General features: G+C 36.0%; 1 pseudogene; it reads left to right on the plus strand.

The window, feature by feature from the left end:
- Positions 1–72,969: 72,969 nt before the first annotated feature.
- Positions 72,970–73,083, plus strand: LOC129502985 (U6 spliceosomal RNA; annotated as a pseudogene).
- Positions 73,084–144,179: the final 71,096 nt, after the last annotated feature.

The raw sequence follows: 144,179 nt of genomic DNA on the forward strand, positions 1-144,179 counted from the left end.
GCAGGCTCCACGCAGGGAGCCCAACGTGGGACTTGATCCCAGGTTTCCAGGATTACACCCCAGGCTGCAGGCAGCGCTGAACCGCTGCACCACCGGGGCTGCCCTATTCAATATGTTTGAATAAGTTTTTTTAAAATATCTGCTGAGTAGTTATCTAGAATATTCTTGAATATCTCCAGTGACATTCTAATATGTATTAGAACTGAGATCTTAGTACCTTCTCTTGTTGCAAGAGTCATTTCAAAGACTATTGTCATTGTCACTTTATATGGAGAGATTGTTTCACAGCTCGCCCACAAATGGTATCATTTTTGTTTGTTTTACATCATAATATATATGTTTGACTCTTCCATTTTATTTATTTTTACCAGGGACACTTATAAGGAGCTGTACTTTCTGAGGGTGGTGTTGCATGCTTATATTTCAGATATTAGCATGAATTCATGATTTTGAGTACCAAAGTTCTATAAGCTCTATGTGGTGAGCTGAATAAAAAAAACAAAAACAAAAAACAAAAAACAATTCTTATCCATCTGTCATAAGATAATTCTATTTCATTTTCAATGACTGAATGCAGTATGACTAAGTGTGGTAAATTTACTTGATGGTTGGCTCCCCAAACATATGGACCCTTTTGTATTCAAGGCTGAAATGAAGTTACCTAGAGACAAAATTTAAGTGTGTGTTTTTTTTTAAAAGTAAAACCCATCTAAATATCACACAGTAGACAGAGCTTTTTTTTTTTTAAGATTTTATTTATTTATTCATGAAAGAGAGAGAGAGAGAGAGAGGCAGAGACACAGGCAGAGGGAGAAGCAGGCTAAAGGCAGGGAGCCCGATGTGAAGGTCCCACGTCTCCAGGATCAAGCACTGGGCTGAAGCCAGCGCTAAACTGCTGAGCTACCCGGGCTGCCCAGACAGAGCTTTTAAAAATTACTTCCTCTTTCTGTTTTTTTTTTTTTCTTCTTTGTTATAGAGAGTTTCTCTAAAGTTGGAAATTAATATCCCAGAAAACACGTTACAATCTTAAGTGTTTTGCTATAGAAGTGAGTAATATAAATCAGATAAAATTATCATTTTTAAATAGACTTGTAATATATACTTGTAAATGACTTGTAAATAACAAGTATTTGAAAAAATAGATATGAATTAGATGGTTTCTTAAACAGAATAGCTAAATGCAAGCAAGTACTAGACAATTCTATTATACTTATAGAAGTGTATAGCCAAAAGTGTAAGTGTGAATGCATTATGTGCTTTCAGATTCTGTTGAATCAGACTCTCCAATCCTGACACTATCAGTGAAGTCCATGCATTAAGGCATTCAATGCCTCTATGTATTTTACTAAAAAGTGCCAAAGTGACACATTTTTGACTTTTCTTTGAGCTCTCAGTCAAGAGGCCAGTGGATTCTTTTCTAAGGTTCTCATGATTTGTACATTCCTTACTGCAATAACTTTTCTCTGTGAGAAATAAGACTTTATGTTATCTCTAGATTCAGGCTTTTGACTGTGATGTCCCTTTGTGTAATAGGGCAATTTATCCTGTATCATGGGTAGAAAGCTTATGATGTTTATCTTTCAGTTACATCAAACATAAACCTGTATACAATTAATGATTGTTATTATAGCCACAAATGAGGACTACTCTTTTTGGAGAGGCTGTTTGATAGTTTCCCACACAGAGATAGATTTTAATTTGACTATAGGCTGGAGTCCTCTGTTCTAGGGGGTGATGTCAGCACATCTGTGAAAACACAACTGTCACATTTTCCTTGCCCAAGAAAGTCCTCAAATCTTGGCCTTCTACATATTTTGTTAACTTATATGCCTTTATCTTATTTCCTCAGTATGTAGGTCAATGAATAGAAAAGTACTCTATGTTTCAAGCAGGAAATCCTCAGGACACAGTATACCATGTAGAAATTTGTTACTATCTGATTTATTTGAGGAGCCTATTACATAAATCACAGTGCTGATAAAACACAAATGTTACTGGCTTTGTGTTGCAAAAAAATAGCCAATTTAATATGTTGGAAATATTCCTTATTTTATATTAATTATATTTATATTGATATGTTGGAAATATTCTTAATTACCACTTAATTGTTTTGTTTGCTAAATTTGTGGTATATCTATAGCTTCCTAACAAAGAGAAATCACCTATCTAACTGCAGCTTTTAGTAAATAAATAGGATAAATCAGTAAATTATATAGGTGATAGATGCCATGGGAAAAGGCAAATAGACAAGAGACATAGCACTCAAGAGGCATCATGGAACAGTCTGAAGGTGCTTCTAAAGAAAGGAAGACATCATTGTAAAAGGAGTGAATATCTAAGTACTCCAAATAAAATCCTAATTGTGTGTTTCCATGCAATTTCTTTCACTTATAGACTCTAGTCAGAAGCATATAAAGGCTACTGAGAGAGCCTTGACTCTTGACTGAGAGAGCACTCAATATTTCCTTAAAAGAGAACTTTGACATAATTTTCAATTATCTATGGAAGTTAAAAATTTAAATTCATAGCCATCAATCACTTTCATTCTAGCCATTATGGGAATTAAATCAGAAATATTACATTTTGGCATAATGGTCTAATTTCATTTTATCATTTTTGTGACAACTACTTTTCTTCTTTTGTAGAGGTCAATAGTAAGGTAAAATATATAGAAATCAATTAACAGAAGAAGGTTAAGGAAGTAAATAATCATCACTAGGTACTGAAAGTTTTACAACTAGCTGCATTATTTAACGTTAATAGTTTCTTTAAAATTCAGCCTTTTAAAATCCAAATTCAATTTCTTACTTGTGTATTTGAGCAAATATTTCATTGTGCTGTTTTATTTTCTAGAAGACATTTTTATAAACCTCATTCTTTTCACATCTGCTATCAACTAAAAAAAAAAGCTAGAAGATTACCAAACTGAGTTTAAACCAATAAAATATTTCAACACATCACTTTTCATGTCCATAAGAGCACTAATTTTTTAAAATTTATCTTGGCCACTTGAACTCTTCAAGAGCCAACAAAAATGGACAGTTTATGTAAGTAAAAAGGCAACTCATCTTTGTAACGTGAACATATTACACACATTTTGAAATTTAAGTGGACATTCTTGGAATAGATTTAGTTCACAAATGGATTTATTTAGGTCATTGCCACTTAAACTCTTTCCAAAAGCATCCAGAGAACAGGATGTAGATATAAAAACTCACCTTGTTCACTTTTAGTTGCCGAATGATGTTCCTTAATCAGCATACACATGAAGTGATCCTGTTCACTTTATTTGAATGTAGGTCTATTTTCCCTTTCTCTTTGTTTATCTTTAAGGACAGTATTATTTGAAATTGTTTTAAAACCTTTAGTCTAAGAAAACTCACATCGGTAGTGCATGGAAGCACAGATCTGACCATGTGACACACATAGTTATTTGCTCACCTGCTGTCTACCCTTTCAAAATTTCTTCTTTGCCAGTGGAATACCACATTGATTCAAGTACTAACCCCTTAAGAACATGATCCTTTTCTCCATTTTAGGGAGAAATTCTGGTTCTCTAATATTTAAAGAAATATTTGAAACAATTGCTTTTTCCTTAACACTCATTAAAGTCATCAAGTTTGCTCTGTGAGCGATGAGGATATCTGCTGACAGCCTTCTGTGAATATTTTCCTGCTTTTAAAAGGGGCCACTTATTATCTCCTCTAAACCACGGAGGAGCATTATGGGAGTTCATGAAAGTATTGTTATAATTTTTGATAATAGAAAACCAGGGGAAAGACATTTTTACTTTGGGAGTAAGCCAATATTGAGGATGGCACACCAGAGAGATGGAAGAAACCTGTGTTTTGATAATATTCTTTAGCTACTGACTTAAACAAGACTGTATCTGACACCCTTCTGGACTTGTTCCTTCATTCATCAGATATTCATGAGGGCCTCCTAGGCACTAGGAATTGTTCTAAGTGCTGGGGATATAGCTTTGAAAAAAACATTTAAAATCTCAATGCAATGAAGCTAACATTCAAGTAGGGGAAGCTAGACATTAAACACAATGATTTAGTAACTTAAATGTGTAAGAAAGTTGTCTTAGCACAAGCTGCTATAAAAAAGTACCATACACTGAGTTTATTATAAACAATAGAAATTTGTTTCTTACAGTTTTGGAAGCTGGAAGTTCAAGTACAAGGTATCAGCATGATTGCATTCCAGTGAGAGCCCTCTTTCAGGTGACAGACTGCCAACTTCTTGTATCTTTATATGTCCTAGGGCAGAGAGGAAGCAAGCTCTCTCCTGACTCTTATAAGGGCACCAACACTATGTATAAGGGATCTACCCTCATGACCTCATCTAATCTTAATTATTTCTCAGAGGCCTTATCTCATAATACCATTATATCAGGGGGTAGGGTTTCAAGATGGACAATTTGAGGGGGCATTTGGCCTATAGCAAAGGTGATGAGTAACCGTGAAGAAACTAAATCAATAAGGGGATAAGGCATGCTAAGTGGGTTGTACACAGAGTCATTAGAGAGGGCCAGAGTGAGAAGGTAGCATTATAGCAAAAATAGTAAGGAAATAGGAGAGAATAAATTCCCTGGTGATTTTTTCCCTGCGTTATTTGTAGAAGCCTGCCTATTAATATTCAGATCATGGTTATTTTTTTCACTCAGGTTTTATAAGAACTCATAACGTCCTGCCTCTCAAAATGTATGTATTTGCATTTTCTCAAATCTGGTATCATGATCAATTTAAATGACTTCTGTGAATATGTTCTCTGCCTGATTATTTGCTGAGACAAACTCTCTGCTTTCTCTATTTCTGAATCAATTTCTTGCTATTTCTGGCTATTCAGGTTCTAGTAAGGTGGAGAAAAAAGAATTTGGAGGTAGACATTGAAATGTGTGATTTTATGTGATCTCTACCACTTTCACCTAATATTGGCTAATTGGCTAATAACCTAGCCAATATATATTAGGAACTTGCCATACTCTGGGTAATACTCTAAATTCTTTGCATTTATTATCTCCTTTAATCCACTCACTAGTCCAATGGACATTTCTATTTGTATTATTATAATTTCTCACTTTAAAAACCAAGAGCAAAAAAGCTTGACTTTGCAAAAAGTAACAGAGTAAATGGGAGATTGACTCACCATAAGGGATTGAAGTCCAGAGCCCAAGCAATCAGATATAAGGTAAAAATTGTTATTTTTCAGGTGAATACTGATAAGTATTAAAGAGCTTATGAGAGAATGAGTGATTTTGTTCTCTAATGGGCTGAAGAGTCAATGTAAATAATGAGAATCCATGGTAAAAGCATATAATGATAAAATTGCTTACTAGTTTCTTTTCTTACAAATTTAGGTAAAATGATAGTTAAGAAGAACTACCAATATTGATTTAATTTGCAGCTAAATTATATTAAAATGCACTATGTATCTTGTTATAACCTATTATAAAGAGGAAAACAGTGAAGCAGAATACATTTCATTAACATTGTACCTTCAGTTACTTACATTCTTGAACTTGTGAATAAGATAGTCATCCACAGTGAATGTATCCAGGAGAGAGTCAATGGTTAGGTCATATCTGATATTGATTCTAGGGAAAGGAAGGAAAGGATAAGAAAAACTTCAGGTAGGAGAGAGGGTAAGGAGAATGGAGCTTCCATTCTGGTTCATGGGGTTCTAGGAATGGATGTGTGGATGAACTCTAGAGTGTGGTGGAGGATTTTCCAAAGTATTGCAAAATGTTAGTCCACAGGATGATAATAGGGCTTTGGTTAATAACCAGATAAAATATTAGGTAAGAAAACAATTTTGTGAATACCCAAAGGAACAGATCTTTAATTTGTCAATTTGTCTTACCAAGTTTGAAATATGAGGGAATGTTATATGCTATATTTCCGAAAATTATTTATCCAAGGAGAAATTACTCCTTTCTTGCCTTCTTTTTTTTTAAGATTTTTAAAAATTTATTTTCATAGAGACAGAGAGAGAGAGGCAGAGACATAGGCAGAAGGAGAAGCAGGCTCCATGCAGGGAGCCTGACATGGGACTTGATCCCAGGCCTCTGGGATCATGCCATGGACTGAAGGTGGTGCTAAACCACTGAGCCACCGGGCTGCCCTCTTGCCTTCTTTAGCAGGGAATCTTATAGGACTTAAATTCCATGATAGACATTCTGGGAAATATTGAAGAGTGATAGATATGTTTGAGTATATCTGGGAATTTTACTGAGTGTCCCAAAGAGTTCTCTAGGAACCAGGGGAAAAATGACTGCTAAGGGAAGGGAAGGGTAGGGGCTGAGACATTTCCGTGCATGAGCCTACCATTGGTACTGGAACTTTTTTCACAAGACTGAGTCCCATTAGAAAGTCTGCCATTGGACAAGGTGGTTGGAATCATATACAGTTGTCAAGTGTTGTTGAATACCTGGCAGCCTGATGATTGAAATTTTTGTACAGAAACATAGTTGAGATTATTCCAAATATACATATGCCCAATAATTTCTAATTAAATATCATATTATTATATCATGACTTGTCTGTCCATGAGTGCCCTCATGCCCTGTCTGCTCTAAGTAGTACTTTGCCAGTTAACATTTTGGCTATGAAACTTGAGCCTCTCTGGCACATGGGTGGAGTTCTCCCCACGTGTCAGATGTTGGGTTAATGCTAGCCCATCAGGCAGGTGACCTAAAACTGAGTATGTATGGCTGTACACTTGTGTCAGTATTTTCCTTTATGTAGATTTTATCTTTTTTATGCATTGCAGTTCTTTTTTAAGATAAGAACTATTTGGCCACATTCTTTAAAAAAAAAAGTCTTGACTACATAAATGATATTTCATAGTACTGTTACTGCAATTTTTTAAAAGATTTTATTTATTTATTCATGAGACACACGCAGAAAGAGAGAGGCAGAGACACAGGCAGAGGGATAAGCAGGCTCCCCACAGGGAGCCCACTGTGGGACTCCATCCCAGGATCTCAGGATCATGCCCTGAGCCAAAGTCAGATGGTCAACCAATGAGCCACCCAGGCATCCCATTACTGCAAATTCTTAAAAATGGTCAATATTTTGCTTCAGTTCTTGAGCTCTATGTTATTATGGAAGTACATTTTATTGTCATTGTAAATAATAGTATATCAGTGGATCAATAGTTTTTCAGATAAAGTGTTGGCTCATTAAGAAATAAACTTGATATTTTAAATATATATATATTTTCATTTGGAAAGGAAAAATATATATATTTAGAAGGCATATGAGATTCTGAACTACAGAAAATGTGTAAAGCACCTCACATAATTAGAGATAAAACATGTATTTTCTCTCAATACATTTTACTTGGTGTGTGTACATATGCAGATTTTATGCAAATATTTTTATCAAGCCAGCAAGTAGAGTCACTGATGTCACCATAGTAAAATAAGATAGTTGGTTCCCATGTCAATACATTGGAGATTATTAGTCCAGATGATGATTCTTCCTAAAGCCACTTAGGGCAAAGGACTTCTTCAGATATTTGTTCAGGGGTTCTTAAACTAGTCCAGACCAAGGGAATTGTACTGAAAATTTGTGGGTGTGTGTTTATGCAGTTTTAAGTTGGGATGTCCAGAGCTCTGGTGAGATTTTCATTGCCAGTCAGTTACCAAGGAGAAGCTAAGAATGCCTGCTTTAGCACTCAGCCCACAAGGCAGGGCTGAACTGTGGCGCCTTCAGTATGTCCTTAGCATACTCAGTGCACTGGACTGGTGATTTGGAAAAAACTTGGATGATTTATCCCTAGCGTTATTTCAAGCTTTACATATTCTTTTTTTTAAAAAAAGATTTTATTTATTTATTCATGAGATACACAGAGAGGGAGGCAGAGACATAGGCAGAGGAAGAAGCAGGCCCCCCACAGGGACCCCAATGCAGGACTTGATCCCCTGACTGGGATCACAGCCTGAGCTGAAGGCAGACTCTCAACTTCTGAGCCACTCAGGCTTCCCGCTTTATATAATCTTTTAAATGAAAGTGATGCAAACATTTATTATAATTCATTACATTCAACTCTGTACTTCATCCATTATTCTTGGATTATTTCCTACCTGGATGGTGTGGGTGTGGTGTGGTGTGTATGTATGTGCCGCAATAACACTCTCAACAGACCTTTTGGCGGAGTGTCACAAACCAGAATTAGAAGAGAAGTCCTAAAACTCTCAGTTTTGGAGAAAAATACTCCTGTTCATGCAAGCTTAAGCATTTACAAACTAGAGTTTGTTTTCCTTTAAGAAATCAATTGAAAGTTTAAGTTCATAGTTTTAATATTATTTGAAGGAGGTATGTCAAAAGGTGTCAGGCTACTTTTAGGTTGTCAGTCCTCCACTATCACTGGTTCTCAAATTAAAGATGATTTTCTTGCAATAGCATTTTGACAAACATGTATACACACAATTGTAAATAAAATAGTTTGCTGCATTTGCTCTTCTTAAACATCTACTAACTATTGAACAAATTTATTACAGGAATAGAGACCATGACTCATGCTTGAATCATAATAGACTTCTTTGATTGCTAAAATGAGGAACTATAAAATCTCCTTTATTCAGACTCAAGGAGAAAATGATTGTATTGTCCTGTGAAGTCTTCATTAGGCATTTTGTAGTGTGGAGAGAATCAAAGCGATGTATATAGCTAATTCAGTTTTCTAACAATAAATATTCTCAAACAGGGAGTTGTTTTCTCCAGTGATTGTCTTTCCATGGTTAGCCTAGGGGAGAGGAACATTAAATGGAAAACTCCTAATATCAATACAGTGTGTTGGGCTTTTACATCCTCTTGGCTGCTGATCTGGCTTTTTTCATTGAACAAACATTGCCTAAACTTTTTACTGGCTCATCACAGAGGGAGAGGTAGAAAACAAAGCAGCACTCATGAGGCTGAAATGGACTAGTTTCCTTTGGTTTGGCTAAAACGGCACATATTCTCATATTCTACCCTCATTGTATTAGTCTTCTCAAAATGTAGCATGTTGAGAATTTCTGAGGACTTTTTAATATAGTTTAGTTTGCTTGAAATTAAGCACTAAGGGTTTGCACTTAAAAGTATATGGGAAAAATGATACAGCTTTGATCACATAAAGTCTCACAAATTTTCATGGGACAGAGTCAGGAATTGCATAATCACAGTTTGTTGAATTTATACTTTACTTTTAAAATAGTTCAATTCCCTGAGACAGGATGACCTAATATATAACCCCCTGTCACCTATGGTAAACTCTGCTAGCATGCTAAAGACCAAAGAGAATCATCAAGACATATCATCCTCTAGTAGCACTTAATCTGAGTCTGGAATTCATAATATTAGAGTTACGGAGTATTGAGAATTTGTCTGTCAAAGAGAAATTGTTATGATAAAAATATTTATTAATAAGGCACTATGGAAAGTGAACTATTCACTCTATGCATCATTTATCGAGCACATACCTGACATACCTGTGTGCTGTAGGAGCTCACCTACTCTTTAGCAGCCTCTGATCACTGCACCTGTACAGAAGGCAGAAGAGAATTGTGCTGGCACATACATAAGTGCTCAAGCATCTAACACAGATCTGTGTCCAGTATGGCATGGGCAGCTATTTTCATTATGTAGGGATATGATCATTGGTCATGGAAAATACAGTTAGGGGGGAGGGAAGTCATGGAGGAGTTTCCTTATTTACATTTGGGTAAAATCTCTAATCTCTGCAGACACCCACACAGGTCCCACAGTTTATAAAAGGGATAGTTGAGGTTGGGCAAAGGGAAGCAACCATGTAATACTGCATTTATTCCTTTATCACATATTTATTCTGCATCCACTATATTCCAGGTATTGTTCTGTGTATTGGGGATATAAGCATGACCACTAAATTCTCATGGGGCTTATATTCTAGTGGCTACTTCGGTAAACACTTCACATAACCACTTAATTTCCATAAAAGTCCATATGAAAAGTCCATATGCTACAACCCCCATTTTGTAGATGAGGAAACAGGTCTTGAGAATTGGCATAACTTACAGAAACAGCATATGTACCCATGCAATGCTTTCTTAATCATTTTGCTATCCTGCCTGTGGATGCTTGGAATGGAAATGTATGTTTGCAAGAAAAGAGAGGCAGGGAATTGAGAAGGTGGAAAAGAATTCACATTGCCTGCCAAATGTGCCAGCCACTGGGCTAGGCACCACACTCAGCTTATATCATTTTGTCTTGCAACATTTTATTTTATGAGGGTAAACAGTGTGCTAAGGGTTGCAACCAGTTACGTGGAAGGAAGGATCAGGAATTATCAGATTCCAAGGGTTCATGATTTTCCTTTATACCACACCATGTCAGAAAAGAATAGAACGAGGAAACAAACATAGAAGAACTTATTTTTCAAATTTGCTTCAGAAGTCTTGGTACAATTTATTTTAGCTTGTTCATTTGTTTGTAATTAAAATCATAATCATGTAGCATCTTGGACCTCGTATCAGATTTAGTTAATGAAACAAATAGGTATTTCTGCTTTTAAAAAGAAGTTTGTATGATTCCCCAAACATGTGTTAGGGGAAGGTTTCTCACATCCTTTTTTATTTTTGAGAAAAAGAAGAAAAACTGTGTGGCAATATTGTTTGAAAATTTTCACATCCTATTTCCACAGAAGTTTTTGGTCTTTAGGAGTCCATAGCATGAATTTTTTTTTAAAAAATTAAAAATTGGCTGATCATATGACAGGCAATATGGTTTTATATTCTGAGTTTCTCTCCATGCCACATTGGCACATCACATACATGGAATTTACTTGTCCTTTTTCCTGCTCGCTGATAGAAGACCTCAGCCCTCTGCTTACAGTTCCTCTGGTTTTCCAGGGAACTTCCCCTTTTCCAGATTGCCCAACACACGGTGATAAGCAGGTCTGCTTCCCAACCCTGGCCCAGCACTTTCAGGGTGCCTCAATGTCTATCACACCCCTTCAGTCCCCCAGGGCAGTTGAATACTAAAGCCCTTGAGGTACTAAAGCTGCTCAGGTTTCTGCTTAAAATGGGAAAACACTTCTTGGTGGCCATCAAGGAAGTGCTATTTCTCTTTCTCTGTCTTGACTAGGATGTTAGTAAAAATACTCCTTTGACTTTTTTTTTTCTTCTTCTACATGTCCCAAATGAGAGAGCAGCAAAGCTGGTGCAATAGATAAATCCAAGGAAGAGGCATTATATTACTCAGAATCTCCTCTCATCACAGGTCACCAAGACTTTCTGTTAAGCTCTTCACTCTGGGGTACCTTTTCCATCAGAACGATGACTCTGCTGGGAGTTTCCCAGTCCTATTGCAAAAAGGCTTCTGGAGGGTCCACCCTGCCATGCCCAGATCAGTTGAAGGTACTTTAAGATGTAGGTTGGGATGCCCCACAGCATGTCACAATACTAGAAATGAAACACCACAAACATTGCTGTTTTATCTTTACAACAACTCCATGAGGAATGAATATTATTTCCATGAGTCAGTTAAGGCTTAATGTGATGGAGTAACTTGTCTGAGGATATGGAGAGTAAATGTCAGAGATGAAACATTCATGACTTCTGAATCCAAGTTCAAGACTTTCCACTATACCACAGTGTCTTCCGGTGAAGAAGAAAGCCAACAAACAAACTTTAGTTTTTTCAAAAACATGAGAACCAGAAATTCTCAACCTTATGTGTCGTAGAATGATACCTATAACAAATACGTATTTCCACAACCGATCTGGAATTCAGGCAGAGTAGTACTTGACCATGTTGTTAAGACCAATTGTTCTCATTTTCAATTTTGGATGATCAGTAGTCACATGTGGTAAACAAGACATCAGATTTGGAAGAAAGCATTGATTTGATTGATTCCAACTGTAAATCTGGAATGCATTTTTCAATTTACAAAGTCATAGTTATTCTTCTAGGCCTCTGGATTAGATAGTACAATTCCTATGCAAAACAGATTATTTACTGACAGATTTTTAAACGACAGATCTTAAAGAGTAGAAAGAATTTGAATATATTTCCACTTCCTTCTCAGTGACCAATTGAAAACAAATTTGTATGGTAGGGTTATTGAAGTCTATGAGCATTTATATCTGAGTGAATTAAAAATCCATAGCACATTACTGTTAAAAAGACAAAGCTAAGGAAACACAGTACCTGTCTCCAATTACATGTTTTACATGATGCTGAATGTATGTCTTTGAGGGCTCACATACATATGCACACCACGTGGGTTGTCAGACAAATGTTTCTTGTGGGTGGTCTCAGACAACATAACATAAACCACTTATTCAAATAAACGCGTTGGTTCCTTTTCTCCATCCGTGCTGCGTGGAAAAGCTAATAGCTAGCTGTCTTAGGAGTTTTTTCTTTCCTGATGCTTATCCCCCAAACAATAAGCTATTTAAATACTTGAAATGATTTGAGTGTGGGAGACACTGTTGTAAAAATGTAAAAGCTTTTGCTAAAATGAGGTCAAGATCATAAACCTGATTTCAAAAATGAGAAAAAGCATGTTATGGATTAAAAGTCTGCAAAATATACTTAAACACATATAAACACACATATAGTAAATATATGTTCTAGATTTAATAGCAAAACTGCAAACCTACTTCCTTTTGCCTTTTACTTCTATGCTACTTAGCGATAGGCAGAAAATAGCTGGAGCTTCTCTGCTTAGCATTTCCATTATTTCCTGCTCTCCTCAGTTTCCAGAAATTTATCCTTGACAATTCCACTCCATAGAGCGTGTCTGCAATAAAAGCAATCTAATAAGTGTCTTCTGTCAGAAGCTAGAGATTTTTGTATAAATTTTGTCTTGTTTTATATGAAGATAATCTACTCAAGTTCCTGGTGTTAACATTTGTGTAAACTACCTTAGAGACTGAGGTTCTAATTATGTAATAAAATATGTAACATGAATTCTAGGATCCTCTATCATAACAGTTATAAAAGGTGAAAATAAAAACTTCATAAGGAGTTTTAAAGTTTAAAAGAGGTTCACATATATTTTCATATTAATAAAATTAATACATATTAATCTATGACATTTAATGTACATCATGTTAGTTGTTATGAACTTCTTGTCATATGCTTTATTAGTCCTATTTAATGAAAGAGCACCCTCCTACTATTATTTCAAGATCACAGATGGGAAGAGTGTATGCATACGTATGTATATATGTATGTTCGTATATGAACATATAAATATATGTGTCATATATATAAGATATAAAATAATTTGATATGAACAAACATTCACAATTGTATTGTAATATAGTTTACCTTTTTTTGTTTCATAAAATTATTTCAGCCCAGGTCAGGGGTGGTTTAATAAATGTTCAACTCGATAATTTCATTTTACAGAAATGAAATTAATTCTGAGGGAGTGCAAGTAATTTTCTCATTTTTGCACACAGCGTAAAACAGTGCAATTCAGGTTGCATTCATATACCAGGTAAATGTGTTTACCTAATGTCTTGACTACAGACATACAACATAAAATGATATAAAAATGATTAATTATGTGTAATAGAACAAAGGCAAGCAGATTATATGTCCTTTCATAGTTACCTAGAGATGGCAGCTAGCCAGGGTATTGAGTAGGAGTTGGGAAGTAGCTGCTGAGCTAGGCATTACAGCCTTATAGCTCCCTTTATATTTGCATTGAATGTGCAAATAGGTCTCGCCAGTGGAATGCGAGCGGAAACAATGTCAAAGTGTTTTCTCTGAGCTTTCTTCCCCTATGCCAACTCTGACAGAGGAAAATGAGGCCCAAGAGATAGAAGAGTCATAAAAAAGAAGTTGCCTGAGTCTTTTCTTTCTTTCTTTTTTTTTTTGAAAGTCATCTGAGTCTCTGAATCATCATGTAAAGGAACGCAACCTGCTGGGAACAACCAGGTCAGACAGGTGTTCCACTGAGAGAGAAATTTCTGCTGCAGTCCCTAAAATTTTGGAGTTTATGATAACAGCTAGTGTTATCTACCTAATATAGAATTGAACATACATTTTAATAAGGAATTGATATCATTATGTGATAGCTAAAAGTAAGCTCTAAATATATTTTAAATTAAGAAATTTAAGAAGTAAATTATCTAAAAAGCTATGAATTCTGTGTAAACTAAATGTGTATTTCCCTTTCCCTTTTTGTTTTAAAGACAAGGTATAAAAGGTTACTTTTTACTGACATAATTTATAACGAACTCTGTAATTAGTTACACAGATATCTCACTTTTTAAGGAAATAATAGATAACAAGGATAAATTTTTTTTTTTTTTGAGAGAGAGAGAGAGAGAGAGAGAGAGAGAGAGAGAGAGAAAGGTGGGGCACAGAGGGAAAGAGAGAGAAAATCTGAATCAGACTGTGCTGAGCATGGAGCCTGGTGAGTGGCTCAGCTCACAACTGTGAGTTCATGACCTGAGCCAAAATCAAGAGTCATTTGCTTAACCAACTGGGACACCCGGGACACTTTTCTGATAGCTGATATAATTTACACATGTAACTTTCTAATTACATATACATGTACCGTATCACTTTGCAGAAAACAAACCGTACAAGCAGCATATGGCCAGCACAACTAGAACAAACTGGAATTTGGAGAAATCTCTATCACATTTAAGCAGTGATCTCAGCCTATCTCTGTGTGCAGATTTGTGTCACATGCATCTACGTGCACATTCTTGATCATGGTGGCCTGAAGCCAGGATCCAGAGGTGGAGGTCTGTTGAACCACTTCCTGTCTGTGAGACTTAAGCAATTAACTTTACCTCCCGAAGTCTTACTTTCCCCCTTTGTAATATGAGAACAATAATATCTAGGCTATAGGATTTTTATGAAAGTAAAACAGGATAATACGAGTGGAAGTATCCATTTATTTGAAAATTTAAAAAGTTCCTATGTTATTGATTGTTATTATTTATTGGACCTTATAACAAAAAAAAAAAGATAAAAACTCATAGGAAAGCTTGACTTAAATTCAGCAGACATTCACTTTTTGGAATAGAGTCTTAATATGTGTATATTTAAAAATGTTTCTGTTTTTCTCTGCCCTTTTTGTTCCCTTGTAATGGGTTAAAAAAAAAAAGACAAATTAGTCATCTGAGACAACCCATACAATCCACTCTTGTAGGTCAAAATGGAGACATGTTAATGGAGAAAAGATATCATTTATTTACAAACACTTTAGTTAACTGAAGTGACTCTGTGTATTCAACTGAACTTAGAGCTTCTGGGGGTCACTGTGTATAGGAAAAAAATCAAGTAGTCATCAGAATTAATCATGCTGACGCCTGTTTGTCTGATATTTTTTAGAATATTGTGGGAAGCTAACAGCAGTGAAATTTGGCAAACAATTTGGAATGTGTGTGTGTTTTATAAAATGTGGCTTTTAGATTTGTAGTTAAGCTGTGGCCCAAACCCCATTCTCTGGAGTTCTGGGCAAACCAAATTTTCAAATACAAGTGATGCTGAACATCAAATTGCAAAAGGTATAATAAATTTAATGTTCACAGATGTGAAATTTCAGAAAATTGTCAATTAAAGGATTACTGTGCTAGATATTTCATAAAAGGTGGGATTCAATACCAGAATTTAGATGGAAGAGAGGTATTTTTACATGCTCTCAGTAAATCTATAATGTGATTTGACTTAATAATTGAACATTCCTTTAAGTCTCATCTATAAGAATGTTTCTGGTGGGACAGTACACGTGTCTTCAGAAAGTGGCACATAAAATGAAGATTATAAACCATAGACAGCAATATAAAATTCCTGTATTTAGTAAGATAAAAAGTATAGTCTCTTGGGAATAAGAACAAAAGATATTAGACCTATATAGCCAGCAATGGAAATCACAAAGATTGTGGTACAGTGAGTTTTCATTTGAACAGATATTTAAGATTAAATGTGAATCTGTTGTATGTCAATTAAATAAGAAAGCAAATAAGTCTCAAAAATTCCATGAATTAGGACAGTTGCATGGCATCAGTCTGTGTAAGTGCTCTACAGGGAAGGATTGAAGTCCAATATTGCACAGAGACAACCTCTTAGAAGAAAAATTTTGAAAAAAAAATTTTGGATATTAAGTGTTAAGAATCTCACAATAACATTTGTGTATTTCATAGCACTTACCAGATCCTTATTTAAAAGGTCTGTCATTTTTAAGTGATTTTTGTTGCCTTCTTTTATGAAAATGCAGAGAACAAGATTTACTGCTCTTGTTCCTAACCACTGCAGGGTAACCCAAGACTTGGGTAGAAGGCAATTAGGGAACAACTGCTCAGCCATCTTGGGTAATTTGAAGTTCATTAAACCCTAACTTGTCTCCTTTTTTCTAAATGTTTCTTTTATCCTTATTATTAGATCCCATTTTTCAGTCTTTTAATCATTATTTTGGCTGTGGTCTAAATCTGCTTTATATTCTCTAATTTTCTTATAAATTGTGCAGCCTAGAACTGAACAGAAATTTCTATCAGTCCCCTTGATTAAAGTTTGTTTTTATTTTGCTTTGTTAATAGTTATGTAGGTGCCCAAATAACTTGAATATAATTTTTTAAAGTTTTCATTGAAAGCAGGAAGTTATGGCATTCTAAGAACAACCCAAGGTCATTATGTGGGACTTCAGTATAATTTTCTCTTCTGGACACAGTAATGAAATATCATCTTCTTCCAATTGTATTAAACAAGTGACAGCTTAATTTGGATAGTAACTTATTCAGATGTACTCAAAGACTATTTACTGGCCTTTTTTTTTTTTTTGCTGTTGTTGCTAAGAAATTTCCTTTTCTAAAAAGGTTTTAATATATTTCGATTGAACAATTTGTTAAGAAGTAAAAACAGAATTTACTGGTAGAAACAATAGCGTAGTTGTCATCTCTCATTCAGTTTTTTTTTTAAAAGATTTTATTATTTATTCATGACAGACACAGAGAGAGGCAGAGACACAGGCAGAGGGAGAAGCAGGCTCCATGCAGGGAGCCCTACGTGGGGGTCAATCCTGGGTCCCCAGGATCACGCCCTGGGCTGAAGGCGGCGCTAAACCGCTGAGCCACCCAGGCTGCCTCTCTCATTTAGTTTGAATCACTGACTTCTATTGATGATGTTCTTGTCAACAGTGATGCATCCTGCTGGTTCATAGAAATAAGCAACTCAGTTCTTTGGGGCTTATTTTTCAGAGCTCAAAAGTATTCAGTTTCTAAATTACATTACATTTCTATCATATAGACAAAAATTTATCCTTGACTCTAAAGCATGACATCTTAAGTCCTGTATGAAATGCTACTGCCTTGAGGAAAAAAGAGAAAGGAAAGGAGAGAGGAAGGGTTAAATTTTAGACTTATTTTTATAATTATTTGCCACACCTTATTACTATAAAGCATTATTCATTTCCAAGAAAAACAGGTATTTCTAAAAGAAGATGCTTCTACATCTTGCAATGATGAATACTTAAAATACACTCTTTTTAACTCTTTTAAAGAAAAACACAACGGTATATTCTTTTTTTTTTTTTTTTAAGATTTCATTCATTTCTTCATGGGAGACAAAGGGAGAAGCAGGCTCTCTGCAAGAAGCCTGATGTGGGACTTGATCCCAGGACTCCAGGATCACAACCTGAGCCAAAGTCAGTTGCTCAACCCCTGCGCCACCAGGTGCCCCATAACTGTATATTCTAATTAAAGGACTTTAGATTCCAAAGATTTCCCTATGTGTATTATACATAAATAATTCTAGAGAATAGGAAATTAATTTTCATAACTATTCACTGGTTAGGCAGCAATTATAAGCACAAGAATTAAGTTTGATTTTTTCTTTTTATAAACTTCAGATGACTATGCGGCATTCTTTGTATCAGATGTGTTTGAAAGGTCTGAACATTGTGAATTATCCCTTATATTTCAAAGTTTTTTAAGATGTGGTTTAAAAGAGAACACCTGTGGTTGGGATGCCTGAGGAATAATATTTGGTGAGATCTGTTAAGGCTATCAGAGTTCCTGAGGACCAATTTAGATTTCCACTTGGGCTCACTTTTTAAAAAATAGTTTTGTCACCTTAAAATGTGTATTTCAAATCACATTTATGTTTAACAGCTCTTATGTGAATCTGTTTCAAGCATGTATCTGTTAGGTCCAGTTCTTACTAGAACATTGTCTAACAATTGCTTAGAAACTATATGGAAAGAACTTTAAAAAAGAAAAAAAGGAATTTGTTCACATAGTCATTCATTAACCAAGGATATTGTTTAGTGCTGAGAAGGCCATATACATATTCATGATTAAGCATTCCATCGGTGCCAAGAGAAGAAAGATGACATTAATTTTTATCATAATTGTAGAAAATTTGAGTTGATGATGACACTGATTCAATGTGTTTCTTATGAAGATAAATTTTTTAATCTGTCCAACAGTTGTCAGGTTGGCAAAGTCAGGATTAAAAATCCAGTGCTTCGGGGATCCCTGGGTGGCGCAGCGGTTTGGCGCCTGCCTTTGGCCCAGGGCGTGATCCTGGAGCCCCGGGATCGAATCCCACATCGGGCTCTCGGTGCATGGAGCCTGCTTCTCCCTCTGCCTATGTCTCTGCCTCTCTCTCTCTCTCTCTGTGTGACTATCATAAATAAATAAAATTTAAAAAAAAATAAAAATAAAAATCCAGTGCTTCACTGTTAGGCTATATTGAATGCTTTTATGAGGGTTTCAAAAAAAATAGGATTTAAAAAATGGTGACAGTTACCAATTTTTGGACAAAATAACTTTTCCTTCTTTTTTAAATTAGATAAGGCTAAGAGATATAAAGGCAAAAAAAAATATCAACTAGAAATTTTGTTATTAAAAAGGAAAGGAGTGCCTGAGTGGTTCAGTGAGTTAAGTGACTGCTTTTTGCTCAAGTTATGATCCTGGGGTCCTAGGATTGGGCTCCCTGCTCAGCGGGGAGTCTGCTTTTCCTTCTGTTTCTTTCCCTCCCCCAGCTTGTGCGCTTCCCCCCTTTCTCTATCTTGCTCTCTCAAATAAATAAATAAATAAATAAATAAATAAATAAAATCTTTTAAAAAATAAAAAGGAAAAACAGATTTCTGTATCTACTTGTCTTCCTGTTTTCTCTCTTTCTTTGAAACATCACTTGAATGGGTATAGAATGTTCTCCTAGTTTTGCTCCTAGATTCAGACTTAATTTCTTGTCCAATCTTTCAGGGAGATGTTCTGACTATTCTCTCTCCTTTAATCTCTAGCCAATCATCTGGCCAATCACTTTATTCAAGATTTCTTTCTTTCTCCCTTTCTTTTCCTTCTCCTCCTCCTCCTCCTCCTTCTTCTCTCTTTCCCATTTGAAATCACTCTTCTTTATTTCACCCATCTATTCTTTGTTTCTGTAATTTTGTCATTTCAGTAATGTTATAAAAATGGAATCATAGAGCATGTAACTTTTTGGATTTTTTCATTCATAATTCTCTGGAGATTTATCCAAGTTGTTGCATATATTCATAATTTATTCCTATTACTGATGAGTAGCATTTCATACAGTTTGTTTAATCATTCACCCATTGAAGGATATCTGGGTTGTCTCCAGCTTGGAACTATTACAAAGAATGCTACTCTGGACATTTGTGTACAGGTTTCTATGTGAACAGGTCTTTGCTTCTCTGGGATAAGTGCCCAGAAGTGCTATGTCATATGGTAGCTGCATATTTATTTATTTATTTTTTTAAGAAACTGTGAAACTGTTTTCCAGAATGTCTGAACTATTTTACATTCCTACCAGAAACATGTAAGTGTTCCGGTTTCTCTGTATCCTCATCAGTATTTAATGTTGTCAGTACATTTTTAAATTTTATTCATTCTGCTGGTATATAGTGATATCTCACTGTGGTTCTAATTTATACTTGCCTGGCTAATGATGTTGATCACTTTTTAATGTGATTTCTTGCCATCTCTACATTCCCTTTGGTGAAATATCCATTTCTTTTGTCAATTTTTTAATTGGATTTTTGGGGGGCTTTTATTGTTTTGAGAGTTCTTTACATATGCAGGATACTAGTCCTCTTGTTGACATAAAGTTTGCAAATATTATCCCTCAGCCTCTACTTGATCTTTTCATTTTCCTAACAAGATCTTATGCAAAATGGAAGTTTTTAATGTCAATGAAGTTCAATTTTTTTTCTTTTTTTCTTTTCTGGATCATGCTTTGGTTTCAAGCCTAAAAGCTCCCTAGGACTAGATCCCAAAGATTGCCTGTGTGTTTTCTAAAATTTTCATAACTTTTCAGTTTTACATTTAAGTCTATGACCCCTTTTAAATTAATTTCTACATAAAGTATAAGGTTTTAGTTCAAAGTTCATTTATTTGCCAGTCTCATGTATGCCAGCTAGCTCCAATACTATTTTTTGGAAAAGTTATCCTGTCATTCAATTGCTTTTGCACCTTTGTCATAAGGTTTAGTGCATTAGAGTAAGTTCTTAGGTACTATTGAGTTGGGTAAGTCATTGGGTCTATCTGAGTAAGTTTCTTTGATTTCTTTCATTAGCAGTTGGTAGTAATTTACAACATGGAAGTTGTGTACATATTTTGATAAAATAACCCTGAACTATTTTATTTTCTCAACTGATTATAAATGATGTTATATTGTATATTTCTGTTTCTCTGTGTTCATTGCAAGTGTCTAGAAATGCAATTGGTTTTTTTCTATGTTTACTTTATATTCGGTGATCTTGTGACATTGCTGAACTTACTTTTTAGTTCTAGGAGCTTCTTGTTTGTCTGCTTATTTTTGTTTTTTTGCATATTACTTGGGGTTGTCTGTATAAATAATTATATCATTTGCATGTGGTACAGTTTTAATCCTTTCTTTCCAGTCTCTATGATTTTACTTCCTTTTCTTGCTTTATCGTACTGCTCGAACTTTTAGCACTATGTTAAATAAGAGTGGTGAGAGCAGATGTTCTTGTTGTGTTCCCAATCTTATTCAGTCTTTCACCCTTAAGTATAATTTTAGCTGCCATTTTTTTTATGTGCTACTTATCAAGTTGAGGAAGTTTTCCGTAATTCTTATTTTTTTGAGAAGTTTTTATATTATCATAAGTAGATGTTGAATTTATTCAAATTCTTTTTCTTCATAGATTCATATGATCATGTAATTTTTCTTTTTTAGGTTGTTAGTATAGTAGATCATAACCATTGGTTTTCAAATATTAAACCAAGCTTAAAATTCACTTAGTCATGGTATATAATTTGTTTTATACATTGTTGAATTCTCTTTGCTAATATTTGTTAAAGGTTTTGCATCTATATTCATGGTCTGAGGGTTTTGTTTTGTTGTTTGGTACTGTCTTTGTCCTTAGTATTAGAATAATACTAGCTTCATAAAATGAATTCTGAAGTGTTTTTTCCTTTCCTATTTTCTATAAGGATTGTATAAAATTAGTGTTAATTTTTCTTTGAAAGTTTGGTAGAATTCTACAGAGAAACTGATCCAAAGGTTACTTTTTTTGGAGAGCTTTTAATTATGAATTCAGTTTACTTAACTACTATAGGTCTGTTCACATTATTTATTTAATATTGGATGAATTATGATAGTTTTATGTTTTTGAAGAAACATGAATTGTCAAATTTAGCTATGTTGTCAAATTTATGCAATCTTGCTTATGCAAGATTTATGCAATCTTGCTTGTCATATTAATTTGTCCTTTTGATGTCCACAAGGTCGATCTCATTCCTGATACTGGACATTTGAATTACCTGTTTCTTTCTTTACAGTCTTTCTGAAGGTTAATCAATTTTATTGATCTGTTAAAGAAGTGATTCTTTGTTTCACTGATTTTTTTCCATTGTTTTCCATTTTCAATTGCAATGTTTTCTGCTCTTATCTTTATAAGTTTCTTCCTTATACTTGTTTTGGGTTATCTTTGTTTTTCTTTTTCTAGGTTCTTGAAATGGGAGCTTGAATTATTAATTTGAAACATTTCCTCTTTTCTTATCTAAGTACTATAAATTTAGTGATATAATTTTCCTCTGACCCTTGCTTTACCTATGTCCCCCAAATTTTGATATGATATGTATTTTCATTTTCATTCAGGTAAGTACATTATTCTTTTTTCCCTTTGGCCAATGATTTATTTAAAATATATTGTTCAGTTACTAAGTATTAGGGATTTTTTTTTTGTTTTCTTTCTATTATTGATTTATGATTTGATGCTATTGTGGTCATTTGCGCTGAACCTTACTTTATCTGATATATATATATATATATATATATATATATATATATACTTTATCTGATATTAATATAACTACTGCAGTTTCTTATTTTTTAAGATAGATTTATTTATTTATTTATTTATTTATTTATTTATTGATGCAAATGGAGAGAGGGGCAGAAGGAGAGGATCCCTAGCAGACTCCCACTGAGCACAGAGACCAACATGAAGTTCAATCTCATGACCCTAATATCATGACAAAAACTGAAATCAAGTCGACTGCTTAGCTGACTGAGCCACCCAGGTACCCACGCAACTTTCTTTTGATTAATATATCTTATCCAACGTTTTCATTCAATCTGCCTATATAATTGTATTTGAAAAGTTTCTTGTAGAAAGCATATTGGGTCATGATTGTAAATCTATTTTGCTAGGGTTTCTCTTCTGATGCTTGTATTTAGACTAGTTTAATGTAGTTTCAAAATGCTAGGGCTTGAGTCAGTTATGTTATTTTGGTTTTCTCTTTGTTTTATTTGTTCTCATTTTTTTGTTTCCGTTTTCCTGTGGGTTATTGAAACATTTTCTATATCTACATTTTGATTTATCATCACAATTTTAAGGTAACCTCATTGTAACTTTTTAAAAAAATGATTGCTTTAGGGCAGCCCCTGTGGCTCAGCAGTTTAGTGCTGCCTTCAGTCTGGGGCCTGATCCTGGAGACTGGGATCAAGTCCTACGTGGGGCTCCCTGCATGGAGTCTGCTTCTCCCTCTGCCTGTGTCTCTGCCTCTGTGTGTGTGTGTGTGTGTGTGTGTGTGTCTCATGAATAAATAAATAAAATCTTAAAAAAAATGATTGCTCTAATATTACATTATATATAGAACACGTATTACCTGCTAATGGTGTTGTTATTTTACTAGTTTGAAGTTTGAAACCTTACTTTCTTTACATTTCTTTACTATTCTCCGTTTATAATATAATTGTCTTAAACATTTCCTCTACATATCTGTAGAGCCACATGAAGGCGATATTTTTTGCTTCATTTATCAAATATAATTTAGTATTTTGTCTATCTTTTTGTACACCATGTTCTATTTTCCTCCCTGATGTTCCAGGATTCTTTCTTATGTTTTCTCTCTCTCTCTCTTTAGAAGATTTCTGATAGCCATTCTTTTAGGTTAGGATTGTCAGGAACAAAGTGTTTCAGCATTCCTTTGTCTCAGAATATCTTGATTTCCTTTCTATTTCTGAAACATTATTTTTTTTATTGGATATTGGAATCTAGCTTTATGTTTTCTTTCAGTACTTGAAAACTATAGTCCTACTTTCTTCTGGCCTCCATGGTTTCTGATGAGAAATTTGCTATTATCATATATTTTGCCTCTGTGTGTGATGTGTTACTTTTCTCTTGCCCCCTTAAAGTTTTTGTTTGTTTGTTTGTTTGTTCTTTAGTCTTCCAAATTTTGACTATGGTATGTTTCATCATGAATTTTTATGGATTTGCCCTGTTTTCAGTTCACTCAGCTTCATTCTGTATGTTTATGCCTTTTACCAAGTTAGGGAAGTTTTCAGCTTTATTTGATTTGGTATTCCTCAATTATTTTTCAGTTCTCTCTTTTTTTCCTCCTAATTTCAAGGATTCCACTGGAATGAATGTTAAATATTTTGTTATAGGCCAACAGGTCTCTGGGCCTCTATTAATTTTTTTATAAGTCTATGTTTTCTCTGCTGTTTCCAGCTGGGTAATTTTTATTGTTCCATTTTCTTGTTCATCAATTCTTTCTCCTATCCCTTTCATTCTGCTGTTGAATCCATTCATTGAGTTTTAAAATATTTAATTATTGTATTATTTTACTCCTAAATTTCCATTTGGCTCTTCTTTTACTTTCTATTTCTTGACTGAGATTTTCTATTTTCTTTTGACACTTTCTATTTTTTTTTATTTATTTCAAATGTGTTTGTAATTGCCTGTTGAATAATTTTTATGATAGCCTCTTTATAATTTTTGTCAGATACTTATATTGCTGTCATTTCAGTGCTCCTATCTATTGATGATCTCTTTTCAATCAGTTTGAGATCTTCCTGGTTCTTGGTATGATGAATGACTTTCTACTGAGACCTGAAAATTTGGGGCATTTCTCTGGAACAAACCAAGATCTCCTTTCATCTTTGTTATCACAAAAACTTCCAAATTTGTCTCCTTCCATTTCTTTCTATACTCTGTGCTCAGATTTATATTTAAACTACGCATATGCACACAAATGCTCTCAGGCTAAAGATCACAGTAGGTCCTTTTGTAAACGTATGCTGTAAAGGCTCTATTAAGTCTGCTGCCTATTTCGCCAACATCATCTTACATCTATTGCTCTTTCACTTATCACTTGCCCCACTGGCCTTCCAGCCCTTTCTTCTGGGTTAGTCCACTCCACTCGGACTGATTACCTCTAATATATCTTGTAAGATAAGTCACATATCAGGGAAATCTGTAGTTTACCAGATTAGAATTCCCCTCTTCTGTTATTCAAATGAACGTTTATCTCTCCTGGTATTTATCCCAGCTGCAATTTTATATTTATATGTGATCATTTGATTGTTTGGTTATCCTTCCAGGACAGAAAAGACCTTTCTGCTTTTGGTCACCACTGTTTTCCCAGAGCCTGGCATTGTGTTTACTCTGTGGTTGACATTCAGGAAATTTTGAATGACTTAATCAATGGCTGATTGCAAATTAATGGATCTCCAATGTAGGAGTGGCTCACACTGCAACTGTGCACCTATGTCAGATGGTACTCTGCTCATATGCCTAGCAACTGCATTTATTACCCTTCCCATGCATTGCAGGAACAGATACTGTAGTGTCTGCCACTGCCCAAGGAGCAGCTACCTTTAAAAAGCAGACCAATTTCTGCTCTTTTATCTGCTGCCAGAATAGATTGAAGTTTAGTCCACGATGCTGAGTGAATTCCCAAGTGTTAAAGCACAGTATAAATTTTCCCATACCAAAAAAAAAAAAAAAAATTTTTTTCCCATACCAAAAATTGAACAAATTGATGGTCAGCTTTCACAATGGTATTATTTCTATGGTCTATCAGGCTAAATTATGAATTTACAATAATTTATAGCAACTTTTTTGGGAAAAATGATATCTGGTTTCTAAAACAACTTGATAAAAAAACGCTTATAAACACACGTATTTGTTTTTTAGGGATTCAATATACAAGCAGAAATTGGTTTGTTTGTTTTCCCCCCAAACTCTCCAGAGTTCAAGTACTTTTCATTATCCTATAACCTGCCTTCCTGTCTCTAAAATTTGAAAGAGAATCTAAACTCGAATTAAAACATCAGAAGCACACATTAAAAATTACATGGGATGATTTTTTAATCTATGACATTTCTTCCTTTGGGATGATTTTTTAATCTATGACATTTCTTCCTTTGGTAATTCTTAAAACATAAGGACTACTGAAAATGTTGCTTAATTTTTGATGTTAGAAGAAATTCTGCATGGCAAATAAGGTAAAAATAACTTTCTAAACAGTTTTTTTAAAGATTCATTATTTATTGATTCATGAGACACAGAAAGAGAGACAGAGACATAGGCAGAGGGAGAATCAGGCTCCCTTCAGGAAGCCTGATGAGGGACTTGATCCCAGGATCCCGCGATCACGACCTGAGCTGAAGGTGGATGCTCAACCACTGAGCCACCCAGGTGTCCCTTAAACAGTTTTAAACTCTAAAACAAACAGAACTCTTTTCTTTTCACCTCAGAGATCTGTTTCTACTTTTGCTCTGAGGTAAATAGCCTGTCTCAGCCAACTGAATGTTTTCCTCCATAGATTGTAAGATTCAAATGATAAATTTTATATATAGGAGTTAACTAAGGGATAACTCCCCTCCCCCCAACCCAGGCCAAATCAGGTGCAGCAAAGAACACTAAGCAAACTCCTCAAAGTCTCAAATCAGGGGATATTTTTATTTTCAAATTTTGTAAAAAGATTTAATTTATTTATTTGACAGAGAAAGCAATAGAGCACAAGCAGAGGGGGCAGCAGAGGGAGAGGGGGAAACTCTGATGTGGAGCTCCATCCCAGGACCTCAGGGTTAATGACTGGAGCCAAAGGCAGAGGCTTAACCAACTGAACCACCCAGACACCCCTCAAGGGATATTTTTAAAATGTGGTTAGCATAGTGGACATTATGCATGCTTTGCAAAAATCCTTACAAAATAATCATCATCTGTACCGTCAGTATAGTATATAAAGGTATAATCTTTGAGCAACTGGGTGGCTTAGTCAGTTAAGTAGACCACTCTTGATCTCAGCTCAGGTCTTGATTTAAGTGTCGTGAGTTCAAGCCCTGCACTGGGCTCTGTGTTGGGCTCCACACTGGATTCCATGCTGGATGGGGAGCCTATTTAAAAAAAAAATTATAATTTTTTAGTGTAAAATTTAATTAAACTTACAATTTCATTTTATAAGTTGCAATGAATAGTATATTTGTGAATAAACAGAGTATAGGTATGTGTGTATATGAATGTATATCTTTCTATATGTCTATATTTATACATACACATGTGTACATGTGTGAATATGTGTGTATATGTAAATGTATACACACATGTATATTTATAAATATTGTATATAAATGTGTGTGTATACACACACATATCCACCCACAAACCTATCAAGAGAAATATAATTTTATTCATTTCATAATAACTTTGTTGAGTAAATTTTACCCTTTATTTTCCTAATAACCAGACAATTTTCAAAGACCTATTAAGGACAGAAATCTGACTGTGTCTTTGCATGAAGTGTTCTGCATATGGCATGTCATTATGTCTTTAAGAAGAAGTTACTAATAATACTGGAACACCTTTCTTGGGATCTCCCAATATTTGTATGATTATTTGTGTCATAGTTTTTCTTTGAATTGAATTTCTTGTATCTAATGGTAACACAATATATTTCAGAGCAATGTGTTATTTTAAGATTTAAAGCCTTTATAAGGAGAAATATTTCATCTATCTCAATTAAGGAATCATACTTGAATTCTTTTTTTTTAATTTTTTTTATTTATTTATGATAGGCACACAGTGAGAGAGAGAGAGAGGCAGAGACATAGGCAGAGGGAGAAGCAGGCTCCATGCACCAGGAGCCCGACGTGGGATTCGATCCCGGATCTCCAGGATCGCGCCCTGGGCCAAAGGCAGGCGCTAAACTGCTGCGCCACCCAGGGAACCCATACTTGAATTCTTTATTGCATTTTAACTCTATTCTTTACCGAATAACCAAGAAATAAGTGTAAAATTAATTAAACAAGAAGACCATTAGACTGAGGTGGTTTTCATGCCTTAGAGCCTACATAAGCAAATGGAAACCTAAGCCTGTATGTCTTATCCTCAAGGATAATAAATTAAATGCTGAGGACAACTAATTAAAAACCACCTATTATGCTTTCCCAAATAATACAGCTGCTTAAGCTGTACCAATCAAGTGGTTTCCTGACTTTGTTTCCACCTCTTCTGTATAAAAGTCTTTCCCCGAGGTCCTATCTTTGGAGTGCTTTGGGTTTGGAGTGCTTCTGATTCAAATAGGTTTTGCTCACATAAACTCTTAAAATGTTTCATATGCCTCAGTTTATGATTTAACATAAGAAATTCCAAACATTTCCAGATAATACATCTAATGAACATCTTAAGTCTTATATTTAAGTTATTATAATTATAAAGCCAGATGTTTTGTAAATAGCAAATTTCAAGCTGAGCCCTAGCATGTTTATTAAAGAAACATAAATTAAAGAATAACTGAAAGAAATGAGGCTATGGAATGATAAATCATTCCAATCTGAAACAATGATGTCTGGAGACTGCTGGTAACCTAGCCAAAGGTCATCATCCCTGATTTTTCTAGATAACTGAACATTTCAGGTATTAGGTGATCTTGTGTTTTAAGGAAGGCAAGGCTTCTTGGAAGCATCAAGGCATGACCCATGAGTCTTGATTCTTCTAAGTAAAACATGATAATTCTGTCATCTTCTTAGTGATTTTTTTTAGGAATGAATGTGTGAGACAGGTAGTCTGCTGGAATGCTTGGGAGATTTTCTTGAGGAAAAAAAAAAGGAAAGAGCTTTCTCCTTTCAGACTATTTTTTTTTAATTTTTTTTAATTTATTTATGATAGTCACAGAGAGAGAGAGAGGCAGAGACATAGGCAGAGGGAGAAACAGGCTCCATGCACCGGGAGCCTGATGTGGGATTCGATCCTGGGTCTCCAGGACCGCGCCCTGGGCCAAAGGCAGGCGCCAAACTGCTGCGCCACCCAGGGATCCCCCTTTCAGACTATTTTATGTAGCTGCTATTCTGACAACAAAGGCCAACAACAGCTGACCATGGCAGACTAACATGATCTAAAGCACATTTGTCCATAATGAAGGGACTGGTTTGCTCAGTAGACTGACTGTGGAGGTACTCACTTCTGGACTTCCCATCTTGTGACATACTAAATTACTTTATTGTTGGTGCTATCACAAATTGAATTTTCTCTTCCTTGCAGCCTAAATGGCTTAACTGATATAAGTAGTTTCTGCCAAATTGGTTGTGTAAAAAAAATACACCTTAAGGATGAAGATGGTAAATGATGAATATTTTTCTACGAAAACTCCAGTTTCCTTTTTCCACTGAAAGCAAATTTAATCATTTAAATGCAATTCTACCTTCTATTTTAAACATTAACCATCTTTGAGAATGTGATGCAAACATGTAAAAATACTAAATCTGAACAATGAGTGAATAGTATGTGGGAATGAGACTAGAATAACTTGAGGTTTAGCTAACATTCTTTGGTAGTTCTTTCAAAACATAAAAACAAATCTTCTATTTTTTCCCTTTTATTTTTAAAGATTTTATTTATTCATTTGAGAGAGAGGGAGAGAGCGAGCGAGAGAGAGAGAGAGAGCACAAGCAGGGAGGAAAGGGAGTGCGGAGCAGGCTCCCTGTGAGCACACAAGGCTCCATCCCAGGACTCTGGGATTGTGACCTGAGCTGAAGCAGACACTTAACCAACTGAGCCATGAGGTACCCCAACCTTATATCTTAAAAGCCACTGGGTAAATATTACTTGAATGTCTAGGTTATCAAAGTATATATTATAGGCAAAAGAAGTTAGGTTTTTAGTTATGTGCTATTATATGATTCCCCAAAAAGCCAAATGAAATAATATCAAAATCACACAAAGAGGAATTAGCACATTGATGTAGGACAGAATCCAATATGCCAGAAATATTCAGTGTGTCATTTTAATAAAAAATAATATAGATCTTAGGCACAGGGACTATAGATTAGAAGAGGCCAGATCTTACAACAGTTAGGAATTTAATTTTCCCAGAGTATATCCAAGTTTATCTAAACTCAGTCAGTATGCTTCAGTCTGGAAATAACCTGAAAGACCTGTATCCACAAAATCATTTTAAATTTATAGTCTCACTACTGATCAGACTAGGTGGACTCTAAAGAATGCTCTTTTTCTTAAGTAGGTTAATGTTCCTAAAATGGGATGAAATTTTAATATACAAAAGAAGGCTTTCTTATTTCTGAACATGAAAGTTGTCTTTGATGAAAAGTATTGGTATTGGTGTAATATTGACTATCATATCTGTCTACTATTTATCTTACCTCCAGAAAACGATAATGACCCTCTCAAAGTTTATGGTCATAAAATGAAGTTACTGGCCAAGATGTTAAAAAATCTCTATGAGTTAGAAAAGAAGAATTTCTTTTCTGTGAGAGATATAAAGCTTTAGGGATGTATCTTCAAAAACTAGCTCTAGCCAAGGTTTTAGAAAATCTCCCCTTCATATATGATCTATGCAATAGTGAACATGTTAACGCCATACCATAAGGAAAGGTTCTTTTCATTTAATAGCTGTAGCTTTCCATGGCAAATTTCTTTTTATATAAAAATTCTCTAATAAACATGTAATATTAATATGTATTAATGAAACTTAATTTAGTAGGTGATTCACATTGATAAATTTTATATAATCTGATAACCCTATTGGGTCAATTGTGAGGCAATCTATTTGATAGCTTTTCAATAAATCTTCACATACCGGGGCAGCCCGGGTGGCTCAGCGGTTTAGCGCCACCTTCAGTCCAGGGTGTGATCCTGGAGACCCCAGGTCGAGTCCCATGTGGGGCTCCCTGCATGGAGCCTGCTTCTCCCTCTGCCTGTGTCTTTGCCTTTCTCCCTCTCTCTGTGTCTCTCAAGAATAAATAAATAAAATCTTAAAAATAAATCTTCACATGCCTCTATTGCTGGTGATAGAGTATCACAATTTGATTGTAGAACCAAGTAGTGGCAGAGTCTGGTTAGAACCCTGATCTTGTCTAAATATATTTTTCCATATCTACCATTTGAGTTATTGGACTCATATTGTTGTATCAAATACTTTAATCTACTACCTATCACTAAATAAAAAAAAATAATAGTTCTTTGTACTATCTATTTTGTGTATATTTTCACTGTGGAGGATTTTTCAGATTTTATAAAAATATTTTAAAAATTTGATAGTAATAGCTACTTTGATGTCATCCCCCTTACACAATTTAAAGCTTTATATACTTCATTCTCAAAGAGGAAATCTATAACCAGATCAGGAATCTCATTTAAAAATATGTAGAGGGATCCCTGGGTGGCGCAGCGGTTTAGCGCCTGCCTTTGGCCCAGGGCGCGATCCTGGAGACCCGGGATCGAATCCCACGTCAGGCTCCCGGTGCATGGAGCCTGCTTCTCCCTCTGCCTGTGTCTCTGCCTCTCTCTCTCTCTGTGACTATCATAAATAAAAAAAAATAAAAAAAAAATTTAAAAAAAATATGTAGATATTCTTGAAACTTTGACATAAACTTCAGCAATTGGCAGCATACTCAAGCCCTTGGCTAAAATTCAGATGACTTGTGCTCTAATTTACCAGCTGGAAACCTTGGATGAGTGACTTAAGCTTTGTAGTCTTATTTTCTCATCTTATACCTACTTCAAGTAATTTAAGAAGTATATTTTAAGGATTAAAATGACAAATGAGGAAAGCATGTTAAAAGCTTTGTAAAAAAGTTTATAGTTTTTGGAAAGAGCAATGTTAACATGGCAGTTTGGACTCAACTGAGAATTTTGATTATTTAGCTGTAGTCCTTTTAATGGTGTATTGATAAGGGTAGATTTAGCTGACTCAGATTGGAAAAAATAACTCTAAATAATAATGGCATAAATTATTTCTTTTTCTCTCTCAAAAACATTTCAGAAGTAGCAATGTAGGGCTGGTCTGATGGCCCCATAAGGCCATCGGTAGGCCAGACTCCTGTATCTCATCTTTGTTATCTTTACATGGCTTTTGTCCTTAACATTATCTATGAGAGTTAGAGCCATTGCATCTGTCTTTTCTTGAAAAAGAGAGGGGGAAGGTAAACAGCTTAGTGCTCCTCTCCCAGCTGAATCAACCTACTGCAAAGGCATTCCTGAGAAATACACAAAGACTTCTGCTTCTCCCAAGGGAAATCCATTATTTTAGCTGAAGTCATTAGTTTTCTGTGGTCTACAAAACAAAACATCAAACTTCTGCTTTTTTGTTACCAAAAAGAAAAAAAATAATAATTGTGTAAGACAACTCTGTATCCCTTTCTTGACACTTACCCCATCTCTAAACCTTTCATGTTCCCATCTCCCACATCATCAATAGCTTGGGATCGAATAAAGCTAAGAAATGGGGCAGTGTTTGTTCATGGATGGAATCAGAAATGGGCTGATGTTCAAGGATATTTCAGGCATACGTGCTGGAAATTTATAAAAACCACACATACACAAACATATTTTTAAATTGTAATGTGTTAGCCTTGACAATTTGACAATTAAATGAACACTGAATGTTCATTTGTTCATTAATTTTTTAGCAAATATTTATTGAGCACCTTCTATGTGGTGAATATAACAGAAAATGTCCTTGCTGACTTGGAATGACAGACAACAAGCAAGTAGACAAAAAAAAAATACAGAAAGTTACTTCAAAATCTAAGTGATATGGAGATAATAAAATAGGGTAAACCAAGAGCAAAACTGGATTGAGCAGAGGAGGAGGAGTTAGAACAGATTGTGGAGCCAGGCTCCCTATAAAGAGGAAGAATTTGGGCTGAGATCAAGAATTAGTTTTGTAAGAGATTAAAAAATAGTATTTGTATTATTCATTAATGCTGATTTGCAATCTTTAAAACTCAGTGGATGCAATTGCATGTGAGGTGTGGCCCTCTCTTCCTATTATTTTTCTATCCATGAGACACCTTATGGAATGAAAAAAGAATTTCTACTGGTGGGTCATGCAGGCAAAAAAGAATGATGAGAACCAGGCCCACACAGACATTTCCTCCTTTAGTCTATTAATTTCTAACCCTCTGAACTGATTATCACTTCATGTGATAATCTGATGTGATTAACTCATACTAAAGCATCGTTGCTAACATCCCATGAGAAACTTAATAACACAATAAATTTATGCAGTAAAGGAGAATGTCAAGTATAATCATCTTGTTCTAAATTATGCATGAGTTCAGTTATAATTTATTCACCAGCAACCATTTGCCTTTTCTAAAGCTGATAATTCTTTTTTGTTTTTTTCCTAGTAGGAGGATTTGGACTCTCTTTAAGTCTTGTTAACTGTAATGATATAATTGTTCATCCAACAACAGTTATTGGGCATCTGAGAATATGCCACATATGTATAACAATATACCTTGATGTAATGGCTCCTTTTACACGAGAAGATTCTGGTGCATTCACTTTAGATAATTACCTGTTGTTGTGGAATCAACATGCACCCATCTTGGTCTACAGTCTATGCCAAGAAGAGGTAGTTTGTTACTTGCCTTCGGGGTTCTTGATTCATCCCCTCATGTGAGCAGCCTGCCAGCCTGCTCCATATTGAGAGGAAGCTCCTTGGACTGGAGTCCATGTGGTTTGGCAGGGCCTGGTGTGAACATGTAAGTGCCAGTAACCAGTGCTGGGTTCCAGGGCTACATACTTACTGTAATGACAGCCTGATCATTATCACAGCTATGGCAGGGTCTGCTTCAAAGGAGCCTTGCTTGTGATTTGAGGGAAAGAAGCCAATAGAAAACACATCTAGAAAAATTAGTTGGCATTGCTTTGTGTGATTCAGCCTTGCATTATTCCTATAAAGGAAGAGAAGGGAGAGGAAAATGGTCTTGGACATTGCAACATCATTACTGTTGAAGGATATTGGGAAATTTCTGCCTCAGATAACATTTTATATGAATGGTATACATTTATGGCATTATTACTGTGTACAAAACACCATGGGCGATCATAAAGATGTAAAAGACAAACAACCTTTGATAAGCTGCAGTTTCATTGAGGAGGCAAGATAAATATACATGAAAAAGGAAAAGAAGCCATGAGATAGTTTATGATGAAGAGCTAAATAACTAATGTGGCTTGTACTATAATCACTGTGACAGCTCAGGCAAGGTTTTTGTTTTCTGTCTTCTACAAGTTCACCGTGTCATTGTTTCACCTTCTTGGTCATAGAGGAAGCACCCCTGAATGTTTACACATGTAAGTAAAAGTCAGTGTGGCATGTTCACTCAACACATACTTGTTGATGAATGAATTACTTGATATCCACTCAGAGAGAGATTCCACTGAGGTAGAACCTGTGATGTCATCTAGTGTGATGGATATTACATTAGATCTGTCAAGGTTTCATTTTGCAAATTAAAATTCTTGTGAGGCCAGATGGATTGAAGCACTGAAAGGAGAGGTCGTGCTGGATGGTGAGGATGGGTGAACAAGCCCTCACTAAAGAGGCAGCCTCTGAGCAGCCCTAGTCCATTGTCTTCAAGGATGGGTGTAGGCTTAGTGGTGTGGGGTCTTCAGAGTTTTTTCAAGAGAAGCCAGAAATAGGAATTTTGAGGTGAATTTCACTAATAGATAAAGCACTCTTCTGAGACTGGATCTAAGTTGTGGCTGTACTTTGCAACCCCATGCTGGGGGCCACGTACCTGCTCTTACCCTGAGCCGTAGATATGTGGTATTCTTGGCAGCAGTGCTTTCTGCCCAGCTTCTGAGTATCAATGATGAAGTCATGTAGTCTAAGAAAGCACTACACTATAAAAATGCTACTTGATAGTTAAAGTACTCAGTCGTGGGTGCCTGAGTGGCTCAGTTGGTTAAGCGTCTGCTTTTGGCTCAGGTCATGATCCCAGGCTCCTGGGATCAAGTCCACATCAGGCTCCCTGATCAGCGGGGAGTCTGCTTCTCCCTCCTCCCTTCCCCCCTCCCTGCTCATGATTTCTCTCTCCAAAATAAAGATATAAAATCTTGAAAAAAATATAAAGTACCCAGTTGCCTCATACTAGATATATAATAAGAGAGAGCATTTGGAGTAATTATTGGTGCAAATGTATTTAAATGCAAAACAGAAATAATTATCCTTCTAAACATCATCCCTAATATTTTCTTCAATTTGAGCAAGAAGCAAGAGCTGCATTTTTAAAATGTATATTACTTTGTTTATTAAGATACAATGTATATTAATTGCCACTTATGTTCATAAAACATAATGAGACATTTTCATTTACACCAAAAAATTAAACAAATATAGAAAAATGTTTGAAACCCAAAAATCTAGTGTCAGAGGCTAAGTGCACCAATGTGGTCAATAGTTATTCCCTTTCTATCCTCTTATTTTCTCATATAATCTTAAAAATGATTTTGATCTTTAAGCTGCAGATCTACACTAACCTCTGGGAAACACAGCATAGCAGACAGCCTTCCCCCACCTCTCCCTCTCTCTCTCTGTACTTGACTTTATAACTACATGCACAAATGCATTCTCAGACACAATAAAATTAAACATAACAAGAAAGCTGATCTCTTAAAAAAACTAAATTCTAAAATTAAGAATTCGATATGCTTCCAAATTATGTTCATACAAAAACGTTTGTTTGTTTTGTAATTTTGTTTTGCTTCTAGGTAAGAAAAGTTTGAGATATTTATTAAATATTAGATGAAACTCTTATTCATTTGTGAATCCAGGAATGCTAGATTGAGGCATTTGGTGAGACTCATTAACCTGATTTGCCAAATCTTCACTAGTTTGTCCTAGGTGATATTTAAGTGAAGAAACCCTGCAGCTATGATGGGATGATCTTTTAAGTTTGGTAAAAATAAAATGAGATGATTTTTTTCCCTTGTAGGCTGGCTGAGTTCCCTTGATACCTAGCTGCAATGCCTTGCTTCTGGGCTATGGTTTCCAGGTAATAACTCTTTTTAAAAAATTTTTAAATTCAGTTAATTAACATATATTATTAGTTTCAGTGATTTATCAGTCTTATTATGTGCCTCCTTAATGCCCATCACCCAGTTACCCCATCCCCACCTCCTCTCCCCTCCAGCGACCCTCAGTTTGTTTCCTATAGTTAGGAGTCTCTTGTGCTTTGTCTCCCTCTCTGATTTCCTCTTGTTTTATTTTTTTCTCTCTTCCCATATGCTTCTCTGTTTTCTTACTTAAATTCCACATATGAGTGAGATCATACAATGATTGTTTTCTCTGATTGACTTATTTTGTTAAGCATAATACCCTCTAGTTCCATCCATGTCATTACAAATGGCAGGATTTCATTTTTTTTTTGATGGCTGAGTAGTAGTCCAGTATATATATATGTATATATGGCCATTGTGAACACTGCTGCTATAAACATTGGGGTGCAAGTGCCCCTTTGAATCACTACATTTGTATCTTTGGGGTAAACGCCCAGCAGTGCAATTGCTGAATCATAGGGTAGCTCTATTTTCAACTTTTTGAGGAACCTCCTTACTGTTTTCCAGAGTGGCTGCACCAGCTTGCATTCTCACTAACAGTGTAAGAGGCTTCCTCTTTCTCCATGTCCTTGCCAATATCTGTCATTTTCTGACTTGTTCATTTTAGCCATTCTGACCGGTGTGGGGTGGTATCTCATTGTGGTTTGGATTTGTATTTCCCTGATGCCAAGTGATGTTGAGCATTTTTTTCGTGTATCTGTTGGCCACGTCTATATCTTCCTTGGAGAAATGTCTGCTCATGTCTTCTGCTCATTTCTTGATTGACTTATTTGTTCTGTGGGTGTTGAGTTTGATGAGTTCTTTATAGATTTTGGATACTAGCCCTTTATCTGATAAGTTTTTGCAAATAGCTTCTGTCGATTGTCCTTTGGTTTTGTCAACTATTTCCTTTGCTGTGTAAAAGCTTTTTATCTTGAAGAAGTCCCAGTAGTTCATTTTTTTGCCTTTGTTTCCCTCGTCTTTGAAGATATGTCTAGCAAGAAGTTGCTGAGGTTGAGGTCACAGACTTGGCTGCCTGTGTTCTCTAGGATTTTGATGGATTCCTGTCTCACATGTAGGTCTTTCATCCATTTTGAGTTTATTTTTGTGTATGGTATAAGGAAATTGTCCAGTTTCATCCTCTGCATGTGGCTGCCCAGTTTTCCCAACACCATTTGTTGAAGAGACTTTTTACCATTGGATATTCTTTCCTGCTTTGTTGAAGAGTAGTTGATCACAGAATTGAGGGTCCATTTCTGGGTTCTCTATTCTGTTCCATTGATCTATGTGTCTGTTTTTGTGCTAGTACCACACTGCCTTGATGATTACAAGTAGCTGTGTTTTTCTTGTTAGAAGTGTTACCAGAGTGTCCCTTTGGTCTTCACTGACTATAAGACTAAGCTTTGTAATTTGCATGAAGCTTCTGGATGTCAGGAATGCAAGCAGGCTTTCAGTTCTCTGAACTGTTGAACAGTTGTAACTGTTGAGTAACAAAACTGTATCACATCTTTCCTCTGCCTCTGCCTTGAATGGGAGAACCCAGGAGGCTTAAGATACAGACTTCCTTACTCTTCTCCTTTGATTTTTCATGCACCAAAGGAGAGTGAAAGGGGATGCTTGGGAGTGCATGCCATGAAAACTCTGGCCACTCTTCTTTGCTTCTCCCTATTCCAGGAAGGACAGTTGAGTAAAATCAGAATCTGTGTCCACATAGTGGCATATTAAATACTGATTTCTCCCAAAACTCTGACGTATTACTTGCTGACCAAGTGCCAGGTTAGCTGACTACTCTCATTACTCTTCTCTATTTATCTCTCATAAGTAAATTACATGCAAACTTTTAAAAATGCACATTTTGGGTAAATTAATAGTACATTCTCCATAGATCTTTCAGCTCATTTTTCGTTTCTGATGATCTTTATCATTTTACCCATGTATGTGTGTGTTGTGAAATGGTATGTGACCTTTCACTGAAAGAAAAAGCTTTTATAGTTATTTTTTAATGTGTCTAAACTGCTTATCAAAAATTATTTTAAAATCACTGTTTCTCCTTTTCCAGACTCCTGAAATATTCCAGCTTGTTGTTTCATCTCTTTCTTGTTTTAACTTTCACTTGTTCAAAACGTACTTTTTTTTCCCCCCGTCATGCCTAAAATGTGATTCACTTAGACCTTATGCCATATTGAATTTTCCTGACCACAACAGTGGGTCTTCTGTTAGACTTGGGAAGGCCTCAGGCCTCGGTAGAAGCCTATTATTAACCAGTCTTAACTGCTGTTGATCATTGAAAGCCAGCTTTAACTCACCATTGAAAAGGATTATAGATGATTTATCAAATAAGTCACTGTACCTGGTGACCCTTTTTAAGGCTAAATTGTGTTTAGTTCAGGATTCAGATATGGGATATGACCGTGGGACAAGCGTAACTAAGATATATTTACCTAAGAGATTAAGGAGATACCAGGAGAAAAAGTAATCACATAAGGGATTTGAAGCACAGATGTTTGGCCCAAATACAATGTCTCAGCATTAGCTAGGGGGTGATTCTGGATACAGTTCAATACTTGTCTACAGTATATAACACTACGTTGTTGTTGGTTTTTTTTTTTCCTTTTACATTTTGTCCTGAACATGTGTGTTTGTTATCTCTATCAAAGGCCTCCTAGTCTACTGTTTATCAAGTGAATTTTGAAAGCACTTTATAAGTTTCATCTGCTATTTGCAAGTGAGAAATAACATACCAAAGACCAAGGTCTGAATTGTTTTTCCCAAATTGATATCATTAATTTAAAAAAGAAAACTTGCTGCGAATCTAATTAAAATAACATTAAATTGATACATTAGTTTGGAAAAACTGGAATCTTGAATGACATTAAACTTTCCATCACAAATGTAGTGTGATTTTCAATTTATTCTCATCTTGTTTTATGTATTTCAGTAAAATTCTAAAAATACAATATGTTGTTCTTATGGATTATGTTTTATTTTAAATTATCCTTGACATATACACTTTATTTCATATACATGCATCATATTAACTTCTTCATATAATTCTTCATAAGAGGATATTTCTAGTAGGTAAAAAGTCAGGAAGGAAGGTCATCGTGAAATTTACTAGTACAATCCATAAGCTTGACAGGGCCTATGTACTTCATATAAAGTACACATTTGTTTTTGAAGATTTTATTTATTTATTCCTGAGAGACACAGAGAGAAGCAGATACATAGAGGGAGTAGCAGGCCTCTCACAGGGAGCCAGTTATGGGACTCAATCCCCGGGGGGATCACACCCTAAGCCAAAGGCAGGTGTTCAACCGCTGAGCCACCCAGGCGTCCCTACACATTTTTTTTAATGTACATTAAACATGTATGTATAAACCTGATCTTATATTTGTCACATATAGAACATAAATAAAAATGAACAAATAGGGCAGCCCCGGTGGCACAGCGGTTTAGCGCCGTCTGCAGCCTGGGGTGTGATCCTGGAGGCCCGGGATCGAGTCCCACCTCAGGCTTCCTATATGGAGCCTGCTTCTCCCTCTGCCTCTATGAATAAATAAAATCTTAAAAAAAAACAAATGCTAATGACTAATATTATTTTATATGATGATTCAGTAAAGCTACTTAAATAAAACAGAAACTAGACAGGGATTGCCCATATCACTTATGTGTCATACAAAAACATGGCTAATACAGTAGGTGAAGAAAATACAAAACCTGGCATAAATACTGGCAAAGAATATATAAAAGAATTTTAAAATAGAGTCTTGTCTCACATTTAAATCTTTCATCCATTTTGAGTTTATCTTTGTGTATGGTGCAAGAGAGTGGTCTAGTTTCATTCTTCTGCATGTGGATGTCCAGTTTTCCCAGCACCATTTATTGAAGAGACTGTCTTTCTTCCAGTGGATCGTCTTTCCTCCTTTGTCGAATATTAGTTGACCATAAAGTTCAGGGTCCATTTCTGGATTCTCTATTCTGTTCCATTGGTCTATGTGTCTGTTTTTGTGCCGGTACCACACTGTCTTGATGACCACAGCTTTGTAGTACAACCTGAAATCTGGCATTGTGATGCCCCCAGCTATGGTTTTCTTTTTTAAAATTCCCCTGGCTATTCGGGGTCTTTTCTGATTCCACACAAATCTTACAATAATTTGTTCTAAGTCTCTGAAAAAAGTCCATGGTATTTTGATAGGGATTGCATTGAACGTGTAAATTGCCCTGGGTAGCATTGACATTTTCACAATATTAATTCTGCCAATCCATGAGCATGGAATATTTTTCCATCTCTTTGTGTCTTCCTCAATTTCTTTCAGAAGTGTTCTATAGTTTTTAGGGTATAGATCCTTTACCTCTTTGGTTAGGTTTATTCCTAGGTATCTTATGCTTTTGGGTGCAATTGTAAATGGGATTGACTCCTTAATTTCTCTTTCTTCAGTCTCATTGTTAGTGTATAGGAATGCCATTGATTTCTGGGCATTGATTTTGTATCCTGCCACGCTACCAAATTGCTGTATGAGTTCTAGCAATCTTGGGGTGGAGGCTTTTGGGTTTTCTATGTAGAGTATCATGTGATCGGCGAAGAGGGAGAGTTTGACTTCTTCTTTGCCAATTTGAATGCCTTTAATGTCTTTTTGTTGTCTGATTGCTGAGGCTAGGACTTCCAATACTATGTTGAATAGCAGTGGTGAGAGTGGACATCCCTGTCTGGTTCCTGATCTTAGGGGAAAGGCTCCCAGTGCTTCCCCATTGAGAATGATATTTGCTGTGGGCTTTTCGTAGATGGCTTTTAAGATATCGAGGAAAGTTCCCTCTATCCCTACACTCTGAAGAGTTTTGATCAGGAATGGATGCTGTATTTTGTCAAATGCTTTCTCTGCATCTAATGAGAGGATCATATGGTTCTTGGTTTTTCTCTTGCTGATATGATGAATCACATTGATTGTTTTACGAGTGTTGAACCAGCCTTGCATCCCGGGGATAAATCCTACTTGGTCATGGTGAATAATTTTCTTAATGTGTTGTTGGATCCTATTGGCTAGTATCTTGTTGAGAATTTTTGCATCCATGTGAGACAAGACTCCATCAAAATCCTAGAGGAGAACACAGGCAACACCCTTTTTGAACTTGGCCACAGTAACTTCTTGCAAGATACATCCACGAAAACAAAAGAAACAAAAGCAAAAATGAACTATTGGGACTTCATCAAGATAAGAAGCTTTTGCACAGCAAAGGATACAGTCAACAAAACTCAAAGACAACCTACAGAATGGGAGAAGATATTTGCAAATAACATATCAGATAAAGGGCTAGTTTCCAAAATCTATAAAGAACTTATTAAACTCAACACCAAAGAAACAAACAATCCAATCATGAAATGGGCAAAAGACATGAAGAGAAATCTCACAGAGGAAGACATAGACATGGCCAACATGCACATGAGAAAATGCTCTGCATCACTTGCCATCAGGGAAATACAAATCAAAACCACAATGAGATACCACCTCACACCAGTGAGAATGGGGAAAATTAATAAGGCAGGAAACAACAAATGTTGGAGAGGATGTGGAGAAAAGGGAACCCTCTTACACTGTTGGTGGGAATGTGAACTGGTGCAGCCACTCTGGAAAACTGTGTGGAGGTTCCTCAAAGAATTAAAAATAGACCTGCCCTACGACCCAGCAATTGCACTGTTAGGGATTTACCCCGAAGATTCAGATGCAATGAAACGCCGGGGCACCTGCACCCCGATGTTTCTAGCAGCCATGTCCACAATAGCCAAACTGTGGAAGGAGCCTCGGTGTCCATCGAAAGATGAATGGATAAAGAAGATGTGGTTTATGTATACAATGGAATATTACTCAGCCATTAGAAACAACAAATACCCACCATTTGCTTCAACGTGGATGGAACTGGAGGGTATTATGCTGAATGAAGTAAGTCAATCGGAGAAGGACAAACAGTGTATGTTCTCACTCATTTGGGGAATATGAATAATAGTGAAGGGGAATATAAGGGAAGGGAGAAGAAATGTGTGGGAGATATCAGAAAGGGACACAGAACATAAAGACTCCTAACTCTGGGAAACGAACTAGGGGTGGTGGAAGGGGAGGAGGGCGGGGGGTGGGGGTGAATGGGTGACGGGCACGGAGGGGGACACTTGACGGGATGAGCACTGGGTGTTATTCTGTATGTTGGTAAATTGAACACCAATAAAAATTAATTTATAAAAAAAAATAAAAAAAAATAAAAAAAAAGAATTTTAAAATAAAACTCTTTTTAAAATGATGATATTATTGTGTAGATAGGTCATTCAGGAAATTCTAGATTGTATTTTTTTAAAGTAATCAAAATCAATGATATAAGGTCTATATATCACCTTTTTTTGACATTGTCTTTCTTCCCATGCATAACTCCAGAGAATGCTTGATTATTCCAAGGAGCAGCCTTAGTTACTATTACAATGAGGAAAATACAGGAAAGTGATTTTTCTGACCAAAACCCCCAACCCCCACTTTTTTAACTGAGGTTATGCTAGTGCTAAAGAGGGCACCACTGTTAGGCACTCACTGTCTAATGTTCTCCGTTTCAGCTCTTGTCATATCGGTCATCTTGCCACCTGGGACCATCCAGGTTCACCAGTAAGAGCTCACATTGCCACTGCAGTCCAAAGCCCCATAATGAGATGTGAACTTAGTCCACAGAAGGGGCTAATTTGGTGACAATCACTGCCATCCCGGACATTGGGTGGTTCTCTAAGATGAGACAATTAGGCAGAGAGGACTCTTCCCCCTGATGTTACCATAGGTGACAGCCACTCCATTGTCAACAACACTAGACTCTCTCTCTTTTTTTTTTTTTAACAATACTCTTCTCCATTCAAATCCCCCACTTTATTAAAAGAAAATTTAAATAAGAAGTTCGATTTAGGGGAGGGACTAAAATTATAAATTAATTTTATATTTATTCAATGATTTATATATAACCTTTGGCTTACAGGAATGCCTATAAAAATGTATATATATCCTCAGTATTTTTCTAGTAGCACAGGTTTTGCATTTAGCCATTTTATGAGGAAGTTTTACATATAGTTCTTCATTTGGAATGGCTTCTGGAAAGAATAATGCTTAAAATATGGTTGATTAAACAATTATGCAGTGAGTTCATTTTTTTCAGTTCAGATTTCTGATGAGGATATAGTTCTTCCCAGCTACATTTCCAGCTAACTCTCTAAATTATTAGAACCAGGGGAATTGCATTTTTATTTCCAGGACCAATATTAAGGGTAACTTATATTAGCTAGATTTTGCTCTTAGAATAATTTTAATTTGCAGGGAATCTTTAAATTATATATATTTCTTAATAGAAAATACTAAGAAGTCTGCCTACTGTCATTCTATATAGCCCTCAGCTGAAAGTCCCCTAAACACACTGGATGGGTAAAGCAACACCAACCCAGAGGAGCGTGTTTAGCCTCAACCAGGATTCAGAGAAATGAAGGGCTGGGGAAGACACAAGAGGAGTAACCCCTACTCCACCCCACCCCAATCCCAGCAACTCCACCCATTTACATTAAAATGTACTGGGATCCCAGACCTGTATTGCAACCTCAGTGATTCTGAATCTGGCCAGATTAATCGGAGATGTTTTGTTTAGCTGTTTTTTGTAGCTGAAATGTTTTGAAAAGGAGTTTTTGAGCCCACACAGCTGGATAATAAAGGTGGTACAGAATTCCTTGGTTGTGGCTGTGGTAAACCAAGAAACATGTTCACGGGACCTGGATCATGTTAAGGGCACAGAATGTACCCCTGGTTTCTTAGTGTTTCCAATAGCTGTTATTATCCTTGTTTTAAAATGTAATTTGTAAACAAATTCATGCAGAATGGGTATATCAAGATTGTTCTAGGTTGTTCAGATTCTCTCTTATGTCCTAAAGGAGAAGAAAAGCAAATTTTATCAAAGAAAGTGCCAAATTGATAGAATATCTCATGCCTTCTAAAAAGTATAATAATATCATCCAGGAAAAATAGAATCTCTCATACATGTATGAAGAAGAAACATGAAATAAAACTTAAATTTTAAGCAAACATCCATGATGAATTTGTTTAATTTCACTTAATGTTATAAAACTGCCTAAAAAAAAAAGATCAAATTGCTCTTTTAAATTAGTCATTAGCTATTACCTTTGTTTTTTTTGTTTGCTATCAAAGCCTGTCTCTTACATTCAATAAATATGCTGAAGGAATGCAAAAGACTAAGACATTTATCTAAAACTAATTTATGTTCAGTCTGCATGAAGCCAGGAAATTTCTCGTGTAGTTTTTTAAAGATATACTGAATGTGTTTATTTTTTTTTTTATTTCAGGCATTGTTTTACTGGACATTTTTAAACTTATTTTTTTATATTTTATATTCATTCAACAAATATTGCTAAGTTCCTTCATGTACTAGGTTGTCAGCTATTGGGGGTGCAGAGCAATTTCTGCCCTCAAAAAGCTTCTGTTCTAATTGAGGGAATGATAACAAACAGTAAAAGATCATTTGTTAGGCTTTGTTAATTGCCTTGGAGAAAAAAATGAAGCATAGAGCCGCAGGTGCCCAAGGGGTAGGTAGTGCGACATGTGGTTTGCAGTTTTAAAGTGGGTGTCCAAAGAAAAAAAATAAAGTGGTGTCCAAGGAAGGCCTCCCTGAAAAAGTAACACTGAAAGGATTAAAAGAAGTCACACAATATATAGAAAAACATTTAGTTTTCATCTTCTTTTCAAGATGAATTAATTTCTAAGCATTTAAAAATGGCAGTATTAGAGTTATTTATTGCATTGTCATTACATGAGAAGGGTGTGTAACGACAACTATGGACCTCTGATCACTCTCAGAAGAAGGCCTGGCGTAATCTGCAAGATCATGACGACTTCCATTCTATTGAAGGCAATTTTAGGGTTCAGGATATCTTTGTTCCTTCTTTTTGAAAATTGGAAATCTGATTGTTTTATGGACCTGGCTTTGACTGTTTCATGTCTTTTCTTTATTAAACAAGATCATCCCATTCTCTGACCAGGATGATAACTTATGAAGAGTGTGGAGAGCCCTGGCCCTGAAGTAGAATGAGAGTCAAAGACCAAGAGCTAACTAGACCTGTGAGTACACACAACACATCTACTTTCTTGGCCCCTCAGTTTTCTCACATGCTAAGCCATAAGTTTGCATACCATGGTTTTATAAGTTTTTTGTACATTGCGAATGGTTTTCCTTTCCAAAAGTCTGTGATTTCATCACACATACCTATGCCTCTTACTAGAATAGAGGACAGCAGGAGAATAACTGTTTTGTGGGAAATTCTGCAGATGACTCAACAGATGAAAGTAGGAATGATGAACACGCCTTTTTACCAGTGCCCATGAGAATCCTTTTCTCAAAGTTTCAGCTGTAGTCACTTCTTGCAGAACTTGTTATTGTCCTTGCCAAAGTCCTTACCCTGTTGCTCAATACACATGCCAAGCTGCTTCATCTCCTGCTATTGTTTTCCATAAGTTGCAGCTGCCCTACATTGCTGGAAGCAGTGCTTTGAAGTGCCCCTCTGCCTGTGGTTGTCTTGTTTTATCTCACTATACCCACATTCCGGGAATCCTAAAGTAATCTTTTTTTCACATGAGTTCATGTGAAAATGGGCTGCAGTGTTTCTTACAGAAGAAAGATAGGAAGATCTGTGCTATTCTGGCGCTGGGATGGCTCTATCTATCATCTATCTATCTATCTACTTACCTACCTACCTACTTACCTACCTACCTACCTACTGATCTCTTTTATTTATTTTGGAGGGAGAGAATATTTACTGTTCATGAAAGCTCCAAAGTTTAAAGTCCAATTTAATATTCAGTTTTATTCCTTCCTGCTTCTACAAAGATTACTGAGTACTTCAAGTCACAATCTCTTCTCCCTTCTTGTCTGGGAGGAAGATTCAGATTGTGGTTTAGCACAAAGAACACATGTATATTTGGGAAATAAACTGGATTTGAAATCCAACTCTACATTTTACTTGGCTGGGTATTTGAAAAAGTACTACAGCTGCAACTACTGTGTATTGATTGTAATGATTATATATATATATATATATTTATATATAATATATATAATCATATAATCACTACTCATTACTACCTTGATATGACTTCATTTAAAAAATGCCAGTTGTAATAATCAGATTATACAATTTGTATGAAAATAAAAATAATGTAAATATTCAATCAATAAAGTATCCAGCATTTGAAACATATTAAATTTCTCCCTTTGAACTCTTATTCAGTATCTCTAAGTTGAACATGATTATTTTATAATTATTTTATATGTATAAATTTTGTCCTATTACTCTTCTTGTAAACTTTCTGACAAAAAGATGGTGCCACATATTTCTTTAGGGCTCCCAGTGCACTGTCTGAACTATTTGAGGGCTTCAGGGAGTTAGTAATTTTAGACCTACCATTTAGCATCTGTGCCAGCACATGATAATTGCTCAGTAAGTATTTTATGAATAAGTGGGCTTCTTAAATTATTTGCTGCTCCTGAATTTGTTTCCTTCCAGTCAAAATTCTACATGGTAAAAGCAACAGAGATTGGGTAGATCTACCATAACTTATTTCAGAATACTTCTAATGGAAGCCTCCTTGTCCCACATTTCTGGGATAATAGGTACTATCCAAGGGATTCAAAGAAGCCACAATATTACATTCAATGATTTGTTTTAAATGTAGGTAATAGTATGTGAAGGTCCAAATAGGCATATGAGAGGTATGTCTAGGCTTCAGCTGATTCTATCCTCTGCAGTTAAAGTCAACATTGTCCAAAATATAACTGGTAAATATCCAGGAGGATTATCTGTGTTCTTCAGATTGCCTATTCTAGTTTTAGTAAATAATAACTAGTAAATAAATAATAAAATATTTTGAAGGAAGCTTTTACTAGAATTTTGCTTGTACATCCAAGAGTCATAATGTGGATAATGATTGTTAAATGGTTTGCCATGTGGGAATCTTTAAATAACATTTGTATTGGGCAGCCCCGGTGGCTCAGCGGTTTGGCGCTGCCTGTAGCCTGGGGTGTGGTCCTGGAGACCCGGGATCAAGTCCCACATCGGGCTCCCTGCATGGAGCCTGCTTCTCCCTCTGTCTGTGTCTCTGCCCCCTCTCTCCCTGTGTCTGTGAATAAATAAATAAATTCTTAAAAAAAATGTTTGACATTTGTATTTCCTGCCCCAGAAGAGGTAGACCGAGGGGGTCAGTAATCTCAACAAATGCAGTAATTTAAATTTAAGTGTTTTGAGTAACTATCAAAAAATATTTAGTGGAGGCAGCGGTCTCAAGTTTTAACTTTGAGTAAGAATCAGTTGAGCAATTGGTTAAATTACCAATTTGGTCTGGTAAATTACCAAATGGTAATTACCAGTTGGTTGGGGGTAGAAATCAGGAATCTGTGTTTTAATAGGCAGCCCAGGTGATTCTGACACTAGTCATCTATTGGTCTTGGTAAGAGAAACGCTTTCTTAGGCTCCACAATATGTCTCTACTTAGAAAAGAGCATGTGTGTGTGTGTATATATTTAAAGATTTATTTATTTGAGAGAGAGCGAGAGAGGGCAGGGGGAAAGAAAGGAGAGAAAGGGAGAGAACCCTCAAGTAGACTCCATGCTCAGTACAGAGCCGGATGTGGGACTTGATCCCAGGACCCCTGAGATCATGACCTCAGCTGAAATTTGGAGTCAGCCACTCATCAACTGAGCTGCCCAGGTGCCCCAAACATGTGGTTTTTATAGCCAAAGAGAACTCAGTTCAAATCCAAGATCTGACGTTTGCTATCATTGTAAGGTAAATTAATAGAACCTCTCTGCACCCCAGTTTCCATCTGTAAAGCTGAACAATACTTATCATGTTGGTAAGATAAAATGAAGTGTTATACATCAGCATTTTGCACATCAGAAATTATCACAGAATAGGATTTATATATTTATTCATTTACAGTATGTGTGTTTCCCTAGCTTCTGTGCCCTTCTAAATATAAGAGCTATTAATTCTAATGGAGAAATAGATCATGAATGCATTGATATAATGTCCTGATATAATGAGCTAAATTCATCTCAGTTCACTTATGGTTACTCAGAGATGAAAGCCTTGAGAGCTATGAGCTAGTGGGAACATTGCATGTCAATGTGCCATTCACTTTTGAATTAGATCAAAGGGTTTCTTGAATGTTGTGCTAGACAAAAGTTGTGAAGGAAAGATGTAATTTAGTATACTCCAATGCCCTGAATTTATTTATTTATTTATTTATTTTTATTTATTTATGATAGTCACACACACACACACAGAGAGAGGCAGAGACATAGGCAGAGGGAGAAGCAGGCTCCATGCACCGGGAGCCTGACGTGGGATTCGATCCTGGGTCTCCAGGATTGCGCCCTGGGCCAAAGGCAGGCACCAAACTGCTGCGCCACCCAGGGATCCCCTGAATTTTAATATGAGAAAAAAAATCCTCATCTATTTCTGGCTCTGTAAACCACTTTGAATCACACTGTAATTTCCCATAAGAGTGAACTGAGGTAATCACTCAGGCACATAATAGCTGTAAATTAATCTGCTTGGAGAACTGCTGGAATGTCTGCTGCAAATACAGGTAGAGGCCAGAGGTTCTAATAAGCAAGCTGTTCTGGGGACCAGCCTGAAGGTCTGAGTGCGCTTCATTGTGCTCGGAAAGTCCCCAAGGAGAATCTTGGGGGGAACTCAAGTCCCAGGTAAAACTCCCTGAGATTTCGATCACTGAAGTGACACTGTGAGATTTCCTGATGTCCCAGAGATTACGTTTCTCACTGCACTTTATGTGTGCATATCCACCGCCTTGTGTTAATGTGCCATACTTCATTATTTGCATATCTGTCTCCCCCTGAGGGAATAGATTGTAGTTGACTCATGTTTTATTTCTGTATAGAGGAAACGCTCAGGTGTTGAATGACTATCCTTAGTTATATACCCACTTCATGGACTGAGTAATTCTGTCCATGGGAAGTTTCTTTATGGAACTGTACAAATATTTTGCATAAATGAAGGCCAAATTGGTTCCCTTTGTACATGTAGTTCCTTTAAAGTTAATGAAATATTTCAAATACACATAGTGCTGAAGTGTTATAGAGAAGAAAAGAAATGCCTTTATGATTTGCTAAAGTAAACAGATACAAAGAGATACTTTATGATTTTTCTGCTTTGCAATGAAGTACCTCAGAAATAGATTTAGCAGGTGTATCTTTAAAAATAGCTTTCAAATCACAAAAGACCAAGGAAACATTTCATAATTTCAGATTTACTCACATAGGATTTAAGATTAATGGATCCCAAAACTACCACAAAAAAAACCCAAACTTTAGTGCCTTTTTACTAAACCAATTATACCCAAAATATGTAGAGAAGAGCTATTGCAATATTGGGGTCTTTTTATAAACTATGTAGCATGTGGGAGCATTTTTTTTAATGTTTATCCTGGGATTTATCTACTTTGTAAAGATGTTACAAGATGCTGAAAAACCCACTCTGAATTCAACTTGGAGCCAAGTAATGAAACGCAAAAAGAAAATTTCATCTTTCTAGAGAAGATTTTTGCTCATTCTGAGTTAGTTGTGCTTAGACACTATGCTTCAAGTAGAGTCAGGTGGGACTTCCCCCTAGGCTAGCAAGGGGCTCCAAACATAACTACTTGCCTGAATGTCTTCCTCTCTGTCCTTCAAAAGGCTTAGTCAATTTAAAAATGCAATTTCAGTGGTAGGTATAATTAACAATTAACAAGAACTTTGATGGCTCCTCTTAAGAGAATATTGGCTAAACCCCCCATTATACCCTTTTCAATTAAATAAGATTTAAAAACAACTAACTGTACTTTTAAGCCTCCAGATAATAAATATACTAATAAAATAAAGGATCAAGGCATATTTATATCAATTCTAAGACAGTAAGGAATTGTATTAGTAAGCATTGAAAAACCATCCATGGAGAGAGCTAGGCAAGAACATAAAACTCTCAGAGCAGCTGGGATAGTAAAGAATGATCTCTCTCCAAGGACTTTGGTCATTGTAAATCAAGAGTGCTGAGTATGCTCCAGGCATGCATGTGCACTTATAAATTACCATTTAGGAAATGGTAAAGCAAAAGTCAACATCGAGACCTTCAGATAAAAAAAAATTATATTCTGGAACTTCACAGCGCCTCCAGTCCATTGTCACTCCAGTATATTGAATTCACATGTGGACTGGCATTCCATTTTCATTCTGGAATACTTGACCAAAAAGAATACTTGCAGCAGGAAGTTTCTGTTCCTCATTGAAAAGCAAGGATATTTCCAAAAGAAATCTTTAATTCTGAATCATTGTGAATATCAGTATTCAGAATCGCTCAAATATGGATCTTTGGAAAAAACTTTGAAGTTAACTTTTTTTTTTGAAGTTAACTTTTTATTGGACTATAAAATGCATACAGGAAAATGCACAGATCATATGTACAGCTTGATTTTTTTTCCACAAAATATGATTTCTATGTGGAACCTTCACCCAGGTGAGGAAACAAACCATTATTTGCACCCAGGAGATTTCTTCTTTCTCTAACCATTAGCTTCCAGGGATAACCACTATCCGATTTTTTTTTTTTAACTTGATGTAAGTGGAATCATGCAGCAAGGATTGTTTAGCATCTGGTTCTTTTACTTCAAAAATGCCCGTGAGATCCATCCATGTTATGGCTTTAGTTATCCTTTTATTCTCATCACTGTGTAGTAATCTGTTGTGTCAATATGCCGTAATTTATTTTTCTATTCTACTGTTACAGACATTTGATATTCCCAGTTGGGAGCTATGACAAATAGCATAGCCTTGAACACTGTCATTGTCGTTTGGTGAACACTTGTGTGCCCTTCTGTTGGGTACATGTCTAAGAATGGAATTGCAGAATATTTGCATATGTGTCTTCAGTTTCTCTAGCAATTTCTGCCAAGCGATAAGAATATCATTTGATTATTGTCCTCTCCAACATTTGGCATTACCTCTCTTTTTAAGCTTTATTATATTGGTAAGTGTGCAGTATATCTCTTTTCAGTTTTAACAAGTATTTATATGATAACTACTAAAGTTTCTTCTTCTGTGGTTAGAAGAAATGTTTAACTCCGAATCATTGTGAATATTTGTATTCAGAATCACTCAAATATGGAACTTTGAAAAAACTTTGAACTTTTTATTGGATTATAGAATGCATACAGGAAAATGCACAGATCATATGTTTCTTTTCTGATGTTTTCTTTTGCCTATTGTGGTGTTTATATTTTCTTACTGGTTTGTAGGTGTTACTTATATTTTCTATATATACATTCTTAGTAAAAAATAAATTTTTATACATGCTATATAGTTTACCCTTTTAATCCTTTAAAGATTTTTTTCTTTTAAAGAACAGGAATTGTTTGTTTTACTATGCTCCAATTTTATCATTTTTTTCCATTTTCTCTAACCTTTTTAGAATCTTATTTAAGATTCTTGCCTACCGTCGGTCATGAAGAAATTTTCTTATGAAAGTTTTCATGTTTTGCATTTCATATTTAGATCTATGATCCAACTGAGTTTGATTGTTGGATATGGTGTGAGCCTGAGATCAAAATTTGTTTTCCTTTTTTTTTTTTAAAGATTATTTATTCATGAGAGACACACAGAGAGAGGCAGAGACATAGGAAGTGGGGGAAGCAGGCTACTTGTGGGGAGCCTGATGTAGGACTTGATCCCAGGACCCCGGGATCATGTCCTGAGCTGAAGGCAGACTCTCAACCACTGAGCCACCCAGGCATCCCCCCAAGACTGTTTTCTATTGTTTTCGAATTGATCCAGAACCCATATTGAAAAGGTCTTTCTTTCCAGAAAACTCTTTCTTCTCCACCATGCTCTAGGATGTCATTTTGTCATTCAGATGACTAGATAGATAGATATAGATAAATAGATAGATATAGATAAATAGATGATGTTCATAGAAAATCTGGAAGCAGATCCATAGATAGGTTGATAGATTGATCAATCAATTGATCTATGAAAATCTATATATCTGTTTTCAGATTTTCAATTCTGCTCCACTGGTCTATTTGTCCTTGTCCCAAAACTACAGTATTTCATTGCTATAACTTTTTAATGTCTAGCAATATGTTAGTGTAATTTTTCCAGCTCTGTTCTTCTTTCAGTTTGTCTTGGCCATTTGCAGCTTTTTTCATTTTTGTGTGAATTTTAGGATAAACTTTTCAACTTACACCAAAAAACCTACTGAAATTTGTATTGTGTTTCTGGATCACTTTGGAGAGAATTTACATTCTTATACCATTGAGGTTTACAATTCATGACCATGGTCTGTCCCTTTAATTTCTTTGACATCTACTTTGATTCCTTTCAGTTATGCTTGTACTTCCATATGTATATTTTTTTAGTTTTATTCCTGATGACGTTGTTTCTTAGGTGTCATTATAATTGGTTTTGTTTTAAAATTTTTATGTTCCAATTGTCATTTTGGAAGATAAAATGCAGTTGGTTTTATACATTTAATTTGTATCTAGAGTTTGCTTTTTTTATTTTTATTTTTTTATTTTTTTAGAGTTTGCTTTTTAATTCAAATTATTGAGTGTAGATCGCTTTTGTTTGGTTTGGTCTTGTGTGTGTATTACCAAGTCATCTGAAAATAATGAGTTTTATGTCTGAAATTTTAATTATTTTGCTTTTATTTTTAATGCCTTATATTGGTAATGCCTAGTAGGGTACTGAGTAAAAGCAGCAATAGCAGATAAGTAATAAGAACAGTCTTAAAAAAAAAAAACAGTCTTATTACTGGTCTCACGGAAAATTTTTCATCACTTCCCTATAAAGTGTGCAATTTGTTATAAAAATCTCATAAATACTTTATCCAATTAAGACAGATCCATTCTTTACCCAGTTTGTTATGAGTTTTTATTGTAAATTGATGTTGAACTACTTGAAATATTTTCTTTGCATATATCAAGATGACCATGTAGTTTTTATTCTTTACTTCTGTTGATATATATCAACACTTATTGATTTTTTTCAGTTAAAACACCTCTGCATTCCTAGAATAAATCTCGTTGTTGGTGATATATTATCTTTTTTTAAAAAAGTTTTTATTTATTTATTCATGAGAGACTGGGAGAGAGAGAAAGAGAGAGAGGCAGAGACACAGGCAGAGGGAGAAGCAGGCTCCATGCAGGGAGCCCAACATGGGACCTGATCCTGGGTCTCCAGGATCAGGCCCTGGGCTGAGGGCAATGCTAAACCACTGAGCCACCCAGGCTGCCCATATTATCTTTTTATCAATTACACTTTTATGTAGCAATTTACTCATGAGCTTGAGAGACACTGGATCAGGTGTTTTTACCTCCGTTTTTAAAATAGATTGATTTTTTTTGACATCTTGGTTCTTTCATTATTTTTGATATCATAAGTCTTATAAGAAGTAAAATATTACAGTATCCACTTATCCTGCTTATTGTCGTAGCAGACATGACCATAGAGGTAATACCTTAGAATGATTGGGTTCCAAGCACACTATCTCCTATCATGTAGATAAATCAGACTCTTGTGTTGTCACACTTTGGGTAAAAGGGCTTTCCCCAACTTTTCCAGACTTTTAGTAATAGTCTAGATCATCCTCTATGTACAAAATGCAGCCTTTAATGAGATTTTCCTCCAAGAATACATTTTAGTTAGAAAATTTTATCTTACTGGTTTTCCACACATTTTCTTAAAGAGTACCATTCCACAATAAAGTTTGTCCTTTACCTTTGAATAACCAAAATTCCCATTTAAATGTCTTTTTTTAATTAGAAGTGTAATTTGTCTTCAAAAGTAATCTAAACTCCTACTTTGTAGAAAATTTAAAAATAATAAAATCTGGAGCATTTTATTATTATACTTGTCTTTTCCAGTTAATTGCTATGTGTATTATATATATATTATATGTATTATATATATTGCTATATATTACTGCTTTCTTCTTATATTATTTAAGGTTTTTTACATTAAAATATTTCATTTACATTTAAAAACTGGGGTACAATTGACAGAAACTTCAAGTAAAATTGGGAAAAGTATATGAGTCATTAAACATGAAATTTGCTTTGTGTAATGACATTACAACAAAATAATGGATATAGGATAACTATAATCTAGAATCTTCTGAAAAGGTATGGTAATTATATTTCATGGATGTACATTTATTTCTACTTTGTGTCCTTCCTTCCTTCCTTCCTTCCTTCCTTCCTTCCTTCCTTCCTTCCTCCCTCCCTCCCTCCCTCCCTCTCTTCCTCCCTCCTTCCCTCCCTCCTTCTCTCTTTCTCTCTGTTGTGATCTAGTTATGGACTGTATAGTTGCAATAAACCTGAATTCACTCCAGGAAGTGGAGAGAGGAGCAAGTTATGGTAAGGGTATATTAGGAAAATTTAATCATCAAAAAACAAAATAAAGCAGGCCACAGTAGAACTAGAAACTAGATATTCAAAATTGAGTTTGCTATTTCTAACTTGAAAAGGTTTCTTTCTGTTTTTTTCAATCCCACTTCTGTTTGACTTTATAGATTTTCACATGGCCTAGCATGGCTACCTCTCCTTCGGAAGTTTCCATGCATTTAGGACTTTTGTGTTCATTGTTATTCAAATATTAAGGGGGAAAGATGATGCTGTCCTTCATTTCCTATGTTTCCACCTGAACACCTCCAGCTAAGATAACTCTTCTGTCTTCTTTCACTCCTTACTGACTCTATATCTTGGAATGAGTAGGGATCATTTGGGTTGGTGAGTTTAAGAGAGGTTGTTGAGCATGCTTTGCTAAGTAACTTCTTCACTACTCTCTTTGGATCTTCCTGCTTATAGAGACGCTACTTTCTTATCTGTTCTCATTCACCTAGATCTTTTTTTTTTTTTTAAGATTTTATTTATTCATGAGAGACAGAGAGACAGGCAGAGGGAAAAGCAGGCTCCATGTGGGAGCCTGATGTGGGAATCGATCCCAGGACTCCAGGATCATGTGCTAGGCTGAAGGCAGGCAAAATCGCTGAGCCACCCAGGGATCCCCTCATTCACCTAGATCTGCTGCAGAAGTACGAGGCCAGAAGATTTGCATCTGGGCCCATGGCTGGGTAAATTACTGTTTTAACTTGTTTAGGCTTTACCAAAATACCCTAAGCTAAGTGGTTTATAAACAACAGAAATTTGTTTTCTCATTGTTCTGGAGTCTAGAAAGTCCAAGATGAAGGCACCTGCAGGTTTGGTGTCTGGTGAGAATATGCTTCTTGGTTCATAGACAGCTGTGCCTTCACTGTGTGCTCAGATGGTAGAAGGAGCCAGGTTTCTCTCTTTTAAAAGTGTACTAAACCTATTTATGAAGGCTCACCCTTATGACATAATCAACTTCCAAAGTCCCAACATCCATAATGCCATCGTGTTAACACACAAATTTTAACACATGAATTTTGGAGGGACACAAATATCCAGAACATAGCAGTAACTATATCCAATTTAGGAGTAAATTATTAACAAGTCTATCTGGCTTCAGAGCTAAAATCATAATCTCCTATCAGTTTTTTTTCTGGGTTCCATTTGTCTGACTTTTGTTTCTATTTCTCAATTGGTTCCAAAAGAACCGAGAGACCTATTATTTAGTGATCTCTATGAAGCCCACATTGAAAATATGGTCTGTATTTCACATTATATAAAAATAAATTTAAAGTGCTAAGATCTAAATGAGAAAAACACTGAGTATGCAGGTGAAAATATAGGACAATATTCTTTTGGACTTAAATATGGAAGGATCTTGTAAGCAAGCAAGTAAAATAGTACAAATATAAAAACTGGCTTCATATCTGATCCTATTAAAATGAAAATACCTGGGTCTCCAAAATGCATGATAAATAAAATACAAAAATAAACCTCACACTGAAATAGTTATTTGTAGCACATATACCTGACAAGAAATCAAAAAGAAAAAACTACTCATTAGGAAAATGACAAAGGAGAGAAAAATCTCACAAATGGTCAGGAAAATGAAAACTAGAGCCACCAGGAAATATTAGTTTCACAGTGAGAGACTAAAGGCATCAAGTGTAATAACATCAAGTATTGGAAAGAAAGAGGGGCAGTAAGAATACTTATGCACTGATGACAGGGGTCAAAATTGGCACATTTTATTTTATTTATTTTATTATTATTTTTAAATTGGCACATTTTAGATGGCAATTTGGCAATATTAAGTAAAGCTGTAAATATACATATGACCCACAATTCATTTCTATGCCTCTCTCCCAGATATATACAAAGAAACATGTATAAGTGCATTTATAGTGGTAGCATTTGTAATGATGAAACTGGAAATAAACCAAATATATGTTAATAGGAGAAAAATAAAGTGCAGTATGACAATACAGCAAAACCCAGTGAAAGTGGATGCCTTTAAAGGATCAACATCACAGATATAATATTAAAGAAAGCAAAGTACAGAAGAATAACTCCAGGTGATTGTATTTATATGTATTCTATGTAGTAAAATATGTAGTAAAAATATGGGGAAAATAAAGGATGGATTCATAAATGCTGGATTCAGGAGAGAAGTTATATCTAACAGGATGGGTAAGTCTTGCTATCATTGAGGAGGGAGGGAAGCTTTCTCAGCTGAACCAATAATGACAGTGAAAGTTTGGACAAGAGGAAGACTTTCTTTGCTCTGCATCTCAGTGTATGCTACCTCTTTGGGGGAAATCTAGTGTCTTTATTCTGCTCACATTTTCCCATGGCTTATTGTGATTTCTCTAGATGCAGAGACCGTGTTAGGGCTTCCGCTCCATGAAGAATAAAACAAAGAGAGGGAATGGGATAACAAGATGGAGCTAAACCAGGACATGTAGCCTCAGATAGAATGTAGCTTTAGCTTGATCCCCCTCCCCCACACATGGAGGTCTGATGTGCAATCAACACTAGGGTTAATGCCACCTTGAGGCAAGTAATCCAAACTTTTTTTTTAAAGGTTTTATTTATTTATTTGCAAAAGAGAAAGCATGAGCTGAGAGAGAGGCAGATGGAGAGGAAGAGACAGATGGAGAGGGAGAAGCAGGCTCTCTGCTTAGTAGAGAGCCTGATGGAGGGCTTGATCCCAGGATGTCAGGATCATGACCTGAGCTGAAGGCGGATGCTTAACCAACTGAGTGACCCAGGACCCCCATAATCCAAACTTTTATGTACTCAGGTCAGTCAGTGTTGACAGCAGTCTGTCTTTAAGAAGGGTGCCATCTCATGGGCAAGAGAAACCCCATTTGGCTAGAGGCAGTTCTCTTTATAAGAGCCAGCTTCAAACTTTGAGCCGCTAATACACCCAGCATCTGGGGGCTGGTTCTTGTCCGTGAAGGTGGTTCTGAGCAAGACACTACCCAAAACTCTGCTCAGTTACCATATAATAAGTATACATTCTTCCCACTCTTCTCTTTTGACTTCATTCCTTATCATGTTGTTGTATCTCTGCCCTCATATGCTGAGTACTGCTTTTGCTGGGCACTGCCACTTTCAAAGTAATCCTGTTCCTCAAGGCACTGCTGTGTCTCCTGGTCACTGGCAGTGCAGCCTGGCACTATGGCCACTTCTACTAAATATCACCATTTATTGCCAGGCAGTGTCAACCCCTGCTGATTCTGCAGCTTTCTTCCTGCCAATTTCTGTGCAGGGTCAAAGCTGGTGAAAGATCCCTTGCATTGTGTTACACTGTATTTGTTAAATGGGACCCAGAGCAGAGAAAATTGTGGCCATGTCTTTAAGAGTTAATAGTAGAGCAATTCTTTCATTTGTTTTAAAATAGAACATCACTCACCCAACACTACTTGGGCTTCTCTCTTCTCCAGTCCCTAATGCCGTTATTGAAACCGTGCGATCTTCTCAACTCTCTGCTTCCTTAGGGTGGGTCCTCCCCTCACTAATCTCTCAGGTGCTCTTGCAAATGGACTTTTAGCAGGCCTGTGCCACCCAAGTTCTAGGCTTCCTAGACCTATCTGAATTCAAATAGTGACACAACCATACCCCAGCTACATATGTAAGACCAAAATTAAGACTAAATTATTTGGTTAGTTGAAATTGAAGTTAATTTAGTATGCAGTGACTATTATGGGGAGATCATTGCATTAGGTTCTGTTCAGAATCCCAAGATAAGCATCTTTCTAGTGTTTTCACCAGTGCCTGGATCTCCTATCCTTCTAGGCAAATGAAAAACAAGCCCGTGAGGTGGGAGTGGAATGACTTACAGGCTGAGGCACTGAGTTGCCAATGCCATTTCTGGGCTGACGCATCTAATCACACATATGAGATTCACTTGTGTTCTCATCCTCCTGCTGCAGCAAGTATGGAGGGGGCTTGGTGGAGAGACGGTATACTGGTGGTTGAAGTAGTCTTGGTTCCCAAAATGGAACCCATACATGGAGGACAGAGAAAGACCAGAAGAGGAGGCTGATCAGTCCAGTTTGGTAGATGGTAGCTGAATAAGGAAAGGAACATACATGTGGGGTTAACTTGGCCAGTCACAAGAGGAGTACCTGTACCTATACTGGTACCTGCCCACCAGAATTTTAAAAGTTTCTTGACGGGGTTTGGTCACATATACCAGCCAGATGGTCTCAACAACACCCTACTCTCATTTCTGTTCTTGGAATAGCTCCCACGTGGGAGCAGTAGGCAAATGTATGTTCTAAGGACAGGGAAGAAGATAAGGAGGCGCTCATTGCACAAGTCCAGCTCAAGGATCAAGCAGCAGTCATGTCCTCTCTATTACCCCCTACAACAAGCGGTGTGCATCATCAGACTCACAGTGGATGTTGCATAATTGAGAAAAATAAGCAATAACCTTATCTTGAGTTAAACCACAGAGATTTGGGTATTGTTTGTTAGTAAAGCATAAATTTAGCCTATCCTCACTAATAAAAACAGCCCCTTTCATTCCCTGCTATTCCCCATTCAACTAAAAAATGTGGTCTCCATAATGAAACATAATTGTGTGAACTATAAGTTAGAAAATTTTAAACTAGTAATTTTTTTCAACTCCTTTTTTCCTTTTCCTGCCCTCTTTGCTTTGTTGTATCATCTGGTATGTTAAGTCTTTGTATTTGTGTAGACTGGTTTTGTAAAACAGCAACCACAACAACAACAACAACAACAACACCAAAGTAGATGTAAGTACATATAAGTAGATTACAGGTCATTTATCTGCCACAGTTGTTAAAATATGTGAAATATCTGAGTTACAAAATGATTGGTTCATATAACTTAAGAAGTCAGTAATCAAATCAATTGCATGGTACTAGAAAGCCAAACCATTCAGCCATTCAAATTCTGTATTATTATTTTTTTTGGATGAAGTTGGTTAGAAGTATTCACTACTTCTAAATACACAGTTATTTACACCCTGTAATTTGTGAACAGTACTGGAATAAAAAAGAACAATGGAATTAGACATATTCACATCACAACATAAATCTTTGCTTGTGAAATATTATTAGTGGCAAAATAATTGAATATTTTGATATATAATATTCTGAAAGCATTGTATGGTAATGTGGCATTTATTTATTGATTCATTCATTCATTTATTTATTTTTAAAGATGTTGTTTATTTATTCATGAGAGACATAGAGACAGGCAGAGTCATAGGCAGAGGGAGAAACAGGCTCCCTGCTGGGAGCCTGATGTGGAACTCAATCCTAGGACCCCAGGATCAAGCCCTGAGCCGAAGGCAGGTGCTCAACCACTGAGCCACCAAGGTGTCCCGGGTAATATGGCACTTAATATTTGTCTGAACACATATATTATTTAGAAAATACTTAAATAGTAAAATTCTCTTCTTTCAAATGGCTAAAATCTGCATTTATTTTGTATGCAGGGATCATGCCCCCATGTTCCACTCTTTTACACTTTAGAAAACAAACCTGGAGGCCTATTTTTCAGAATTTTTAATTCCTTTGTTACTTTTAAGAAATATTCTCATCAAAACATGCTCTGCTCTTAGAATCAGCAACAACAGGTTGTAGCCTGTGTCTTATAAGCTTTATTTACTCATAACAATTATCTATAGTAAAAATAGCTATAGGTGAATTAATGTGTTCTGATTTTTTAATGTGAAAAATTTAAACCATGAGACACATCTAATGGTTTATGTGATAAAGGACAGCTGATAAAAGAGTTACCAGAAAGACGTGTGAGATCCCAGAGTCAAACAGAGCGTACATTGATGGCTAAGAGTATTAACAGTTCTTTTGAGTATTTTTTCCCTTTTGGTACTTTATGATGTCACATTGAAAATTGGCATTTTTGTTACAGGGAGAGAAGATTCTCTGTACAGTCTTCCCATAGATGGATATTTCATTGTAGTGGTAAACACGTCTATTTGTTTAACATTGGTATTTAGACCATCTGGCAGATAAAAAAAAAACTTAATAAATGAAACATTCATTTTCTTTTTTTTTTTTTAACATTTTACTTATTTATTTTAGAGAAAGGGAACACATGAATGGCGAGGAGCATAGAGAGAGGGACAAGCAGACTCAGTGCTCAGTGTCCATGGAGCCCAATGCAGGGCTTAATCCCACAACTCTGCAATCATGACCTGAGTTGAAATCAGGAGTCAGACACTTAACCAACTGAGCCACCCAGGTGCCCCAAAACATTCATTTTTATTACCACTTATAATTATAGGATAATGGTAATTAATCCAATATTTTTCAAAAATATATATAACAACTGCCTAATATTCACAGAATATAAATTACGTGTTAGGCATTGTGTTCTACATGGATTATTTCATTTAATCCTCAAAACAGTCTTTTAAATTAGATATAATTATTATTTCTATTTTATAATGCACACATAGTTTAAGCACACATAGTTTAAGTCACTTACTTAAGGTCATAAATGTAGTCATTTATTATACATAAATGTAGTCATTTATTATACATAAATTGAGCAGACATTTGTCTGGTACTAGGATTACAGACATCAATAAACATAGGTCCAGGCCTGAGGAACTCTGTGGGAGAGATAGACACAGAAATAGCTATTCAGTATGATGTGAAAATAACTATATGCTTAAAACAGAAACCATGATTTGATACAGTGAAAATAGCATTTGAGCTGAGAGTAGGATTTCGTCAGAAGAAAAAGGAAGATCATTCTAGCCATCATAAGCTGTATATGTAGGGATAGGCATGAAGGGCAGAGTGCCTTGGGAAATGCTGATGGCTTGGTGCAGCTAGAATAGAATGTTGAGAGAGGAGAAAGAGCATCTCTTGCTGCCCACTTGAAAGAGCTAGATAATTTGCTTAGTCTTTGATTTCAACACTTTTGCCATTGACTTCCTTCTTTTTCCATTGCCTTTCTTCTTGACTCTTCATATACTATTTTCACAAAATCTTTACAGTGGCTTCATTTAAAAAAAAAACATAAAATATGATCACTGAGATTAAAAAAATATGACCAAATGCCTTACAGTAGATTCAAGGACTTGACAAGGCAAGAAGAAAAAGAGATATTCTATTAATTAGGCCAAAAGTCATTTCTAAAATCAAGTGTCAAATAAAGCCCTGAATATCCTAAATGATCTAGGAAAAAAGATGTTAAGTGCCATGCATAATTAAAAATTTTAATTTCTGAGTGTCTAACCCACTCATGAGGTTGGAAAATCCCTACAGTTATCTAGGGCATTTGAATATACCACAACCCATGGGGAAACCCCTAAGGAACAGCAAATTAATTTTAGAAGAACAAGGGTTTTCTGAGTTGATGTTTAAAGATGCTAATGTAATTTGTTTTAGGTTGAAAGGCTGGCAATTTATTTCAGAAGGCAGTGTGCTGATATGTAAGATCTAAAATAAAATACAAAGGAAAGTTCTAAGATTGTCCAGAACATGCTGGGCAACTTGGGAAGTCATGCATGCGCTTACTAAAAATAGAAGTATAAAATCTAAAGCCATGAGATATGTTTTCTAACAAAGGATAGCAAAATAATAATGGAACAAATATTAATTTTATCTAGCTCTAACAAGAGCAGAACCTACTACAGAAGTAAAAAGGCTAAATCATGAAAGGTAATCATGTCTGGCACAACAGGTCAAGGCCTGTAGGAATACAGCAAGTAAATGCTTGTGTCACTTGTTTATCATTCAAGAACAAAACCATTTAGGGAAATAAATTTGACATAATAGTATGTGGTGGATAAGGCTGATAAAAATACTATTTTACACATGGAAATAATAATAATAATGAAAGATAGCATGAGTTAGAAGTTAGACCTGACATATAGATTTTTACAGAGGCCCAAATGCCTAATGATTTCAGGGAACATAATGGAGATGGAGAGAAGAGTGGGGGAGTGGGGAAGAAGACCAGAGAGATAGAGCAGATGTTATTCTTCCCTCCAAATGGCTACAACATTGAGAAATGAGGTCTTTGTTTCTTCTGTTGCAATCTGGGGGGCCTGTGTCTATAGTGGAAGTGCTTTTATCTGGGTGGGCCAATGACCATGATAAAAGGAATGCCATGTGGCTTCTGAGAGTAGGTCATAAAAATGGTGCGGTTTCCACCTGGTTGTCTTGGGACAATCTGCAGTGAGACTCTGAGCCTCCATAGAGGATGCTTGAGGCCACCATGCTGTGGGGAAGCCCAGGCCACATGAAGATGCTACATGCGGATTATCTAAGGAGCTCCAGTTGAGGTTCCTGACAACAGCCAGCATCAACTGTCAGGCATGTAAATAAAGATGTTTCCAGATGATTTCCACTCCCAGGCTTCAAGTCCTTCCAGCTGAGGCCTCATCATGGAGCCCATACAGCTGTCCCTGCCATTCCATTTCTAAGTCATGGACCCACAAAATCCATGATTGTAATAAACTGGCTATTTTTAGGCACTAAGTTTTGGAATAAATCTGTTATGAATTAATACATAACAAAAACAAGAGAAAATAGAAAATAACATTTATATTAAAAATATTGAGCTTGAACCTTCCTGTACTCAGGTCCTTGGCAACCTATATCTAGAAGTGGTCTTGATAGATCATGAGATCTAAGTATCTTGAATTCAATTAATTATTTTATCAAGCTCCCTCCAGCAATGTATGAGTTACCACCAATACTTGGATTTATCATAATAGTAAATTTTATGAAAATGGTTAATTTGGGGAAATATCTCAATATCACTATAATCTGTACAACAATATTTAATGAAATATCTTTTAATACAGTAAAATCTAAACGTCCCTATGGGAACAGATGGTAATATGCTGTTTGTTCATATAAGCAGATACTGCATAGCAGTTAAGATGAATGAACTAGATCTACACACATCAATATGATTGATCCCAGAAACATAATGTTGGAAAAAAGCAAACTGCAAGAGAATACATAATGTGATAATATTGATTTGTATTTAAAAATAGGAACAACACAACACCTCTATAGTTTAATCATTCCAAAAATCTTTACAGTGCCTGCTAGGCTCTATTCTGGGAACTGAGGATGCAATATTGGAAAGAAAACATAAATACATAGATCTCAGTCCCCCAGAGTATGCATGGTTGGTAGAAATAGCAAAAAAAACAAAAACAAAAAAAGTGTGTAGTGATGATACCAGCTTCAGATTAGTGGTACCTTCTGAGGAGGGAGGAATAAAGAAGGGATAGGTAGAGGCTACCATCTTTATGGAAGAGCATAACTTTGTTTCATTACTTTAAAGATTTTGAAACAAAGAAAATGTCCACATCTGTGAAATTTTGGTAGCAGTTATATATTATCTTTTGTGCTCTTCTGTTTGAAATGTAACATAATTTAACATGCAAATTTAAATCTATTGATAGAGTATAACAGAGCAGCTGCTCTTCAGGGATGGGGGAAATATCTGTCTTAATCAATATGTCGCCTACATGGATACACCCTTAAAGTTTAAAAGTATCAGTGTAGTTAGGTCTTGAACTAAAAGAAAGCAGTCTGATATATTAGAAAGAATGTAGAAAGCAGTCTGATATATTAGAAAGAATGTAGTCTGATATATTAGTAAAGAATGTAGGCTTTGGATCCAGGTAAACCTTAATGAAAAGTCTATTTTCTCTACTTCCTAATGTCAGTGGGTAAAATATTTGACCGTCTAGGAACTGTTTCCTCATCTCAAGATAGTTGCAATAAAATTTAAACTTACCTCAGTAGGTTGTTGTTTGAATCAGAGATAAAATCGACAAGAAGCTAACATTTACTGAATGCTGGTATGTGGCAGGCACTGTTCTGCTTGCTTTATAAGACTTAGCTCTGTGACTCCCAAACTGTGTGCCAGTGGATCATTGTAGCAAACTCACAGAGGCTCCGAGGAATTTCAAATGTTTAAGAGACATAGTGTGGGACCTGAAAACTGTTGGACACTGTGGTAACTTCTAGCTCAGGCTGTTTCAAATTCAACCTTAGATTATATATATTCCTTGCATCATATTTTATCTTTGCAGTACTGTTTACAAAAAAGATATATGTTCTATATTTTCCAGTGGCTATTCCTATAAGTTGTTAGGACACAAATACTTACTGGTTGTTTGGAAATAGTTACTTAAAACTTTTTTTTTTAAGATTTTATTTATTTACCCATCACACACACACATACACAGAGACAGAGAGAGAGAGAGAGATACAGGCAGAGGGAGAAGCAGGCTCCATGCCGGGAGCCTGATGTGGGACTCGATCCCAGGACTCCAAGATCATGCCCTGGGCTGAAGGGCAGCACTAAACCGCTGAGCCTCCTGGACTGCCTTGGAAATAGTTACTTAAGAGATAAGACTATTTGGTATTTCATTTGGTTTAGGGACACAGGGAAAGGAATTATGGAGACACTTAGCTTAGGGATCTGTGAACAAAGAAGGTTTGGGACCCTCTGCATATTTAATCTTCATATCAACCAGACGACATAAGTCCTATTATAACCACTTTACAGAAACTAAGACACAAAAAGAGATTTACTACTTTGCCCACAGAGCTAAAAAGAATATTTTGCAGGATTTGAACTGAGTCAGTCTGACTTCAGATCTCACCCCGGAAACCAGAGCACTCTACGGTTTCTATGTATATAACTATGTAAATACCGTGACAGTGTCGAATACATTACACTGTAGAGACATGTTCCGAGAGGAATTAAAATTTTGAACAGAATATTGGAAGTATGTGTTTCAAGCTGGAGCTGGAAAGGACTTCATAAATTTTTGTACAAGGAGAAAACTAAAGCCCTGATGAATCCCCAAGACAAGCACACCTTGTCATTGGGAGCAGCAGAATAAAAACCTAGTTTTTATTCCCAGTTGTGATACACCTGTGTAAAACTGATGACATTGCATTCAAAAGTGGCCATCAAAATTAGGATATGCTTATCATGCCACAAGAAGACACAGAAAAATAATCACCCCAATTTGGAGGGCAGTGACATGGCAGGTATCTTTGTAGCTGATAAGAATCGATAGATAAAAGTCAGGTCTTTTTCCCCTGAACTCAGGGGATTTACAATGTTTATTTCAAGCACTTACTAGAGCAACTGTTCCCATTGGACAGTCAAGTAACTCTCCCTACCAGGCTGTAATCTGAGCTCTGTGCTTCCACAATCTATGAAATACTTCCTTCCTTTGTGTTCCACAGCAGACAATGTAATACTCATTTGTTTTCCTGTTGTCTGGTTCCCTCGGCAGCTGAGGGCTCTCGAGGGCAGACACCGTGCCTCTTGCTTCAGTCAGGATTTCCAGTGTCAGTCAAGCACAGTGCCTGGTATACAGTAGATGCTGAAAAGATGTTTGCTGAGTGAATTTGTAAGAAATATACATTGGCAGAAAGTTGTACATGAGCTATGACATCATCTATTCAATCAATTCAAACACAAATTTGTCTCCAATCACAGACACCTGGTTTGGACTTCATGTAAGTAGGAAATGTTTATTATATTAAACTACTAAGATTATGGAGCTTCTTTGTTACACAGGCATCTGTTAGCCTAATATATCTCTTCATTAGCCTGAAATAACCATCTGTTATCTCTAAAACAAAATTTTACCAAGAGGTGGGCCTCTCCTTATATATTCAAGATCACTTGATTTTTGTTTATTTTTGAGAGAGAGAGATTACATGAATACAAGTAATGGGAGGGAAGAGCAGAGGAAGAGAGAGAATCCCAAGCAGACTCCTCACCCGGCTCAGAGCCCTATTTCATGACTGTCAGATCATGACCTGAGTCAAATCAAGAGCTGGATACTTAACTGACTGAGCCAACCAGGTGCCTTTATCCAGGCTCACCTGTAACTTTTAGGTAGATTCCCTCTGCTTTGGCCACTGGTGACGTACACACATTATATTAGCACTTTGAGAACTCACCATTGTATTTGCATGTCTTTGCCTTTATTCACTATATTCACGTTGCTTGGAATATTTGTTCTTTTTACCTATCTGAATCCTCTCTTTTCCTCATTATTTAGTTTAGGCTTATCTCTTTTGCTATGCCTTTTCTAATAGTCCTAGACTCCATTGATGCTCTTTCTTTGAACCTTAACAGCATGGCAACTCTGGAATGTACCATCTGGCTCATGACTAAACTGTCTTACCTTATTCTTATGTGTTAGTCTAGTCTCCCTAGATAGATTCCAAGATCTCTGAGTATAGGCTCAGTCATTGCAGCATCACAAGATCTAGCAGGTTCCTAAGCAAATGGTAGTAATTCATTATTTCATGATTCATTTGCTCCCTGATTGCCTCATATATTGCTTAATTTCAATTTACTCAACAGACTCCCAATCTGATCAGATAGTAGTATTTCATGAAGTACTAAGCACAAGCAGAAGTTAGTGATATCAAAGAGGAAGGGAGGAATCATTTCTTGGGTACCAGGATTTAGATCATGCGTCAAAACAGATGAAGAAAAGAAATTCAAGTGGGTGGAAGTTCAGTCATAGTTCATAGTCAAGTATGGGAAGGTCAGTAGTTTAAGGAAGTATAAGAGCCAAAATACCGGACCAAAAGGAGCTGAAGCTTGGAGTGAATTGAACTAAACTGCTCATGTACCACTGATGCCCATTTGAATACTTCCAGGCTTTTTTTTTTTTTCCCCAGTTCCAGTATTAGAGCAGTATATGGTAGTGGTTGCTTGTATGGTATATCTTTCCATACACATGTTATAGTTGCAGTCTTGGCATTAATGAAATATCTGCAGTGACAGTGATGGTTGGAATCTCCCTGGGATTATGAGATATGTATGGGTGTGATATTGTAGTATGGCAGTGACATACTGTTTCCTAACATCCTAGAATCTATTACCCTGATGCAATTGTTGATTTATTGTAGTTTACAAGGCTAAATAAGGCATAAATATCAGGAAACATTTTGAATATCTTCTGTGGAATACCAAGGAACCATTTTACCTGAATATGTCTTTCTCCCCAAATAAAGAGAATTAAAGAACTGTCCTTTCTTTCTCATAGAGGAAATCTAAATTGTCTAGAAAGAATCAGCATTAGTATGTCTTGGAAAGTATGAAGAGTGATATTTGTTGTGTTGTATTTTTGGGTACAGCATTTTCATTGTACTGTGAGAAGAGATCATTCTTGGGTAAAGGACACATTATGGAAAATAGGCAAAACCAAATATTAAATCACAAATCACAGATTTGTAATTGTAATCTATTTTTAACTTTTTTTCTTTTCTTGGTTTGTTCCCCTATGGGATGAAAAGAGATGTTTCCTATGGTGCTTAGCCTTTTGCTTCACCATAGGCTTAAACTCCACCTTCCACTCCCACCCCAAGATAATACATGTTTATCTACATGGTGGGTTGTGTTAGTCTTCCCCCAAAATGGGCGAATTATGCCTATTTGATGGAAACAAACTGAATTATTGAACTTATTCTTGGGGAACTACTGCTTTTAATTTTCTGTGATAGGTCTCATAATTTTATATTAAACACCTATGATAACATCAGTAATTTCATTCAATCAATTGAACAAAAGGAATATTGAGAGAACAATTTGTCCTCTCTTTGCCTTCAAGTACACTTAAGCCACGCAGTTTTCACATTCTTATGTAAAAGTTTAGGCCATTTTCACTTGCTCCATTCTCAAGGGCAGTATAGCAACATGTTTGCCCTTGTTTGAGTAAAAACCAACTCATCTTAATGAGTGCTGTAGAAGTCTTTTAGGTAAACGACTTGAGCAATAGAAATTTCCACAAGGCAAAAGGGGCCTCAGTGACCCTTGACCTGAATACAAACAGGCTCATTAAGTGTCTTACCTCAAAAATGCCATAAGCCGTAACTAACCAATGGACTACTTACAACCAGGCAGAGTTACCAAAAAAGGGAAAATTGCACACATCCCCATACTTCCTCACTCCACCCTGTAACTAGAGCCCCTCACCACCACCTCATGGTAGACAGTCTCTCCCTTGCTATCCTGCCCATGCTGCTGGCCCCCACCCAATTGGAATGGACCATAGAAGCAAATCTCAAAGAGGGAAAATGTCAGAGCTGTGAATGAGGATGGTGACTAGAAACGAATGTTACAGTTGTTCTCTTCTGCTGTTTTCATAACTATCAATGTAGCCCTTAGACGGATGCACATCATAAAAATAGAGATTTATGTGAGTAAAGGATACAGATAGATATCTTAAAATGACTTTATTATTGCAGTTATATTAAAGATTTTTCTTAGGTCTTCAGAGGAATATAGATCATTAAAAAAACTCATTCAAAGGAGGTGTCTCATTCAAATAATAGTTACATGTGTGAAAAATATTGACACTGTAGAGATTTTTTTTTTTTTTTTGATTCATGAGAGACAGAGAGAGGAAGAGACATAGGCAGAGGGAGAAGCAGGCTCCCTGCAGGGAGCCTGATGCGGGACCCAATCCCAGGACCTCGAGATCATGACCTGAGCCAAAGGCAGATGCTCAACCACTGAGCCACCCAGGTGCCCAAATATTGACATTGTAAAGAACCTTCAATACTATTGGTATTGATGATTTTGTTGTCACTTCCCGACCACTGCAGCTGAAGCACAAGAGAGCAAGAACACCTGTCTCTGGGGGTCCTAAACAGATAAGGTTTGGCCACCTGCCACTAACAAAATCCAAAAGCAGAAAAACCAGTGGTGGTGAAACCAAAAAGGAATTTATTTCACTGAGGTCAACACCAGGAAGACAATGGATTAACTTCTCAAAGGCTGTCTCCAAAGTGCCAAAAATACTTCCAGGTTTATATAAGGAAAATGTGCGACAAAAGCCAGTGGGTACATCAAGTGGGGAGTGAAGGTCAAATTGATCATTGTCTCAGGGTCAGTCACATGGGGTCTTGCTGGGTCAGGGCAGTCTTACGCTTAAGGGGGTAGTTTCAGTTCCCATTAGGAGGTGCTTTGCCCTCATGGTCTTTTGCCTGCGTTAAGAGAAAAGCTGGAAAGAAGAAGTTAATCAATTAGAAAGTACAGACCGAGGTCAAAATGGAAGCAGTTGAAGTCCTCTTTCACCGCCTCTAAATATTCCAGTTATTTTATATCTTTAAGTTTTTAATGATTGATTTCAAAAATAGGTGTCTTTCCCAGTTTGGTTCACGAGGTTAAGCTCCATCTAGAAGTCATTAAGCTTCTAGAACATGCCTAAACTATGAAACTTTGAACATCTAAAAGAAATTGAGAGTCTATTACATATTTTGCCAAATGATGGTTTCAAGGTGTCTAGTCTGGGAAGAATGATGGCAAAAGTGGCAAAAACAATTACAGTGAAAAAAATGAATGAGAGGAAAAGTAGCTACTTCTGTTTGTGAACAATGGCTATTATGGGACTGCAGATGTTTAAGGGCAGCCAGGAGAATATGTCTGGAACGTGTTAAGAGTTAGGAGTGGAGATGCCAATTTCACAGGCATCTGTGTTCTGTCAAAGGTTTGTAGTGGGTAAGTTTACTGTGATTTTTGTTTTTCAATCTCTAACTCACTGCTCAGCTCTGCCCAACTGATTTCATCTTTTGACATTTGAATTTTTTTCTTTCTTGTAAGCTACATTACACTTGTCATGGGCTGGGGTCACATGAAGCATTGGGGTTAGGGAGAGAGAAAAGAAAAAAGCTTTTGTCTGTTTCCAGTACTCCTCTAGGAATAAGAGACAACGGGGAGAAAAGGATGCCCGGTGAGGTACTTGTATGACAAAGCCACTGATGAATTGTCATTCACACAGAAACATTGGGGAAACATGAGCCAAGTCTTATTAAATCGTGCCTGATGTTGGATACCCTCTGTTGCTACTGTGTTATCACAGCTAGTTCAACATTCAGGATTCCTTTAGGAAATATTTGAGAATCCACTAAAAGCATTCTCTGATGATACAGTCAGTTCAGGGAAAGACATCTGAGCTTTAATCAAGAAATGCATGTGGGGGACAATTTCTGGTATCTTGTTGAAAAGACAAGGGTAACCTCCTTTCAAATACGTTTTTGGTGACATCAAGTAGATTTAAAGAGATTTATAACAATGGGATTGGCATGACAGTAGACTTCCTTAACCCATTCTTTTATGGAGATCTTTATGTAATAAAATGCCTGTTTATGGGCTCAGCGCAATCATTTTTTGGAACATGTTCCTGTATTTCAGAGCACTGCATCATTTAGAAAAGTATTTGTTTTAATCCTTCCTGATACAAACTTAATTCACTTTGGAGCTCAAGGGTGAAAGTAAGTATAGTTACATGCTCCTTTGTGCTTGCCTCACCAAACTTCCATCTGAAACCAACCAACCAAGATTTCTTGAATCTTAATGGTAAGCAGAGAAGTTCAAATGAAGAGTATGAACATCTTTCCACAAATGCACATCTGTACTGGATTTGTTTATCTCTGAGTAGTGTGATGACAACAGTATGTCATTGTGGGGTTTCCTGGGTAGAGGATTGTAAGTTTGCACAAACAAGGAGTGCACTGTGCCTTAGGGAGATTTTACCTTGTTGCACTGCTGTTTATATAGCTTTGATTATGGCATCTTCCTCTTCAAAGTGTCAGGAGGTCCTTCTTGTCTAAAAGAACTGCGGTCAGTTTGAAAATAAAGCAGGTCTTAATTCATTTGCCTTTCATTTCTTTTACTCCTAATCTATACTATAAACCAATCAATCTTCTCACAAAAAATTTCAACATCTCAAGTTCAATGTCTCCTATGCTTCAATCCATAACTCCTTAGAGAGTTCCTAAGCTTGCCACAAAACTACAAAAACATATATCACAAACAGTACAAGCCAGTATGCCTCAAACTTTAAAAGCTGATGACAATTTACTTTAGGAGACTATGCTGAAATAAGAATTGTAGGATGTGTAGAAGTCTTCATGTTTGATTTTTGTGTTGATGCTAGGATGATATATGGACGAAGAGGATAATCCAAATCAGAGATCTGCAAACACACTACAGACATTTGATAACAGCGGTTACTTTTCTGTGTCCACTTGACTGAGCTAAGGGATGCTCAGAGAACTGGTAAAATGCTATTTCTGGTTGTATCTGTGTGTGTGTCTGGAAGAAATTAGCATTTGAATTGGTAGCCTGAATAAAGAAGATCCACTGTCACCAATGTGGGTAGGCATCATCTAACCCTTGAAGGGCCTGAATAGATAAAAAAAAAAAAAAAAGCATTGGAAGGATGAATTTGCTCTTTGCTTAAAGTAGGACATCCATCTTCTCCTATCCTCAGACTTTAGTGCTCCAATTTCTTGGGCCTTCAGACTTAGATCGGGATTTATGTCACTGGCTCCTCTGGTTCTCAGGCCTTTGGGTTTGGACTGGAACTACACCATTCATTGTCCCTGGGTCCCCAGCTTGCTGACAGCATGTTGTGGGATGACTCAACCTACATAATTGTGTAAGCCAATTCCTCATACTAAATCTCCATAACATATCCTATTGGTTCTATTTCTCTGGAGAATCCTAATTCAGTTATTACTTACTAAAATAATACTTTAAGATCCTATAGCCATATGAAGCTCCTATAAGAATTATTAAGCAATTGGCCATTTATTTAACTTTTATATCATTTATATGCATTTTTATATGCATTTAACTAAGTGCATATTACTATTAGAAGTCAAATAGAGACCTATGTAGAATATTGAAAGACACAGATTCTCTCTTTTTTTTTTTTTAATTTTTTTAAATTTTTATTTATTTATGATAGTCACATAGAATGAGAGAGAGAGAGGCAGAGACACAGGCAGAGGGAGAAGCAGGCTCCATGCACCGGGAGCCCGATGTGGGATTCGATCCCGGGTCTCCAGGATCACACCCTGGGCCAAAGGCAGGCGCCAAACCGCTGCGCCACCCAGGGATCCCCAGATTCTCTCTTTGAATTTAAGACTTCATTTTGGATCAAAAGTTGAGTAGTAAAATGTCTCATTGGTATGTCTCTTGAAAGTTTTCTCTCCACTCTTGTTTCTAGTTGGATAAAATGAATGTACTAATGATTAATACAGTGCTTAATGTGTGGCAGCTAAGAAAGGACTCTCGGCATAGCATATAGAATTGTTGAATCACTAGATTGTACACCTGAAACTAATGTTAACATTATGTATAAATTCTACTTCAACAACAAAAAAAAAGGGGGCCCTTAGTACACAATGTATATAGTGGCAGGAAGAATTATGTCCCTCTCCCCTCAAAGATGCCTACCTCCTAAGCCCTGGAACTTTTGATTCTGCTGCTTTTCATGGCTTAAGGAACTTTATAGAGGTGAAGTTAATTTGAAGGAAACCTGAACCAAGGAGAGAAATCTGGATTATCCAGATGGAAACAATCTAATTAGTTGTGTCTTTCTCTCAAAGCAGAGAAACTTTCCCAGCTCTGGTCAGAGATGTGTTCATGAAAGGAGAGTCAGAGAGTCCTAGGGTGAGGATCCTATCTGCTGTTCCAGGCTTTGGAGACAAAAAGAAGTCAGAGTTGAGGAATGTGGAGGCTATAGAACCTGGAAATGGAACAGAGTATTGGTGAGTTGAAATTGGTTCAATAATTTTGTAATGTTAATGTGTACAACAACTCATGGGCTACTTGTTTAAAATACATCTCACAGGCCTGACCTTAGCCATTCTGATTCATTATATCTAGTGTGGGATTCTGTAGTCTGAAAGTTAACTCCGTTTGGACAACGATTTATCAAGATGAATTCAAAAAGCCATTTTAGCTTGATTTTATTAAGAGTAAGTTGCCATATTTAACATATAATTTCGTAGTCTTCTTTCCCATATTTATATTATAGAATCAAGGAAAAGTGACATATCCATAAAGGTATTAAATTTTACTGCAGTTAAGTTAGTCAGCTTGTGCTCCCTTTGGCAGCACATGTATTAAAATTGGAACAATACAGAGAAGATTAGCATGGCCCCTGCACAAGGAGGACACACAAATTCACGATATTAGCTTGATAGCATCTTTCTAGAAAATTCACAAATTTTTAACTTCAGTTTTTGAAAACTTCACCATGGGTCCTGATCAGAAGAGGATCAGGAATGTCTTCTTCCAGGGCATTTATTATTCATGTTTATCAAACATGTTTATTTATTTATATATGTTTGTTTTCCATGCTTTTCTGTAAATTTCATTAAGGTGGGCAACATAGGCACCTTATTCACATCAACTAGCAAAAGACCAGACCCCATTAATTAAGAAGCACTTTCTTTTCAGGTAAATGACAAATGCACAAGTGTAGTTAATGATAGCAGAGGTGCAGGGCAGGGATAGATTGAAGAAATATTTAGGAATTAAAATGAGCAGATTTAACAATCTGATAAAAGATTGCAGGAAAACGTTTTTCAGCTTCAAGCTTAAGTTGTTGGATGGACATATCCCCATCAAGGAAGAAACACATTTGGTGGAAGATGAATTTAGTTTTGAAGAACACGTGTTTGAAATGTCTGTAGGAGCTAATAATCTAGTGAATAACTACAGATACATATGAATCGACAATGCTCAGGTGTGCCATAGTGCCCCCCTCCATGTCTGTGCTCTCATTCTTAGAACTGATGAGTGTTATTTTATATGGCAAAGGGACTTTGCACAGATGATGGAAGTTAATCTTAAGAATGGTTGGGATGGGTATTCTGCGTTTTCTAGGTGGGCCCAATCTAATCACATGCGTTCTTTCTTTTTTTAAAAAAAAGATTTTTTTTTATTTACTTATGAGAGACCCAGAGAGAGAGGCAGAGACACAGGCAGAGGGAGAAGCAGGCTCTGAGCAGGGAGCCCGAGTTGGACTCGATCACGGGTCTCCAGGATCAGGCCCTGGGCTGAAGGCAGTGCTAAGCCGCTGAGCCATCCAGGCTGCCCCTCACGTGCCTTCTTTAAAGCAAAGAGCTTTCTGCAGCTGCAGAGAGTCAGAGAGGGCAACATGAGAACGACTCAGCCTGTTGTTTCAGGTTATGATGGAGAAGGGCAGCCTTGAACCAGAAATGCTGATAGCCTCTAGAGGATAGAGAAGAAAATACATTCTGTCCCAGAGCCTCTAGAAAGAACTCAGGCCTGCCAACATCTTGTTTGTAGCTCATTGAAACTGATTTTGGACTTCTGACCTCCAAAAATATAAGAGCATAAATCCATGTTGTTGTAAGCCGCCCCATCTCTGTTAATTTTTACAACAGCAATAGAAAATGAATAAAGCAACTATCTCATTTCCCCAAACAAAACAAATAAGTTTATGAAACTTGATAATGCAACCCTCTGAGGCCACATTCTCTGGAGCCAACCAAGGAGCAAACTCTCCCCCTCAGTTCCCTTCATTTTGAGAGACATTTGCTTAGTTGTTGACTTCTGATCTGGGTTTCCCCTGACATTCTTTTGATGCTTCTGAGGACACTGTGGGGTGGAGGGGAGGGCATGCTGTGACCCACAACAGAAAATAGGAGGCTGACTCTCTGCCAGTCACAGGGTCAAAGCCAAACTTTGAGACGGAAAAATTTCACACTCTGGCTCAGTTCTTATTCTCAATATCTCTCAGTTTGGATTTATTCCACCACTACTGAAACTCATCTGAAGATTTCCTGAGAAGCCTTGGGTGAGCTGTATTTGGGGACTGGAGTCTGGACCTGATGGATATCTGAGCATGGCTACATTTGGAAGCAACAACACAAATTGTGCATTTGTCTCTTCCATTATCTCTGTTCCTTCTTGTTTAATGGTATGGCAAAAGGCAGGAGAATCCCTTGATCAGCTGGCTAGACTGATTGGTCAGTTCTCTCCACTGTAAAATTCTTTTCTTTTTTTCCATACTCTAGTCTTTGGAAGAAACCTATAATATGCAACCCATACATAAAGAGTGGGGAGTTAGGTTCTACCTTCTTAAATATGGAATATCTGTGTAAATTATTTGGAATTATGTACAGATTGTTCTCTATTTTTTGAGTAAATGATTTATAGCAGTATGGACTCGTGACTCATACTTTGGTTTATAATGCAACACTACTTTATTTTGTTGATAACTTGTTCTGCTTCAGCCACTGGGAGTTCTTTAAGTTTGTTCCTATGTCCTGTTGACCTACTCACATTACTGTGGTTTTGTTTTATTTTCCTTTTTTTTTTGTTTGTTTGTTTTGTTTTGTTTTGAGTGTTGCCTTACTTTCTGACAATTCAGGATGCTCCAGTTTCCTCTTGTAGTTTTTCTGACCCTAGAATCAGTCCCAGAATCAGTTGTCTTTTCCCCCCAAGAAGCTCTGGTTATTTGTATTGGTGAACGAGAATATAAACCAAGATCTGAATGTCAGGTGGGCTCATTGCTACCAGGGAGCCATTGCTTTTAGGCCTCTTCAGGTGGCATAAGAAGGAAATATATACATAAACACTAACTTGTGTACATATACATACCTATAAATTTTTATATGGGACAATATTGATACTGAGCTGAAAATGAGTTCATGTGGAGGTCTCTAACATTCATCCATCACTACATGGATCATTCTAGTTTCTTCCCCTTGCTTATCTGTAATCTCCTACTCCAATTGTGAGAAAACTTGCTCCCACTATCCATTTCAGTTTAATTGTTTGATTCCAGTGTACATGTACAGTGGCCTCAGAATCATTAATACCTATCCCTGGAGAAACAACTAGATTATTATTAATAATAAGGTTTTTATAAATACATAGTGCCATATATCCACTATTCCTTTTTTATATAGAGTGGTTTAATCTATATTAAAAACTTTTGTGCTATACCAATTTAACATCCCCCTAACCGCTAGCAATGTGTTCATTATCTTTACAGTTTTGCCTTTTCTAGAATGTCTTATAAATGAAATTATGTAGTTCGCAGCTTTTGCAAACTGCTTTTTTTCATTTATCAAAATGCATTTCAGATTCATGTTTCTGCATGGTTTGATAGTTCATTACTTTTTATTAGCAAAGACTATTGAATGGATGTACAACTTTTTTCCCCCATTCACCTATTAAAGGACATTTTGGTTGCTTCCTATTTTTGGCAATTAAGAATAAGGCTGCTATAATGATTAATGTGAAAGTGTTTGTGTGGCCATGAGTTTTCAACTAAGTTTTCAAGTCCTTGCCCATTTTTTATCGGATTTTTTTTTTTCTATGGAGTTGTGGAAGTTCCTTATATATTTTGGAAGTCAATTCCTTATCAGATAGTTTTCAGATATTTTCTCCCATTCTGTAGTTGACCTTTTCATGCCAGTGACTGTTTCCTTTGCTACTGGAAGTTTTTAAATTTGTACTAGCTCTTGTCTATTTTGTCTTCTGCACTATTAGCATTCTACTCACAAAAAAAAATCATTTCTAAGATCAATGTCAAGAAATTTTTCTCCTATGTGGTGTTGTAGGAGTTCTACAGTTTCAGGTCTTATGTCGAAATCTTTAATCCATTTTGAGTTGACTTTTGTGTATGGCATAAGGTGGGGCCTAATTTCATTTCTTTCTTTTCTTTTGGCATATGGATAACCAATTTTCCCAGTATTATTTGTTGAAGAGATTATCCTTTCCCCATTCTATGTCCTTGGCATCCTCGTCAAAGATGAGTTGATGTACATGTGTGGGGTTATTTATGGGCTCTGGTTCTATCTCACTGGTCTGTGAGTCTGTTTTTATGCCTGTGACATAGTAGTGTAGCTGTACTGTATACCTACTTTACTATATGTTTTAAAATTAAGAAGTGTGATGCCTCCAGCTTTGGTGTGGTTTTCAAAATGGCTTTGACTATTTGTGGGCGTTTATGGTTTCCTACAAATTTTGGATTTGTTTTTTTTTCTATTTCTATAAAACTGCCAACGGGATTTTGATGGGAATAGTATTAAATCTATAGTTCCCTTTAGACAGTATGGACATTTTAACAATATTAAATCTTCCATTCTATGCACACAGGATGTCTTCTTATTTTTGTCTTTTATTTCTGTCACCAATGTTTTGTAGATATTAGCTACAAGTCCTTCACCTTCTTGGTTAAGTTTAATCTTAAGTATTATTTTTGATGCTGTTGTAAATATAATTGTTTCCCTTTTTTTCCTTTCCACATGGTTTGTTGTTAGTTTATAGAAACACAACTGGTTTTTGTATGTTGCTGTCAGTTTTTTTTTTTAAAGATTTTATTTATTTATTGATGAGAGACAGAGAGAGAGGCAGAGACACAGGCAGAGGGAGAAGCAGGCTCCATGCAGGGAGCCTGACATGGGACTCAAACCTGGGTCTCCAGGATTTACACCCTGGGCTGAAGGCAGCGCTAAACCATTGAGCCACCCAGGGATCCCCCCCCCCCTTTTTTTAATCCTGTAACCTCACTGAATTTGTTGATGAGCTCTAACAGATTTTGGTGGAGCCTTATAGTATTCTACTTATAAGATCATCTAATCTGCCAACAGATAATTTTACCTGATTATTTCTTATTTGGGTACTTTTTATTTCTTTTGTAATTGCTCGGACTGTCAGTACTATGTTGGCTAGAAGTGGTGAGAATGGACACATTGTCTTGTCCTTGATGTTTGAGGAAAAAATTTCAACGTTGCACCGTTGAGTATGATGTTAGCTGTGGCTTGTTATATGTGGCCCTTATGCTGAGTTCTTTGTATTTCTTGTTGATTGAGTGTTCTTATCATAAAATAGTGCTGAACTTGTCAAATGTTTTTTCTACATCTATTGCTCTGATCATGTTATTTTTATCCTTCATTCTGTTAATGTGCTGTTATCACCTTGATTTGCATATACTGAAGTATCTTTGCATTCTAGGGATAAATCCAGCTTGCTCATGGTGTATGATCCTTTTAATGTGGTCTTGAATTTGCTTTGCTAGTATTTTGATGAGAATTTTTGCATCTATTTTCATCAGACATATTGGCCTGCAATTTTTTTTTTCTTGTTTTGCTTTGGTATCAGGGTGATACTGACCTCATAAAATGGATTTGGGAAAAAAATGGATTTGGGATTTTTTCTCTTAATGTTTTGGAAACAGTTTGACAAAGATTTGTGTTAATCAACAGGATGAACAGGCAATATATGGAATGGGAGAAAATACTTACAAACCATATATCTGATAAAGCATTAGTTTCCAAAGTATGTAAGGGATTCTTAAAGCTTAATAGTGAAAAAAAAATAAATCTTATTTTTTAAAAAAATGGGCAAAGGACTTACTTGAAAACTTCCATACACAGAAACACTTATATGGGGATCATTATGGCAGCTTTATTAATAATGGCCCCAAATAGGAAGCAACCAATATGTTTTCCAATAAGTGAATGGTTAATAGGTATATGAAAAGATATTCAACATCATTAACTATCAGGTACATTCAAATCAAAACCATAATGAGATATCTGTTCACGTCTGTTGGGATTATTATCTAATTAAATGTTAAGGCTGTGGAGGAATTGCAATTCTTGTGCACTGTTGGTGGGCACATAAAATGGTATGGCAGCTATAGAAAAAGTATACAGATGCCTTAAAACATTAAAAGTACAAATACCATATGATTCAGCAGTCTCACTTCTGAGTATTTGCTCAATTAAATTATTAAACTGAAATCAGAATCTCAAAGTGACATTCCTATGTTTACTCCTTTGTTCATTGCAGAAGGAATAACAGTAGCCAAGTAGGGAAATAACGAGTATCCATTGACAGATGAGTGGTAAAGTATGGTATATAAATAAAATGAAGTATTCTTCAGTCTTAAAAATAAGGAAATCCTACCATCTGTGATAACATGGATGAATCTGGAGAACATTATGCTGGATGAAGTAAGCCAGTCACACAGAAGGACAAATGCTTTGTGCTTAAGCTGATTTGAGGTACCCAGGGTAGTCAAAATCACAGAAATAGATAATACAATAGTGTTTGCCAGGGGTTGGGGGTGGAGGAAATGGTAAGTTGTTATGCAAGAGTATAAAGTTTTAGTTATGCTAGATGAATAAATTTTAGGGATCTGTTGTATAACATAGTGCCTGTAGTTAACGATACAATATTATGCACTTCACAGTTTGGTGAGCAGGTAAATATACATTAAATGTTACCACACACACATGAAAAAACCCACAAATAGAAGAAAACTCTGGGAGGTGTTGAATAAGTCTCTAACCTCAATTGTGATGATGGGGATGTTTGCCCATGTCCAGACTCCTCAGATTAAACATATTTGATATGTGCAGTTCTTTTTTTATCAATTATACTTTCAATAAAACTGTTTAAAAAAGAAAAATAAAAGCAGTGCATGGATACAACCTATGGAAAAAAAGTAAGTTAGGTAAATACCAAAAGAGCATGATTCTACATAAATGGATTGATGATTCTACATAAATGGATTTTATACTGAAACAATATTGAACTTTGTAAGAATCCACCAAATTTTCTTTCAAATTAGTTGGGCCATTTTATATTCTCACTAACAGTGACAAAACGTTCCTGTTGCTCTGCCTCCTTGCTAGCAGTTGGTATCATCGGTATATCTTGATTTTACCTCAGTGAGACCTATACTGGACTTCCCATCTAAAGAACTGATCTATAGAACCATAAGACAATAAATATATGCTATTTTAAAACAGTACATTCCTGCAAATTTGTTAGAGAAGCAGTAGAAAACTAACATGTCTATGCAGTGTTTATGTTAGGAGGAATACATATATTTTTGGATGAGTCTATCCCCTAGTTCACATCTGAATGGTAAAGAAAGTATGGTATATAAATATAATGGAGTATTCTTCAGCCTTTAAAAATAAGGAAATCCTACCATCTGTGACAGCATGGCTGACTACCAGAATATGCATGACTTGGAAACCTATTCATGAGTTGGAGAGAAATTATTATAATTCTTCTCTCCAATTAAAAAAAAAAAGAAAAAACACCTTTACCAGTGGCAATATGGGACATTATTCTCCAAAGTCCCCAGTTCTCTACTCTTTGTGTAAAACAAATGTTAATAAATAGGATTTTAAAAGTATACTTTGAAGCTTAATTTTATCTGAAAGTATGTTTCTTGTTTTTATGTGTCTCTCTGCTTTTTCTTTTAATAAAACTTTGCTTGAAGCTTTCAGTTCTTCAAACTGAATCTCATGATTAATATTTTAGGTTTACTTGAATGGTAGGAAAAATGCAGAGTATTTAAGACTTGAAAGTACAGTTTTTGAGATAGTCTTATGACTAATATTTCAGTGTATGGTACAGAACAAAAATTTTCATTTATAGACATTTACACTGGCCTGTTCTTCCAGGTAACTTACATTTCAGGCCTTTTCAGTTCTCTCCCAATACATGTGTTCTTCCTTTATCATCCGTAATTTCTTCCACATAAGGTTTTCTTCCACATAAGGCCACCTTTTCATTCTGTCACCTCTATTTCTTTTCTTACATCCCAAAAAGCCACTCACAAAGTACTTATACAACATTTATACAAAAGGATATTTTGGGGGCATCTGGGTGGCTCAGTCAGTTAAATGTGTGCTTTCAGCTTAGGTCATGAACTCCGGGTCCTGGGATTCAGCCCCATATTGGGTTCCCTCCTCAGTAGGGAGTCTGCTTCTCCCTTCTTCTCTTTCTCAAAATAAAATGTTTAAAAAATTTTTTAAGATATTTTTAATTCTAATTCATTAGAAAAAAAAAAACTAGTTACATACTTTTTTTTAAAAAAAGAATGCAGGTTTTCAACCTGTATTAAGAAACATGCTATCAACAAAGTGTCTAAAGATATATCAGCTCAATTTTTTTCTTTTTAACACTCTTCTTCTTATCCTCCCTCCTTTCACATATCTGTTTTTAGCAAGATTCATAGTATCACATATATAAGAAAAAAGGTAGAAATCAGTACTAGAGTCTACCTACCAATATTTAAATTTATCAGAAAATAATAGGAATGCAAACATCCCCAAATGGTAACTAATGATGAGGTGATGGGAGTAAAAATAATAATAATAAATTTCTAAGCAAAACTTACACTCAAGATAGATCCACCTGAAATGTAGAACAGTTGATACATGTTTAGTCCTTAATTTCAGTGGAACATAGATGACTTTCTGCTAAGGTCAAAGACTAATAGAGCATGAATTATTTCATATTTGAGGTGAACAAATGCTGAGTATCAACTGCACTAAGACAATTTTTTACCTTGAAGATTTTACAGTCGAGAGGGAGAAATATAGATACAGATGTAACTAATAATTTACATTATTTTAATATCTTAATATAAGGTAAGTGATCACCATATAAACCTAAATGTAGAGATTTGAGGAGTTCAAAAGAAGACTGTGTCTAACTAGGAAAGACAGATTAAGCTTTAAGGAGGAGGGAGCATTTGGCATACTTGAAGGACTGATAAGAATTTAACAATTGGGAGCAGAATGGGCAATGCTAGAGGTGGAAAAGGATGGTAAATATTTAAGAAACATGAAATAATCCTCCATATATTTTGGGGAGGTTAAGAGTGAATAATAAGTTAGAAATTGAACAAAGTTTACTTACATTTTTGGAAATCCCTAAAAGTCCAGCAGAATTTTTTGAATTCACTAGACAATAAGACGCCATTGAAGGTTTTCAAGACCATTATTTTAGCAACGATACTTAAGGTAAATTAGATGAAATAATAAAAAAGCAAATGGGAATCAAGGAGTCATCACGATTGTTCTCTAGGTCTGGATTTCAAACATCAGTGTGCATGAGAATAGTCTGTAGAGTGAACAAAAAAGCAGATGACTGGGCTCATGTCCTGTGAGTATGATTGAGTTTGTAAGTGGTGGGGCTCGGGAACCTTCACAAGTTCCCCCAGGTGGTTCTATGCATATTGAAGTCAGTATTTCTATGTCAGATGAGAACCTGACTTGGAGTGTGGCAGAAGAAATGGCTCATAGGGTACAGATGAGACAGATGTGACACCCTGACTGCAAACCCTGAATTTTTATAAATGACTCAGTTTCAGATCGAGACTCACTTAACCAAAGCATCAAAAGCAATGAATCTTTCTTAAATTCTATAGCACTAATTCTCAGAATTGCTTTCTGACGGTGACTGTAAAACTGAGCACTGTCTTATCACACTTGATTTCTGATTGGCTCTGGCAGGTTGAGACTAAATAGACTAATAGAGCAGTGTCATCACTACTTCTCCACTTTCTTCAAGGTGGGGCAGCTGAGAGAGATTATGGAACACAGGGAGAGGAGATTGAGCTCTTCCAGGCCAGACATAATAACTCCTACATCTGCCAAGGAAGGGTCAGTGTGAGTGAGATGAATGAGTGAATAAAGGGGAACCTGGGTGGCTTCAAACAGCATCAAGAAAAAGAGGAGTGATAATGTCCTTATAATGATTTTTAAGAATGTTAAAGAATTGTTTCAGGTAGTCTCTATGACTTTCTACTGCCACTAGGGACAGGTGAGCCAAAAGCTAAAACCAATTAGTCTTTCTTGTGGAGTCTTTCCCTCTTATTCCCAGAAACAGTTGCGCTAGAGTTTTCTACACAGTAACAGTCAACAGCAGAGAGGATTTCAGATGAGGACACTCCTGATGGAAGATCTATTTGAGTGTCTCTGGAGCAGTACACATTTCTGGTACCAGATTCTCCTCCTTATCTTTAGAAAATTGAGTGAAGAATAACATAAAGCACAGAAGAGAGCCTCAAAGAAAAGATTGGTCCTACACAGCAAACTTGATTTGCTCTATAGAAATGGAATTGTGAATAAACTGTGTAAACAGTATTTATAAATACTCCTCTCCTTTTTTTTTGAAGATTTTATTTTTATTTATTCATGAGAGACACAGAGAGAGGCAGAGACATAGGCAGAGGAAGAAGCAGGCTCCTCACAGGAAGCCCAATATGAGACTTGAATCCCCAGACGCGGGATCACACCCTGAGCTGAAGGCAGACACTCAACCGCTGAGCCACCCAGGCATCCCTACTCCTCTTCTTAATAGAAAAAATTCTTGAGTGATGGTAACAATGTCTGCCAGAACAGGGTGTTAAATTCTGGAAAACAACTATTTTCTAGACCATTTAATAGAGCATAATTATTTAAAATTACCATAATTAAAAACAAAATCAAAACTATTATAATTAATCATGGAACGTTTTTGTAGCAGTGAGCATTTCTTCAGTTTAATAGCTACTGAAATAATCCTTTTTAGAGAAAGGACAAAAGACCAGTAATAAAGAATATTATTTTAAACTGATATCCATATAATCATTAACATGATTATAGTATTATTTTAATATGTTTGGTCCTTGAGCTCTCTTAAGCTTTGTCGCTTGGGAGATAATTTTTTTTTGAAATAAATTTATCCTATATGAGTTTAACTAGGTGATGCTTCAGTTTCAAAAATATCATGTATGGTACAGTTCAAGTTGAAAAAAATAGAAATTCAGTAGGTGCTTGATTTATTGGCAAAGTCCTATGATTACTTTTATTTTTACTACAGAATATTAACATGACTCAGGTGATTTGAAGTAGGTCCTGTTTATTTCTTTTGACCTTTGCTAGATTTATAAAAATGACAGTAATCTGCTAGAGAAGAGATTTGCCTTCTCTCACAGAACAGAGGTTCTTCTAGCCACTATGTATCATGGCATATATTTCATCCCACATGATAAACAGCTGTTTCATGGAAACAGGTCACTGGTAGAGACAAAGAAGCTATTCTCTGTGGGCCCCTGAGTCATTCTCATGTCATAGAAAGTATAACTACTGACTTCAGTCATAACCATATGGCTTTTTAGAAATCTTCCTATCTAACTACAATATACAGAAATGTGTAATTGGTCATAAACTTAGACATAAATTTCACATTGACATCATTATCAAATTTTCCTTCTGTAATAATGAAATAGCTGATAAGGAACTACATACGTAGGGCCTTCCTTATGAAATTAGGCAGCTTTTTAAAATTAATAATTAAAAGATTTTATTTTTTTTCATTCATGAGAGAGACACAGAGAGGCAGAGACATAGGCAGAGGGAGAAGCAGGCTCCCTTGGGGAGACCAATGCAGGACTTCATACCAGGATCCCACCACTGTGCCCTGAGCCAAAGGCAGATGCTCAACCACTGAGCCACTCAGATGCCCGAATTAGGCAGCTTTTAGAATTAGTCATCATATACCATTTTAATAACATTCAATGGCCATCATTAATTCCATTGAAGAGTAATTTTAAATGGAAAAGTATTTTAGATTGAGCTATTGTTTCCTTCTAGATACAATATTGATGATACATTCTTTGACTAGATCTTTAATTAAAATGTGCAAGAGTCTCCCTTGAAAATCAGTAATTGCCAATGATGTCTTTGTGAGATAACTGCATTTACTATATGTTTATTATCCAAGTATACAGTAAACCATTGTGTGTGTGCAATTAATATTTAACAATAAAAACAGAATCTAAATATATTTCTTTATTGGATTTGTTTAGAAATATATTCAGAATTTACTGAAATTTTGAAGATAGGCAAAATGAACATAAAAATAAAATTGAGGGGCACCTGGGTGCCTCAGTAAGTTGACTGACTCTTTATTTCAGCTCAGGTCATGATTTAATGGGTTATAGGATTGAGCCCCATATAGGGCTCCATGATCAGCAGGGCGTCTGTTTGAGATTCTCTCTCCTTCTGCCCCTCCCTCCACACATGCTCTTTCTCTCTCAAAAACAAAACAAAACAAAACAAAACAAAACAAAAAAACTAAAAAAAAAAAAAACAAAACAAAACCAACAACAAAAACAAAAACCATAAAATTAAGTAGTGTCTAATTCTAGGCCCCAATCTTGTTAACTAAAGCTAAGAAGACAGCACTCACTCCCAATCAGGAAATGATATGTTGGTCTGGTGGGGGGATACAAGGATAACATTTAAACAAAAAATTTAAAACCCAGGCAGCCTGGGTGGCTCAGTGGTTTAGTGCCACCTTCAGCCCAGGGCCTGATCCTGGAGACCCGGGATTGAGTCCCACATCAGGCTCCCTGCATGGATCCTGCTCCTCCCTCTGCCTATGTCTCTGCCTGTCTCTGTGTGTCTCTCATGAATAAATAAAACCTTAAGAAAAAAAAATTCTATTAATCAAATTTGGAATAAGGTAAAAGAAATGGACCTAGAAGAATAACGTGATGTATAGATGGCCATAGAGCATTAGCAACTCTCTAGACACAGTGTGACATTAAAATCTGTTACTGAGAATTTAGAAGGCTGAAAAAGTAGTGATCTCAGAGACAGTGTAATCCTACTTTGAAGACATTTGTAGTAATTACAGTATTATAGGACAAGAAAAATTACCCAAAAGAATATACATCATACAGACACATGATCAGACATATCTTCAAGAACATATCTTTTCTTAAAAGATTTTATTTATTTTTTAGAGAGAGAGCAAGTGAGTACACAAGCAAGGTGAGGCAGGGAGAGGGATAAGGAAAGGCAGGCTCCCCAAAGAGCAGGGAGACCAGTGCGGGATCCCAGGACCCTGAGATCACAACCTGAGCAGAAGGCAGGTGCTTAACTGGCTGAGTCACCCAGACACCCAAGAACATTTATGATGAATAGAATTATTGTGTTTTTTTATTGAATAATTTAAAATTGATTTTTATTTTATTTTATTTTTAGAGAGAGAGTGCATGAGTGGACAAGTCAGTCAGGAAGGGCAGAGGGAAAAAAATTAAAATAAAATAAATAAAAAAGGTAGGGCAGAGGGAAAGGCAGAGAGATAATCTTAAGCAGGCACCATGCTCAGTGCAGAGCCCAATGTGGGACTCAATCTCACAACACTGAGATCATGACCTGAGCTGAAATCAAGAGTTGGACACTCAACTGACTGAGCCACCCAGACTCCCCTCCTTCATTTTTATTCATCAAACATTATCTTAGATCTATCATGAGACAGGCACTCCTCTAAAGTACTTAAATAGACAAAATATCCCCCAAACTCTGCCCTACAGAACTTATATTCTGAGAGAAAACACAGAAAATAAATAGTACACAAAATAAGTAAATTCTGTATGTTAAAGGCAGAAAGTGCTGTGGAAAAACAGATAAAGGAAATCAAGGCCTGAAGCAGGAATAGTGTTTTGAGAAACAGCAAGGAGGCTAAAGTGGCTGGAGTGGAGTAAGTGATGGGGACAGTGATAAGGTCAAGTGGTAGGGAGAAAAAGCTAGCGCTCTTAGGACTTTGTGGGCCATTACTGGCCTTTTGGCTGTTACTTTAAGGAATACTAGGAGCCACCATAGACTTCAGAGAAGACAAAGGCCATAGAGTGACTTCCATTTCATCATTATTACTCTGGCTGTGGGCTGAAAATAGACGAAAAGATTACAAAGGCCATAGATAAAAGCTGAAAGACTACTGGTTCAGGCCAAAGCATTAGTGGAGGTGCTAGAGAAGAAACTCATTTCTGAACACAACTTGAATATAGAGCCTAAAGGATGGTCTGATTGAAAGTAGGGTGTGAAAGAAACCAAGAAGTAAAGAAGTTTAACTCCAGAACTTTGGATTTGTAACTGGAAAGATTAAGTTGCCATCGACTGGGATTTGGAGCAGATATTAGAAAAAAGAACAGAGTTTGGTTTTAAATCTTTTCAGTTTAGTAGGTTGTTTGAACATCTAAGTGGAGATAAAGGAAAGAGTTAGGTAGATGCATCTAGAAGTTTTTTTGTTTGTTTTGTCAATGCCCTTTTGTAAAGGGCCAGGTAGTCAATATTTTATTAGACTTTGTGGGCCAAATGTTCTCTGCCACAACTACTCTGCCATTGAGCAGCTACAGACAATATACAAAAGAAGGGGAGTGGTTGTTTCAATGAAACCTTATTTGCAAAACTAGCCAAATTTGGCCTAAGGGCCATAGTTTGCTAACTCACATATAGAGTTTGAGAGAGAGGTCTGAATGAGAGAAATATGTTTGGGAATTATCCATATATAAATATTTCCAAGATCATGCTAATTTGATGTAATAGCATTCATTCTGCTCTATAAAAGCTTTAGGACAAAAGAATGAAGTGTTGCTAATGATAAAGAAGGAGGTAGTTGAGTCAACAGGATGTTGAACAATCAGAGATAAGATAGTCTTTCTTAATGACTTAGCAAAGAGAAAAGTACTACTAAAAACATTCTTGTAGGTACAGGCAAAATCATCAAATCTTGGTAACTGATGCGAAAACAGTGACACAGAAACAGTATTTGGAAAACTAGGAGAAGGTTAATAGGTTTCCTTCTGGTTTAGGTTTTGAGTTGTAACAATGTATGTGCTGGGATAGGGACTGTTTAAGCCCTGATTAAGTCCTTTTAGAAGAGAAGAGCAGTGTTTTCCAACTGTTTTAGTATTACCATCATTTCCCCTATGAAGTTTTTTTAGATTTTTTTTCTTCCTCATTGCAGCCCCCTATGAAAGTTTAATACCTAAGACACACTATACATCTTTATCTCTAGATACACAGTCCATGTATTATTTGGAGAGCCTCAAGCCATTTTAGTATCTAAGATTTTATGCACCCTCCCCAAGAACCAACGCCCTCCTCAACTCACTGGGAATGCTATTGCCCCTTTGAGAATGGCTGCTTTAAAGGATGGACTCCTCATTCCAAATTTACATGCTTCTAAGCTTTTTCTGAAATGCCTTGGTTGGTGGAAGTAGATTGTAGAAAGATATTGGAAGGCAGTATTGAGGGAACATAGCTAAGGAAACAAAAGATTATTTTCCCTTGTTTTTGTTATACTTATTTCCCCCCTTGTCATTGCTCTGCTGAAATCTAATTTGACTGTGAAGCCTAAAAATGTGTTAAAAAATAAATAAAAAGAGAAAACACTTTTAATTTGGTATCTCATTTTTAGAGAAATGTAAATGGGGAAAAAAGCATACCAGATACAAAGGGAAAATTTTATCAGAATTATTTTAATATAATTGATATACTTAATATCACATCTAAAGATCAAGTTAAATGTTACTTCCACTTTATAAAACTTAATCATTTACCAAGATCTGTTAGTAGCAAAGTCTGAGATATAAAATTGGTCTCATTCCAGTTCCATGACATAGTTTGATGGTCTTAATATCTCAGTTTCCAGGTTTGGAACCAAGTGTAAATTACGATTTTGACACACAAAACCCACTACGAAAAACTGCTATGAAAACGGTGTTTTAGTATAATTATAAATTGTAAATTTAGTATAATTATAAATCATAATTTTCTTGAATTTATCAAGCATTCTGTCTATAGAAAAAAGAGTCGTTCTGAAAGTAATTTTAAGGGAACTTCACAGCTTCTCAACAGGGGCCCTCCTCCAACCTTTCCACGTTGGCTTTGGGGAAGAGACAGAGACAAACAAGGCAGGACTATTTCCCAGGGCTGAAGGTGGTAAACAGAACTCTTAAGATGTGCGCAAACCCTGTGAGTGAATTCTGGGGAAGAGAAATGAGTAACACTCAGATTTTGTTTCTATGCAAATAAATCGTTGCCATCACTACGGAAAATTCTGATTAATTCTATACCCCATTTACATCCTATGGCCAGCTCCAATTTTTATGTGTGCTCTGTAATATTTAGTGTTACATGATCAAACTGGTATATATAAGAAAGTTAGTTTTAATGAAAAAAAAAGGTAATTGGGCCTCCGATTTTTATTCCACCAACTCCTTCAACACTCAAATTATCCTTAAAGTGTACATGTACAAAGATAAAGCTACATGTCCTGTTTTTTTTTTTTTTTTTACCCAGAAATGGTTATTGCAAAATGGTAACAGCAACATGTTAATGGGGCATAAGGAAACTGGAAGAAATTCATAATGGTAATGAAGAGGGAGATATCTTCCATTACCCATGAGCCACACTTCTTGTATAGCAACTTCCTTGTAACTCTTATATAATATTGCTGTACATCCAAATATATTTATTGTTTTTTGAAAATGTGAATAACTGATAACAATTGTGAATTATAGTTTTGAACCAAGCCTCAGGATTCCAAGGTCAATGCTAAGAAAATTTCAAAATTCCCAGGATAGAAAGAGGTTTAGAGCAACATTTCCATAATAAATTTTCAATTTATCAGTTAATCCACCCTAGCATCCATTCAATCCCTATTCATCCATCCATCCATCCCTATACAGGACATTTTCTCATTCCCAACAAGAGAAAATCTAAGCTACTCCTTGGCAAGAAAGAAAAAATACTTCCCAACCTGAAAGCTCTTTAGCCTTAAAAACTGAAGGCTAACTAAAGGCTAATGTGAAACCCCATTAGACAATAGCTGTACCCAGTGCCATCTTGTCTGCACATATGGGGTACCCTGGTAAGACAGCTTACTGGGAATCAATGCTCTTGTTTTGTCCAGGTGTCTCAGAGGGATTGTGTTCCAAAAGAAGGGTCTGTTAGGCAAATCTTAGACAGTATCTCAATTTTGCATCTTTGTCTTGTTCGCACCCTGAATTTACTTCCAAATACTTGAAGAGAGGAGGATGCAAGTAAAAATGTCCGGACTATGTGTATTGGTAAGTTGTAGAGCCCTAAGCCACAAGAAAGCACTGTACGGATTTCTATTAGGTCAAAGAATGAAGATGCTCTGTGAATATCTTAGGGGTAGCACATATCTAATACATTTTAGAAAAAAATGAATTAATGATGAAATGAATACATGAATTCCAGAAAATATATGCATAAAATCTATGATGTAAATGTGTCTTCAAATGCTAATAGCTCTTTAAAAAGTTGTCCACCCATAAAATTTAGTGTAATAATTACACTCAACCACTGAGCCCCCCAGGTGTCCCGATTAATAGAATTTCTAAGTGATTAATAGAATGCTCCTGTATTTTGATCCTATCCACATTGTGATGATATATCTCCCACCAAAACTTCTTGTCTTAACTTAGGTTCTACAGAAAGCAGAGCCTAAGGCAAAGATCATAATGCTTTTTACTGACAAAGTACAAACTTAGGGAAATGATTCAGTGGGAAAATGATACTGAGAGAAGAGTGCTGCAAAGCTGCGAAATACAGGGCTATCGCCCTAGCCTCTCTTCTTGACCAGCTGCGCAAGGACACAAAACGATACTTAGTAAGTATGTTCTCCTGACATGCAGGAATTTTTTGCAAGGATTATAAAGAAAGGCCATAATTTGAAATATTAACCAAAAAGACAAAGAAAGGGAAATATATCTACCTGGCACCTTTACACTCTCACTTCCCATTGGTCACGGTTTCCGTAAAGAGTTGACTTTCCTTCACTTTTATGTTGCCTTGTCTGGCTGTGCAGGAAACCACGATTGTGGTATTTTATTGAATCCAGAAATGACTTGACAAAGATGAGGTCAGCATGTGGGACATGAGGGCAACTTAGGCCCAGTATTTTTAAATGTGACTCAAGCCTCTTGAGAGGTAGACAAGAACACCAGTTAAGTGACCAGCGGCCTACAAAGAAGTATAGATTCTTTAAAAATAGGCCATTTTTAGGGGTGTACAAAACCACAACTCCAGTTACCATCAATTTGACTCAACTTCTGGCCATCCTCAGAGAAAAACCCCTTTTGAATCTTAATTAACTCTTCGAAGTTCTCTATCATTGGTCACAAGCTTGCCAGTGTTTGCTCTCTTACTTCCAGTCCATGTGTTCCTAACCTTGTCCCTAATCTCTAGCATTTACTACCTTTATGATCTCACCTGTATCATCTCCTTTTTGTTCTTTCTTTCTCGGTCATCCATAGCCAGTAAATCCAGAGTCACTTTTCTGTGTAACTCTAGCCTACCACTCAGGAGAATCTCCAATCCTTAACTTCTTTGTTTTTTTCTACTTCTGGGTTGTCATGTAATATCGGATGATGTTGGTACAAAAATAAAGCATATAAATATCAGACAAATTCCTGCTGTTTTAGTTTGTTCTGCCAAAGTGAGCACAAATTCATACTGTTTCAAACTTAGCCATTTCTTCACCAATGTTTTTCATTTTTTTATTCATCTCAAATGGACTATAGCATTTTCACCACCATCTATTGAAATGTTCTTTTTTTTAAAAAAATTATTTATTCATGAGAGACACAGAGAGAGGCAGAGGGAGAAGCAGGCTCCCTTTGGGGAGCCTGATATGGGACTCCATCCCAGAATCCTGGGATCATGACCTGAGCCAAAGGCAGACACTCAACTTCTGAGCCACCCAGGTGTCCCTATTGAATGTTCTATTGCTCATTTCCTAAATTAATTTTTCAACTCACTTCTCATAGATTATTAAATTTACTAGTTTATTAGTTCAAGAACATTCAAAATTGGCTTATCTCCATGTGAAAATCTTCTCCAAGGTCCTCCTAAGGTTAATGTTTTTACTGACTGATGCTGTGATTCCATCCTAAATTACTTCCTCTAGAACCTTACTTTAATAGTTAGCTACTTTTTTATCTTCATTCTGTCCCACCTTTTTTTTTATAAAGATATTATTTATTCATGAAAGACACAGAGTGAGAGGCAGAGACCCAGGCAGAGGGAGAAGCAGGCTCCCTGCAGGGAGCCCAATGTGGGACTTGATCCCAGGAATCCAGAATCATGCCCAGAGCCAAAGGCAGATGCCAAACCACTGAGCCACCCAGGTGTCCCCCACCTTTTTTTTATATACATCTTTTCAAGTCTCTAACTAGGGTCTCTTCTATCCTGAAATAGACACACATAAGAGAGAAGTGAAATAAAGCAACTAGTTATTCTTTAATTTCATTTTTTCCAGCGACAGCCTAATGCAGATTGAATTATATGGCAAAGACAATACATTCAGCAATATCATCTGTTTTTTTAATATCCTCTGTTTTTAGAGATATTTAGATAACCTATAATTGAAAGTAAAAATATATAAATAGGGAAGTACTAACTTCAGCTTTTACTGTGTGAAGCCATTCACATGGCTAAACCCAGAGTGGCACATTCAGATGTTAGCAGTAAAGGTGATTTGAATAAGTGTCTAGAAGCTGACCAGGAACCATAATTCTGGTAAACTAGTTCATGCTCCTTTAGGCAAAACTAGGTTAGTCAAGATGAAATCTTAGTAGTATATAATTTGCAGTATTCCTTTTCTTACACTTGATTTATTAGTATTCATCTTAGTAACTTAAAAATAACCCTAGCTCCTGGCTAATAATTAGTGCTATAAAAATAATCATGGAAGCACTTTAGGAATACTGCCATGAGGAACTCTGTGGTCCCATTCCCCAAAGAAACAATTATAATTGGTGGAAATTGTGAAAAATAACCATTGAAAGTGTCTGGAAATTTTTCTAGGGCATAGATGTAGCTAAAGTGCTTAGAGAAGAATTTATAAATGCTTTTCTTTAAAATGAACAAAGATAACAACTCTATACCTTATAAACTTATGGGGGGGGAGCAAACTATATCTACAGCAAACAGAAATAAAGAAAAAATAAAGACCAGATTTGAAGTAAAATGGAAAACAAAAAAATCAGTGAAACTAAAAGTTTTTTCTTCAAAAAGTTCAAATAATTTAGTAAATCATTACTTAGCCTAATGCAGAAAAAAAGAATAACCAAATTACTAACATCAGGAAGAAAAAAGGGCCTATCATTATCACTTCATAAAAATAAAAAAATACATATATATATATGTAGTTACAGGAATACTATGAACAGTTGTACACCAATAAATGAAATAACATAGAATGTTAAGTTTGTTGAAAGATACAAACAATAAAAACTGGCTCAAAAAGAGTATCTGAATACACTAGGTTCTAATAGGTAAAAAGATTGAGTTGGTAAATTAAAAATTATAGACAAAGGAAAGCCTAGGCCTAAATGGCTTTCAGGTCAATTCTACCAAACGTTTAAAGGAATTAATGCAAAGGCCCCACAAACTCTTCCAAAAATTGGAAGAGGAAGACATATTTTCAAACTTGGTCTGTAAGGCCAATATTAACCTAATGCTAAAACCAAACAAGGTAGCATTAGAAAAGGAAACAACAGATCAATATTTCCTCTAAAGATATGAAATCCTCAACAAAATACTATCAAATGGAATCCAGCAATATATACAGAAGAGCAGTCTACATCAAGGCCAAGCACACAGCAAACTCAAAGAACAGAGCTTCTTTAAACTTAGAAAAGACCTCTGTGAAAGATCCCATAGCTAACACCATACCTAATGGTAAAAGGTGGAAGACTGTCCTCCTAGGATGAGGAAAAGACAAGGATGTATACTCTTCACTTATATCCAACACTGTACAGGATATTTTATCCAAGGCAAGAAGAATAATAAAAGGCAATGAGGTAGGAAAAGGAAAAACCTATCTTTATGAACAGATGACATGATTTTGTATATAAACAATCAAGGAATTAAAACATCTCTAAGAACCAATAAACAAGTTCAGCAAGTTTGCAGGATATAAGATAATTACACTGAAACGGTTATATTTATATATACCATAAACAATCTGAAAATTTAAAAAAAATTGAATTCACAGTAACATCAAAAAGAATATGCCTACAATTAACTTTAACAAAGAAACTCAAGACTTGTAAAGTGAAAACTATTATAGAACATTGTTCAACTTGAAGATAAATGAGAAGACATTCCATATTTATTAATAGGAAAAACATACTGTTAAGATCGTGATTCTCTTTGGCTTAGTATTCAATGGCTGACAAAACAAATTACCACAAACTTGGTGGCTTAAAACTAAAGAAATTTATTTTCTCAAAATTTTAGGGGCTATCAGTCTAAAATCAAAGTATTGACAGGGTAGTACTTTGAATTCTGTAGAGGACAATCTTTCCTTGCCTCTTCTAGCTTCTGGTTATCTCCAGACCATCTTTGGCTTGTGGCTGTATAACTCCATTGTCTCTCCCCATCTTCATAGGACCTTCCCTTTTGAATGACTGTCTTCTTTTTTTCTGGGTCTTATAAGAATCCTTGTAATTGCATTAAGGGCCCACTGGGATGGCCCAGGGTGAACTTATCTCATGATCCTTAATTACATCTGCAAAGATTATCTTTGCAAGTAAGGTCTTATTCACAGATTCTGGAGTTAGATTGTGGACCTGTTTTTTAGGAATCATCATTTATCTACTATAGTCTCCAAATGGATTTACAGATGGAACATAGCCCACATCCAGCTGGATTTTGTGTTGCTGTTTTTCAGAGACTGACAAAATCATCCTAAACTTCATATAGAAAACAAGGACTTCTGACTAGCCCAATCTTAAAATAGAATAAAGTTGGAAGACCCGTGCTTCCTGATTCCAAACTTTATTGTAAAGTTAGTAATTAAGATAGCATGTTACTGGCATAAAGACAGCCATACAGATTATTTTATTTCAAAAAAATTTTTGAGCATAGTTGACATACAGTGTTACCTTAGTTTTAGGTGTACAAGTTAATGACCCAGCATCTCTATACATTACTGTGCTCACCACAAGTGTAGTTACCATCTGTCATCACATAACACTATTACAATAACATTGACTATATTTCCTCTGCTGTACCTTTTATTTCCATCACTTATTCATTTCATAACTAGAAACCTATACCTCCCACTCCTCTTCACTTATTTTGCCTGCTCCCATCCTCTTTCTTGTGGGAACCATCAGTTTGTTCTTTGTATTTATAGGTCTGATTCTGCTTTTTGTTTGTTTTATTTTTTAAATTCCACATTTGAGTGAAATCATCCTGGATTTAAAAAATCTAGCTATGTCCTATTTATTGGAGGTACCTAAAGCCTCATGCCACAAAAATGTGGTAAGTAAAAACAACAGATGACATGGCAAAGATAAAGAAGACCATCTTATTGTTATAATGACATCAGGAAAAAATAGTCTTTCAAAAAAACAAGATAAAGTGGATCACAATAAAATGATAATAGGCTTAATTTTATCAGGAAAATGTAATCATTCTAAATTCATATAAAACTAGTAACGAAGTTTCTAAATATATAAAGCAAAAGTTGATAGAAATACTAAAAGAAATTGACAAACCGTCATCATGATGGAGATAAACTTTTCCCAGTGCCTGATAGATCAAACAAACAAAAATATCAGAAAATACTAGGTCATAAAGCAAGTCCCAACAAAGTTCAGAGAAACAGGATTATAAAACTACATGTCTTACTGATTGTACAAAATAGATAATAATCAAAACAGAGAGAAGTTATGTTTAAACTAAATTTCTATCTGGTGGAGGATCTTGGTTTGTTCTTTTAGAGCTTATTTTTATAACGTTCATATATTGGAAAGGGAATATATGCCTGGTGCATACCTAATTATTTTACTTTAAATACCCAGAAAAGACTTATGAGAATAATTATTTTCATCATTTGCAAATGAGGAAACAGATACCCCAGAAAGCTAAGTGATTTTCCTAAATTCTGGTAAGTGATGGAATTCATATGTAGATTTAGATTTGTCTGGTCTCAGAGTCCTGCGCTAAGCGTATCAGAACTGAGATTGTTTCTTGACAATATGCCCTACTGCTCCCTTGAAACTAGGCAGTAAATTTTGAGAATGGGTGAGTGTATGTAGTCCTACTCTATAAGCAATTCACATTAAGTTCCTTTTTCTTTCCTTTCTCTTTCTATTTATATAAACCCTGAATAATTGCCCCCCAAAATGAAGAGTTGACACCATACCAACTGATACAAATTATTTGCTGTGGCTTTAGGCCAGAAGAAAATGAAAGCTCATTTTACTGATACTATGTGAACGACAAGATGCTGTGCTTCAATGTGGAGATGATCTCATTTTTATCAAGGGATGCTGTGCTAAAGGAGGAGAAAATGGGAAGGGCAAGTTCTAAGGGAGCTAGTTTAGCTTTCTTAGAAAGAAAATGGATATGCCTTACAGATGAAGTACAACAACATTTATTTAGCCAAGCTGTGGGATTTAAATGTGATTTTATTTATGTATTTCATCAACTCTATGAAAAAGGTAAGCTTTTATTTTACATTCTATAAATGAGAAAACTGAGACTCAGAGAAGCTAGGTAACTTCACCTGGTATTTTACTGATAATAAGTAGTAGAGCAGGAAAAGACACCAAAAGTCCATGTTGATGCTGCATACACTCTAAGGCCTCAAAGGTATGTGAATGTTTTCTAATAATGAAAACATTCCTTGTTTGATGAAAGCAAATCTTCAATCTATATTTTAGTTATTTTTTACTTCTGGTCCAAATTCCTGTTTTCATTTCAGCCAACTTTAAACTTTAGCATTTTTCTTTTTGGCAAGTGACTATGACCAAGATACGTATAAAAGTTAATCATTGTCTTATTTTTTTATCCTTTTAGTGTAGGGTCCACAGATACAGGATTAAGGAAGAACTGTCCAAATGAAGGAATTTGGGAAGAGCTAGAAAGCCAATCAGAAGGCCAAAGTTGAGGAAGACTGAGGTCTAGAAAGACAAAGGCATATATCCTGAGGTAAACAGTCTAGAACATAGGAAAGGAGGGATTTAGACCTAAGCCAACAGGTTGAGTATTGACCATCACTGAATTTATTCTTTATGAAGAGTAAATTTATCATAGAGAATGAATGGAAGGGTATTAATCTCACTTGTGTCTGAATGCTTCCTGTCTCTATCTTGCCAAATTTCAAGAACTAAAAGGCAAGTACATTGAGCTGTAGGGCAAGTATGAAAGAAACAGGCCTGTGAAAAGCGTCCATTATGTTTGGACTATGTTCTATATGATTTTTAGTCACATATGTAGGACACAGAGAGCTTCCTGTTGGGCACCCATGGCCCAATTTATTTTCAGACTCTTTACCCATGGATTACATTTACTATAGGAATACTAGCTGTGAAAGATTGCAAGTTTTCCCTTGTTTTTTTATTTGAGATAAAACAAGATACAGTTTTTATATGCAATGTAAAAAGCTTCTGCCATTTCAAATATTTTGCCTGACAAACCAATAATGGTTTCTCAAACAATATTGGCGTAATTACAGTATAATGTATGGGATTAAAAATCCAAAGGACTCAGACAAATGCTCATTAAATCAAAAAGGGTTTCATTTTATTCTTTTATCTTTTTCAACAAAAAATGCAAACAAAATTTTTGAATTATTTTTTTGGCACCAATTTTGATTTTTATATTCACTATTTACTAAAAATTAAAAAGTACTACATTATGTTAAATAGAGAATCTAAATAACTCTTTAAAAAATATCCTATCAGGGGGCCACCTGGGTGGCTCAGTTAGTTAAGCATCTGCCTTCAGCTCAGGTTGTGATCCCAGGGTCCTGGGATGGAGCCCTGCATTAGGCTCCCTGCTCAGTGGGGAGCCTGCTTCTCCCTTACATCACCGCTCATGCTCTCTCTTGCTCTCTTTCTCTCTTCCTCTCCCTCAAATGAATAAGTAAAGTATTTTAATAAAAAAATCCTATCAATAGCAAGTGAAAGAAATAATACTAAAAAGAGACTTGGAAGCTTCCACTTTATCTGTGTTTGTTGATATTTTCAACAATGCCCAGAATAATGAATTGTACATAGTTCATGCTCATAAGTAGTTGCTTTTTTATGGAGATTTTATTTCCACTTCCTTCACAAACCTTAGTGAGTTCAAGTTCAGTGTGTCTTGAGGGTTGCTGGGTACTTGTTTGTTGATGCCAGTAAAAACCATGTACATCATTATTAATGATGTGGCTACATCTACTTATAAATTGTTAATAATTTTTGTAAAGACGTGTCTCAGATACTTTCAGGTTTTACCAAGCAAGACATGGGGACAGTTTCTGTTTTATTCTAGAGAGAGCAGTCTTTCTCACTTTGTTTCACAATGACTTTGCAGACGGAGAGAGTGAAAGGCATTTTACTCTTATTATCAACTCTCAAGTTTGCAGTAAGTCACGTGGTTTCTTTCTTAGAAACATAGAAATTATGAGCTGGAAAGAACCTTAGAAATCAGTCCTGTGACTTTACAGACTGGAAAACTGTAACACAGAAAGTTTAAGTGCCTTTCCAAGGTAACAGATTCAGTTGGTGGCTGAGCCTCCTTCTGTTTGCAGTATTTTTCCACTACACACATCCTATTTTGCATCATGTCAAAGTAACTGATCAATACACACAGAATAGTAAAATCTAGTTGGGCATTTGACCTATTAGCCTGTGATGAGGGTTGCAAAGTTCTCCATTTTGTGTATTGCACAGATGATAATTGTTAGTTGCTATGTTACATGGTGCCTACTTGATGAAGACAAGTGAGGAAAACATGACCTCCTAGTCTTTGTATCTGAATATACTGTGTTTTATTCTTAAAATGGGATTCTCTACTGGGAACACTGAATTCTGCAATGGATCAGTTTTTCCTTTTCTAACAGCCTGCACAAGAGCTGAGAGCAAATGTGTGGCTTATTTTATTAGCGGAGAGGGCAATGTATTGAACCATTCTGTTATCTTTAGTTCTGGCTCTATTTTATACCATTACTCTTGATTTTTGTTTTCTTTTACACCTATTTCTATACTCTGTTATACTGTTTTTTTTTTTTTTTTTGGTTGTTGAAACTTAAATACTTTTAGTGGCAAGACAAATATAAATAAGCAAACATATGAGGTTGAATTCACAATGCAACTCTTTTATCATAGATCAAGTTTCAGAATTTATCCCATAGCTGATTTTGAATATATTTAGAAAGTCTTTTATAACTCAATTTGATTGGTTGATTCTCTTCGACCTTGGCCTAGTCTCATTTTGATAAATTTACATCATGGAGATGACATGAGGAAATTAAATTATTTTGTTACTTGTTTACCTAATTTGATTTGCCTGAACTACATCTGAACCTGAATTTAAATTTACAGAAGATAAAGAGCAGATTTGCTATAAAAAGTACCTCATATAAATGTGAGGAGATTAATTATCAGTACTTAAAAAAAATATTTCAGCCAGGTAAAATGTCTGTTGTACCAGGGCTTTCCATGGAGTTGAAAAGCTTTTGTGTAGCAGATAAATTTCTGACAGAAGATCAGTGATACTGGCTTAAACTTGGAAGGATGCTCTTTTCTGAGTATTTCACAGTATTAGCAGTGAGGAATCCTGAAAGGGGGAGAGCTACATGGGGGATTACAGATTAGCTCAAACTTCTAACAATTCTAATTCATGTTTGCAATTTGTTCAGGGCCCCATAATCTGGTTTTGCTTGAAAGTTGTTTTACTTTATAAAGGAACGTTTTACCATGTCTAATCATATTGTTCACAAGACTACATGACCTCAAAAACAAAACACTTCACTGGTCTTTTCTGAGCTTCTTCCCCCAGTTTTTCTGAGTATTCAGCTCTGCTAGCCCTTACTTGTCTGCTACATGCGGCGGATATTATAATTTAAGAATCAGCATAATGCTTTGAGGGAAATAGTAGCACAAGATTCCAAGACCACTTCTCTGTGGTTTCTTTTGCTCCTTGAACTTGGCTTCTCACATTCTGGCTGTCGTAATTGTTCTCTGCTAACTTCAGAGAGCTAATAATGTTCGTAGTTTATCCAGTTTACATACTCAGTCTCTTCATGAAGATGAATCCAATACAAGTTGCATTACTACAGCACATCACAGAATTTCTGTTGTAAAACGATACTTGTATTTCCTATTTCGTCGACAATAAATGCCCCCTCCTCTTCTTCCTTAATTTAGGACTAGCTAGCACAATCTGGTAGCTAGTAACTGTTGATTTCTCTAAGCTTGGGAAATCAAAGTTGTAAATTTTAAACTCTACTGCCCTCTCAGTGACCTTTGCCCCATGCAGATTGTCTTCAGGTCAACTGACTGGATACTTCCAGTTTACCACTGCACCTCTCAGGCTCTGCCCTCTGCCTGAGGTCTTTTTAAGCTGTCTTTTCCTTCTTCAGAAGTCAGTGGTCTGCATCCTATATGCTCAACTCTAATAATTTCTTATTCTATCCTCTGTAAGTTTACAGTGCCTCACCCTCTTAAAGCAGGGTCAGCCATTTAATATCCTCCTGCCTCTAAATTCTAGTCTTTCTCTGCTTCTTTGTTTTCAATGCTTTGAGTAACTTTCTGAAATTTAGGCCTCATGATGTCACTTCATTGCTCGATACCTCTCAGGTTTTCCTTATTACCTCTCGGAAAAAGCTGAAAGTCCTTGGCATGGAATCTAAGGCCCTTTGTGTGCTGATCGCAGCTTACTTTTCCAGCTGTATTTTTAACTTCACTTCTACATGCATCCAAAGGTCCATTTTTTCCAGATTTTTTCATGAAAATGGAGACAATTTTTTTTTTTACTATAATATGTCTTATTATCTGTCGTGCCTTTCTGTTTCGGTTATGGCTATACTTTCTTCCTTACATGTTCTTCCTTCTTCCTTTCCCAGAAGAAATTCTCCTAACTCCTCATAGTCCACTGAAGCATCATCTTCGTTGTGAGACCATTCTCCCCAATGACCTTCAGAGGCCCCATAACACTGTGATGTTTTCCAATATTGCTGTTTCTACATTGTAAGAAATTAAAAATATTGTTAATTGTTCTGATGTTTTTCTCCAGCTGGTCTGTTAGCTCCTGAGGCTCCTTTCTCTTTAGCACCTGCTTGATGAGTAGTAATTGTTTTACAAATATTGGTTACCTAGAACTGAATTGCAACGAATAATAGGGTTTGGCTTGGGCTTTGGCCTATTCTTTTGATAGAGGGCTGTTTCAAGTCCTGCATGGAAGGTCCAGGGAAGGCTTTTTATGGTGGGTGGGGGGTGGTCTTTCAGACTTACCAGCTCATAGCATAAAAGAAACTGCAAGCTTTCCCTTACATCTTGGTCCAACCCTGGATAGATATTTTTATAAAGGATATTGTCATTTTTAAGCACAATTTTTTTAAACCCTTCAAAGAAAATAAAGTTTTATATAGTTGGGAGTAGAAAAAAAGACTGTATAGAATACTAATACCTTATAATTTGAGCCAGAAGTTGCATCTGTATCTATAAATTTAGTTTTGAATTGTCATCAAGGTATAACACCAAGTGGCTCCATGATTTCTTAATAAGTTGGTTGGCTCTTAGCCGGGGGTGAATTCTAGTTGGCAAATGAGTTCAGAGGGATTTGGATTGCTTTTTAGATTCAAGTTATTTTGGGGCTTATGCTCTGATGGACTAAACTATAATGTAAACTTAAAATGCAAAACAGGCATCTGCTTGTGCCCGAAGCATTGGAAAAATGAGGTCTTAGGGCCCTTTGTATAAAGTTTCCCAAGTGCATACTGTGCTATAAAATTGAAGAAATCAAAGAGGGAAAATAAAGTAAGTGGAAATGCAGACATGTACACCCTATGGTAACTTCATAAGGTCAGAATGGGAAAAAAAAAAGAATAATTGCAGTTATATCTGGAAGAATCATAGAAAAGAAAAACATATTTGAGGTCTCCCTGAAAAGCTGACAGGTTTGATGTTACCTGCATTTGGAACAAGAACAGTGTTTGCACTCTGGTGATGTATGCAGAGGAGGGAAGAGAACACGTGTTGGGGCTTAGAAATTTGAAGAGGAGTGTACATCCATTAGGGAAGTCACTGAGATGGGCTATTCAGCTCCAAATCAGAAAGGAAGCTGGGACTTGATAGAGGAGTGATCCACTCTTGGGTGTGGGCAAATTGGTTGTCTTAAGGTTCTCTTTCTATCTGGTAATAATGGGGAAAGCAACAGAGAATCTCTCCTAATCACTACCTTACTCATAAGGACAAAAAGGAAGCTGATCATATTTGGCCTACTTTAGATTCTAGCAGAGAATTATTGGGGCTGGCTGTACCTTTGCTCACCATGGAGCTGCAATTACTGCCTTCTGTGTGAAAAGTGGGAAATTGGATAGATTGATGAATTCTGGGTTCCCACAGTTCAACAGTAGGAGCACAAATTGCTGTGGGACTGTAAAATAGGAAAAGTTGAGGTTGCCTGGGTGGCTCAGTCAGTTAAGGCTTTGGCTCAGGTCATGATCCTGGGGTCCTGGGATCAAACCCTGTGTCAGGCAGGACATCCTGCTTGGTAGGGAGTCCCTCTCTGTCTGCCCCTCCCCCCAACTTGTGCATGCACTCACTCTCTCTCATACACACACTCTCTCAAATAAGTAAATAAAATCTTAAAAAAAAAAAAAAGAATAGAAAAGGCTTTAAATGACTGTGAAAGCAACATTTGTACATTGTAACATAAAAGCCACTGACAGCAAACATATTCCAAAGGGAAAAGGACAGGATGCAGAAGATATTAACTGCACTTGGGATGGAGTGATTGGGAGCATTCAGAGTCTTCGAAAGGAAATTTTCTTTGAACAACTAGTATCTGATTTCATACCTTCATACCAAGAAATCATGATTACTCTTTTTGGGAAACTAGAAGCACCTGTTCCTACTTTCCATTGAGGTTCACTGTTGTTATTTCTAATAATTTCCAAATTCAGTGAATGCCTGAATTACTTTCTGTTGAGGCATGTCACACAGAAATTATGTGAAATATCGAGCACAGGGTTATATTATACTATCAGGATGTTTTCACAATATTGCACAAAGGATGCTCAAACATACCAGTCTGAACTGTGCACTCTGAAATTAATGCTACACAGCCAAGCACTGACCACTGCCCTTTTGTCTCTTTGGTTCTCTTGGAGCCTCTCTTGGAACCTGAGGTTTGCTGAACTTAAATGTCTGACAAAGTGGCGGCACATCTGCAGTTTTCAATTTTATAAAGAGGACATATTTCACTATTGATAAGCAACATCTCTTATCTCAGATGCCAGCTGGTATGCTATCTGTCTAACCATCAATACCAAGTAAGCTAGAAATGTACGATAAATGCTTAAAGTTTTTCTACCCTGCTGGAGACTTGGAGAACTTTGGTAGGGAAGAGGGAAAAGGATGCTAGCTCTTGGCTTGTGCTTTGGGTTGTAAAAGATACTCTTCTAAATGATCATACTTCTCTAAATGGTCTCCATTTATTATTTGGTTTTTGAAAAGTACACAGTAGATGAGAAAGACTTTCAGAGCCTTATCTGGGTCGCTATTGATAGCTGTCAAGGTAGAAACTTTATCCTGGAAAATAGATTTAGTTATTTCACACAAACAGTCACAGAAAGAAAATCTAAGTCATCAGGTGTTAAGTCTCCCACCCCAACAAACATTATCCTTACAAATAATTTATTCCCTAGACCACTAACATAATCTATTTCATCACTATTTATTATACAGAGATAAATATATATGTATTTTTAAAAACCTTTAAACTTCACCCTGGTCTTGAAGAAAGCAGACTTTTTGGAGATGCTTAATTTAATGCAAACATTCCTCACTGGCTGATTAAATGAAAAGCAACATGAAATAACACTCTATCTCTAGCACATTTTTCATTCATTGCACAGAGCTGGCCTGAGGCTTGTATAAAAAAGTACCAGATGTTTTTTGGATTTATTTTTCGAGAAATAAATTTGTCTTTGTATGATGACAGATTCCCTTTGAAATTATAAAGTATGTAATAGCGTAGTTTCCTATTTGAAATCAAATTTTATCCTCAAGTCATGTCTGAAGGATGAAGTTCCCTGTAAAGTTCTCTATTATGATCACATTACAGTCTTGCCACTTTGAGTTTTGTACCCCAGCCAGGAGGACTCATTCATTCTAAAGAGCAGAAGGTTCACTTAAAGAACCATTTCCTGGTTTGATGAGGGTATTAAGTGATATTAACATAATTTATTGATATATGCCACAGTCCAAGGTTTAAGCCATTTTTTTTTCACTGTTCCTCATATCAGAGGATAACACTTAGGAGAGTGTGGCAAAATTTTCACTTTACAGATGTGAGGCAAGTTAAAGTGCCTAAGAGGGGAAAGTCTCTATGCTGCTGCACACTTAATGAACTCCTGAGAGGATATTTCTGATCACGGTGATTACAAAAGTGAATAAGTAGAGCCATAAAGTTATAAAATATTCTACCCTTGTTGACATAGATAAAGAAAAATTAATAGTACGGTCAATGAGTTTGTATGGAAATTGGCATTCTTACACTTGGTTAGTAGGAATATAAGTGGTGACAGACTTCAGATGGGATAATTTGATAATAAAGCTATGAAAAATAGGTTTGAGCCGGCAATTCTACTTCTAGGAATTTATCATGCAAATGTGTTTGCAAAGATATAAATAATAATCACAATCCTATTGTAATAGAAAAAGTGACATAAATATTTAGCCAATATGGGACTGGTAAAATTAATAATATCTACCGAGTAGTAAAATTATATAAGATTATGGATCCTGTGCTACCACTTGAGTAAAAATGGGAGTGTGTGTGTGTGTGTGTGTGTGTAAACTAAGAGGCATACAGACATACATATGCACTTTCACACAAAGTCATTTATATTGTTTTCTATGCAATATATCCATGACACACTCTGGAAGAGTGGACAACAAACTGTTAAGCTGTTTCTTCCTGGAAGAGAAACTGAGACCCAGAATGGGGAAATAAAATACTTTTTATTGCATTTATTATTGTGTTATATTGTCAGAAAGTTTCTTTGTGTCCATGAGTTATTTTTTTTGCACTTAAATGAATAAATATTTTAAGAAGAAAAATTTTTTAAGAAAAGTTTATTTTGGAGTTAATCCTCTTTTCTTTCTGTCTTATGTATTACCATGGATAAATTCTCCCAATAGACCAACTGGGAAAAAAAATTAAGATTGTAGCCAGTTTTTTTTTTTTTTTGTAGCCAGTTTTTATTGTAAGATAGGTCATGCTATTAAGAATATTCATGCTACACTTTTAAGCCTTTTCTTCTTGGTATGATAGATGAGTAAAAGCATTGGGGTTTGACAGACCTGCATTTATGTTGTCATATATCAGCTGCCTAGCACCTTCGTTTCTTCCAAAAATATTACCATCTTTCTTCGGAAGTTTCTCATTCATCCCTCCAATGTCATGTGTCCATAAGAATTGTTTGTGTTCGTTTGGTTTGGTTTTTACCAGACTATGCCTCATTGGCCAGCATTCCCAGGAGGACACTACTTTTAAGCCTGGCCAATCACGTGCTGCCCTGAGAGCTTCTAATCAAGTTAACCTGAAGTTAATGCGAACGTGCACACACACATTCTCATATGTTTAAAGAACAGTTTTCAAATTTGAATATTAGAAATAAGGTTATTTTGAAAATTAAGTGTGTGTTAAACACACTATACACAGCACAAGGTGCCAAACTCTGAAAGTTGAATTTAGTGAGGCAAAAATTTGACATTTCTGTTGGAAATTTTATTTAAATTTTCCAGACTTCTTTGTGAGAAATTTTTCCTTTCAGGATTGCAGAGATGCCAAAATAAAAGCTATTATGGTAACCACATTGGAATAATATTAAAATGACAAAACTGTAAAAAAAAAAAGCTATGGGAGTCAATGTTACATATTTGTTTTTTCTTTTTATTAAAGATGGCATGTTTCATATTATAACATGCCCTCTTCCTGGGACTTGCTATAAGAACTCACCAAATCCTATTTGACAGTTTATTATTTGTTTTCACATTATGTGAATTCATTACATGAAAGAACAATCATAGAAATTTTGGGGTATCCATAAAATATGATAGTACTAAATATTTTTATTCACCAGGACTGCTGATCTTACCTCTCCATGTAAGAAATTTTCCTTTCTGATTGAAAAATTTCTTTTAAAAAGAAAAATCCACCATGATCCACCACATCCACATTTGTTATAATAGCGTTAATTAAGATAACATTAAAATGAAAGAATACCCAACAGTAGGGAGTTGTTTTATTTTTATTTTATTTTTTTTTTTTTTTTTTAGGGAGTTGTTTTAAAGGTAGAGGAGGGGATAAGTAATTTCTGGATAGTTCTCTCGAGAAGAGAACAGGCCTAGAAATGTTGGTAGGATCTAAGTAGACATGGGAAAAGGCAGGTTCAGATGTGCTGATCAAAACCTGGGCTCTGAAGTTTTGCCCAAACAGAGACCCATTGGAGGGTGAGTGAGCAGACAGACAAGCTAGACTGGAACAGATGGTCCCAACTGCAAAGTCATGAGAGATGCTTTTGGAACTGTATGTTTGGACCAAATTTGTAAGAAGCCATCAGTGACATGATGATGATAGCAGTGTTTAAGCATAAAATATCTAATGACTTGGTGAAAAATTGAATTAGGGAGAAAGCTGTTTTATATAACCCAGCCTGAGAGATGACAAGGGCATATAAATGGGGACAATGACAGAAATTCATGACCAATTAGCTAATGCAATAGCAACTAATACTTTTATTTGTTAAGTATTTACTCTGAGTAGGAGCAATTCTAATTCAGATTCAGAGCAAAATGCATTATTTAATTTCCATAGTCACCATGAGAAAGCTCTTAGTTACCCCCACTTTATATAGGTAGATACAGAGGTTCAGAGAATTTAAGCAACTGTTCCAAGATGCTCAGCTGGTAAACAGCAATGGCTCCCTCATGCTGTGCTACCTAATAGGATTTCATGGCTTGACCCTCTCCTCACTCCTCTCTGAGCCATCTCCTACTACTTTGCTTCTTGTTATCTCTTCGGTAAGTAGGCTGCTTCTTTGCTGTTCCTGAACAAATACTTTCCTAACTTACCTTTTGCTGCTCTTACTCCTGGCAAAGATGCCCTTCCTTCAGAGAGCCACATGGCTTTTCCTTCACTTTCTTCAGGAACATGCTGGAGCATCTCATCAGTGAGCTTTTTTTTTTTTTTTTTTCCACTTTCCCATGCAAGATAGCTTCCTCACTCTCCTCACACCTTTATCCTGTTTTAGTTTCATTGGAATTTATCCAACATGACAAACTATTCAATTATATGTTGACTGTCTTCCCTAACCCCATCAGAACATAAGGCCCTGAAGAGTAACACATAGTCTTTTTTTCACCTTAGTGCTTATGTGAATATTAGATGAGAAGTAGACATTTAGGAAATACTTGTTCAGTGGATGAACAAGGGGCACGGATAGAACTTTATTTTGGAAATCTGATTTAAGGACATGTCTAAACCCAGCAGATGTCTCCACTAGACCATCAATTCCATGATGGCATCAGTCACCTCTCTTGAATTTCTTATCTCCAGTGCCTGATACAGTAACACAGTAGAATTAAAATGAGTTGTCCTTGGCATAAGAAATATACTGCAGTAGACATGTATGTAAGCTTTGCCTCCACCTACCTTAGACGATCTCTCCCTCACAGCTTTCCTTCTCCTGTCTGCTCACACTTTTTAGTTTGATCATCCAACCAATTGACTCTTTAAGATCCTGGTTCATTCATTTATGGTTTTTGTTTGTTTGTTTGTTTTTATTTTGGATGAATTTTCTTCTTGTCTCTCTCCTCAGGGTGGTTTTTGCACCATTTATTGGTGTGCCTTTATTATTATTTTATCTTTAACTTTTTGGTGCATTCATATCATTTCTGTCTACCATGATATGTTCATGATTTATACCACTCTCATTTTTCTTTTTATCACTTCCAAGAGTATGCACATGAAAATGAATACATTCAGAGGTGAAAACACTCTTACAACAGGGAGGGAAAGTGAAGATAACACATCTGTGTTTCTAGTAGAAAGAGTGAGCCACCTGAAAATTTAATTAACTGAAATGAGAGTCATTTAATAGACCACTCACTGCAAACTCCAAAAGCCCTTTGTACTAGAGGGGGTTTGAAATGTATAACATCTTCTGAATGAAGAAAGTGAGTAAGGGAATTCCCATAAGATTTTCCAGATGTAACTTTGGTTATTCTTATTTGACTAGCTTTCACTGAAGAAAAAAATTTTAGGCCAAATATCTCAAATATAAAATCACATAGGATGCTGCATGAACATTACTTATTAATGTGCACACTTTTTTTACAGTTTCTAAACATGTAATGCATTAATATAGAATATAAATCCATAAACTAAAAATAATTGCTGACAACATCCTTCTGAGCATTAAACAACACCACCAATTTTGTTTTATATGTTTTCTTTCTTCTCAAGTACTCAAAGAAATGCAATAGATGTTATCTTAATTTTCAAATATTTCATGAGTATATTAGGATATTACCTTTTTATTTTCACAAATCAGAAAACAAGGAACTACCATTATCTTTGCATAATTTCAATAATAGAGCCAAAATAACAATTCTAGCTAATCTCATCTGGGATCTTAATCAGTACTACTTTTGATAGCAGTTCCTTTTTGTGTCTTTCAAATTACGTATTTGCTATTCTGTTTCAGGATATATGATACCAAGGAGTAGGAACCCTATTTACAATATTTAATTGCCTTAAGAAATGCTTCCCCAGGTCTCAGAAATGTGGATCTCCCATAGATGTTCTGTAGGAGGGAATAACTGTAGACATTGAGAAGTCCAGGAAAGGAGGCTTCAGGCAAAGAGGAGATACTGTCTTTTGCTGGTGGGAAAAGAGATACAGCTGCGGGCCTGTCTGGAGCTTGAACTGGTGTGTATGAAGTGTAACTCTTTGGAGAGATGACATGCTGCCTCTTAAAAGCTACAAAGGTCTTTTAAAAATGCTCAGTAAATCACAAACATAATGCATGTGACAAACTAGATGAACGCAAGCAGTTCACCAAAGATGAATGATTTGGTATGTTAACCTAATTGCTCACAGTCCAATCAGTTGGAACAGCTTCCTACCTACAAAGAGTGCCAAATCCGATCTGAAAGGGATCTGAGCAGACCTTTCAAGCAAACGTTTCACGTCAAAACAGAAGTGTGTGTCACATGTTCAAAGTTCACTTTCTGACTCCCATAAATTTATTTCGTTCTCTCCTGATAGATCTTGGCCCACCATGTCAAACTCTGGCAACTTGGGGTCACTATTTCATTTATCTCTGAAGAGAAAAGCTCACCCTTTGCAGACATCTGTTTGCTCTTAGGATTATCATTTCTTTCTGGGCTTGCCAACTTTGTCAGTTTAAATGTGGCATTTAAACTATTCCTTCACTATGACAACCTAAGTTGGTGAGTGATAAAATACAATAATTGAAGATTGAATAAAGCTGAGCAAAAAAAAAAAAAAAAGAAAGAAAGAAAAGGCTTGATAGTAATAAAGCAGGTCAAAATGATATGGATATACATGTCACACTCAGAAAGAAATGGGATCTGTGAGTGCTTATAGTTGTGTTCAATAAAGTCTTTGTGACAGGACCAATGTAGGTTAATAAAAATGTATTAAAGAGGAAATCCCTATACTAAAAAAAAAAAGAATATACTGCTTGTTGATTTAATTTAATTCATTATTAAAATAAGAGTCTCTGAAGATAGAACAGAAAGCAAACACTAGTGAATTTTTAAAGGTGAACTGAGAAGATAAATTAGCATATGATATATTAAAATTGTGAAAATTTACACTTCCTAGATTCACTGAGCCACCCAGGCGCCCCTGAATTTTTTTTAATAATCTAACAATATAAAATCAGTCGTTTTGATGAACAGAGATAATAAACATCTATACTTAATTGGTGCCCCAAAGATAGTTCAGAACGAAGTTTCTCTGTTAAGCCCCTAGAACTTGTATCAGAAATGCCATGTTGTCCTTACTGTGGAGATGTGCACTCCACAGTTTGGTAAATACTTTCATGAAGATATGGACTCAAAGAGGGAACGTTTGGAAGTCTCATGGTGGCTGCTTATTTTTCAAATACTCTGAAACATAAATTGATGTTTACTTTGAAATTATTTTTTGTTTTAAGAATGTCAAACCTCAAACTACCTAATCAGGAACCTGTGTGTGTGTGTGTGTGTGTGTGTGTGTGTAGGAGGGAACGTAAAGTAACAAATGAACTCTTCCTCGATTTCTAGAGTAACACAGCTGTCAAACATTGAAAACTTCTTTGCACCACTTTTAGGCATGGCTTAAAACGAGAAAAAACTAGTGGGAACTAAACCTGAATTCACAAGGAGAGCATGGGTCTGTGTAAGTGAAAAGGCCTTATTTAGGAAGGAAAAAAGGAAAGACGTAGAACGGATTGTTTATTTCCATTGTGCATGGAAAAGAACTGAGATTCAGATTCCAAATATAATCGGAAATGACTACCTTTAGAGTACCCATACATGGAGAAAAGGTCTGAATATGTAAAAATGAAATCCCATTGTCAAATGCAAAACAATAAACAATGAGAAAATTAAAAATAACTATAATTTTCTAACTGCTGAATCTTTACCATGAACAATAAATTAGATTACTCACTTTTAAACTACAATTGTCTAATGTTGCAGGAACTGACCAGTGAATACATCACTTATGACAGAGCAGCAGTGTCCTCTGGACTAGATTATTTGTATGACGTTCATGCTTCCTGAATAGATATGATAATTTCAGCATTACCATATTTTTTGGAGTTCTTTAGTATTTTGTTGTTGGTGGGGTTTTTTGTTTTGTTTTGTTTTTAAAACCATTTCCATGGCTCTTTCCATGCCTTCAGTTTTTGGGAAATACGTATATAGCACCTTATGCAGTCTCCTGGTCACTTGAGAGCTGTCTTTGAGAAAGCGTACCTTCTAGCCTTCTTTAAAACACTGGTCAGATTCTCAATGAGGGCAAGGCTACTAGAATGTTAATGCACCAGTTTGATGCCACTGACATTGTCCCACCTCCAACCACCTTTTTTTCAATCGCTACTGACTCACACTGTTCTTCGCACTTCCTCTTTTTAAGAGGAAAATTCATATCTTTGAAGAATTAGAAACGGATGGCCTATTTAAAAAGAAGCCGCTTTGGAGCCAACAATGTTAAGAAAAAACTTCAGATTGCAATCTGCTCTTCAACCAAAAATATAAATAGGCTTTTAAAATCTCATTCTGTTTTATGGGCAAAATCAGGAACAAGGGAATTTTAAATTACTGTACTAGAGAGAAGAGATCACTGCATAAATGGGAGACCAGGAAGACAAACTTTCTAAACTTCACAGTGAACTGGGGTTACTGGCCTTCTAATCAAATGGGAAAAAAATAGAAAAGATCACCGATACGTTTCTGCCCTGAATCTATAAAATCGGACAAGATGGATTTGGTTTTTTTTTTTTTTGGTGGTGGTAGTGTTTTAAGGAATTATACTTCTAAAGAAAGGTAATCTGTAAAAAAAAGATAATTTTTTTTTTAAAGGCTCCATTCCTCAGACATGGCATTCAAATGTTATCACTGTATTTGGCTTACCTGTATCTTTCCTCATCCTCTAAACCTAGGAGTCATTCCTACTAAACCCTCGTGGGTCTGCTCAGGCCTTGCCTGAATATTCTGTCTCAGGGTGACCTGGTTTGGGGAGACTGGGAAGGAGGGTCCATGGGGAGTGTATTCAGTATTTCTCATAGCAGCTTTCCAATATTCTTTCTTTGGGTCCTGCTGCAGTCCTATTGAGCCTCAAGTCCCCAGGCCTGCATCCCTGCTCTGATCCAACTTTTGTCATTGTCTGGTTCTTGGCCCTGTGCATAGTCTCTGACTTCACAGCTCTTTTGTCATTTAGACACCATTGCCTGCTCATCTAGATTTTGTTTTATCTCATGTTCTAACCATGAATAACTTTGTATTTGAAACTCAGACAGGCTTACAAGAATCTCTCTATCTTGGATATGCTTTCTGGGTGCTTTAGTTCCATAGATCCTTCTACTTTGACTTTTCTTTGTCTGTTTATCTTTCAATTTTCATCAGATTCTGGGGCCTCCCCTGTCTAGGACCACACTGCCATCATATAGGAATTTTTGACACCTTGTTTTATTCGGGAAAAATGTAAGCCAATGGGTTTGTTAAATAGTTGATTGTTGAACTTCTATTATGTACATATGGTAGAGTTGGCCATAAGTCAGTAAGTTGTAAGTCTTCAACAAAGATGGTAGAAAAGTCAAGTTGTAATGATGGAACAGTATCATTTTGCAGAGTTTGGACCTAACATGTTTATATATGTTTAATGTGTTTTCAATTCAGCTCTAAGTCTTTGGCTTTAGCCATGTTTTCTGACTGGAGAAAAGGGATCTCTCACTTATTACTCCGTATGTTCACATTGTCACCAAATAAAAGTTGGCTAATTAGCTCTTACTAAATAAATCATAGGGACTGATTAGGAGCACCCTGCCTGCAATTATGTGAAGTGGGAGAGGGGAACTGAGCCAAACACTGCACAAGTTGTAAACATTTGTCTCAGTGAAGATCTAGACACAGAGCCAAAGGAAAAGGAAAGAGAATTTCTATATAGCAAAAAACCATGGACTGTGAAAATGGTGTTGGAGGAGGGGAGATGGGTATTTTTAAACAATTAGTAGAAAAAGTAATTCATAATACTAAAGGAATTGGTCAATAATTATTTGCCAGAAAATATATTAACTTATGGTTCTAAATAGCTTGTATATCCCTCTAAGTAGTATGATTGTGGACTGGAGAATCTTCTGAATATGAGAATATTAATTGACCTCAGTATGAAGCAACACTGGGGATTTTCACATCTTCACAACAATCTCCCGAAGTTAAATAAACTCAAAGATTCTTGCTTATAAGTCAAAATTATAATGAATCAAAACTTGGGAGATAATCACATCAATGTCCTTGTGTAATTGAATGTCTAATAAACAAAACCCTAAGGTTTTATAACTTGGATAGCATATTTACATACTTAAAAAAATTTCAGACATGAAGATCAACAATTATGTTCTTCCAGTAAAATAACATGAGTCATAGAATGAGGAAGTACATTATATTGGGGTTTCATTTTTGTTTAGCTAAGTTTATACTGATTGGTTATCAAGATCTACATTTGTTAACACAGAATTTAGGCTACAAATTAAAATGCTTAGCAAAAAAATTCTGTTTATTTATAGTCCAGCTGATTTCTATCTGACACTATATTGAAAAATTTGGTAATAAAAAATTACTTTCTTAAGCTCTAATTTTTAACATTCAGAACAAGAAAGAATAGGTAAAAAATAGAATGGAATATTGAGAACTACTGTATGAACATCTTTTCTTTCTAGTTCTATACCTATATTAAGTTTCACCAAACTTTTCCATCAAGGAAAATCCTAGCTTTTTAAAATTTATTTATACTTTTTTGGGAAAATAAAAGGATTTATTCTTTTTGGTAAAATGCTTTATTTTTTTTAAGATTTTATTTATTTATTCATGAGTGACACAGAGGGAGAGAGGCAGGTTCCATACAGGGAGCCCAATGTGGGACTTGATCTTGGGACTCCAGAGTCACGCCCTGAGTTGAAGGCAGATGCCCAACCGCTGAGCCACCCAGGCGTCCCAAGGGAAAATATGTTTTAATGAAGAGTGAGTTACTGACAAACTACTGAACTTCCAGTTGATGCTAGGAAACCCTCACTGTGTAGGTAACCGGTATTTATATGAACACTACAGAACAAAATAATTCGGCAATTAGTACTCTTCATCTTCACCAAGAGACATAAAGGGCAAACATAGGACAATCCAAATATACTATTTTCCTTCAATGAATCTATTTCAAATTGGAAATTAAGTCTCTACTCCTGATTTTAAAGCCCTTGGAAACATGAGCATTCCAGCTTTTAAGAGTTTTTGTTATTTAGTAGAAAGAACTTTATTATTTTAGAATATAGAATGTCTGTCCATGTTCACATTTTCTACTTCCTTAAGATTCTACAACATTTTAACCAGCATATGTGACCTGGGTCGTCTTTATTTTAAATCTCTAAAAATTTAACAAATTACTTTTCTAGTTGATAATATTTTAAAGGTCATGATTGAATGCATGTTTCTTGGTCAGTAGGGCAATCGGGTCGCAAAATTTATCATCTGGTGATTGTCAGCATCTTGTCAGCTTATCTAGCTGATCAGGCAGCTATCCCTGAGACTTAATTTAAATTCAGTCCAACTAGGAGTTGATAGATAATAAATGGTAAAACATAACATAGAAGGGATTTTAAATCTTGAGTTGTACTGCATTATTGGGCCATTAACAAGAATAAATGCATTGTATGTAAGGGTTATTTTTTTCATTTTTGGATATATACAGCATCAACCTTTAGATCTGAATATATATTTTAAAATATATTTTAGGGGTACCTGGATGGCCCGTTGGTTAAGCTTCTGACTCTTGATTTCAGCTCAGGCAGGTCATGATCTCAGGGTCATGAGATCGAGCTCCACATTAGGGTCTGTGCTCAGCACAGTCTACCTGTCCCTCTCTCTTCTCCTCCCCGCATTCTTTTTCTTTCTTTCTTTCTTTCTTTCTTTCTTTCTTTCTTTCTTTCTTTCTTTCTTTCTCTCTTGTAAGTAAATAAATAAATAAAATCTTTTTAGAAAATAAATTTAGTTGCTGAAATATGAATATGTGATTTAAATACTTGTTTAAAATCAGCATATATTTTTAAAAGATTTTATTTATTCATGAGAGACACACACACACACACACACACACAGAGAGAGAGAGAGAGAGAGAGAGAGAGGCAGAGATACAGGCAGAGGGAAAAGTAGGCTCCATGCAGGGAGCCTGACGTGGGACTTGATCCTGGGTCTCCAGGATCACGCCCTGGGCTGAAGGTGGCGCTAAACCACTGAGCCATCCGGGCTGCCCTAAAATCAGCATATTTTAAAAATTAATATCTAAAGAAAGAACTGGAACGTGTGTGTTGGATTCAGAAAATATGTGATCCAGTCCTTGCCCTTGAACATTTAATACTAATGTAGTAAACACACAGCTAGACCTTGCATACATTATCTCAGAGATCTATGAGGCAAGAACTATGTATGCTTTGTAATTTCCATGACTTTGCACAGAGCAGGTCATTAAATATTTGTTGATCTAGTTAAGGATGATGAGGGAGAGCTTTATTTAGCAGAGGATTTTAAATGCCAGCATAGGTTTGGATTTCGTATTTTGAGCAATGGTAGCCATTTGATCTGGAGAGCTTTAATATAAATAGTATTTAAAGAATATTTAAAAATGAGTTTAAAAATATTTAAAATGAGTTTCATCTCTCTTTCTTACTGCTTTGTTTAATCCTGTTGGTTCTACCTCCAGAATTTCAATTCTATTTGATTTTTTCAGTTATCGTTCTGTTTCTAGTTTCTGCCAATATCACCTTCAGGCAGAATAATAGAGACTGTGTTAAAACCAGATTGCTTGGTTTTTAGTTCTGATCTTATCAAAAATTGCTATATGACCTTATCTCCATTTTCTCATCTGTGAAAGGGGACAGTGAGGATTAAATGTATTAAATGCAAAGCCCTTGGAGGGTTTCTGGCTTTTAGTAAGCTATATTAAATGGCAGTGAAGATTTCTATTATGTTTATTACTCCTACTAATCCTATTACTCCTACTCCTACTATTACTATTATTCATTAGCCGTCTAACTAGTCTAGCAGCCCCTAGTTTTGTCCCATTCTAATGCATTCTCTGTGAGGCTACTGGAGTAATCTTTCTAAAATGCCTTACCTCAAACCTTTTAAGGGCTCCCCTTTGCCCTCAGAATAAAGTGTAAACTCCTAAACATTGTTGCTAGCCTTTCATGCAGGCAGCCTCCAGCCCCTGCTACCTAGCCTAGGCCCTCAAACTTACACCCTGCTTCCAGTCATAATGAAATTCTTTCTGTTACTCAGATGAGACAAGTGCTGTGTTACCTCTATGCCTATGAAGAGACAGTTTCCCCTGACTGCACTATTTTTTCCCACTCTGTCTCCTGTGGACTTTGCATGTCTAACTCCAATTCACCCCCCTCATATTGAACGCCATTACTCCAAGCAGTGTGCCTTGACCCCTTAGCCTGGGTTGGGATTCCTGATCCCTCACATTATTATCATTTCTTGTTTAATAATGGGTCGCCTCCATTGGATTGTACCCTATCTTGCTCAGTATTATCCCTACAGGATCTCTCTGAGACCGATACATAAAAATGCATAAGGATATTTTTGTGTGAATGAGTGTATGCATGACCAAATGACTGAATAATTTGATGATGTTTCAAGGTATCAAAAGTTCATTCTTAATCTAAGTTGTAAGTACCTCTGTAGCCTGAGCTTCTGGAGCTCTCTCCATTTTGCTTTATCCCCTAAAAATAGGAAACTACTTGTATTTCCCTAAATATAGTATGCTCTTTCATGCCTTTATAAATGGATTCATGCTGTTTCTTCTGTCTAGAATGTTCTTCTTCATTTAGAACTTTGGTAAGGTACTATGCGTCCCTTAATGAGCAGCCCCAAAGCCAGCTCTTCTGAGGAACAAGCATTGCAATTTCTCTCCATAGAATTACCTATCCTCATCTCTGAGCTGTATTTTGACTTTATGCATACTTCTGTGATTTCATGGTATAACACACTTTTATATATACATCCTGCTTATATTGGGCAAATCTTAAGGGAAGGATTCAAGTCTTCTTATTCTTTGTTTCCCAGAGCACACAGAGCATCCAGGAGTCACTGAAATCAGGTTTCAACAAGTAGAGGCTGAATTGGAAGTCTAATGTCATGAGTAGCCAATAGAGGTGAGGATTAAGGAGGAGATGTTATTGAGTAGTTCCAGATGTGATGAAATAATCCAGAGATGCAGGAGTTCATATGAAGAGTTGTATCATTTAGGGAAAAAAATATTGCTCTGATCTCAGATGTAGGGCAATTAAGAGAGAAGAAACCATATGATAAGCAAGTAGAAGACTGATAACAGTCATTTCTATTAAACATAGAACATCTGCCCCATAGTAAGAATTGCTTTATTGTTAGTAACAAGTCTGATATGTGAATATCTAATAACACATATATATCGTATGAGGACATTTTCTCTCTCCAGGCTCCTACCCTTATTTGAAAACTCTCATTAGCATTGTTTTGAATATTGACATGTGAGGATTGTGATCCATAATTTTAATTTATCCTGATCACCATAAAATTTAATCATTTTCTCAAATACTGTGGATTTGATCCTATAACATGTCTCTTATGGAAGACAGTCCTTAAAACCGAACTTCTTTAAAAACTCTGCTTATCTCATGAAAGAATGGCATTAAGCAGACATGACAGTTTAACATGTCAGTCACTATTTGTAATTCAAAAAAAATGAGCATGCAGTTTTAGTACCCTTCTCCTAACATCCAACTGACACATGTTTGGCAAATGTGCCGAACTCAAAACCTTGAATCCAAGCACTTTGCAAAAGCATATGTACATGCTTTCTTAAAAACCAGTTACAGATGTGTTGGACAAGCTCTAAAATTGAATCTGTAAACAGAATAAGTGTCAGAGCAACATGGTGGGTGGATACATGGTTAAGATTGTAGACTCTGGTGTCAAGCTTTTTGAGTTCAAATCTCTTTCTACCGCTTATTCCTGTAGGACTTTGAGCAAGTTACATAATCTGTTCTCTCATCTGTACAGCTGGAGAAAAAAAAAAACAATTCCAAACTTAAAGAGTAATTGTTAGGTTCATAAGATAAGACTTCAAATTGGTGTCTGGCACACTGTAAGGGCTCAAAAAACATTTGCTGTTGTTAATATTATTAGTTCTGTGCAAAGGAACATTAATAGCAATATAGTCAAGTCATAAAATGCAAAGCAAATTTGTTAAGTTGATGATTATTAAATAGAATGGTTGTATTTGTGACCCATTCTGTGCTAAATGCTTAACCTGATGCTTTGGGTGAACACTATGATTTAGTTTCACAATGATACTATGTATGAACATTAGGAAATGTATTTTATAAAAGAGGAGAGTAAGACTTGGGAGAGTTGTAAGATATGCTCAAATTCACATAGCTGTTCAGTATACAACCAGATTACAAACCCAGGTGTTAGACTCTGAAGTCGACACTCTTTGTGTACTTATCTGGGCTGCAATTCAAAGTCCAACACAAGGGAAGTTGAAGAAATGCTCTTTTACCAAGAGCTTGTTAATTTCAGGATTGTAGGCTTTCTCTTCATCTATGATGCTTCTCAACTTTTAATCAAGCTAATTTCTTGGGCCAGAATTGAGGGGAAAAAAAAAGCCTACCACTGATGGTTTTTCTCCAAGCTAGCTCTGAGTTCCCAAAAGGAACAGCTGACCTTTATGCAAAAGTTGAAAATATGGACTCAGTTCATGGTTAGGTGTCTTGATGAGAGTCTGAGGCCCAACAAGCTGCTGTTCCATGAGACTGTGAATGATATAAAATTGAGGAGGAGGAAAGATGAATGTAAACTAAAATGAGAGGCAAGGCAATATACAGCAATTTAAGAAATAGGATGAAGAAATTTCTGCGAGGCCAGAGGTCATAGCAGAGCCTATTAGATGCTAATCTACTTATAAATTGATATTATCTTCAAGGAAGCATGGAGCCAAGTGCTAAATTGAAGTTCTATGTTGAACATACTCTGCTGCTAACAACAAACAAATACATCACGGTCCTATTGGGGTCACTGTGCCGTGGCCCTACCCATACCCGGCAGTGTCAGGACTTTTAATGGCTGTTCAACTCAAATATAATGTCTCTGGTTTTGGAAACTAATATCTGACCCTCTCCCCTCACCTCCTATGAGAAATACCTCCTTTGTTCCCACTCCATTCCTCTTCTCTGTTCTGAATTTGTTTTGGTAGTTTCCAATGTTTGGCAAGATGGACCCACCAGTGTGTTCATTTATATGTTTGTGTTCACTGGCTTTCTGTCTTCTCTATGGGTCACAACACCCCTACCTCCTCTGGCTGAGTACAAAGCCTGGAAGGCTGTAGGAAAAAAAAATACCTTTAAGTCCTTGGAAAAATATGGTGCTTGTTCCATGCATCAGACAGGCAGGTGATGGACTGATCTAAATAATAATCAATATAAATTGTAGGAGTGATAAGAGCTTAAATAACCAATCCTGTGCAAAATACTTTATATTGATTATCTCCTTTAATCTATACATTGTTCGAAATTGTTTCCCAATTTTCCTTAAGAAGAAACTGGGGCTTAGGCAGGCTAAGAACAGGGTCAAAGAATCTATGGTGTTTGGTGTTGTTACCTTGTAGAGCAGTGCTCTTGAAAAGAGTGGCATGTGGATATCTGCGGAAGGAGGCTAGCTAGGTCTTCTTTTTTATCTGGGTGTGGGTACATAGCAGTCAGTGTTCACTCTGAGATTTCATCAAGGGTTACAGGCCTTATGTGTATATTATACTTCACTAAATATTGAAGTTTTTATAAAACTTGAGTTTATAACTCAAGGAACAATTTTTAAAATAACTTGTTCAAGGTCTCATTGGAAGAGCTGAAACAGAATGCACATCTTCCTGTCTCCAGCACCCGAAATTTTCAACGGAACACTGCCTTCTATTTGACAGCCTCTGGGTATGCTAGATAATGTGGAGAGTATGGGCCTGAATTCCCAGAATAGCTGGGGGTTTTGCTGTCTGAATAATCTCCTCAGGGAAATAGACGACTGCTCCCTGCAACAGTGGGAAAAAGTTAGGCAAACAATCACTGCAGGAAAAATATTTATTATGGATTTGGGAAAAGGGGATGTCGAAGATGAACTAGTCTCCGTTGTTGCTGCAGGAGGAACCGGGACTTGGTTTCCAGGGGCTTCAAAACTGTTGAAGGGTAATGACTTAGCACCCAAAGTCAAGTTCAGATTTTCTTCTCTCCTAAATCCAGTTCCAATATACTCGACTGGACTATAATTCTATTACCCTGGCCTGGACAGTAGACTAGAAATGAGGCTAACCTTTGGTTCTGAGTTAAGTTGTCCCTCCCCAGTGCTCCTCCCCGCTGAGAGTGAGAGAGAGAGAAAGGAAATAATATTTAAGACAAAGCTACATTAGGGAAAAAAATAGATCAGAGAAGCTTCAAACCAAAAGTGCTAGTCAGAGAGGTGAAAACTTATAGAGTACAGTAGACTTGAAATTACAGAAAACAAAAAAAATTGTAAAAGGCTCTTGTTTTTTATTAGAGGCAACGTTGGGTGAGATTTTTGAGGTGCTATGATTTTACCCGTGGGTGACAGCTGACTGTAGAGGTCATCAGTTGGTCTGGGCTCCTTGAAGAGCATCTCATGTGAGACCTCTCTCCTCTAAGCATTTAGCAATCATGTAAGTGCTGCTTGTCTTACGAGGAAAAAATAGGTCCTGAAAATTACAGTTTTTGTTTCCTAAAATTCCTAATGAAATGTCTTAACAAATTCTTTATGTCCAACTACAGTGACGAAAAGCACACTGGTTCCACTGAAGCCTTTGACAAAGTGTCTGACACCTGCACACAGCTCTGTTTTCACCTTGGACAAATACAGGAAAATAGGGGCCCTCCCCTGATCCCTTTCCCATAAATGTTTTCCAAGTTTCATAGACAAATAACCTCCATATTTTGTCTGCTGAAATATTTATTTCAGTGTCCCTCTGAGTTTGGCAGATCTTAGCTCAACCAGGTCATGTTTTCCTTCCCTTCTGCAGAAGTTGCATAAAACCTCAGGTCAGAGAAGGCCACTGCACTGGGAGAAGCACTCCCTTCTACTTTGGTGGCCTGAAATACTCCATGGCAGACTCTACAGAGCTCATTTTCTTTCTGTTGCTTTAGATACACAGAAAGTGCTAACATCACTTCATTTTTCTACCTAAAGGGAGAGGCCCCATCACTTAGGGATGACCTTTTGAGACTCCGTCTAGGAAGTTAACATAAACCACATGTTAGTAACTGAAACTTTCAACTTCATGCTGAAGAAATTTTTTTAAAAAGGGAATCCATAAAGCAAAATTACGGTTGATTTCCAAATGCAATCAGAACAGAGAGGGATAAAAAGGGATTGCAAAATGGTAGCTACATCTAAAAATTGAATGTGCTCAAATGGTGACAATGATCTGTCCCATCAAGTGCTGTCATAAAGTTGAGAAAAATTATATGTAAAGCACCCAGTGAGTATTCATATGTGCCAGACAAAGTTCTAAGTATGTTTCTTAGATTATGTATTTCTTTTCTCTTTTAATCCTCACAACCACTTCTAGGGTAGAGACTCAACCCCACTTTATAGACAAGGAAATTGAAGTGAAGGGAGGTTAAAGTTTCTTGCCCACAGTAAGAGAGCTCTTCATTCTACATCAGGACTAGAGCCCAGGCATTCTAGCACTAGGAGTAAAATGCTAACCACTACTTCTCATGATTAACCTTGCTGTACACGGAGTTCCAAACAAGATCGTAACTAGTGGGATTTGACCATGTGGGGGCAGCAGGAGATGTTCAGTGCTTGGGCCAGTGTGATCTCTGTAACGTGCAACTCTTCTTACTTTTTTCTCCTGCTTAAAACCCAGTTAAGAGTCAAGTCCAAACTTCCTTGAAGATGTCCTAAAGCCCTTCATGATGTGGTGGTCTCTGCATGTATCTCTGACTCATGCTGTTGTTTGTTTCCTTTGCTATTATTTGATTTTTATTTTTTGTTTCCCTAATACATTGTATTTGATTTTGTCATACTCTGTTGTAGCTGCTTATATACACATCTGTCAATCAGAAAGGCTAGAAGCCTAGGAGGGGAAGGTCCATGTTTGTTTTCTCTGTTATATTCCCAGTGGTAGGGAGTAATATTCAAAATATTAAATTAACAGAAGGCCTAGGCATCAGTCATCAGAATAGACATCTCAAATAAACAGCCAGGTCATTGCATAGCCATTTAGCTGCTTACCAGACTGATGATAGGTGGATACTATCTGTGAGTGAATGAGTGAGTGAATGAATGAATGAATGAATGATAGTAAGAACTCTTAGCAATTGGCTTTTTTTTTTGGCATTTTGTTTCATTCTTTTTCTTGACTCCAGTTTATGCCTTTTTTCTTCTTCATTTCTAAATTATATATATTAATATATATTTTATGTATCCTTAAAAGTGGACTTACATATCTCCTATGATAAGGATGGAAATAAATTAGTATGTAAAACCATTGGTGGATATTAACTATCATTCAGAATGATCACTCCAAGGAGCATCACAATCAGAGCTGATCTGAAGGACAAGCTGTATAATTCTTCCTTTCTCCAAATACCAACACTTCTGGCTGCTTTGGTCCCTAAAAGTCTATTGAAGAGATCTATTTCTTAGGATCAGAAGTTTGCCCTTTACAGATTAACTACTATAATGCAAATTATCCCAGAAGGAGTAAATATTAGAGAAGTTAATTACTATTAGGACCTCAGCATTGGTTAGTTTTATTGAGTTTCTCTCTGCTTGACACTTTGAAAATGAACAAATAATATGAAACAAATTAAAAAGCTACCCAATGCAAATGCTGCATTTTCATTGGAGTGAAGAGGGAGAGATTACTCTTAAGCTATGTTCTAAATATCTGGTACAAGATTTGTGTACATCTGCACACAAAATGTACATGGACATGTAGTTTACACCTGTATTCCCATGCCCAGATATTTACTTTATAATAAGTTTCCAATTTATTTCAATGTACAGCAGCTAGATTTGGGAACCATTAGTGAAGAATGGGCTCCGGTAGTAAAGTTACATCTGGAGAGGGGATCCCAGGGCGTCATCTGTACATTGAGTTCCAGGGATGAGAAGGCATGTTAAACAAGACATAGAAGAACATTAAAAGGACATGAAAAGGCACAAAAATTAAGTTTCTAGGTTCAGAAATAAGGAAACGACTTGCTGATATACAACATAGTCTTTTAAAGGCCAAAAAGTGCCCTAGCTTCCTGAAGAAAATCTTTTCACCATGAAGAGTTGAAGCAAAAGGTGTTTTTGGTCAAAAAGTTAATTAACCAAAATACTCTAATTTTAAGGCATTCCAGTTGATAGTTTGTGGCACAAATATATAAGATATTTTCAAGCCTGAAGTTTTCTTGTGTTTATCCTGTCCTCCTCAGCATACTATAAATAATGTTGATTATTTGATGTTGATTAGTGCCAAAGTAATACACCTTTACATTAAAATTTTTCCTCATACCAAGTTAATGCTAACTCATGTCACATCCTTAGCAAGATTTGGAACTTTTCTAGCCTTTGCTTTCTTAATCAAGAGAGAGAAAGAAAGAGAGAGGGGGGAGAGAGAAGTGGGGAGGCAGGAAGGGAGGGAGAGAAAGAAAAAGAAGGAAAATTAATGTTTTCAAATTTTCTTCTAACACTAATATTTTAGGATTTTTTGTTGTTGTTGTTGCATTAGTTATAGGTACAAAGTTTGGCAAGCCAAATTTGGGGGATATGCTCCAGTGGAAATACTTTTCTTTAGAATTAAAGACAAACATTTTGTTGACCTTAAATGAACTTAGGCTGAGTTGTTAAATTCCATCTTGGGCTCAACAGCTATGCATGTCAATGTTGATTTGCAGCTATAAGGTTGGCCTTTTTACAACTATTCTCCCAAACAAGTTTCCCAATTATGTAGCATATGGTTTAGTTGATATTAAGCAGGGATGATTGAAGAAATAATTCTTCAGTACATATTTCTTTCATCTGAGTATGTTTAAGTATGTGTGTGTACAAGGACAAGGCATAAAGCCCTTTGTGGAGTTATACTTAAAATTCCAATTTCATTGTAAGTAGGTTTAAAGCAGACATTTTACCATGAAGGTGGAAGATTTTCTTTCTTTCTTTTTTAAATTAATTTCTTTATTTGAGAAAGAAAGAGAGAACACAAAGGAGGAGGGAGAAGCAGACTCCCTGAGTGGGGAGCCCTATGTGCATCTCGATCCCAGGACCCTGAGATCATGACTGAGCCGAAAGTAGATACTTAACTGACTGAGCCACCCAGAAGCCCTGAAGTTGGAAGATTTTCAAAGTCCTCTCTCTTAAGAGTGTGAGAGTAGGTATAAGAAATTTCCCCAGTCTTTAAAACTGGCAAGGAAGTCTATCTTGCAACTTCTGGTTTCCATATTGTCATGTAAATATTCATCAGTCTTTCATGGTGATGTCTCCACAGGTTCTTTCTGTCATAACTGTTCATTAGCCAATGTAATTCACTTCACTGGTATATCAAAAAAAAAAAAAAAGAGGTCAATTCAGGCTTTTATTCTTTCACCTATTTTTACTGTGCTGCTAGGAAATAGCATCCATATTTGAACTCTCTTAAATAAAATGTCTTTTTTAATAACTGAGTTTTCTGAGTATTCCAAATTTCATTTTGTGCCTGACTTTTGAAACTGATTTAGGGGTGCCTGGGTGGCTCAGTCAGCTAAGCATCTGCCTTCAGCTCAGGTCATGAACTTGGGGTTCTGGGATCAAGCCCTAAGTCAGATTCCCTACTCAGTGGGAGTCAGCTTCTCCCTCTGTCTCTATCTCTCCCCTCCCACTTGTGTGCTCTCCCTCTTTCTCTCTCTCAAAAAATAAAATCTTTAAAAAAAATTAGCTGATTTAAAAATTAGTTGTTCACTTGTTTAGCTTAACAAGTACAATGTAAGGAATAACCCGTTTCATCTATTAATGTTTATGGTTAGAAGATTGTTATTGAATCTTTCTCTGATCACTGAGAGTTTTCTCTGGATTTAGAGTAATCATTATAAATATCAATCCTAATTTTTCATGGCTATAGATAGAGAAGATAGAAAATACTGGAGAAAATCCAAAACTGCTTTGAACGTACCACTTTCATTTCTGATCCTCCTAAAATGGCCTCCCAACAACAGCTGGCCATCAGGGGTGCTGGGGTCCTGTTTTACAACTGACCAGATCTTCCTACCCCTACAATGACACCAGAGCTCAGTTACATAGAAGGATCAACAGCTACCAGGTACTGTATCTGCCTTCTCTTATGCTCTGCCACATTATTCTACATTGTTCCCATTCCCAACATCTTTCCATTCCATGACGCTTTAAGCCCTTATTTCATTGGAAATAAACTTTTTTGTGCTGCCTACCTCTCTACTGAATGCTCCGTCCAGCTAATTGCTTTCTCTGAAGTCTGATTCTCCCTAGAGGCTAGTGCTTTCTTTGTAGCTCTCTGGAGATTAGGCTTCTCTTCAAAAATCCTTTAGGAACCGCATTCTCCTAGCTCCAGAGCACTGATTCTAGGCTCTGCTCTTTCAGCTCTTCTGTATCACCCACCCCTTCGATACACTACTCAACCAGTTCATTTATTGTGAATCAGATTCTTCACTGGGCCCCACTGACTCCTTATCATTCTGAGCATTTATCAAGCATTCTGACACCTGGATCATAACCTGCAGTCATCATTTTAGAGGAGGCCTAAACATCCCTGAGGGTGTTTCCTGTCTGTAACCTCATAGTTCCTTTGTATGATCTGTTGTATGTAGTGTTACTTTCACCTCAGCTGTAACTCTCAGGGTCATTTGTTGGAATATATAAATAGCTGGAACAGCTCCATCTCCAAAATCGATGACTACAAGAACTGATAATCTGACCACAGCATCCTTTGTTTCCTGTGCTCTCACACAGCCTACTCCCACGGCACTTCCTCTCTCTGTTCACATCTTGTTCGCCAGTCCTTGTCTACAACTTCTCTTCTTATATGCCCAAAGGTTCCCACTGACTGTGCTCAGGAGCATCATTTCCTCAATACCTCAATCCTCAACTCTCTGGGATTCTGTGTCTTCCACACACTGAGTCCCTCACTGAGAATCTCAGCACTCTATCTCATCTTCTAAGCTGCTAAGCCTTTCTGGAAACAACTATAGCACTGTGGAGTTGGTATTAACAGAGTGGGCAACCTCCAAGCTTAGATACTTGCAATAGCCCTCAACAGTTCTGCTATTTTGTTTTTGCCTGGCCAGTCTAGTATCCTGCTCCCCTCATTATTCTGAACATGTACAACCATTTTTAATTTCCCCATTTTGTCTTCTTGCTCTCACTTTCAGCACACAAACTTTCATACAACTTTATGGACAAAACAGAAGCTTTACTAATGAATTCTCTTGAATCTCCTCTTTCATACCACACATGTTATTAAATGCATGTGCCTTTGATCCAGTCTCAGAATATGAAGTGTCCCATTTCATAATCAGCCAATTTTTTCTTTACATTTGGGCCTAAGGCATTCCCATTTTATCCCAAGGTCTGGATTCAGATCTCAAAGTATCTTCTCAAGACTTTCAATGACTGGCTGTCCTAGTGCATAAGTATGTTTAAGGTTCTTCTATCTTAAAACAAAATCTCTCTGTTCTGAGTCTTCCATCTATTTTTCTCTTTTGAATCATAACCAAATTTCTGGGAGGAAAATAGATATTTTCCCAAATGCTAATCTATTTTCAACCTGCTCAATTGGCTCCTATTGCCATGCCACTGATATTGCCCTTGCCAAGGCATTCCTGCTTGCCAAATCCCAAGAGCAATCTCCAGTCCATACTCCACCATCTTCCTTCACCATTCCTTACTAGTTTTCATTTTCATCCTGTACCTGTCTAGTGCACATCTTTAGTCGTCTTCATATGTTCTGTCATTTTTAAATGATATTATTGTTCAGCATTTTGCTCTTGTTCACCTTCACTTCTTGCTTCCAACTCTTTCTGGGTGATCTTTGCTCAGCATCCATTAACTCTTACCTACACACTGATGACTCTACCAAATTTATATAGCTCACCCAGAGAGGACTGCCACAATGCAAGCACACATATTCAGCCTTCTGCTGCATATTTTTAATGGAATATTCCATGAACATCAGGTATGATAGCTGAAAAATGAGCTCATTGTTTTTTTTCCTCCCCACTAACCTATGCAAATCCATCTTCTGTTCTCTTTCTGGGTATTAAGAACCTTATCAGGGCTACCTACACTACCCCAAATAAACATTTGTGGGAATTAAAGGAGTATGCTGCTACTACTTTCATCTCTCAGAAAGAAGTCTTAATATGCATATTTTTTAAAAATAAGAGACTTTATTACTGTTTGCCAGGCATTTTTCTTAATAAGTTACATGTCTCTGATGCCTGAGATTGGAAGGTAGTAGTTCTTTGTGGTTGTGCAGAGCCAAACTTTTCAGCCATAAGCAGTGACCTGACTACTACTCACCTGATATTCTGTGCCAAGTATCTGGTAGTATTCCTAGACTCATTAATCATTCCTAAATATTCCTTTAATTTTTAAGTTTTGCCAATATTATCATCTAAACATATACATACTCTATCTTCTCCATAATTAGATCCATGGCCCCACTGCAAACCCTTATCCTAGTACCTCAGCCTCTTAGCAGCAGCCTGGCTTCTTTCTAATTCACTGTCAAATTTCCTCCAGAGTAATATTTTGTGGGATGCACATATGATAATGACACTTTAAAATAAACTAATTTAGTAGAATATGTATTCCAAAAGGTAAAACAAAATAAATCCAAATGTGCAGCTTCGTTTTTAACAGAGTAAATACAAGTAGCCATTACCCAAGTCAAGAGATAATAGAGCATTACTCTTTCCCAAATCATCCTAATGCTCCTGCCCAGTCATTATCTCCCTCCAAAAATTACCACTAAACTGGCTCTTGGCACCATAAAACTGTTTTCACCTGGTTTGTGATTTTGTGTAAGGGTAATCATTTGGTATGCACTCTTTAGTGCCTTGCTTCTTAAACTGAATGCTTTTTCTAAGTAGAGTTGCCAGATTTAGGAAATAAAAATACAGGCTACCCAATTAAATTTGAATTTTTTTAGTATAGCCATGTCTCATGCAATGTTTAACTGGATGTGTTTTGTGGCATTTTATATTGAACAGTATTTATATAAACAATATTTGTGTTTTATATGGCAATACTATTTTTTTTAAAGATTTTATCTATTCATTCATGAGAGAAGCAGAGAGACAGAAGCAGAGACAGAGGCAGAGAGAGAAGCAGGCTCCATGCAGGGAGCCTGATGTGGAACTTGATCCTGGGACAATGAGATCATGCCTTGAGCCAAAGGCAGGTACTCAACCCCTGAGCCATCTAGGCATCCCAGCAATATTATTTTTAAGAATTATCCATAGCATATAGCATCATTATAATGCCACCTGATCTTCCATTGTGAAATATATAAATTTATGTTTCTATTGTGCTCTTGATTGGACATTAATATTGTTTTCAGTTTTTAGTGTCATGAATACTGCTCGAGACCATTCTTGTGTATGTCTTTGCCCATATTCTCTCACTCTTTCTCAAATAAATAAATAAAATCTTAAAAAAAATAAAAATAAAAGAAGGGCACTTGGGTGGCTCAGTCAGTTTGTTAAATGTCTGCCTTTGGCTCAGGTCATGATCTTAGGGTCCTGGTTTCAAACTCTGCATCAGGCTCCCCACTCAGGGGAGTCTTCTTCTCTCTCTGCTTTCCCCTACCCCTCATGCTCTCTGTCATTCTCTCTCTCTCTCTCTCTCTCTCAAATAAATAAAATCTTAAAATATTTATAAAATATTTCTATTAGTTTATTTCCCCAATTTCTTATTCAAAAGGGTATGCCACTATTAAGCTTCAGTAGATATTGGCAAACAAGTTTTCAAATATTTGTGCCAATTATACTCCCACCCAACCATGTGTGTAGCTCTCTTTGCCAATCCTCTTCTCCAACATTTGATATTATAATCTGTCCTTTTGCTATCTTAAACATTCTCTTGAGTGTATGGTGGTATCTTATTATTGTTTTAATTTGTGTTTCCCTGATGACAAATGTCCCTTATGGCATCTTTTACACTCCCATTATAAGATGTATCACATCCTACTATACCAGCTGATTTGTCCCCTCCACTATACTACTTAATTATAATCAAAGAAACGGTGGAAGAGTGTAGATTCTCATAAAATATGTGGTAAATAGAAGAGTTAATTTAATAAATATTTTAATTTAATTAATAAATCATTAATATTTATTATCTACTGTGTTTAGGCATTGTTCCAATTATACTGCCTTAGAGCTTCAAATTGTCAAAGCAAAGTACATGTGGCTGAAATTGCTGTACCATAACTGTTTCAGGCACTAAACTTCTAAAATCCTAAGAAAAAAGGTGTTCTGTTAAACTCACTCATTCCCGCATACACATCTACATCAAATAATGTATCATTAACTCTGATAGGGTATTCTTAGGAAACTCAACACAAGAATTGAAGTAAGCCAAAAATAATAAACAGTATACAAAGTTTTAGACTTATGTCAGGAAAATATTGACTGGTGTGCCTTGTCAATACAAAGATGTATTACAGGGAAATTTTTTAACATTAAAAAGTACAAATTAATTGGAAATAATGTAAATTCTCAATAACTCTGAACTGGTTGAGTAAATAATAGCATATTCATATGATGAAATACCATACAACCTTTAAAACAGTGTTGTAGGAGGATATTGGATGTTAAAGTAATAGCCATGGTACACTGGCACATGAAAATGAACTGACCTAGAAAGGGCATTATGGTATCTTTAGAAAAGACATATTTTGAAAAAATATAAGAAAAGAAAAAACCTGGAAGGACACAAAAATCATAAAAGATGCTTATTCTACATGATGCAATTACATAATCCTGTTTTTCTAATTTGTGTTTTTTTGTGTTCCAACTTTTTGTGAATAACACAGAAAATTGAACAGTACATGTTATATTTTAAAGGATTTGGGAATTTTACTAATTTCAAGAGCCTGAGTAGTTCTGACATTCAGGTAATCATTAAGATATTTTTCAAGAGGGGCAGTAGTGTCCCTCCCTCCATCTGCCAAGGCCCATTGAGTGGAACTTCTTTTGGCATCAGAATTCTGGTCTGAATCAATCACTGATCTGATGCAATAATGAAATATTCTGTTCTTTTGTCTACTTATTGGAATATAAAAATACAATCAGAAAAGGTAAGGTAAAGTTCCACACTTTATTCAACTTGATCCATGTGCTTAAGAGCTTATGCAAATATAGAGCTTCTTGGAAGTTCTTGTGTGAATGCTACACAGTGAATAACAAAGGGAAAACAGACCATTGATGAAAAATACAAGTTACATTCATGTCTAACAAACTAGAAAAATATCTGTAGCTATCTCTTACCTGTTAATTATGCAAAATAAGTCATTAAAAATTATAAAACAGCATTTCAAAGGCACTCACTGACTGATCTAACCTAATTCAGTCTACAAATGTCAACTTGATTACATCATTTCCCATGCTTCTCTGGTTATCTCATGCAGCCATCATTTAAGCATTCTGTCAAAGAATCTTTATTGCACATTTCTTAAGGAGAAAATACTGTTTGGGAAGAGTTTCAGCCTTAATCCAAAATAAATTTTTCTGTCCTTTGGGAGAAAAAGTTGTTAAGGAAGCATAGTGTAGTGAAAGGATGGGAGCTTTTTTGAGACATAGAAATTAGAATTTGACTCTCAGCTTAGTGACCTGGGGTAGGTAACTCAATGCCTCTGAACTTGTGCTTTGGAATCCTCATACTTACTTCACAGGATGTTGTGAGAACTAGAAAAAATATACGAACAGTACCTAGAGTGCCTACAGCACAGTGGATTCCTTCTGTTTACCTCCACTTCTGCCAGAATCTCTCCATTCTGTGGAACTTGAGAACAAGAAGTAGGGACCAACAGGTGGAGTCATAAATGTGTGCCTTTATTCTGCAAATATGTTTTGGGCTCTTTTTTTTTTTATGTTCCAGGTATTATGCTAGGTACTGGGTATACAAGACAGTGAACAAGACACAGCATAGGAACTCTTGGTTTCTTTACTTCTAGAAGTCTACATAGATAAGAATATAAGAAAAAACAGAAAGGCAATCTGGGAGCAGAGATGAAAGAGTACCTAACTCAGGGACACACATCACAGAGGAGAATGCCTGAGCCGAGCCCGAGGAGCATGGATGTGTGAAGACAGGCTAAGATGAGATTGATAGCAGGCTATAAGGATGTTGCATTTCCCAGGGTGCTGTGGGAGGGAATCTGCATGCCAAGAAAACTAAACATTACATCAAGTGCACAGATTTCTTATAGCTATTTGATATGATTCATGTTTATAGGAATAACTAGATTACTTATGAAGGAATGCAAAAGCATTAAAAAGACATGATAACATTTATACTTTAGAAAGTTCATGGTGGTAAGGAAGTAGAGAGGACTGTATAGGGTGAAAAGGCTTGAGGTTGAGGAAGAGTTAGGAGGGGGTTTGAGATAGTTTAGGCAACAAATAATATAAGGCTTAGAAACAGGAAAGATCAGTCATGGGCTGAAGATGAAAGGGTTGATAGAGAACTATTTAGAAGGTTTCTTGGTAAGGGACCCACTGGAAATAATAATACCCACCTTGACTGGTGGGTAGGTAAGGCGAAGGAAGGGTCCCAGGCTTGAGTAACTGGGCAGAGATGTTGCTCTGAAGCTGAGAGGATTACTGGGGATGAAGAGAAAATATACAGTCATGAAACAAAGATCTGCAGCCAGGGACAAGCCATGAATAATACAGAATTAAGTTTCAGAAAGGATGATCAGGTTAGCACGGTTAAGCTGTTTTTCCTCTATATTAGAAGATGCAGCTGCCTTTGGAGACTGCATCTTGGAACCCCAACCCATACCTTTCCTTCTCTTAAAATTTTATGGCTCTCATAGAATCAATATGTATCACAAGTTCCAACAAATTCAGTGTATAAAGAATATTGCAAGTATATGATCTAATCGCACCCACGTTTTAAGTGGTCCTAACAATAGTAAGTTTGAATATGTTGCTTTTTAAGTAGTAACAAATCCAAAAGTATTTCAGTATCAAAATTTGTGATGTGAACCTGGCATAATGCATACAGTTGTCTATGCAAAGCAGTTCTACTCATATCCATAATCAGTTACAGAAGCCATCACATAAATAAAGTTATCAGCTAAATGAGATCACAATCACAAATTCAAACTTGGGAAATCAAGAACTGTATCCCTAAGGCCTATTCTTGTGAAAGATTTTTTTTAAAACAGGCAATAAGACAAATATCCCTAGAATATTTTCTCAAAAATCATGAAATGATTGTACGTGGTGCAAAAAGAAGTCTCAAGAAATCTGTCATGAATCTCTAATCACTAATGATCATAAACATACAGAAGATATATCCAACTGATTACTATACTCTGCTGGTAATATACATGACGATTAAAAAATACATAATATGGAGATACCATTTGCCATTTTTTGATCTTGGTCAGTAATATAAGCCCTTATTAATATTTTCTCTGGGAAAATGAGGTTCCATTGAGATCATTTCCCTTTTTTATATTGCATGGTGGCTTTTCAGTTTTCTGCTTTTGAGACTTGCCTGTGCCTTCATAGGATGAAAAGGTGTGGAACTTTCTAACTCTGCTGATAGCTACTTACAAACCTATATTCCTCATGTGATTTTTGAAGCATGTGTTTGTTGGAAATAAAAAGAAACAAAACCTGTTCTGTCTTTGGCATCTGGTTTTCCAGACGTGTTCACCTCTATAGAGCTGGTAGGTAATTAGGAGAATGAGGGCCGAGAAATTATGGCGGCATCTTTCTCCATATTCATCAGCCACATAGTCACAGCAACATCCTCAAACCAGAAGTTCCTTCAAGGGAATTTTATTAAAATTTACTCTCATTCTTACTGTCTGAATAAAACAAAATCTTAAAAAGAGAATCCTGTATTAGAGAGTTTTGGGTTGCATTTGAATTCTGATTAGACTTTTTTTTATCATATAGTATTTTAATACTTTTTTATTGTTTATATAGGAAGTGTCATTTGTGTGATTTTTTTCAATATTAGCATGTTTAGTGCTTTCTTAAATCAGCCACAAAGTGTGAAACAACTAGGTACTTAAACACAAAGATAGTAAGATAGGTGTTCAGACTATGAAATATCATATTTTAAATTCCTTACATATGTGAACAGTAGTGATCAATGTGATGACAGTTTAAAGTACTTAAGACACAGTACACTATTTTCTCAGCAAAAGAAGAGATTTCCTAGTCTTATCTGTTAACTCCTTCCTCAGTTCTTCTCCCTTTCACAACAGCCAACAAGAGTCTACAATTGATGATCCTTTAAAATCCTACCTGAAGAATGACTGTTTGCTGATCATGAAGTTTCCACAGCTAAAATTCTGTCTATAAAGCTATCATTGTGTTTTTAAAATAATAGTTAAAACTTAAAAACAATGGAATCACTTGCAGGGAATGATTTTCTATTTGTTTCATTTATTCCACAGACCAATGAAAAAGCTAGAACCTCCCTATTCTTTTTTTTTTTTCTTTTCAAGGAACATTTTCTTCCATGAAGATAGAAGTGTTTTATTATTTACTTAAATTCAACTTAGTAAACATATACTGTATTATTAGTTTCAGGGGTAGAATTTTGTGATTCATTTTTGCATATAACACCCAGTGCTCATTATATCAAGTGCCTTCTTTAATGCACATTACCCAATTGCCCCTTCCCCCCACCCCCAGGACCTCCCTATTCTTAATGAAGTTTCATCTCAAATGGCTCCTCTGGTGGAGGAAGGGGACTACAGTGCTTCACAGCATGGCCTCTGGATTGTTCTGGCCTAAATTGAAATTTCTGCTCCATCATTTTCTAGGCACATAATCTAGGGCACTTCACTTCATTTTGCTAAATCTCACTTTACTCGTTTACAAATATGGGACACTTCAGTTATCCTACTTCTCAGGTTGCTGAGGGTATTGAATGAAATGGAGTACATCAAACATGTAGCATGTGCCTCATAGATGGTAATTAACCATTGTATAATATATAATAGTTATTACAATTATTACCATATACGGTTACCATTACTGTTACTATTATTATTGCTACTGCTACTATTTGTCCACCTTGAAAAAATAAATGTCTACTCCACTTATTATGAGCACTTCCCCTGCTGAAAAAATCAGTAGAACTTATCACAACGACACTAGGATCAGATAAGAAGCCAGTGAACATAGTCTTTGGGTGCCACTGAGCTCTCTTGAGCAGGCTGGGCACAGCACAATTCTACAAAGCAGCGCTGATAAAATGCCAATTTGTGGCCAAAATACCCAAGACAGAATCAAACCAAAGCCCCCCATAACATTGTTGATAGAGACAAATCTTTAAATGTTGACTTGTCAACATGTTGCCACTGTTGGTCTTTGACTGTATTTAGAAAAGCGATACTTTTAAATTTTTGGAGAAAAAAACATCAGAATTGCCAGATGGAGCACCATTCAATATCATTTTTAGTTTTAGTGTATGAGGAACTCTGAGACTCTGTCAGCAGATGAGGTGTCCTCTTCTAACACATAGATGTCATAAGCAATAGAAGGATGGGCAAAGAATTCTTTGAATTGTCCATGGAAGGTAAATAATTGAATAAAGTTACCATGACATAAATGATTTAACATTCAGATGAACTTTCTATGCTCAACCTAGGTCTTTTTGCCTACCCTACCTTGCATTCCCCAATCCTAATACATGCTTGCTCATGGCTTTTGTACCACTGTAGTAACTGGAACAGCCCAACCCCAGTCCTTATCTGCAGGAAGGAAGCGGAGGATAAAACAGAATGACAGTCAGCTCCACAGATAAGTCCAGGGCTAAGCCACATACACAGGATTGGCTGCATATTATGTGAGGCCCAGGGCAAAATAAAAATGTTGAAGCTTGGTCAAAAAATGGCTAAGAATTTCAACGCAGTGACAGCCAAGCATTAAACCAAGTACCAGGCCCTTTTCAGCATGGAGCTCCATGCAGCTATTCAGGCTGCATGCCATGGGGCCAGCCCTGCACATATGTCTTTCCTTCTCTCCATAACACCAGCCCTATTCCTATAGGAATTGTCTCTGGTGGCCCAGCCTTTAGCATGTCCATGGAAGTTTACTTTAATCTAAAACCAAGTAAACACTCAGGCTTTAATTCCAGATACATGATCCAGCTAATGGTTTAGGATTAAATGATCCTTCTTTTCTAAACCCTCAAAGACAAGACCCTTTAATCAACTGTCATCCCCCCATTGTCTGAAAACGAGGCATAGTTTATAACATATGTGAATGTATATGAATGAATAACCCTCAGGAGTTACTTAATCCTCAGCATGCAATGGAAAAATATAAATGGAAACATCATCTGTAAAGAGGCCAAAAGTTCAACAAGGAAAACCATGAGCCTCACATATAATATTTTAATTTGATTCAATTATTTTCAAGACCCTCAGAGTAGCTATGCATTATTCTTTTAAAGGCTACAGAGCAGTGAGTTACACAGATAAAATTGACAAACCTCTTAACACTCCTAATATTTTTGGGGGTCACATGTCCATCTGACAACCTAATGAAAGCCATAACTCATCCAAGATAAAGACAGTTCCATGAACACGTGCATGTGTGCCCACACACACATTTCTAAAGCATCCTGAAGTCCACTCAAGAACTTAAAAATATTCTTGGTCTGAAATAAAACTTTCTCATAGGTTGAATAAAATAAGTTTACTTATCCTGAAAGACTCAAAGAGAGCTATTTTTAAAATCATAGTAAAGATACAGGTGATATTTATTATTTCTCCATATGACTGGATGAAATTAGAAAAGTAAGCTGGAGTCAGATCAGAAAGGATCATGCTAACTAAAACTCTCCTTAAGAAAATAATATTTTTATACAGAAGTATTTTAAAAGAATTCTAGATATCACAGTATGCCCCTAATAATTTCAGTATTCAGTTCTTAAAAATATTTTTCCTACATAGCCACAATATCTATTTTTATAACTAGCAAAATTAATAATTTCTTTTTTTTTTAATTTATTTATGATAGTCACACACAGAGAGAGAGAGAGGCAGAGACATAGGCAGAGGGAGAAGCAGGCTCCATGCACCGGGAGCCCAACGTGGGATTCGATCCTGGGTCTCCAGGATCACGCCCTGGGCCAAAGGCAGACACTAAACCGCTGCGCGACCCAGGGATCCCCAAAATTAATAATTTCTTAATTTCATTTTATACCCAGCCATAATCAAATATCTCTAATTTTCCCCTGCTTTGTCCAAAATCAAGATCCAGTCTAAAACTATGCATTACAATGGGTATCTTACCCTACAAGCCTCAGTCCAGAACAATTTAGATTGTTTTCATGTCATTCCTTGAAGATGATGGATCTCTGGATTTATCTCATAGCTTCTTCTTAGCGTGTTTTAAATCTAACTTTACATTATTAATTGGAAATTAATTTTTATTAATTGGAAATTCAGTCCAAATGTTTATGATATTTAAACTGGCCATTTGGGCTGGAATGCATTGAGCTTGATGTTGTGTTGAATTACATTACAGTGAGAACAAAGCCTATATCCTAAAACTTGGTTTAATAGCTAACTCAAATGACAACAAACATATTTTTCTGGTCTTTCCCTTTTCTTATTGTAATTGTACAATGAAGTTTTTTTTAAAAAATAATTTTAAATCAACCAAAAAATTATTCTTTTTATGTATATGCTTTATTTGGCAATATGCCCCAAAATATTTGTCATTAGCAATGTCCAATATTGAGACATTACTAATGGGAACACTTTCAAGCTTTTCTCTGCTTTTAAAGTGACTCCATTAAATAAAACTGTCTTAGTTTCAGAACATTTAACTTGATATTTCCTAGTTTTATTGAGATATAATTGACAAATACCATTGTGTAAGTTTAAGGTACACAGCATGATGATTTGATAAATATATTTTAAATGATTACCATAGCAAGGTTAGTTAGCATATCCACCACCTCACATAGTTACCTAGTGTGTGTTTGTGTGTTATGAAAACACTTAAGATCTATATTCTTAGCAAATTTTAAGTATACAATTTGTATTAACTGTATATTAATACAGTTGCCATGCTGTATATTAAATCTCCAGAACTTACTCATCTTTCAGTTGAAAGGTTTCCTTTTTAAAAGATCTGTTTATTTATTTGAGAGAGAGGGTGAGCCAGCATGGGTGCACACATGTACACTGAGCACAGAGCATGACAGAAGGCTCGATCTCACAACCCTAGCACCCTGATCTGATCTGAAACCGAGAGTCAGACTCTTAACCAACTGCACTACCCAGGCGACCCTACAATTGAAAGTTTATGGTCTTTGACTAATATCCTCCCATTTACCCTATCCCTAAGCCCCCGGCAACCACCATTCTATTCTTTACTTCTGTGAGTTCAGTTTTTTTAGATTCCGCATATATGTGAGATTGTACAGTATTTGTCTTTTTTTTGTCTGACTTATTTCATTTTGCATTAATGCCCTGAAGGTCCGTCTAAGTTGTCCCAAATGGAAGATTTTCCTTTCTTCAGTGGCTGAATAATGCTCCATTATTTGTGTGTGTGTGTGTATGTGTGTTTATGTGGATGGAGATATATCTATCTATCTCCATACTTTCTTTTTCCATTCATTAGTCGTTGGATATTTAGGTTGTTTTCATGTCTTGGCTATTAGGAATAATGAATAATTTCCTTCAGATAGATAGATATATGTAGAAGTCGGATTCCTTGATTATAAGGTAGGTCTATTTTTAATATTTTGTAAAACTTCTATACTGCTTTCCATAATATCTGTACCAGTTTATATTTCTACCCAGAGTACACAAAGGTTCCTTTTCTCCATATCTTGAGGTTGAAATATCCCAGGCTTAGTATATAGCTTTTGTGTTCCAGATTAAGAATGAGCCACTTCTCTAAGGAGCTCTGATTCCTTTTACTGAGGAACGATATTAAAAACAAAATATCAGTCTAAGTGAGTTCATTGATATTAGAGTGAAATTACATTAAGGCCATTTCGATGGATGAAGCGAGAAAATAATTTTTTAGATCATGGGTTTATATTCAGATTTTGAATCTAATACTAACGATTCATCAATTTTGCATAATTTCTTTGATTTCATAATTATACTTATTTTTCCCTAATGCTGAAAATCTTAATTTTTAATAAAATTAATATTTATTAGCTTCTGTGACTGTCCCTTAGCCTGTTTGCCCTCAGATCTATTTCATACTCTTTCCATACTCCATGACCTTTGTAGGGTCCCATGCCAGTCAGTAGTACTCACTGGTGGGAGATTGGGGGTGAGGTGATAATCAGAAGGGTAAACCCAGAGTATTTCTACCTTTTCCTCCCTGTCTGGGGAGATGTCTGAAGTAACTGCTTCTCTGTGGTTTCAGGCCCCTAGGAAGGGCCATGTTGGTGATAACTGCCGAAAGGTGACCTAGTCCTCTGGACTCTAGAACTCCATCTTTTCTTTTTTGTCCATCTAGTCTAAAGTTGGAGTGGCTTCCTGCTGTGTTTAAAATCTGGATTGCTTTGTCACTTCCTCTCTGTGGATTCTCTGTTCCTCCATTATCTTTTACAGTTTGTTCTTTCGTTTATATTCCCTTAAAAAAATGATTTCCCCTGCATTGGTGGGACTTTAATGATAGAACTTTTTAATAGTTTATAAATAGAGTAGTTACCAAAACACTACAAACAATAAAACTACTAAAGGAAGTTTAAAATGTCTTTGTGGTTCTTTTCTCTTCCCTACGGAACACATTCCTGAAGATGTACAGTTAAAGATCTATGTTCTAAAGTTACTTTGAAAAGCCTTTCTTTGTGATTATGTTACCAGTTTATATGGAATTATATGTAATTATCTAAGTTTGTTTCTAGTTTTAAGGATTTCTCTTTCACTTTTATCTCCTTAAAACAGGAAGATCAATGCATTTACATGGTATGAAAGTCAAAAGTATGCCAAAAAAATATATGCCTAGATGCCTCTCCTGGCCTTTCTCTTTAACTTAGTCCTCTCTGCTCTCTGTAATTATTTTTAAAGCTTTTGCTCATCCTGCCACTATTATTTTTGACACATATATATTTTCCCATTTCATATATAAAAGATATTAAACCATATATACTATTACATCCCAAAGATCTCTCCTTATCAGTACATAGATAGTTCTCATTGTTTTTTATTGTTGCATATTACTCTATTGTAGGGATATACTATAATTCAGGCAACCCCATATTGTTAATACTTGAGTTATCTCTAATTTTTGCTATACAAATAATATGCAAATGAAAAACTTTTTTCATATGTCATTTTGGACATGTATGGGTATGTTTATAAGTTAAATTCCAAAAAGTGAGATTGGTTCAAAGTATAAATGCATCTGTACATCTGTACTTTGATTAAATTTGTCAAATTCTTTTCCACAGGGTTGTACCACGTTTTAATCCTACCAGTATTATATGAGAGTACCTATTTTCCTACAATCTCACCAACAGTATTTGTTGTTTTACTTTTGGTTTTGCCAGTACCATGGTCGAGAGATGATACCTCTGTGCATTTCTTTTGTTGCATTGAAATCAAACATCCTTTCACATGCACGAGGGCCATTTGTATAATTTTCTCTGACCTACATGTTCACACATTTTTATAACATTCTTGGAAAAATAAGAGGAAAAACACTGGCCTAGAAGTTTGGGTCTCAAGCACTATCATGACTTTTCAATTAACTAGTCTTGATTCTCAAGCAAAGCATAAAGTTTACCTGAGCCTCAGTTTCACTCTACCACCCCATGTTTAAGAATGAAATAAATATAATACAGGGACATGATCTGAGGTTCTGTAATACCTTATCCACTTTCCCCATCACTCAATAGTCTGCTTCACATACAACTCCATATTCTTTCCTCTCTCATAACATTTAGACTCTCTACCCTACCTTATAGTCATCACAACATTTAGAATGAAAGCTTTGGTGACTTTTGCATGTTCAGCTTCTCAGACAACTAGTGTCTACTGATGACCATTTAAATTGGATAAAAGTCCACTACTTTAACCAGCAATAACCAGAACTTCCTTTTACTTTTAAATGTTTCACCTTTTTAGTTATTTAGATAAAAATCGAGGTTTGCCTTTCAAAGATTGGAGCATGTTTACTAGACTTCTAAAATCCAAAGACTGGTGTAGAGATGCTAGAGGAAAATAATGCATAAGAATTCTTTTTTTTAATGCATAAGAATTCTAACCTTGATTAGATACTAAAACAAACAAAAATTATAAAAAATATTGAACTGACTTTTCCTTAAATTTCCATGAGTTTGAGCAGAGGCTACAGTGCATTTTGTTGCCAAACTTCCTCAAAGTACACATTCCTTTGGATTGTTCTTTCAGGAATTCTACCTGGATTAAAAATGTTTTTTTAAAAACTAGGTAAATGGAAAAATGCAGTGTTCTCTTAGGAGATGAGATTTTCTGATAACTGGTAAATAGCAAAATTCCTTGTTGAAGAAGAAATGACAGCTGTTTATATGAACAGATTCCATTCATTGTAATTATTGCTTTGGCAAGGTTCAAAGAGTTCAATCTTTCCTAAATCCCACTGTAATGTTTGCTGTCCAAAAGATTCATATACCCTGGACAAGATCTTCATCAGCTACTTGCTATGTACTGATGGCTAGCTGAAAGAGTAATTAAGTTAATAACCAAAGAAATATGAGATGCATGGAAATCCAACTCTTAAACGGAGCCTCCGAACAAATATGTACATCGTTGACTTTATTTTTATTTCCTGATGTAGTTCAAGTATTTCATTTGGCCTCTTCAGATCTAGAAGAATTAAAATATAATAAAGAGATTGATTAGGATTTCAGGTCTTTTCTATGCATACATGTTATTTTGCTGTATTTGTATTTGCATACATAATTTTATAGAATTTCACCCTTGTATATTTTCAAATTAAAAAAAGTTACATAAAAATGAAAGCCATTGTTTCACATTTGACAGTCATCCACTTCAAATAATGAAAGAAGAACCTTAATTTCTCAAACTTCTTTCCAAATTTTTTCCATTATTTTGTTAAACTCTTATGTGGAGCTTTGTTTTCTTTCCTCAGAAACATCTCCACTAAATTCAGTGTTCTGAAAGACATATATGATGTTTCTTGCAAGATTAATAAGATGAAGGAAAAGGACAGGAAAAATCCAAGAGTCTATTATACAATTTGCATTTTTAGAGACTTGCTTGCAAAGCTTAACTAAAAAATGAGTCTTAGATTAGATTAACTTAATATTCATTTAATGGAGGAAAACCAGAACTTTTTTTTTATGTTTCATGTTTGTAGGTCAGGCAGAAATGTGTTTTTTTTTTCTTTTTCTGCTTCTCAAATTCTCAAAGCTTACAGTCTAAACTTAGTATCTAGAAGAAACATATTTGCAATGAACAAAGAGACAATGTTTTACAATTAGTTTCTTTTATTCCAGACTGATATCCGTAGGGGGGTTGTTAGGCTCAATGTAATTGAATAATTTGTTAAAAAAAACTATGTAATTGGCTATATAATTAGTGGGCACACAAGAGATTATAGAATAAGAATATAATTAATTGTATACAAGATGCTTAGATAAGAATGTATATGAAAGAAGTTGACTCCATGTCTTGAATGGATTTTGAAAATTAAATGTTTTATAAAGGAATTCCCACAACAGCAAATATTACCAACATTGTAATATATTTGAATATAATGATTTAGAAATGGCTCTTAATAGAATATTAATTTGCATTGTTTTTCAAATATTAGTTAACTATTTAAGCATTTCCAAATATTAATTGAAACATTAATGTAAGATGAAATTTACAACTTTTACCTCTATAACCTCTTGGCTTAGTTCCTTTACCCCTTTGATATCTTTAATTCCTTTGATCAAACAGCCAATCAGTGAAGTGTTTATTAAGTGCCTACTACAAACTCAGTACTCTGCCAGGTATTGAGGGTGGAGCATGCATAACACAAGGTCCCTCAACTCAAGGAACTTACAATTCCATTATAAGTGCAATGGGAAACAAAGTGAATAAGTGGACATGAAAAGTTAGAGATCAAAAGCAATGTAGATAACAAGGATGCTAGGATAATTCAGTGAGGAAAAAATCGTTTTTTTCAAAAATTGATGCTAGCACAACTGTCTACGCACATACAAAAGAATGAGTTGGACCTCCATCTAACACTCTATGCAAAAATTAACTCAAAATGGACCAAACACCTAAATGTAAGACCTAAAACTATAAAACTCCTAAAAGAAAATGAAGGGGTAAAACTTCATGTCTTTGAATTAGGCAACAAACACCAGGATATGACACCAAAAACGTGAGAAACAAAAGAAAAAAAATACATAAAGTAGACATCATAATGAAATGCTTTTGTCTCTCAAAGGACACTGTCAAGAAAGTGAAAAGACAACCCACAGAATGGAGAAAGTTTTTGCACATCATATCTTTTAAGAGACTTGTCTCTGGAATATGTAAAGAGTGCTTCATATTCAATAATAAAGACAGGTCAAGAAATAGGCAAAAGAATTGAATGGAAATTTCTCCAAAGAAGGTATGTAAATGTTAGATAAGCATATGACAAGATCCACAATATTTTTAGCTATAAAGGACATGCAAATCTAAACTGCAATGAGATGCCACTTTATACCCACTAGAGTGGCTATAATCAAAAAGTGATGAATGGTGGAAAGATGTGAAGAAAATGGAACTCTCCAACTATAGGTGAGAATGTAAAATAGTACAGCTGTTCTAGAAAATATTCTGGCAGGTTCTCAAGATGCTAAACAGAGTTACCACATGACTGAACATTTCTCATAGATATGTACTCAACAGAAATAAAAACCTAGGCTCACAAGAAATGTGTTCACTAATGCTTTTAGCAGCAATATTCATAAAAGCCAAAAAATGGAAACAATGCAACTATCCATCAACTGATAAATGGATAAACAGAATGTGGGATACTCATATAATGAAATATCATTTAACATAAAAAGGAGAAAGTACTGATTTAGGCTACGGCATGGCTGAAACTTGAAGATGTTATACTAAGTGAAAAAAAAGGTAGTCACAAGAGTCCATATATTGTATGATTCCATTTGCATGAAATTTTCAAAATTGGCAAACTCATAGAGACAGAAAATAGATCATGGTTGCCTAGAGCTAGGTTTCAAATAGGGGCTAGAGGGGGAATTGGTTTCTTTGAATGATAAAAATGTTCCTAATGGCTCAGCGGTTTAATGCCACCTTCAGCCCAGAGGGTGATCCTGGAGACCCGGGATCGAGTCCCACGTCGGGCTCCTTGCAGGGAGCCTGCTTCTCCCTCTGCCTGTGTCTCTGCTTCTTTCTCTCTGTCTCTCGTGAATAAATAAATAAAATATTTTAAAAATATGTTCCTAATGGATTGTTGTGATGCTTGCACAACTCTATGAATATACTAGAAACCACCGAATTTTATACTTTATATGAATTATATCTCAATGCAGTTAATTTTTTAAGTAGTATGAATATAACTGAGAGGTTTTTTTTTATAAATTAATTTTTATTGGTGTTCAATTTACCAACATACAGAATAACACCCAGTGCTCATCCCGTCAAGTGTCCCCCTCCGTGCCCGTCACCCATTCACCCCCACCCCCCGCCCTCCTCCCCTTCCACCACCCCTAGTTCATTTCCCAGAGCCAGAAGTCTTTATGTTCTGTGTCCCTTTCTGATATCTCCCACACATTTCCTCTCCCTTCCCCTACATTCCCCTTCACTATTATTCATATTCCCCAAATGAGTGAGAACATACACTGTTTGTTGTATGGAACTGGAGGGTATTATGCTGAGTGAAGTAAGTCAATCGGAGAAGGACTAACTGAGAGGTTTAAATGGCATCTTCAGTCCTTATTGATTCTGTGAACAGAGGAATAGTCTTTATCTTAAAAAAGGGGGGGGGAGATAGGAAGCAAAAGAAAAGAGCATTTTAGACTTAGAGAGAGATTTAGAAAACATGTAGTCCAATTCCCTAACGGCCTCCATTTTTCAAATGAGGAACTTAATAGTTAAACCCATGGCTATTCTGGAGGCAAACCGGCAGTCTCTATCAATGACTCAGTCCTGCGGGACAAGGCCTATGAACTCTGGGCCTCCATGTTACCATCTACAAAAAAAGGGGGATACGAAATATGATCTAAAGATATTATGTGATTGAATGAGAACACACACATATGCTAGCACAAGCCTGAAATAGAGCGCTCAATGAAAGTTAGCTATTTTTATTAAAGTGTGCTCATTCCCCCAAGTCATCTAGTATGTGTAGTGGAGCTAGGATACTAAACATTTTCTGACTTTTCTTCCTATGTTCTCTCCATTATACCAAAGATTGGAAATTACTAAATCCTTTTACCAGAAAAGAATCAATTTCCAATATCCAAAACCAAATCGTTTGAGAGCAATTGATTTCCTATAATTTTGACTTTACAGTCAGAACAAACCTTGTACAGGCCTTGTAATTAATCTGTCACAACTAGACATAAAGTTTTGCTAAGACAGTTCTTATATCTTGACCTCGGGGATCATTTTTC

Source organism: Nyctereutes procyonoides, unplaced genomic scaffold (genome assembly GCF_905146905.1).
Source record: "Nyctereutes procyonoides isolate TBG_1078 unplaced genomic scaffold, NYPRO_anot_genome, whole genome shotgun sequence".
NCBI classification, from domain to species: Eukaryota; Metazoa; Chordata; class Mammalia; order Carnivora; family Canidae; genus Nyctereutes; species Nyctereutes procyonoides.